The sequence below is a fragment of the Rhinolophus ferrumequinum genome, chromosome 22 (assembly GCF_004115265.2).
Source record: "Rhinolophus ferrumequinum isolate MPI-CBG mRhiFer1 chromosome 22, mRhiFer1_v1.p, whole genome shotgun sequence".
NCBI lineage: Eukaryota > Metazoa > Chordata > Mammalia > Chiroptera > Rhinolophidae > Rhinolophus > Rhinolophus ferrumequinum.
Window position 1 is genome coordinate 35,425,112 of NC_046305.1, and position 144,179 is coordinate 35,569,290.

Sequence of the window (144,179 nt, forward strand, 5' to 3'; positions counted from 1 at the left end):
TCCCATTCACTATCACTTCTCTTCAGCCTGGAGAACTTCCCTTTGCATTTTTTGTAGTGCATATTCTTTATAGTGCAAATTCTTAGATTTCTTTCACCCAAAAATGTCTTCATATCTGCTCTCATTCTTGAAGGATATTTTTTCTTTGTATAGAATTTTTGTTGACATTTCTTTCTCTGTCAGTACTTTAAAAGTGTTATTCCACTCTCTCTGGCCTCCATAGATTCTTATGAGAAGTCAGATGTTAATCAAATCATTCCCCTGAATGTAATGTTTCATTTTTCTGTTTCTCCTTTCAAGATTTGCTCTGTATTATTTTGCTTTCAAAAGTTTGACTATGACTTGCATAAGCATGACTATCTTCATATTTTCCTGCTTGAGATGTTTTCCTGCATCATGAATCAGTAGTTATCAAATTTTATCAAATTTGGGGATTTTTCTAGTCATTATTTTCAGATTCTCTTCTCCTTCTGAGATAATACCAAAATATTTTATCATTTAATAGATCCCTGAGATTCTGCTTAATTCTTTTCCAAAATTTTTATTTCTTTTCTTCAAATAGGCCATTTCTATTTATCAATCTTCAAGTTCATTGGCTTTTCGTCATCTCCATTCTAATATTAATCTACCCAGTGAATTTTTTCAAGTATTTTCTCAGCTCTCCAATTCTATATGGTTCAATTGTATTGTTTCCACATCTATGCACCTTTTTATTTCTCTTAGGGAAAATTCTATTCCCTAAACCTTTTTATTTATAGCAAGCATATTTTATTTTATATCACCGAGAATAGTTATAACAGATGCTTTAAAATTCTATTTCCTGAATCTAATCATCTAAGAAATCTCAAGGGTTGCTCTCCACTGATTGTTCTTTCTTTATAGCAGGGGTTGATAAGCTATGGCCCACAGGCCAAATCCAACCAACAGCCTGTTTTTTTGTATAGCCCACAAGCTAAGAATGGTTTCTTACGTTTTCGAAGGGTTGTATGAAAAAAAAAAAAAAGAGAGAGAAGGAAAAGATTATGCTACAGAGGCCACGCATGCTCCACAAAAGGCTAAAACATATTCTATCAGACCCTTTAGTGAAAAAGTTTGCCAACATTTACTTTGGAGAATGGGTCAGAGTTTTTTGGTTCTTCACATATGAATAATTTTAGATTGTTATCTGTACATCATAAAATACTAGGTTATAGAAATACTGGATTCTCTTATTTTTCTCCAATAAATGTTGCTTCTTTTGTTTTTGCACGCAATTAATTGGATTAGACTGCAAACTCTTATCCCAAGAGTTTAATTACTATATATCAGTATGTGATTGGAAATCAAAAAATTTATTTAGATCCTTACAGGAAACGCAACATACAATACAATTTCTTTTACATGTAAATAAGATATCACATGAAGAAGACATACTTCTAAAGATATGCTCTAGAAACTTCAAGAAATTTCTCTTCCCTAAACCAGAGGTATATGACTAGGCATAATATAAAATTACATTCACTTCTTTGATAACAAAATAAGAAATTAAGATGATATCCAAGTTTAGGTTCAGCAAAATTCCCAGATCCTTCCACCCAAAAGTATAACCCAAGAGCAGTAATAAGACCAATATTTGTTTTATTGAGGTGAAATTCACATAACATAAAATAACCATTTTAAAGTGGACAATTCAATGGCATTTCTTACATTCACAATTTTGTATGAGTACCACTTCTGTCTATCTTCAAAACATTTTCGTCACCCCAAAATAAAATGTTATATAATTATGCAATTACTTTCCATTCCCTCCTCCCAATACCCCAAGCCTCTGGCAACTATCACTGTGCTTGTCTCTATGGATTTATCTATTCTGGATATTTCATATAAATGGAATCATAATATGTTACTTTAATGTCTGACTTCTTTCACTTAGCATAATATTTTTGAAAATTCATCCCCATTATAGCATGTCCCAGTTCATGCCTTTTTATGGCTGAAAAATATACCACTGTATGGATGTACCACAATTTGTTTATCCATTATCTGTTGATGGATATGTGGTCTGTTTCCATCATTTGGCTATTATGAATAGCGTTGCTATGAACATCAATTCTTTTTCCTATTTTTAATGGTGGTAAAATATGCATAATACAAAATTTACCATTTTCACCATTTCTAAGTGTACAATTCTGTGCATTAAATACAGTCAGTGTTATGCAAGCATCACCACTGTCAATCTCCAGAACCCATTCAGCAGTAACTCTCCCTTCCTTCCTCTCCCCAGCCCCTATAAATCACCATTCTACTTTCTATCTCTGTGAATTTGACTAGTCTAGGTAGCTCAAATAAATAAAAATCAGATAACAGTTGTCCTTTTGTGCAGCTATTTTACTTAACATAGTCTTCAAGATGAACATCAAATTCTTTATAAAATAAAAAATACACATTTTATATATTAAAACTGCTAAAATGCAACACTATAATCAAACAGCAACATCATCAACAACATGGACAAAGTACCTTTTATTGGTATCACTTCATTCATTCCTCACAAACGCCTTGTGAGATAGGCTTTATAGATGAAGAAATGAGTTTGAGAATATAAGTGACTTGCCCAAGGACATGCAACTTGTAAATCAAACATGCATACTCAGGTCTTCCAACACCAGTCTTAAACTCCCAGTCCCTTTTTAATTTACAGAATCAGTTATTTCCCAGCCCACCACCACTCCATTTATAAGGATGGTCAAGACAAGCAGAGATCCATGTGGGAGAGAGTGTCATGGAAGGCTGCAAGGACAGGATGATCTTGAGCCAGAACTTGATAAACTAGCTTTTGCCAGGAAGAGAGGAACAAAAAGGGCATTCCAGGCAGATGACCATCAGTGACCTGGGTGCAGAAATGAGCCTGGCGGGAGCTGGGCAAGGAAGAAGCAGGATGTGGATAGGGAGAGTGTGCATCCTAATCAGATTTGAAAAGAGCTTACAAGAAACCTTTCTTTCATTCCCATCTATAATAGATCATCTGAAACAAGGACCTTTGTTCTTTTTTCCCCCCTTGGTTCATCAGAGTATACAGATAAACAGAATTTCAGCCAAAAGCTACATGTGCCCCTAGAGTTTCCTAGCTGGCATCTACTACATTTGTCTTTTCCTGCTGCCACTGCATCCTGGACTGGGGCAGGATGTAGAAAGGATGAATATCACTTAATACACATCAGATCAAAATCCTGACAAAAGCCAAGTAGGCGAATATGATTCCTTTATTCAATAACTTATGCCATAAGCTACCTGTGCACTTAAGATTGATGCACACAGACCAGAAAATAATAAAAACAAACAGGTCTCAGTTATGAATGCTACCTCAACCACAATTTTCTAGAATTTACTTCATTTTTTCCAAAAATTGATACTTATTTTTATTTTATAGAGGAATCCATCTGAAAACATGATTTTGCTCACTGTTTGGGGCAACATTGCTGAATATATAAAGGCATTTAGTTTAACAATTACTCCTATCAAAAGAAATTATGTTTTTAAAAAAAACACCCAGATTGTTTATTACAAAAACAAGGAGAAAAATTGAGAAAAGTGAAGAATGGGCATTTTCAATTTGTGGATATCAACCACAACCAGAACAATCATAATTTTTTATTACTGAAAAGGTTTGGTCTATTAAGATTAAATGACAAAGAATTCTTTGGACAACTCTACATCAATTGATGATATATCAAAATAGTGTCAACAGATAAATCAGTGAAAAAGTTAAAATATCTTAGCCTCAGCACTGGAAATCCAGCAAGTTCACATATTTAAAAACCAACTACACCAAGATCCATCTTTCTCCTTAAAAGAATTTTTCCTTGTCATGTAGAGAATATAATTTATCAAGAGAAATGTATTAACCCTTAAGCCCCTTCTAATTGAAAATTGGAGGAAATTACCTTAGTATGTATTTAATTTTCTATACTGAAAAAAAATTTTTTTAATACATTCGAAAGGAAAGTTTAGACTGTAAAGTAGCCTGGCACTTAACAGAACATGAATACAGAAAATTCACAAGTCAACCCAAGCTACTTATGATAAACACAACTGAAGAAGAAAAACAAGTTTGCATATTATTTTCCCCAGCAAAAGATGCAGGATACATGGCTGAGTCTATTATTTACATCAGATAGAAATTAGGTCGTTGGACCAAGCAAAAACCATAACATAATCAAACAGAACACCTACAGAAAATATGCCTCCCTAAATTTTCTATTTCAAAAATGTTTAGTTTTGCTTGTTTCTTTTGCCTTAGATAGTTGTATTCATTTATTACAAGGTCGGGGAATACAAAGGGAAATATCAAACAATTGTTACAAATAATCTTGCTCAGAAAACAAACAAAAATGAAATCAAAAAATAAAAACACTGGTCCTTATTTTCAGTTTCTAACCTGTAACCCCGACATCTACAAATTCTGCCTAAAAAAGGCAGCATTTTTTCAAATTAAGATTAAGAGTTGGTGGATTTTAAGGAAAATGCCTTTCTGGGGTATTATCTAAGTACTAAAAATGAATCACAGCACAAGGAAAAAGGAACAAAGCAGTACTTTGGTATTATGGCGCCACCCACTGGCTATAAGTCTTCATAGCAAATATGAGACCCGGCCAAAAAATAGAAGATAAATTACTTCAATAGGAAGGAAAATAACACTGATTATTCGAATTCATTAGAGCATCAGGAACTTCTAGCAGAACAGAACCACCCATATTATTTTATTAACACAAGAAAAGAGAAAAACTTAGGTTCACAAGGGTGAGTTTTATTAATTTTGAAATGCAAGTCTACAATCTCCAAAGGCTATTGGACTTAAATCTTATTGTCAAAACAATTAACACATAAAATGTCATTCCAGCTCTGTTGCTGAATATATAAAGACAGTTTTTAAGCAAAAGATGCACACTTGCATTTCATATAAATTATAATATTCATAATTTATTTAAATGTTAACGAAACCTACAGTAGGGTCAGTCCTGTTTCTCCCTTTACCAAAGGAGTAACAAAATACATAGAGCAAGGGAAATGTCCCAAATTGGCCTGGAAAATGTAGTTTCTCAAAAAGTCCTAAGAAAGACTATTGAGATAAACTAGTAAAAATAAATGTTTTCTTTACCACAACACCTTTGTAGTCCAAAATACTATATTTGTTTTAATCTCCTTTTAATCCTAATGACATTCTTTGTTTTCCAAAAAGTTGTTTACTTTCTTAAATGCTAACATTCTTAAAAATCTCTGCATACAAATATTTGAGTCAGTTCTCCTCTAGTAAGTACTACCTTCCCTTTAAGACTCAGAATTACACATACAGGCTTGACATCACTTTATAGTCCACAGGACCCTGTTGAATATTGATCTCTAAAGACCAGACTTCCCAATTCCTCTATAGACATGACCTGGTCTTCCAAATTAGAATTCATGAATATGCTCCAGGCAGTCAGTCTAGGCTTCAAGTTTCTTTGGCTTGATGATAATTATTACCTGGTCTGCAACAGTAAAGTCTGTGCTTGCTCATAGGTCGTTGATTGCAGATAAGAATATGATAAGAAAAGTCACATTCCCACAGACATAAATTGCTAGCACCGCCTTTTTAAAAGCATGACCCTGAAAGAAAGATTGACATATGAGAGAAAGAAAGTATTATCATTAAGGCTTTTGTCAATAAATAAAAAAAAGGACTTACTTCTGCTTCAGCTCCAGTAAATGACTGAAAGATCTGAATTCTAGCATCATCCAATATTTCAACTGTCAAGAACAAAAACGTAAGTTTATAAGGCCAGTGGGTATACAGGTAAACTAATTCTCAAAAAAAAAAAAAAAAAAAAGCCCTGATTTGTAGCATTTGCTGATTTCTAGGATATATATCCTCCCATTCAAGCTATCAAATATTGCAAACTTCCGGAGTATTTAAGGCTCTCACAAATTGGGACAAACTGGCTATAGCATACACTTGTCAAGGGACTTAAAATATGCTTCCTTTTTCTAGTCAATAAACACCATATCAAAGTACTAACAATCAAAGTTTTAAACACTTATGTATTTTAAACAGCAAGCCGCAGTTGGGTGGTCATCAAAAGTCCCATGTACGTATTCCTATCAAGAACCAAATATGGCAGCACAGATATTTACTGCTCAGCTCCTAAAAGCTGCCCCCACTCCTAAATTCACAACATATACACTAGACAACAGAGAGGTTTTGTTTTTAGAAAGCCACCTTTATTTATCATTTAGGGGGTTATGAAAACTAGATAGGACACAAAGGACACTTAGCCTGAAATCCACACTAGTTTAAAATGTCACCCATTCTCTATTAATTTCTCTACCCCTAATGGCTATGGTGCCTTGCCTGACACTCAGACCAAAATGGACCTTGCCACCAGAGAGCTCAGGCAAAGTCTGTCTTTCCTACCTAATTCGCTAATTAGATTGTTATATCTGATGTATACAGCAACCTAAGTGATAGCACACAGTAAGTTTGTCAAATTGATCAAATTTGTCTGCAGCTCTGCCCTGTGTTGATTTTGACCATCTATCCTTACTCTGTATTAGGGTTCTCTCAGCTCCAGGCATTTAAGATTCTCTATGTATACCGGCTCCAAGTCAGACCAGCATACAAAGTAAAAAGTATGTGTAATGAAGATTTCTTCTCTAAAACCTAAAATCTTCCTCTTATATTTCACTCACCATCTTTCTAACATTAACAGATATAAAAAACAAAGGCAAGAAATGTCCACAATTTCTACTACTAACTGACTAATCACAACAGAAATGTTTAGCGAGCTACCATGTAATATTCAAACATTAGAATCAAGAAACTAATTATATGCCAACAGTTTATATAAAAGTGATTCTACATAACATGGCTTTTGACCAGGTTACCTTTGCGAGAGAGTCGGTAAGCATGAATCTCCAGAATAATCTCAGTCCCAACATGCCAGGCTACAAATCCAGTCATTGCATAAGTCTTCCATGGGCTAGGAAGAGTCAATCCTGGTAAATCCATTCCCAGGAACATTGCTGCCACTACGTTTATAAGAAAAAATATATATGTTCAAATGTAGTCACCACCATGGAAGGTAGTTGTGAGTGTGTGTGTATGTGTGTGTATTATATCAAGTAAAACACATTAAAAGAGTTTATGAGATGAATTAGATTAATATTTAAGACCAAATAATTTAGTCTTTTTTTTTCTAGTCTTACTATCAGACTAGAAAGGGTAAGATGGGAAATTATAATTATGATCTACCAATTGTTAAAAAAGAGGCATCTAAATTTTCCAAAACGTTTTAATTCTGCAATGTAAAAAGGGAGAAACTTACGGGAACTACTGATGACCGTACTCCCCTTTTCACAAAGAACCCCATAGATTATAGAAACGCGAGGAGAGGAGGAACCAGCTTAGGTTTTTATTATGTAAGGCATAAAAATATAGTGGAAAGTCATACTTCACTTTTACAAACCACCCTTCCCTGGATGGCACCACCCCTGTGGAAAGGAACTGGAGACGGAGGGCTGGGCCCCCTCCCAGCTCACCTTAGCCCAACTCACAAATGACCCTCAACTTGAACTACTTCAATATTTGGCTGCCAGCATAGTTTGTTCTGCTTGCAAACGTAAATGCTACGTTTAGCATTTATACACACACACACACACACACACACACATATCTTAAAAGAAGAGTTTTAAAGTCTTAAAATATATATATCTTAAGATATCTACAGATATCTATAGATACATGTATATTTTAAAAGAAGAGTTTTAAAGTCATTTTACAACCTTAAGCTTAAAACTGAAATAATGACCTAAATAGTTACCTCTAGAAATTCCTTTCTGGATTTCAATGTTTAAGGCTGATTTCTCCTCAACAACCAATTACTCCAATTACTAATGCATCTAAAAATCATTTAAGCCAAACTACAACTTGCAATATGAACAGCCAGCAATTATGTATGACTAAGTGGCATCACAATTACTTACCTGCTATTATTCTAGCAGCTGTTCCCATACCCCAATGAGTCCAGTTAAACATTTGCCTTCTACCAAAATAAAGAAGCAGTCAGTATTCTTAAAAGTGATGGAACTACAATTAATTCCTACAAGAATAAAAAGCATTCAATTTCCCTTATTGCCTAAGAATTAGATATCTGAAATTCTTAAAGCCTTTTAAGTAAATAGAATTTATCACTGAATTTTATAAAATGCAAATGTTTCCACTTAAAAACGGATTAGTTCACCAACTAATGATATCCACATTAACAGCATTTATAAATAAAGGCTATAAGTACCTTTGATTATGTAAAGGTGGCCTGAAGGCTGCCAGAAGAGGCTGAAGAACTGCTAAAATCATCACTACACAACCAAGGTATGGGTGGTAACCTGCATGCTGAACAAAGTTACATCATCTTAACGGTCTCACTCTCGCCCATCAAGGTAAATCTTCAAGTTAAAAATAATACACATATATGTATTCTTAATGTTTTTCTGTAGCTTCAAACATTTGCTGATGATGATGACGACGATGACGATGATGATAACAGGTACCATCCACTGAGCATCTATCTACTTTGTACCAGGTACATACTTTACACATATTATCACTAAGGCTCACTATGAAGCTTCACTGTGGCTTATGAATAACACACTTTTACAAATGGAAAAACTGAGATTCAGTGATACCAAGTAAGGTGTCCAAGGCCACACAGTGTGCAAATGGTTGGGGTGGAATGCATATACAGATGCTGCCTCTCTCCTGTCATGATGTTAGATAACAGCCCACCTAGGACTAGTCTGTACCCACATGTCAGAAGCAACCATCCCAATGTATTGTAATTATTTGTTTAGACCTCAGTGTTTCCCTGAGTTCTTATAGCAACAGCCCAAACTGAAATATTAAATTTTGATATCAAATTCTGACTGGCTATAAAGTTGGGAGAGTGTAATGCAAGCACAGGCTCTGACCTTAGTACATCACTTATTTTTGATAAGCCTTATTCATTCATTCAATAAATATTTACTGAGTACCTACTATGTACCAGAAACTGTTCTGGGTGCTTCAGATGCACTAGTGAACATACACAGAGCTTACATACTAGTGTGGGAAGTCAGACAGAGAAAAAATATAATAAATAAATCATATGATATGACATACAGTAAAGAGTGCTATGGGAAAAAATAGAGCAGGGCCAGGCTCTCTGAGAAGCTATTATTTGAGCAAAGACTTGAAGGAGGTGAGGGAACGAAGGAGATACAACCGAGGCAAAAGGAATGTTTGCAAAGACTATGAAGCAGGAGCATGCCTGGCATTAGGCCAGGGTGAAATGAAATGAGCTACGAGATAAGGAGAGGAGAAGATCAGTTCAGAGAGTACCTGGGAGCCAAATCATGGAGGTCATTGGAAGGGCTTTGGCTTTAACTTTGAGTAAAATTCAGAGAAACTAGTTTAGGGCACAGGAATGACATGACATGATTTACTTTTTTTTTTTAAATCACTCTGCCTTCTTGGTTGAAAACAGATTATACATGGGCAAGAGTTGAGGTGGAGAGACCAATTAGGTGCCTACTACAATAGTCCAGGCAAAACGGCAGTGGCTCAAACCCACACAGCACTATCAGGGATGGTAAGAAGTATTTTATTTTAAACGTAGAGTCAATGGGATTCCCTGATGGATCCGACATGTGGTGTGCAAGAGAGCAGAGTTAAGGATCATTCCAAGGTTTTAGCCTAAGAAGGGAACTGCCAACAGCTAATATGGGGTTAGCAGCAGGTGACGCAAGATTAAGAAAAAGGATCAGAATTCCATTTTGGACACATTAATTTTGAGATATCTCAGACCAGCAAGTTGGGGTCCTGAGTAGACAGTTGAATGTGTGAGTCTCAAGCCCGGGATGAGGTCCAAGTTGGAGACAAACACTTGAGAATAAGCCTCAGTTTCTTCCTTTATGACATGGGATTATTATTAATAATCCTTTGAGGTTCAAGTTTGAAAACACATGTAAATCACTTAGCACAGCTGGTCACACAGGAAGGCAACTAATGTTAGCTTGTGGTAATCATAGTATTAGTTAGAGAAAACCGCCTATAATGTTCATGTTCCTTGAATTTTCAGCACTCTATATTGAGAAAACTCACTAAGCTACATAGAATATACACAACATTTGAAGTGGCCTAAAAACACATTGCAATACCAAGTAATCTGCACTGACACGCTCACTCCATCCCTGTCCTCCAATCATGTAAAAAGTCATTAGATGATTAAAAAAAAAAAAGAGGTATACATGCAGAAATATCTTTTTAACCATCATTTGAGAATAAAACAGCAATGTCCGTTGACATCAAATGAATTTATACAAAAAATCCTGTTGAAGATATACTTACCCAACTCCAGCCTCCTCTGTAAATGAAAGGCAGAATGAACGCAAGGCAGGTGAGGACAGAAGTAGTAAACATGAGCATTCGATGCACCTGCAAGGGTGAAATGACGAAGTGAAAAGAGAGTTATCTACGGAAGCAAGAGGAGTTGGTGTTACAATGGGGCAAGATCTCTAGATTCTCTGATGGCATGCATTCAATTGACATCTAATCACAGTTTGTGGTCAGTTAAAAACAATCTTAGTGTATCGCTGAGCTTTAAAGAAACACCTAAGTTGCCATCCTCATCATTCAAAAGCAATTGCCAAGACTTCACCAGCACAGAGAGGCAGGACTAGGTATTTCACACAACAGAGCACACTTACTTGCCAAATCCATCACTTCCTTCCAAAGATATTTTTTGAGTTCTACCACCAAGCACACAGCTATACCACATACAAGGAGACAGCAAGGAAACAGAAAATACTGTCACCTGAGGAGCTTGGGATATAACTAAGTAGATAAGAGAAACACATGAAATGTATAACTCATTGTCCAAATCAGAACATTGAGAGTGAAAATGGGCACTGTTAATTGATTATGCCAGGAAAACTGATGTAAACCAAGCTTATACCAGGGAAAGTAGAACATAAAGTTACTGTGTTTGTGTGTGTGTGTGTGTGACATATTGACATCATAGTTTTAAAGGTAGTAGAGGATTTTAATTGGTAGAAAGAAGACATAAAGAATTTTCCAGTTGGGAATAACCACAGGAGCAAATGGGGGTAGGAGGTACAGAATCAAGACAGACAATAGCAAGGCAGGTAGCAGTAGTGAGAACAAATAAAGCAGATTGACCTGCCAGCCAATAGTGAGAAAAGAGGTTAGATAGGGTCAATCTTAAAAGCTACAAATTTATATGACCATGAAGTTTTAAGAATACCCTCTTATAAAGTCAAAAGCTGTTCCAATAAGCAGTATTTTTTTCTACAAGCAGACATGCACATTCTATCTCAACACTTATTTATTGACCTTCCACCATATGTGCAAGTTTCTCCATGACACATGAAAGATAAGGTTTGTTTTGCTTTGTTTTGAGGGGTACTTCTTAATTCTTGTTCATGTTTCTATTAAGATACTGCTTCCTCATGGTGCTCGTCACATGCAAAGGAGCACCATGAGAAGAAATACTTCTAGTTTCTCTTCCCACCCACATAGGAGACAGGTGATCTTGATTGGTGACCTAGGGATAGTCTGACATTTATTGGCCCGTCCACCAACCAGAGGACAGACCCATGCTTAGAAATGCAGTAACTACCCACTCTCTTTCTTCTGTTCTCCTGCCTTCCTAGGCCTGTATTCAGTGCAGTGGGTGAATGCTCTTCCAGGCTCTCCTTCTGTAACTAGACATGTAAGTCAGGATCATTTGGGTCCCAAAGTGTATGTTACAACGGGATGCACATGATCCTGGCACATTTTTCAGTTCATCCTGATCTTTCATAAAGCTGTATCTATTTTGATCTCCATCAAGTACTTGTGCCTGTTCTCAATTGGTTAGGAAGCCAAAGGGCAAAAAGAAGAAATTATTAGGATTCCAAAATTACAACTATAACCACAAAAAAAGGGAAAGAAACCCACATACTTTATATGTTTCCATGTTGGAGTGTTCAAATAATGTAGAAATTGCATTAAACTTTTTCTCCCACCTACCTGAAACCAAGCTGATTCACCAAAGAGAACCTTTGACCAAACAGGTTTGAAGAATCGGGCAATAATTACACCTATGCTAACAGTAGTCATCCATGCCACAAACATTAAGGCACCTACCGGTAAGAAAATACAATGGATGTTATCACAAACTAATTAAGCTGTTTTTAAATGACCAAGCCCAATGCTAGGAAATATAAACAAGTAAAATACATTCAACTGACATAAGCATAACCTAAAAACACCCTATATATCACAGCTTTTACCACCACCACTATTACGTCTAACAGCTAACACTTTCAAAGCTCCTACTGTGTGCCAAGCACTGTCTCTAAGTGTTTTATATGTATTAATCTAATTGATCTTTACAGCAATCCTATGAAATGGTTACAGTCATTATTCCAGTTTTGCTGGAGGGGAAACTAAGGCATAGAGAAGTTTAGTAACTCGGCCAAGGTTACAAAGTCCAAATTCAAACCCAGTACGGCTTAAGCAACTATGCGCTTAACCATTGTACTAATGCAGCCTGCAGTTCGCAGAATCGTGTCACATCTCACTCCAAAAAACAATGAAAAACAAATAAGTACATTATTTCTGAATCCAATTACTTTCAAAGTGGAGCCACTAGTAAACAAACTAGCAGCAATAAAGTTATTTTCAAGTTTAACTATGATAACACTTATTGAAACTACTAGAATGGATAATACTATATAAAGAAAATATACCAAATAAGGAAAGTTGCCAAAAATACTAATATTTTAAATTGTATTGTATGCACGACATTATTCCTCTACTTTTAAATCCCACCTCTTCAACAATAAGCTGGGCTACATTTCAAATGGAATCAACTTCATCTGTAGAACCAAAGCAGGTTACAGCCTTCTTTTTAGGTTATAGCTAACTTGGTTTCTTTCATTATTTTAAGTACAGTATATGATAGTATGTATAGCACTGAGTACTTGGTATACCCACAAATACTTGTACATTGATTAGTTCTTCAACAACAAACTGTACCTTTGAAGCCCAACTACTGATAAACAATGAAAATCACAGACTAGTCTTTTATTAGTGTTTGTTTTAATAAATGGCATAATTAAGGTCTCATAAAAGTTAAATTAATTAACCCAGTGATAGTCAAGCCTGGCTACAGTAAGAAACAATGAGGGCATTTTAAAACTAGATATCTTAAAAGCTCACCTGGTGATTTTAACGTACAGCCATGGTTAAAAACCACTGAATTATCTCTAGTCTCCATTTTTAATAAAAATCAACAATCATTAACATAAATACTGCTACCTGCAAGTGTTAATATTTCAACATAGAAGATTTATGAACATTTGCTAAATTATGTTCACCACCATTTCTCCAGCCAGCACTAAGTCATCAGGTAAGGTTATTCCACAAAGTAGTAATACTACTTCACATGTAACTTACCATGAGCCTTCAGGAGGAGTAAAGAACGGGATCCTCCTATGTTCTTTGGATAGTCTGTCACATCATGCTTTTCATATGTAATCAAAGGTTGCTGGGAATGCTTATAAATTCGACCTGAGTTTTTAAAAAAATGGAAAAAAAAATGATGAAGAATTACTTCCTCAGGAGAGAATGAATGGAAAGACAATGGCATGGCATGGAAACAAATTTCTTAAGGTAATAAAAAATTAATAAATATCAACAGAGGTGCTGTTCATATGTAAAAGCAACATAAATATCTATGCAGAGGCATGTGAATTTCTTGGAAAAAATTAAATAATTTAGCAAACCAAGAGATGAATCAAAATGAAGACTAGAAACGGAGAAGTTATGGTTTAAAAAAATGGTAGTATGAGAGATAAGTTAAACAATATCAAGTCAAAATAATTACTGTTAATATGATCACAAATCATTAAAAATGTCAAATATAATTCTTGAAAGAGAATACATGTGAAAGAAAATCTAGAATCCTAGATTAAACTAACAGAAATTGGGCTTGGGTGAAGGGGGTGGGTAAAAGACAAACAGAAACATTTTGATGCTGTATAATTTGGCATATGGTCATTTCGAACTAGGTTTGATTAAGAAACCAAAATCCCAAAGAACAGTGATGTAAACAAATTGAGAATGTATTATTATATTATTATTTTTACGTACAAATTTAAATCTGTAAATATGTAGAATTATTCTAATTAGTTTGTATATGTGAGTATGTGTATGTGTTCATTCTGGAAATCTACCCTACAGACATAGTCACTTTTACCCAAAGATATATGTACAAGAATGTTGACAGAAGCTTTTTGTGTGATGACAAAGAAAGAAATCTAAACAAGCTAAATATCCATCATTTGGATATGTAAACAAATTATGGAACACATTATTATTACAATACATGTCAAAAGGAATAAAAATAATTGAGAAATTTGGTATAACAGATACGAGTACATATGAATCTTTATCCCAAACAAAAATAAGTATTAGGTCACAGACTACATCTCAATAATTTCCAAGAAGAAATAATTTTTCAGAAGAATAATTTTTCAGAAAGTTATATTTTCTATCCAAAATGCAACAAAATTAAAAATTAACAACAAAAAGCTAGAAAAAAATGGTCCGCCTAGATATTTATAAAACTACTCTTTTAAGTAACCCTTGGGTTAAATAGGAAATCAAAACCAAAACAAGTCTTAAAAATGAATAACAATAAAGACACTTCACATCAAAAGTCATGTGATGCAATCAAGGTTCTATTCAGAAGTTTTTATCATCCTAAAAGCATTTCCTTAAAAAAAATATATGTAAAGCACTGAAGTAATCATTTAATTCAAGATGCATTTAAACCAACAAAATATAACTTAGGAAACCAGAAAGGAAGACTGATTAAAAATAAAACTAGAAATTAACAAACTAGTAAGTCTAAAAATCAGAAAAAACAACCCTGTAAAAAGCCAATGAGATCGATTGAGTTTTGGACAAGTCTAAGCACAAGATGAAAAATTATATCACAAACAATATTAGACATGAAAAGGGTGACACAGCTGCTAATACATAAGATATTCTTTAAAAGTATACGTAAATGCTATATACAATTTGAAGTCCATTAAAAATATTTCAAAATCTAAATGAAATAAATAAATTTCTGGGAAAATCTAGAATTACAAAAAGTGATCAAAGAAGTAGCAGTAACTCTGGACAGTAATAACAATAGAAGAATTTTTTGTTAATTAGTCAAATATTTCCATTCCTAAAGGCTCAGACTATAACTATGTGGTTATGCAGTTGTGTTCTATTATACCATTTTTTTTTATTTTAACTTAAAGTTTTTATTTATTTAAACTCTTCTAGAGTTTATTCTATAAGATGAGCGTAACACTGAAGCCATAACTAGGCAGGCATGATACACACACCAAACACACAATCCCACACCATAGATCAAAATCATTTATGAATATAAATGCAAAAAGCTTAAATAAAATATTAGTGAATCAAATCAACTGTGTATTAAATAAAATCTGACCAACCAAGGTTTATTCTAGGTATTGTTCACCATTCAAAAATCTATGAAAGTAATGATAAAATACCTTCTCAACATCTTCCTGAAAGACATTAGATGAAATCCAGCACACATTCATCACATGGACTGTTTGTGAAATTAGGAATAGAAGAACATATCCTAAACATGATAAAAAATATCCACCAGAAAAACACAGCAAACATGACACAACACTCAATAAAAGGAGCATTCACATCAAAATCAGGAACAAGACAAGAATGTTTGCCATATCAGCACTGCCATTCCACATTTTTCTAGGAGAAGTAAACAATATCACAAGACAAGGAAGAAAATAAGGGCTACTAACCCTGTTATTATTTGCACAGGATATGATGTTTATCTAGAAAATCCAAGATAATTAACTGGAAAACTAGGTCGCTATATTCAAGGTAAACATTCAAAAATCAATAAATTACCTATACACCATCTATACACCAGTTTAGAAAACTTAAGAAAAATAATCCCATTCACAATTTTGTTTTAGAAATCTATAAATACCTATGGACAAAGTTACAAAAAATATATAAGCCCTATATGAAGATATGAAGAAAATCCCAGGATCTGAATAAATGGAATACCCTAATTTATTCCTGGATAGGAAGACTCATGATTGCAAAGATGTCAGTTATGCTCCAAATTAATCTAAAATTTCATTGCAATTCCAATCACAACTCCAATAGAATTTTTAATTAAATTTGATAAATTATGTCTAAAGTTAATCTAGAAGAACAGATATACAACTAAGAGGCAAGAATTCAGGAAAAAGAACACTGGGACAAGAATCATGTTCTATCAAAATTCACAACCCATGATAATGCTATTAGTAATTTCAACCAATGCAGGCAAATTGATCAATGAAACTATAAACTAGAAGTTGTTTAATGTACTGATAGTAAATGATAAAAAGGCTTTTTTTAGTATATGATAAAGAGCCTTTTGAAGTAGTGGAGATAAAATGAACTATTCAAAAAATGGTGTTAGGACACCTGGTTATTCAATTGGCAAATATTATATATGGCTTCTTATAACAGAGAAGATCAGAAATAAAGCAGAAAACGAGAAGAGTTTCATGTAACAAATATCTAGAGAAGAGTGTGAAGAAGAGACACTATCAGCAGCTATAAAAATATCAAAAAGAAAAAGATAAAGAAAACTATTGAAAATGACAGGAAAGGCACCGAATAATCAAAAAAAATACTGCTTTAGTAGAGTGGTAGTGATGAAAGAAAAATCAGACTACATTCCCAACAGCCTGAGTCAATTTGGAAGAAAATGTTGTTAAACTTTGATTCACTTACAGAGCAGGGACTAAGCATGAACTTAACTTTCATCAAAGCAGAAGTCCATTATAATTCTGGAATCCCCTTGTACGACTCCATTATAATTTTAAAGTTCTCTCTAAGGAAAGTTGAGTGTTTAGTATTATGTGACCTATGGTATTCCTAAATTGTTAAAATAACAGGTCATATAATAACAGGGTCTCTACTTTGTCAATTATTTAAATTGGTAGATTTCCTAACTGTGAATCACTTATTCACCCAAATGAGTTCTATCTTTCTGTTCAAACACTCAGCACTTCACGTGACTGCTTATCTCACTGTAGGACAATGTCAGCATTCTGGGGGGAAAACAGCAGTTAGAAATAAGGTTTTAGTGAACACACAATGGGATTTACAGATGATGTAATACAGAATTGTACACCTGAAATCTATGTAACTTTACTAACAATTGTCAACCCAATGAACTTTAATTAAAAAAAAAAAAGAAATAAGGTTTTAAATGGATTTTACTGAAATTGGGTACATTTTACATTTATATGGGTTACAGAAATCATATGCTTGCCATGAAAAGTGGTTTCAACCTCACAACGTTTCAGTGCGTTTAAGCAGAATGCAACTTATAAATGGTCCACATATATATATAACATAATATATAACAGAAGAAGCAATGATTTATGCAGTTATTGTACTTTGCTCCCAATCCAAAAAAGCTGGAAAGTGAATTTCCTGAAACAGTAATGTCGAGGTTTTTTGAGGTTTGGTTTGGTTTTGCTTTGCACTCCACCAGTTTTAAAAAATGAGTCTGTGCCCTGATATATATTTTATTAAAAAACATATTCATGTACTATGGTTGTAATCCATTATGAACATTGTAAAATATATTAAAATAGAAATTTTTAACAAGAGAAAACAAATCAGAATACAAAGTTCTAGCAGCATTCCCTCTATCCTCTTGACTGCCCTACAATGTGTACATCTTAGTTGGGAGAATCCTGTCCTAGAGCAGCAAGTTATCAAACCACAGTATAATTACCTGGGGTTCTTGTTACAAATGAAGACTCCAAGTACAAACAACAGAGATTCAGTGGGTCTGAGATGCAGGTCAGGGATCAGCATTTTGACAGTCACTCCAGGTGGTTCTGAAGCAGGCTGTTTGAGCCTCACAGTTTGAGAAACACCACAAAAGACAAAGTAGAGAGATTCTCCCTACCTACCCTGCCATCAGCACAGCAATTCCAGCAGGATAGAGACATTAAAAATGCTCTAGTCTTCATATGTATTAACCATGAACTAGGTTTTACTGAAGGAGTGTTAGAATTATTACTCAAAACCTTTCTATCAGAAAATGTTCCAATTTCTACAGTGCTGACCTAAGAAGAAATTTGGGGCATTGCCATAACACACACACACACACACACACACACAATTTATTATACAACAGAATTCATCCGTTTAAATGAAATTGCTTTTCTTTTAAAGCATACATTTTTTAAAGTATAACATTTTTAAAAGTATAAATGCAAACTGTTATATCCCCTGGCAATTTAAGAAATCAATCTGAGTCAGTATCATTTACGGAGCACCTATAATACACGCTGAGCACCAAAGGAAGAAGTTTGGTATGGTGTTAATAGAAAGGGCACACCGTTTGTAATTGGAACAGACCTGTTATTTCCTGACTCTGCTACTTGTTTGACTTTGAACAAGTTATTTAGCCTTTCTAGGGTCAGGCTTCCTTATCTCTAAAATGGGCAATATAAAATCTATTTATAAAGACTCTGTGAAAAATAAATGAGATACATGTAATGTATAATGCTAAGTAATAATAACAATAACATAATTATCTGCACTTTAGTGGTATCTGTTTAAAAACACAAATATTTGACCTTTTCCTCATTAAAAATTCACTTCCTATGTTTTCCATGTTCCAAATACTTAGGCTCTGAGGTCAAAGAGTTTGGGTTCAAATTCCAACTCTACCATTCACTTCTCTGGGCAAATTGCTTAACCTCTCTAAGTTTCCTTCCAGATAAAATAAGGATGATAATAGTACATACCTAATGTCGTTTTTATGAAGATAAAAATGAAAGACCTAACTATGGTGCTTAGTCAGTAACTGGCACTCATTAAGCACTAAGTAATATTTATTCATTATCATCACTTAACCAAGAAATGATTTTTTCAAGTAACATTTCCTGCTGCTGGTACAAGTAGGAATACATAATTTGGCTAAGACAACTACACATATCACCTACAACTAAATCTATGAATGTGCCTAAATTTTCACTAAGTAGATATTTTATCCTGCTTCATTCAAAACCTTTTGATACTACCTTCACCTAGTTTCCAGGGAAACAAAGCTAGCAGGTCAATCAAGGTCAATCTGTCAGGCAAAAAATGGAAAAGCGTTTTGATAACTCTTTACCCACACGTGTATATCTTTAAAAGGAGCAATTAGGGCCGGCCCAGTGGTTCAGGCGGTTAGAGCTCCATGCTCCTAACTCGGAAGGCTGCCAGTTCGATTCCCACATGGGCCAGTGGGCTCTCAACCACAAGGTTGCCAATTCAATTCCTCGAGTCCCGCAAGGGATGGTGGGCAGCGCCCCCTGCAACTAAGATTAAACACGGCACCTTGAGCTGAGCAGCTGCTGTGCTCCCGGATGGCTCAGTTGGTTGGAGTGCGTCCTGTCAACCACAGGGTTGCCGATTTGACTCCCGCAAGGGATGGTGGGCTGTGCCCCCTGCAACTAGAAACGGTAACTGGACCTGGAGCTGAGCTGCGCCCTCCACAACTAAGACTGAAAGAACAACTTGAAGCTGAACGGCACCCTCCACAACTAAGATTGAAAGGACAACAACTTGAGTTGGAAAAAAGGCCTGGAAGTACGCACTGTTCCCCAATAAAGTCCTGCCCCCCTTCCCCAATAAAATCTTTAAAAAAAAAAAAAAAGGAGCAATTACAATAGTCTCTCCAAATAAAGAGGGGAAACAGGAAGGAGAGGAAAAAAACTTGAAAAGATAGTTTTTATCAATATACAGTACTTACCATCATTAGCTGCACCATCTGCTAGAAATATGTAGTAGCTTGTGTTTAGATCAAATCTATTCTTAACCCCAGGAAGGGTAATGTTTCTTCTGAAAGAACACTGCATAACACCATCCTCCAACCTCCAAGCCATATCCTCAAGAGTGTCCTACAAACACATACAATCGGTCTTCTCAGCACGTTCCAAAGATGTGATCAAAATCCTGACCTGTTCAATTTCCTTTTTCTAAGATCCCCTGTGCATGTTTTGTCTGCAGTGTCATTGTTTTTCCACTTCCTCTTTGAAAAGAGTACAAAGAAACATTTTCTCCCAGTTTATTTGTCTTTATTCCACTTGGCAAAAATATTATTTTTACTCTGAGTCAAAACCCCACAATTCCTTTACCCAGATTAGAAACTTTGGCAGATGTACTAACGCTGTAAGGCCACTAACACACAATCAAAAACACTGAAGAAACAATTAGCAATTAAAACCTTAGAGGCCAAAAGTCAACATGCAACTGGGGAAAAGTCCCATCCCACCTATGGGAGTCAACCCCATAGGAAAGCTGTGCAGAGAACATGACATGTCATTAGGTGACAGCTACAGCTCGTTTGCTTGTCAACCACCCTGTGAAAAAGGTACCTCTTTACCAGAAATAGGCCATCTTTGGCACAGAGGCCAACAAGGGGCACTTATGACAACTGCCCAAGGCACTGAACCAGTCTCTACCATATGTGCTCCTCTTCCTCACTAGGTAAGTGAAATTCTTTGTCACCCAGCTCCCAAAAAGTAGTGAAGGGATTATGAAATACAAGTTGGTAGTTACAAAATAGTCAAGGGAATGAAAAGTACAGCATAGAGAATATAGTCAGTAGTGTTGCAACAAGATGTATGGTGCCAGGTGGGTACTGGACTAATCCAGTCCCCACCGCATAAATTATATAAATTTTATAAATTATAAAACATCTGAAACTAATATAAAATAATACTGAATGTTAACTGTAACTGAAAAAAGTTAATAATTTAAAAAATTCTTTGTATCACTAACATAAGTCTGTTCTTAAAAAATCTGTCTGTAGCTTTTGAAAAGGGGCCAATGCTTTGACCATCTTAATAAACCATAAAAATATTTTTTGTAAGATGCAACAATTCATCTTTTCAAACAAGAAACTTGTCTTCTGCTTTCTAAAGTACAGACAAGAGGAATTGTTAGTCAAAGGATAGAGGGTTGTAGGTATGTAGGATGAATACGTCTAGAGATCTAATGCACAGCATGATGACGATAGTTAATAATACAGTAGTGTGTACTGGAAATTTGCTGAGTATATTTCTCATATGTTCTCATCACACACAAAAAAGGTAACCATGTGAAGAAATTAATATATTAATTAGCTTGATGACAGTAATGTATTTGCACATCAAAACATCATACTGCACACCTTAAATATATATATGAATATATATATATAATTTTACCAAATACATACAGTAAAAAAAAAAAAAGGGCAGACGTTTTTCCCAGCATCTTATAAGAGGAACTGTGCTGTCAGGTTCCTGCTCAGGCCTGCTGCTAACTGTGGACGGGAGGCTATCTTGCAGCACGGCCATGCCACTGTCAGCCACACAGCCAGAGCTGGACAGGCCACGGAGAGATCAGAGGTCCCCCGAATTCTCACACCTACCCTGGAGTCCATCACAGGGTGACTTCGCCCCGTCAAGTGGGAAGGTTGTATGTTCACAGTCTGACCTTCATGAATACACACATAAGCATCATCATCACCCTGAAAAACAATTGCAAATGAGAAAAGTTCACAGGAGTTTCAACATTTTGTTTTTTTTTTAAGTCCCTAATTAAAGCACATAGGATTTGATGCTTTTAATACATAATTTACTGACAATCTTAAGTGATACTATGAATTTTAGAGAATTGGCTATCCAGTTTATTAATAAAAATAATTGTTATAATATGAAAAAAATATAATTTCAGTGTGAAAAAAGAAAAAATCGGAATATAAGATGATTAAATGCCCAGAAACCCATAATCAATTGAACACCACTATTAATGCTTTCATATATATTCATCCAAATCTATTTGTATTTATACCTATTTTTTTCTCCCCAAATGGGAAAATATAGTTCTCTTACCTTTTTTCACTTAACTTATCGTGAACATTGTTCTGGATATTTATTTGTAAATAAGTATCTATGTCATAAATTTTCATGACTGTGAAGGCACTACATTACATTGGATTTTAAGGGTTTAACTTTTGAGATGGAAGACACTGTAACCAAATATTGCTAATGTACACACTCTATAAATTTATTATTACATATTGAGACCAAACTGAGCTCGAGACATTCTTTGTCAGTCTAATTCTTATTTATTCTTTAGTCTCTACTATTCCTTAACTCCAAAAACTTAGATCTTATTGTAAGTGACTATCAGAGGGCAGACTTCATCTTCAAAGTACATGGTACCAATTTAGGGGTGATACAAATGAATAATCTGGATTATAAATTGTTGTGCATAATTTTGGTTGTTTTGCCTATCTTAAATCATTCTCTACAAACTAACAAGATCTTTTATGTGCTTTAGTTACTAACCTCCTTAAACAAGATCCAAGACTAACCAGTTATAATAAATTTCTATTCTAATATGTTTTAAATTTATTTTTTAAAGTTCCACTTTTAAGAACTCTCAAGTACATAACCTTAGCAAAACAATTATTCACTGTTACACATCTTATATTTAACTCCGAATCAGCCTAATTCAAGATAAGAAATTTGGAGTCGTTATGATTTAAACCAGAAATCGACAAACCATGGCATAGAGACCAAATTCAGCTTGACGCCTGTTTTTGTACAAGCCACAAGCTGAAATTGGTGTTTATATATCTACGTGTTTCTTTCTTTATTAAGAGAAGAAGAATATTTTCTTATGACAAATAAAAATATATGAAATCCAAATTTCAGTGTCCATAAATACAGTTTTATGCACAGAGCCACACCTATTTATTTATGGATTGTCTATAGCTGCTTTTGCACTACGGCAAAAGCTGAGGTGGTTGTAACAAAGACCATATGGCACACAAATTTTAAAGTAGTTACTATCTGGACATTTACAGAAAAAGTTTGCTGATCTCTGATTTAAACATTGTGTGTTTTCTAGAACAACTATTAACATCCTCAATCAGCCATAATAATTCTTTTATATACTCCTAAGTCAATCTATACACAAACACACACACAGAGAGAGAGAGAGACGGATAAAGTGGGAAATGCAGGTGAAAAGCTTATTGGTGTTTCTTGTGGTATTCTTTGAAATTTCATGTTAGTTTAAAACTTTTCAAAACAAAAAGTTAGGGGTGGGTAGAAGGAAGAAGGACCTGAGAGGTGAATAAAAGGGAGGAATCTAAGTCACAACCAAAATTTTCCTGAACATCAAAAAAGATGATGGCAGTAATCAATGAGATACTCTGTAAGTCGCCTGGGACAGTATCTGAAAAGCAAGAAATCGATAGTGGTTCCTGCTTTTTTATTATTGTTCCTGATCACCAAGAAATGGGGAACACAGAGGACATTAGGGGGTAAGATAAGTTCAGTTTTATAGATGATGGTTTGTGTTGTCCAGCAACACTCACTCTTCTAGACAAGACCAACCAGAAGCTGGACATCCCAATCTGGAGTACAAGAGAGTTTAGGACTGGGAACATTCCAGAATTTGAGTGTTGAGAAATTATTTATTGAACAAGAGGATACTGAGTAGGGGAAGGAAGACAACAGAAGCTAATATAGTGTATGTACTTGATATATTTTGTATCATTTAACAAAACATCTGAGATGGAAAAGATGTACTATAGTCTTTGAAATTCAGTTAAAATTCAGACATTAGCAAGTCATTGTTAGCAAAAAGATGAGAAATTATATTTTTCATCAATTATAATGATGAAGTCTGATATCAAAACAATTGCTATTTAAGCTATGAGCCAAATTGAAAAAAGATAATCTAGGTTATTTAATCAGTATTTATAAAATATCTTCAGTATTTAAATTTATATTACATACTGAAAAGAAATAGCATGTCATAAAAATATCCTAAAAATTTAAAAATAACCAAAAATAGAAATAGCCACTTTAAAAATATCTTTTAAGGATAATTTATTTACCCCAATTTAAGGTAACAGATGTACAGTTTATTTTAATCTTTCAGTAGAATTGCTCTGTAAATCAACTGCACCTGCATAATTAAGACTTTTTTAGAAACATTTTTGATGAGTACTATACTAGAAACTTAAGTAAGATAAATACACCTTGAATTAGAGATAAATGCTTTATGGCATCTATGCCTACAACGTAGAACACAAATAACTGGTCTACTTGTAGGCTCCTCATCACCACACTCAAAACAATAGTGTCTTTTCCTCTTGTTGACAAGACTTTACATGGCCAGAAAAATGAAATGTGCTAGCATACTACTGCATGAAGTTTGGCTAAAAAGAGACTGGAATGTCTTCTTTTTAAGTGACTAGAACACATAGCTAAATGAATACTATACCTTAGAGATGAACCTTAATGAAACTACACACTTGTTCCAACAAGGCTACCATTGTTAATCCTTGTTGGGCTCATCTTCAGAACTTTCTCATAGCCAGTTCCAACACATTCACACAACAACAAGCACTACCACCAACTTTTCTTATTGCTTTACAGTCGTCACATTTTATTTTCAACCCAGCCTCATTACCTACCTATGTACCCAACTTGGTTAACTTTTGGCAGAACTGAGAATACCCAAAAGAATATGCTACAGGTCTGTCATGCAGGGTCTCAGCTCCTGATCCCCACACAAGAACGCAGGATATGGTGAGGCCAAAAAGGAACACCCACAGAGCCATAGATAGGGGAGTCAAATCACTATATTCTCGCTGGCGGCTGGGTTGGAGACACAGGGAGCAGGAGCCACACGATCCGCATCCTGCTGTCCGCTTCTCTGCCAACCAACCTCACTTGCTAACTGCAATCCATCATGCTAACTGAAATCCATGTTTGCCAGCTTAGCCACGGCAGTTATATCAGTGGCTAATGGCTAACTGGTAACAGCTGATGGCTATCTACCACCCAAACCAGCACCTTTCCATGTGAAGCCAAGAGCCTGGAAACTGCTCTTCTGGCTCTGTCCCCACAAGGTCTGATGGTAATTACAAAGGGAAATGGGGAACATGATTTGAACAATCGCAACATCAGTTGAACAAGTATGAAATTTCCCAACTTTAAAAGAAAAAGGATTATAATTTCTTATATGATATTTTTAAAGTATATGGCACAGTTAATATCTCATGGGTTTAAGTATATCATTTATTTAATGAAAGAGGGTAACAAGTGCATTCTAGAACAATATAGTAAAATATGTAGGTCATGTGCATATATTGCAATGTCATCACCCACCAAAAGAGTCATACCTGGCTTCCTGAAATACTTGCAACCAGAGTATAAGGACCAACGTGATCCGAGTGCACTTTTAGGGGAAATATTAGTTCTTCTATCACAGAATCTCAGAGTTCTTTTTCTTTTTTTGAAATGTGACCCCCGAAAGAAGTGATGTTAAGTTTAAACCTGACAGGAAAAAAACTGTCAAGAAAAGACTGCGTGCCTGTGCTCGTGTGGAGGGAAAGAGGCTTTCTCCATTTGTGGTCATCCCCGCCGCCCACAGCCAACTCTGCGTGGACAGGACTGACACAGGTCCCGGCCACAATACCTTCATCCTCGGCCCGGGGAAATCAGGATGTTATGCAGCACTCTGCTCTTCCACACCACAGCACAAGGCTGCCACCTACAGAATCATGTAATCCATTCAGCACTACCCAGGGAGAGCGAGGATCAGCTTAAAACAAACCTGCCTTCTGCAGATCAGAGAAAGGTGCCTACTGGTAAAGAATACATTTGTGACTGGACACTCCAGGTTTAATTTCCTGTTTGGGAAAGGCACCTATGACTACCAAAATGGGGGCGACAAGAGTAGCAACCCATGCTTTCATTGTTTGCCACTTGAGAAAACAACTTAGGAGTTGGAAAGCATCACAAACAACATGAGACTTTATGCAGAGCAATTTTTTTAAAACTGCACTTCCTGCTTTATTACAGAAAGATAGACAGAGATAGACAGAAAGATAAAGTGGCAAATCTACTGGAAATAAAACGATTTCCCTAACTTTCCTTAGGACTGTCTATTCTTAGAGGTATGTAATTGCCCAACTGTTAAAAACATGAAACACTCAAAGCTGTTTAATTTAGAATCTGTTCTGTTACTCTGCCCTTCCCTTTCCATCCCCTCCCCCACTTAAGTGTGATAATTTGATTCTGGAACAAACAGCTAAACTGCCATTGATTAGAGCTCACTCCAGTGACTCTCCTTTCATTACCACTCATATAAATGAGAAATACACACCATCCATCGGTCGTGAGAAAACGCAAAGGATAAATAGCCTTTACTGGGACCACTCATTTCAACCATCACTGATTGGTCATCTCGAGTGAAGGACAGGAAGACACAGGCACGCTCCTTCTCTGGGTCACAGTTCAAAGGACTCCGAACACAGAACTTCTTGTTCCCACAATCTGAAGCACTGAACTAGAAAAATGACAGGGAGAGAAAAGTCTTAATTATCAAACAAGCAGTTCATTTCCAATGACAGAAGAGCCACTACCTTGAAGGACAGGTTTTAACGAGAATAACTTTTCATAATGAGGATTCAAATAAGGGAAGAAAAAAACATGTCACAAATTAGAAATGATGAGAGCAGTAGTTAGGTTGTGAACTTTTAAACTTCATTAATTTTAATTAAAATTTGGAAGGCACATTAGTTGAACTATAATTGTGCCCAAGTATTAAAGTCTCTTTAGTACACAAAATATTTCACATTAATTATGTTCTGGAGCAAAGTTTCCGGTAAATTTTGAGAAAATTTTTAAGGCATATTTAAGTCCGCATTGACATTCTTGCCTAAAGGGTATTCTCTAGTTTTCAGAGGTAGAAATTTAAAAAGCAAACAAACAAACCCTTAGCAAGATTTTATATTTATATCCTGGACTCCTCCTTCTAGAATTCTGTTGAAATTTGATATTAAAGTAATGTAAGAAAGGGTTACTCCAATATATTCCACCACTCCAAATAATAGTAATAACAATTCAGCGGGGAGAAACAAGAACAATGTATAATGACTTAATTTAGGACTTTTTGGTATGCCAAAAAGAAAGAGTATCCAAAAATGTCAGCTCTACAATTTGACAAAGCAAATGAGCAGGCATCCTGTTAGAATGGTCCGTGACATTACATTTCAAAACAGAACTAAACATTACTTTACATACCTAGATGTAATAGGAACTGTATAGAAAAAACTCTCATTTCTTCTTCTATTCTAGTTCAGGCCACCAAATGTATGGGGGTTCTTCTCACACTAAGCTATTCTGCAATTCTCTGGACACCACTAGGTGTCCTATAACTCAATTCCATCCCAACAGTATCTACCTGAAGTTAGTGTTAGATCCCACAAGTTAAGGGCTCAGTCCCACGAAACTGCACCCACTTCAGATGCCAATCGCAAGTCCCAAGTTATCATTTGTACTTCTGACTGATCAGCCATAAACTGGATATTCCTACAATACCCTCCTTGGGTTTGATAATATATTCGAATGACTCACAGCACTGAGGAGAACAGTTTACTTATTAAATTACCAGTTTATTATGAAAGGATACAACTGCAGAACAGCCAGATGCATGGGGTGCATGGGGAAAAGGTGCATGGGGTAAGGTATGTGGGAAGGGGCGTGGAGCTTCCATGACCTCTCTCAGACACCACTCTCCTAGCACCTCCATGGGTTCAGTGACCCAGCTCTCTGACCCCCATACTTTTGGGATTTTTATGGAGTCTTCATCATGTAGGCATGATGGATTTTTAACTCAATCTTCATTACCTCTTCCCTCTCTGGAGAATGAGGTGTGGAACTGAAAGTTCTCAACTTCTAATCATAGACTGCTCTTTCTGGTGACCAGCCCCATCCAGGAATCCACCAAGAATCACCTCATTAGAACAAACTATGTTCATAACCCAAGAAATTCCGAGGGATTTAGGAGCTCTGTCAGACACTCCTATCAATCAGAAAATTAAAAGCTTTTAGGAGCTCTGTATCAGGAACTAGGGCCAAAGGCCAAATATTAGCAGGAACTGGGATACACACACACACACACACACACACACACACACACACACAAGAGGTCTGACAATTAAGTCCCCGAACTTGTTGCAACGATGTTGCTAACTTTTCCTAATATCAGAGGGGTTATTCATTATGAATTTGTACCAATTAGACAAACAGTTAACCAAGTTTACTATTTGGAAGTGCTGAAAGGCTGCATGTAAAAGTTAGACAAACCGAACTTTTGTCAACAATTCATGATGCTTGCATCACAATGCACCAGCTCACACGGCACTGTCTGTGAGGGAGTTTTTAGCCAGTAAACAAATAACTGTATTGGAACACCCTCACTACTCACCTGATATGGCCCTCAATGACTTCTTTCTTTACCAGAGATAAAGGAGATATTGAAAGAAAGACATTTTGATAACATTCAGGACATGAAGGGTAATAACTACAACAGCTCTGATGGCCATTCCAGAAAAAGAGTTCCAAAATTGCTTTGAAGGGTGGACTAGGCACTGGTGTGGGTGCATAGCTTTCCAACGGAAGTACTTCAAAGGTGACCATAGTGATATTCAGCAATGAGGTATGTAACACTCTTTCTAGGATGAGTTCGTGAACTTAATTGTCCGATCTCATATTGCATATTATTTCACAGGAACGTAAAGAGAAAGCATAGTAGAGTGGAGAACAAGCCACTGGGAACTAGGACACTTGAGTTTTGGTCTCTGCTCTCCCCTTGACTCCATCACGTCTGCTAAAGAACTTAATTCTCCCAGGATCCCATTACCTTCAATTCTACAACAGGGACTGAACAAAATCGACCTGAGGTCTCTTCTAGCTCTACAAACACTATAATCCTATGACTCTGAATGCACCTCTCTACAATTAACAATTAGAAATTTGGCATAGGGATACAATAAACGCTCCAACAAGAGCTAATAACGCCTTTTATGTGAAAAAGATGAAAAAATAACAATCTTGTCAACAGATTCCTACTGGGAAACTCAGGTTCACACTGACTGTTTACTCCCCTAAAGCAACTTTTAAATAAATAAACACTAAGACTAAGTAAACTACGAACTAGTGCATATAATAGATCTAAATGTATGGGCAAACAAAAGTACATTTATAATAACGTAATCAAATATAATTGCAAAATGTAGAAGAAAAGGAAAACAAAATGAGACATTACACAGAAGTAAAATTGTTTTACTTGGTCTTCTCTAAGAGAACAAAGAGTATAAAAAAGATAAGGGAAGGAAAAGAAAAAAAGAACTAATATTTATTGAATATCTATTAAGTGCAAAGCAGTTATAAACCTTATATTCATTATACTGCTTAATGCTCATAGTGATAAGAGTTAGATATTATTCTCATTTTATAGTTGAAGAAACTGAGACTTTGAGAATTAAATAATTTGTCCAAAGTCACACAGAAAGTAGACAAGTCAGAATTCAGGCGCAAGTTTCTTCTTTCAGCTGTAATAGTTTGCTTTTAAGATATTTTTCATTACATTCACTTCTGAATTAATAAGTCAAATTCATCAGAACTGCCTTCAGTAAAACATTTCTAATGTTTGTAACATGCATTACCCTTTCCAAGATATGTTTTCTTAATCATAATCCGTCTGAATCAGAGGGCCTACATGAATTTTACCTGATGAGCTTGCAAGAGTTTCTATACTCCAGCACATCGAAATCCTCAATACTCACTGGCCTTAATGAAATAAGATCTAAAAGTATACTACCATTTCAAGATTCTGTTCCAAATCTTGTCTAAATTTAGCTTAAGCTCTCTCTCCGTGTTTTATATTTGGTGATGGAAAGAAAAGAAAGAGAAAGAGAGACAGAGACAGAGACAGAAGCAAGGGGGAGGGGGAGACAGAGGGAGGGAGGGAGGAAGTTGCTGCTGCTCCATCAGATTTATTTTCAAATGGAAACATATCCACTGCTGGTATAGACTACGCGTCAATGTCATAACCACGCCTTGAACATGCAGGGTCTTGCACTCCCTCTATTCTAACGTTTAAGTCATACTGTTGTAACAATGACTTCCTTCAGATTTCCTGCAGGAAACCCAAAAACTTGCTACCCCAACTCCATACAGCTGCTTCTCCACACACTTCACCAAGCATAGAACCACAATTTCCAAGGAAGCTGTTATTTTTAGATTGCATTTAGTAAAACCATAAATATGTTACTTACTGATTTGGTTAAATGCGAGACTGGAGGTAACGTTGACAAAGGTGCCACTGTACCTTCAGGTGTTGTAAAAGGAAGTGCATTTGGCTGCGAAATTACAGGACCAGGAATCTTCACCCAGTAGGTTTTATACTTCTCAACAACCGTGACTCTGAAATTAAAATACAGAACACTGATTGTGGCCCATCAAAACTTTAGTGGGGAAAGAAAAAAATGAAGTAGGGACACGACTTAATAGTGCCTACTAGTGCTAGTTATGTCTCAGGCAAATCTCTAATGACTCTCTTCTGCACCCTCATTACATGAACTTTTATTGTACTCGTACGCATGCCCTAACTCTCTCGCGCTCTCTCTCTTCTCTTTTTTTCTTACTTGTTTCGGGCATATTCATGATGCCAGACCTAGAGACTAAACTGCACTGATTTCTATTCTCTGACATATAAAGAATATACTACTACTACTTGCTTCATAGTGCTCTGTTCAAAGGGCATAAGTCATCAAATTTCCAGACTAAAACAGGAGCAAATCTTTAAAAGTATTAGCCCAAAAACCCTATAGGCTCAAGTATTAATTGTGACTCTTATTAGTATGATGGTAACGCAATACTTCATTCACTCAACAAATGTCTATTAAACGCCTATCAGGTGTCAGGTCCTGTGTTACATACTGGGTATACACTGGTGAAGAAACCAACAAAACAAGCAAAACAATTGTTTACATCACTAAGGTGGTGTTATTACTAGACCAAACCTCTTCTATACAGGTGAATGTCCAATAGGTTTTAAAAATTATACAGACCATTATTGTTTAAATTACACTAGTTACAAGGCTGTTAACTCTTCTTTCTACTCACAGAAACTGTATGTGATTCGGGGCACTGTTTGGAGCATTCCAGTAGACTTTAAGTTCTGTTTTTTTGTGTGGATTTGTGTGACTCACAGCTGATCCCTGAAATAAAATGGAAAAGAACTATCATTCAGTCACTCAATAGCTTGGCATGGCTGGAACTATCACTTTGCAAAGTAATTTATTTTTGCATGACCTTGACATTCTGGTGAAGACTATTTTATTTAGAACAGGGATTCACGTACTCAATAAATGCATGTTAACTGATTGACACTATATTAGCAGTTGGCTCTGTGAATAAATTAGAGTCAGCAGAAATTTAAGAACTAAAAAGAGTTATGAATATCGGGTGTGTTAATGCTATATAGGCCTGCATGATATTTCACTTATACTATAAATGTATATCCCTTCCATTAATAGATGCAAGTAATATGCAGAGGATTCATCAAAAGAAATTCCTGCCCCCAAATATGTTGCGTTATATTTTAGTAATTCCTTTCTCTTGAACAATCTTATTTCCCACTTTCATTCATCAGGCAAATTCCTACTCATTCTTTGTGGCCAAGCTTTAGGATCATCTCCTCCAAAAAGCTCCCTCTCAATTACCCCAAACCTGTGTGTGCACACCTGCTACACTTCCCACCTCATCCTGTGCGTGCTTCTAACCCAAGTCATCACATTGTTCCACTCATGTGTCTATCTTATATCCATATACCCTATCTATGTGCCATATGACACATGTCCACATGTTTTACTTATGTGTAAGGCTATGAGCTGTTCCAGTCTTGTTCACCACCCAAGATAGTTCCTGGTACAGTAAATGTTTATTAAATGAATGAATGACAAAAATTAGACTTTGTCCCATTCTAGAACTCTATCTTCGATATTTACACCCTTCAGAAATCAATATGATAAAAAAATCAATATTATATAAAATATCAAATACCAGAAACTCTTCAAGCTACTGTCCTACCTTTCTTAAGATGCTGATGTGTAAAAATATATAATTGCCAGTAGTAAAATTAGGGGGAAAGTTGGACTGCTGCGAATCTATTTAGATGTCTGTACATGTCTATCTTGCAAACACCACCCCATAGTGAAAAGACCCATGGAAACTGACAGAAATCTGTTTCAAACTAAACACAAACCTGTGTATCTTCACAGGTCAGAACCTGTGACATCTGACTGTCGATCAATGTGAAGGAGCCAATAGGAGGGCCAGTCAGAGCCTCAGCATCACGTGCTTCTAAGAGAAAGCCTTTAAATTCTGGACCAGACAAAGTAACTGAGAAACACACAAAAAGATAATTTAAGAGATTTAGCAACATCCCAAAAGGAAACTGTTCAGAGGAGGCACAATCAGAGTTATGGAGAATCGGGTGTTCATACACAAAACTTTCGCAGGACAGAAAACAGTAGAAATCATCCTAAAAACAAAGTTCTAAACTATGTTCCATAGGACATCCACTCCATGAGATGTTAATAGCCATTCCACAGCAGAAAAAAAGGTAGGCAATGGTCAGGGGGTGATCCATGGGGGCAAATTAGTTTGGAAAATGCTGGATAAAAGTAATTATTTCTTTACCGCAAATTTTACTGTGCACTACAAAACTCTAAGAGATATATTATAGGTAACAAATTGCTTGTATTTTCCATGTATTCTTTTTGTTAGAGAGTACCTATCAATATTTTCCATTTCTAGAGTTGCAGAAAATAAAATTTGTATAATAAAATACTTTTATAGATACACCTTTGTCAGCCTACATTTTATCAAAAGAATAGGGGAAACATAAAATTACACATTATCAAGAAAAATAAGGGTCGTGGAGTTTGGATGGCTCAGTTGGTTAGAGTGCAAGCTCTCACCAACAAGGTTGCCGGTTCAATTCCCGCATGGGATGGTGGGTTGCGGCCGGTAACTAAGATTGAAAATGGCAACTGGACTTGGAGCTGAGCTGCGCCCTCCACAACTAGGCTGAAGGACAATGACTTGAGTTGGAGCTGATGGGCCCTAGAAAAACACTGTTCCTCAATAAAAAATAAAAAAAAATTATAAAAGAAATGATAAGAGTTTATTATATCTTAAACCAGATAAAATAAATTTTATTTTCCTTGAGTTAATAATACTGCTAATGAAGATACATTAAATAACGATAAAAACATATTTTAAAACCTGTTCTGTCATCTGCAGTAAACACAAAAATGGGAAGATGATGGCATCTTACCATAATAGGTGAAGAGATTTGACTAAAATTGTATAACTCCAATAGTAATAAAAATTCAACTTACAGTAAAAGAATAAAATACACAATGCCAATAGTTAGGCCCGGTACAGTACCTTTGATCTGATCTCCTGATGTGAATGTCATCTGGCTCACTGAAATATTGTGAATAGGATCAGTGCGTGGGGTATGACCATGTTCTGGAACCATTCCATGGCACGATTTTGTTACTTTTCCATTGGGATAATTAGCTACAGAGCTGAGGTGCAACAGAAGTATGAAGGCACCAACGGTAAACCCAGGAACTGCCATCTCAAAAAGAAAATTAAAAGCACATTATTTTCAGATGTAACTAATACAATATAAAAACTTTCATATCACAGGACAGTAATTTCAGAGAGTAATTCTAGAGAATTACTTTCTTTCAGTAATCAGCTAACTATATTCTCAGAAATATGTAATTTTAAAAATGTGGTATGTGAAGTCTGACCTGGATTTGAATCTCAGCTCTACCAATTACCAATTGTGAGACTTTAATCTAATCTACTTAAGCCTCCACTTCCTTACTTGAAAAATAAGAAAACTAAGGCCTTCCTTTCAGAGTTGTTTTAATAAAATGAAGATACAGCTGAAAGTCTGATAAGGAAGATAATAAACGTTAGCTTTCATTATTATCATTGGGGAATAATAATCTAATCCAATTAAAACAAAAAGTTTTATTCCACTTCATCCTAGAAAGCTTAAAAAACAATTAAGAGATGTTTCTTCTGAATTTAAATATCACCAGAATAAGTCTCTGAAACAAATTCTCCCTACTTGCCATTCAACTAACCTTTTTTTTTTTTTGCCATTAAACTAATCTTGATGACAGGGTAGATAAATAATTTGCAATACTGAAAACTGAGGAAAACAGACAACCAATTGCAAAAGACAATATTTCTATTACCTACAGCCCAAATACTTCTGATTTAAGAAACACAATTGTCAATCCAAGCAATTTTCTTCCTCTCATCCAGTTTATCCATTTCTTACCATCTGCCTAATAGGAAACCAGCTGCTTTATGTAGTCCCACTCTCTTCCAGCCCAGATCAATCACTTCATTTCGTGCACATGTTCAAAACCTGTAACTCAGAGTATATAACAAGCTAGGAATAAATAGGCAGAGACACGTTACATGGCAGTAAATAAAGTCAGCACTGTGGACAGGCTGCCGATGGGAAGAGCCCAAGAGGAGCTCATTCTCCATAGAAATGGGGTTTCCTATATCATAGATCTGGTTAGCGACGAAAGAAAAGCACCCTTAGAATCATTAGAATAAATTATCCTTTTACAGTCAAGTACATTACAAACAAATCCCCACCTTGGGGCAGAGCTAAACTACAGGAGTTCTGGCATTACACCAGGAATTATGCTGAGCACTACACACTTTAACCAGCCTTGCACCTCACACCAGTAGCTACACCAAGTAGAGAACATAAGATCTAATGTACTGTATACTGTTATATCCCTTTCTTTTATCAAGCACTGAAGCCAGGTAGAATTTTTCCCATTTAAGGATAACCAAGAGGAACAAAAGAACCAATCAAGTGCTTCGGAAAAAAATCAATAGCATAAGAGAAACACAATATTTCTCCATAGACTCCAAGGAAAAGCATAACTTTGAAAATGGTTAATTACTATAGGAAACAATAGGAAACTATAGGAAACAATATTTAAGGAAATAAATGCTAAAGAGTAGAGCACTAAGAAAATTTTTCTATCAAACATAGCTTTCAGGTCCCTTTGTTGGGGGCAGATCTGCTTTTAGGACCAAGCAAGATTTAATAGAGAAGACCAAAGTCATAATTTTAACCATTGTGACTTTGGCCAAGTTATTAAGATTAAATGCCGCAACGTGCCACTCACCTAAAGGATGATTATTGTGGGAAGAGTTAGTTCAGTTTAACAAATACTTTCTTGGCACTGACTTCCTGTCAGGTGAAAGTGAAAACAAGACTTGACTAGTCTCTGCTATGCACTAAGGAGATAAATAGCATCAATCAAGTCACTTAATCTCTATTTCAGTTTCTTCATTTGCAAAATATAGTGGGTGAAGCAGAATCAATTTAAGGCCACCTTCCACCTTAATATTATGATATTAGGAAAGCAAAGTGGAAACACATATTGGGAATAATTAGAGCAAGACACAACCACCTGTCATTCAGTAGGCAAGTATAATAAACTCGGTCAGAGAGAAAAGCAAATAGCAGTTTCTTTTTTCTTGGTCAGATGCTGGCCATTCAAGGTGAAGTTAGTTCTATTTTCATTACATGACGGTTTTCCAGTTGATTATTTCAGGACCAACCTTTTTTCAAACTAATACATTAATTCATTAGCCAACTTATGCCAATAAAATATGGAATATGGATAATGAGCTATAAGTTACAAGAAAAATTCCCACCAATTTTGTATGATTTTTTACAAGTTTTAATATTAACATTCTTCCGTGGATATAAATATAGAGAATGGAACAAAGGACATCATAACTTGCATTTTGTCATCCCAGGTGAAAGACAGATCTATTCATCCAAAAGATTAAAAGAGAGGTAATCCTGATTCTCTAACTGAAATATTCCCAATCTGATGAAATGTATAGTTTTCTTTCTTGCCTGAAAGACAGGCAATTAGTAAAAAGCTATAATGACTGCTTATACCATGTTCTACGTACATTTCACACAAAGACAAGATTTCAAAACAAATGTATTCTTTACTATTTAAATACCAAATCCTTGTACATGGTTGAATACGAAATCTGACAATTAAGTTTGCGAACTTATTGCAATGATGTTGCTAACTTTTTCTAATATCAGAGGGATTATTCATTATGAATTTGCACCAACTGGACAGTTAACCAAGTTTATTATTAGGTTGGTGCAAAAGTAATTGCGGTTTTTGCAATTATTTTTAACCTTCTAAACCGCAATTACTTTTGCAACAACCTAACATTTGGAAGTACTGGGGAAAAAAAAGTTAGACAACCTAAACTTTTCGCCAACAATTCATGACTCTTGAATCACGACAATGCACCAGCTCACACGGCACTGTCTGTGAGGGAGTTTTTAGCCAGTAAACAAATAACTGTATTGGAACATCCTCCCTACTCACCTGATCTAGCCCCCAATGACTTCTTTCTTTACCCGAAGATAAAGGAAATATTGAAAGGAAGACATTTTGGGCCGGCCCAGTGGCTCAGGCAGTTGGAGCTTCGTGCTCCTAACACTGAAGGCTGCTGGTTCAATTCCCAAAAGGGCCAGTGGGCTCTCAGTCACAAGGTTGCCTGTTCGATTTCTCGACTCGCACAAGGGATGGTGGGCTTCGCCCCCTCCAACTAACAACGGCAACTAGACCTGGAGCTGAACTGCGCCCTCCACAACTAAGATTGAAAGGACAACAATTTGACTTGAAAAAAGACCTGGAAGTACACACTGTTCCCCAATAACGTCCTGTTAAAAAAAAAAAAGAAGAAGAAAGGAAGACATTTTGATGACATTCAGGACCTCAAGGATCATAAGATGACAGTTCTGATGCCCATTCCAGAAAAAGAGTTCTAAAATTGTTTTGAAGGGTGGACTAGGCACTGGCGTTGGTGCCTAACTTCCCAAAGGGAGTACTTCGAAAGTGACCGCAGTCATATTCAGCAATGAGGTTATGTAGCACTTTTTTTAGGATGAGTTCGTGAACTTAATTGTCCGACCTCATATATATTATTGTAATTGTGGGCCACAGAGGCAAGTGATATTATTTAAGACAGCATATATATTACAACAAAGTAAAATTCAAATAAAATTAGAAAAATCCTGCTGAAAAATATTTAGATGTAAGAAAAAAGAGGACGTGTTAATTATGGATTTTTTAAATAAAGGTTATTAAATCTCTTTTTATTGTGTAACTCCACGAACATGTGAGAAAAATAAAAAATGAAGGAAAGCACAGCTTTTAAAACCATGTCAGATGATTAAGCTAGCAAATAACTAATCAAGTCTTGTTATATTGTATTCAAGTTCTAGCTCTTAATGTTAAGTCATTTATTTTAAATTAAGGCATCAAAGGAGTTCAAAAGTTAACATGAGCACAAAAAATTGTGGGAATTCAGCCCCGTAACACTTACTCTACACATTACCCAAGATGTGAGTGTAAGCACACGCTGAGTAGGTATGAGGTAACAAGTTTTTCTTAACTGTGAATAATAAGCCTCAAAAAAAGCAAAAACTTAACCAAAGGAGTTCACTATAAAATATCTAAATAATTTGGAAAAGGATTTTCTTTGTTGTTATATGCTGTGGGTTTAATTTTTTTACCATATCCAAAGTAATATGTTTACATTAGAACCCAAAAAAACATTTCAAGAGACATCATTTACACTTACCATACTTAATAAACTCATATATTTTTTATTCCTTCCTTTTTTTAATGCTGGTTACATCCAAAACATTGCCTTACAGTATATGTAGACCATTAAGTTTCAGCTTTGAATCAAGTTCTAAATAAGGAGTAGCAAGGATTTCAGTAAAAAAAAGGAGTTCTCAGAACTAAAAAAGAAACAAAGAAGCTAAGGAATGAAGAGGATTTTGGAGACAGGAGATGGATTTAGCCAATGAAAAATGTCTTATTCTTTCTTATTCACTTTGTAAGCCTAAACAAAACCTATAAATATGACAAATAAATTAGGAGTCTCACAGTGACCTTCTGTATGAGAAAAAAAAAATTTTATGAACCATAATATAAAAACGCTGCAATCCCTAAAGTATTTGAATGTTCCTTTCAAAATTACCATCCACTACTTTCTACAATGTTCAAGGTAAATTATTTCTTACTGAATACTGTTTTCATTGTATTTTATTTCTAGAATTACAATGGCATTATTTTAGTTTGCTACAAGTATAAATATTTCAATTAATTTATGAATTAAATATGCTTTTCCTTCTAGGCTTTTGGTCTAGAAACAGAACCTCCATTTATAATATTGCTTCTTTGTGCGGAATAAAGAAATAAAATGGTGTCACTATAGACAAGCAGCTAAATTTTAAAAATCAAGTAGGGTGAAGTATGAAAAAACAATTCTATTCCTGTTTTACCATGCCTGGGAACTTAAACATTTGAACTTTCCAGTGCTGCAGCAATGCCTGTATATATATAAACTTTGATATAACCGTCTGATTACCCCCTGAAGTACTAAGGAAAGCATGTTCACGTATCCAGACCACCTGAACTTCTATTATCCAGATCACCTATCATCTAGAAGATAATCCAGATGCTAAGAAATGCAGGGCTGATTTTTCTCAAGAATGTACTTGTTACAATACTAACCCTCAGCTTTTCTTACTTCTTCTGAACACGCTGGGTATTGCCTAGTTGTATTTCTGGTTAGCAAACCCTAAGACCTTTGAATAAATCTTTATCATTTATTTCTAACCAAAGACTCCTTCACTTACACTCAGTAAACAACTGGAAAATAAAATTTAAATTCCAAGCTGAATTAGAAATGAATTTTGGGACACAGCACTTTGTAAGGTCACCATTTCATCTAAATCTGCGGCAAACCTGTTGGGCTTTGAACTATGACCAAAAACCTAGAGGGACTGGGGTTAGAGGTAAAATAGGTGTTTACCCATAGAATGGCAAGGGTTAGGCAAAAGAAATTTTAGAAAAATAGGTAGAACCACAGAAGGATAAGAAGATTGATAAAGTCAAAAATGTTAAGACTGTTGACGTAAGAAATGTCCAAATCTGTAGAGAATTTTAATGAGTTTCTTTGAGCCAAACTGATGACAACTGCCGGGAAGCAAAATGTCAATGGATTATGAAAGTGTTCTGGAAAATGGAAGTTTTACAGTTTACTTCATACATTAGAATCAAAGGAGGAGATGTAAGGCAGGTTACATGAAATCCATTGGTGGTAAATTAAGGGGGTGGGAAGAAAGCAAAGTGGGGAAATCCCTGGGATTGGATAAAGAGTTAAATAGAGAGACACACACTTCTTTTACATTGGTGGGTACAGGATAGTTAATTAACATTTTGTAGCACATAGAGATGGTATTCAGGGACTAAAAAAACAATGAAGGGTTCTGTGGTCTCACCCCGGTGCAGTGGGTTGTGCCCTGAGGGGCCCAGAAAAAGATTCCTCTGATATAGCAAGTGTGTTATCTTAGAAGCAAAAAGACAATAAGGTAAACACTGACCTTCGTCAAGGAAGTTACAGGGCAAGGATGTGACTACTTGCCATGACCCACTTTTAGTTACGAATTTTTATGTTTAGTTAGGAATTTTTATGTTCAGACCATCCCACGTGGTTAATTTTGGTCTCTGAGTTTGTAGGGTCTGCCATGCTGGCCTCCCCTGGGCTTGTCAGTTTTAGTTTTCCATAAGCAGACTAAGCACAAAAGATATATGGAAAGTAATAAAATTTCTATGATGAAAAGGATTAGTTTTACTATACAGTGGGGAAGTAAGGGAACACAATGTGGAGAAAAAGGAAAAGAAACAAACATTTGATGAGAACCAGGTAGATACTACATCTAATATAATCCTTACAAGCAGATATTATCTTCAATTTAGAGACAAAGAAGGTGAGGCCAGAGAATATACACTAACGCATGTATAATTTTAGGATTAGACCTTAAATCTAACTCCAATATTCATGTTCTTTTCGACACCATTGCTCCCTCCTTGGAGAAGTGTGTGGAAAATAACAAGTCCAGCAAGGATCCAAATTTCACAATGAACGATGTGAGTGGGGACATATTGTGAAAAAAGCTGAACTCTAAATTAGCCTAATTCAGAATGTTGAGTCCACTCTGAGTCTGAGAAGCAATGTAGATATTTCTTTCACAGAACTAAAGCTTCTGAAAGAACGTGAAATCAACTAGTTCAATGCCTAAAAACACTGATAAATAGTAATTGCCATTATTTATTTTCACTACTAACTTTCTATATCACCAGTAGATGCTAATTTCATCTGAACACTACTGTGGTTAGACAGCTGAGATTTTCACTTATTTCTTTAATCCTCATTTAATTTGTTCAAACCTTCTGAAATATTTCAGAAAATTTGCTCCTCTTCTTTCCAGTAATTTAACTTTGCCTTCACAGAAAACTTCCACATCAAGAATTAGAATGACTTTGATAGCTGAATCTCAAATTATAGGGAAATTGAAAAAGAGGTCAAGTTCCACTTCCCCTAATAACAACGTTTCAGACTCCATTTTCACAGCAGGAAGCACAGGGAAAAATGATTTTTTTTAATTAATAATTGAATATGGAGGGCAGAAAAATAATTTTTCTTCTACCCTTTTAAGATCTTCTGGCTGGACTAATAAACATATTAACATGAGACAGATTAGCAGTAGAAAGACAAATTAAACCTCCTGTATATATGGGAGAGATCCAGGAGCACTGAGTAACTTGCTATGTTGGTGGAAGCCATCACCTTAAATAATACCTTCAGCTAAAGACAAAAGAAGCTGTTGGGGGTGTGGGAGTGGGATTGGGGAGGGTCCCACAGAAAGGGGAAGGGATTAAGAAGTACAAACTGGTTGTTACACAGTGGTCATGGGGATGTAGGGTATAGCATAAGGAATATAGTCAATAGTACTGTAATAACTACATCTGGTGTCAGATGGGTACTAAGTTTATGGGGTGATAGAAAGGAGGGAGTTGGGGGAAGGGTGAAAGCTGTGAAGGGATTAACAAGTATAGATTTGTAGTTACAAAACAGTCAAGGGGATGTAAAGTAAAGCATAAGGAATATAATCAATAATATGGTAATAACTATGTATAGTGCCAGGTGGGTACCAGTCAGGGGGATCACTTCTTAAATTACATAAATGTCAAACCAGTATGCTGTACACCTGAAATTAATATAAAATAATATTGAATGTCAACTAATTGAAAAATGTAAAAAAAGAGGGGGAAGACAAAGGGGAATAAGAGATTCGAAGTTCCGGGTATAAAACAAATAAGTCTTGGGGATGTAATACACAGCACGAGGAATATAGTCAATAATATTGTAATAGTGTGGTACGGTGTCAGATGGTTGCCGCATTATTATGGTGATCACTTCTATAGTATAGAGAATATAATCAATAATATTTTAATAACTATGTATAGTGCCAGGTGGGTACTGTTGAATAACTGTTATGTACACCTGAAACTAATATGATAATTGTATGTTAGCTACATTTTAATAAAAAAAATCTTAAACAAAAAAAAGGTTGGGGGTGGAGAGTCAGTTAAGGGAGGTTACCTGGAAAAGCACCATAAACAAGGGTAAGAGATTGTTATGCAAATTTAGTCTCTGCAGTCTCCACAGATAGTGAGGGCAGGCCTGGTACAGTGCTGGAGCCACCTTTACAAATGGAGATTTCCCTTAGAATTGTAAATGTCCTTTTACAAGGGGTAAGTTCAGCTTAGTTACAGAGATTCTCCCATGTCTGTTCCTTAAAATAAACCAGCCTAAAATAAATCAATATCCCAAAGAGGTATATTTGGGGGTGGCAAACTCTGGTTTCCCTCAAAAGCATATAGTGCTTTATAATTTTAAAAACACTACAAAGTATGCATATGTAAAGACTGTACAGAAATACACTAAATTATTTGTAAGGTGTTTAGATTACTTTTCAAACATTCTGTTCCTTTTACTGGGGTTTTTGTTTGTTTTTGTCTTAATAAATAAAACCTCTATCCCTCTTTTAAGATCCAGTTAAAATACCATCAATTACTGTGTCCTAGGAGAGCGTGAGCAGTATGAACTAGTAGAACTCATCCCTTTAAACAGAACCATCCTTAAAAAGTTTAGCTCACTGTTTTCAATAAACCAACTGTCGTGCGGGGTGTCAGGCGGGGTCTCTGGTCCCACTCCCCACATAAGAACGCAGGACATGGTGAGGCCAAAAAGGAACACCCACGGAGCCATAGGTAGGGGAGTCATACCACTATACTCTCACTGGCGGCTGGGTTGGAGACACAGGAACCAGGAGCAACACAATTCTCAACCCTCACTGTGCCGCGTGCAGACTCAGCCACCATCTTCTTGCTAGCTCCCCCTTTTTTTCTGCTAGCCTAGCCACAGCAGTTATATTGGTGCCCAATGGCTCACTGGTTACAGCTGACGGCCAACTAGCCACAGCTGATGGCCATTTGATCACAGTTGATGGCCATTTACTACCTGAGCCAGCACCTTTCTATGTGAGGCCGGGAGCCTGGAAACTGCTTTTTGGGGCTCTGTCCCCACACCAACAGACCAAATTTTAGTTTCCTCCCTCTGTACCATCCAAGTACAAAACTCACAGCTTTCAACTTTTTTAATTCATGTAAAAAATAAAATAGCTAAACTGAAAAGTTTAGCTTTGTAAAGAATTATTCCTGCTAACTCATTTACAAATTGAAAAATCGCCGTTGCCCCTAGGGCAGCATGACAAGACGCAAAAAAAATTAAGGGCAGAGGTAACACCTAGTCACCCCAGAGCTTCTCTGAAAATCTAAAGACACACCAGGGGTCGGGGTTGGTGGGAGCTATAATTTCTAGATTAAAAGACACTTTAAAAACCAAGTAAAGCTCTAAGTAAACTTCATATAGGTAATTATGTCATTTAGTTTAAATACAAAAGGTAGATCCCATAGTTTAAAATTTAAAAATACACTAGTGCATGAACAAAGTCACTGCTTTTCAGGATCTCTACTTACAATCACCCTTTCCTTGGGTTTAAAGCTTGTTAGTCAAAGTCATGAGACATATTATTAACCTAACTTGTTAGTAGTGAACACTCATTAGCTCAATATAAGCTCCAGGACATAGTTTGTTAATAAAGCATCCAGCCTGTGTCACCAATTGCCCCCAGTCAGCACAGGGGCCTTCTCTTAGTACTGTCACCTAGCTGGATTCAATTCTTAAATGCTTTGCAAAGAGCTCTGACATGAAAACAGGAGACACTTACCTCGAGACATAAGGAGGCACTTACCACGAGAAGCAGCAGCGAAGAGAGCCTAGCCAACTTCCGGTTTTGTTACAACTTGTTTCACATTTCAGCAGCTGGGTGGAGCCAGTTTATCCAGTACCCAGAGGAAACTTCCCAAACTTAGCTGCAAAACTTGATCTGCAAGACCAGTACTCATTTTAGGACTCCATTTCTGAGAATTAAGCATTCAGTTTTACACAAAGGAACATTTTTTGCCTGCTGGTAATTGTTTCACCAAGAAAATTATGTTTTTGTCTTTAACTGCAAAATCATTGGAAAATACATGCCTGTCCTATATAATGCTAAGTAGAGACAAACAAAAGAACCTACTTGTGATTAGGTAGGGTTGCCAAATTTAGTAAATTAAAATATAAGATGCCTGATTAATTCGAATTTCAGAATAACAATCAATCATTCTTTAGTATAAGTATTGTCTTATGCGATATTTGGCATATACTAAAAAATGATTTGTTGTTTTTCTGAAATTCAAATTTACCCTGGGTGTCCTGTATTTTATCTGGCAACCCTATGTAGGATATAACAGAAAACAGCAAACAATTTCAATTAACTGCAAAAGGTGTAACAGATTGCATAGAACTGATACCTTTGAAAGTGTAAATGGCATAAAGCAAAATAATTATTTTGAAAAATTTACCCTGAAATTTAGGAGTTTTGTTTCTTTTAAAGCCTTTAATCTTGTTTTTCACAAGATTTTTGGAAAGAAAAAAAAATAGGGCCAAGAATAACAATGTATCTGAAAATATTGAACACTCCACTTCAGATTATGACTAACATTTGCAGTCTGGAAAATAGAGTGTCACACCCCCCCTTGACCTGTGATCACTGGTTGGCAATCAACACTAATAAATTCTCTAAAACCATTTTAAAAGGACATGAGAGAGGTGAAAGTCACCATCACTTTACTCTTTCTAAGAACTAGTCACAACTAACAAAAGCCCCTCTCTACAACCTCTAAAACCTTTAGAGAGAGTTTTTAAATAAAGATGATTCAGAGCTGGTTTTCTACCCAATAACTGCTTGGAACTGGAACAGATTAAAACTAAGTCAGTTGATCTTCGGTACTACTATGTAAAGCCTCAGGTGGTGGTGACATAGCTTTCTGAAGTTATAAGTAGACCCTTTCCAGGAATAGTCCCCAATGAGTAGATACTGTGCATGCCAAAAGCATGATAAAACACCCATAAAACAAATAATTCTCAGAATATATTATCAGGATCTGTCATCCTATGACACTCGTTGGAAGCAGTGTTGTATAGTGGGAAGAACTGAATGGTGAGGCGTAGCTCCATCCAAAACCACCCTTTCCAGGCTTATCATTTCCTTTAAAGTCCCCACCTATGATTCCCCTTATCAGTCCCTCCCAGAAGTTCACCTCTATCTACCAAGCTTTCTTCATCAGCTACTTGTCAGCTGTCACAAAGGAAACAAAATTGATTAAAACGTTCAATGGAGCTTGGACTCTGAGAAGTTGACACTACCCTCCTGGATCTCTGAGAAGTTGACAGTACCCTCCTGAAAAGTATTTAAATACTTATTCACAAATTCATTTTAAATGACAACGAACTCATTACATGTTAACATAATTTTTATGTTGGTTTTATGATTGTTTTCAAAAATAAGAATTTAGTGAGAGGATTAGCACTGTTTAAATTTTTGCAGATCTTTTTACTGCCTGGTATGACATAAGAGAGCGGAATTCTCATATCTGCTTCCTTATTCAATCTGCTGCAATATCATATAATGCATGCAGGCACGGGAAAACTCCACTGTATACTCACAAGAGAATGAAAATGAATAAGGCAAATAAACTATAGCAAGAATAATAATTACTATCTATTGAGCACCTTGACCAAGGCACATGTATTATCCTATCTAAGTCTCACAATGACTCAAAGTGAAAGATGTTACTATGGACATTCTAGAGCTGAGAGTGCTAAGGATGTGTGTGGCTCAGTAGGTTGCCCAAAGTCAGGCAAAGAAAAGTGCTAGACAGAGTTCTAAGGCAGATCTACTAATTCTCTACAATGAACCTCACTGCCAAGTCTGAATGAGGACCAAACTTACAAACTTTCCTTTTCTATTTATACTCAGCATTTCATTAAAGATTGCATTAAAGTAGAACATCTTGAATTGAGTAGACCCTGCTTCAACTCAATAAATCCAAATCCATCATCTACAATGATTACATTCTCACTTGGCTTTTAATTACGTCCATCTCATCCAAACAACCAAATCCAACTCCTCTTCTCCATCTCCACTGCCATCATTCTGGCTTATGCCTTCACTACTTCTCCAATGGACCATAGTCATTATCTACTAAGTGCCTCCAGTTTCTCATCAACCTAATTAACATAGTGATGTTAATCGTTCTAAAGTATAACTTATATTATGTAACTCTCCTGTTCAAAATATCTTACTGGTTATTACTGAATGAATAAATGTAAAGAATCCAGACAAATGGTCAAATGAAATAATATCTGTAAAGCACAGTGTAAGGCACAAAAATAAATATTTAATTAATGGTAGTTAAAACAAACAAAAAAAAAGTTTTAATGGTGGATTTGTAAATTAAAAGCCCCATCTTTCCAGTACTATAAATAATAAGTTATTCCAAAATCATCCATAGACTTCTGACCAAACTCTGTTCACTAAATCCATATTTTACATATTCTCTAACAATACAGTACCATTCTCAGCATTAGATTAGTGGTATCAACATTCTTCATATTTTTCTCACCCACCAGTTCAAGGTCACTTCACATTATGCTCCCCTAAACACAGCCAATTCCTTAAATTACTCAACATAATGTGACTTCCCTATGATGGCTGATCCTGGAGAATACCTGCCATTTTCCCCACACCTCTGGCTAGAACTATCTGGTCTTCAGAAAGGTAACTAATATTATTTCTGAGACCCAGTTTTGACTTATTTAGATAAAATAAATCTCTTCAAAAATATTCTTATTTTCATTTTTTTTTCACTATAAAACCATTTGGAGATGATTTGAAGTCATTTCCTCCAGTGTAAATACATACAGGGTAGCTCTTTGCTGGAATAGAACATTGCCTTCTCTTAATTTTCAAGTGAGATATTCCTTTGTGTGACACACTGTCTTGCTCACCGCAAAATGTATAAGCATTCCTGACCCTAGCTATTAAATACCAGAAGCCTTCTTCTTTGCATTCATTGTGATAATCCAAAAAATACCACACACATTTCCAAAGTCGTGTCAGAAAGCAGAAATAACGCCTCAATCCACTGTGTAAGGGTGTGATTAGATAAATGATTCTGGGTCCCAATGGAATGATGTGTCTTGCTTTCAAGAAAAATACCAAAACAGAAAAGACCTAGAGTACTATCCATTCCTAGTAAAGAATAGTACTTCAAGTTGGCAGATAAACTCAAGAGAAGCTTGGCTTAAAATGTCTATGAAAAAGCAAAGGAGTGTAGTGAAAAGAGCATGAGATCATCCTGGACAAATCACTTATCCTTTCTGTTTTTGTTACCTCAAGGGGGAAAATGAGACATTATAACCAGAACTATAGATTCTGTAAGATCTCATGCCAAATTCTGAATGTAGGATTCTGAAGACCAAGAAGACAGGATACAATGGGTCAGAAAAATCCTGTACTTCTAGAGTGAAAGTTCACTTAAAAAACAAAAAAATTATCACAATTATTCAATGAATATTTTGTCAAGCACCTACGATATGGCCAACACTGTGCTATGCAATAACTTATATTTGTAAAAAGTGGCTCTATAGCTACTCTAACATATTGTAATATGTTAGGTGGGGGAGAGAGAGAGAGAGAAGCTTAATTACCTGATAAACTCATATGTAGACACAGTCTCCTTGCTTTCCAAACATCTGACCTGAGCTCACTCTTTGTCTAATACTCAACATTGTATGTTTTATGAAGAACAAGTTTGGTTTGTGTTGGCATAAGCAAATCCACTCTCACAACATTAACTATCTCCTTGATGTTAATAAACACCTAATATATTAATGTCACGAGCATCTGCTAGGCACACAGACTGTGCTCCAGTCTCTTCCTGCAAGTCAGAGGGACTAACCCTTTAGAGAATCTCAGACTCCCAGGATCTGCCTGGCACTGACTGAGGCATACATGGTAGCCATGGCTTCGAGTGAAAATTAAGGCAAACACACAGGTCTAGTGCCTTTCAATATGCTCATTTATTCACACAGAAAATGCAGTGGGAAGAATAGCCTCCTTAACATCAATATCACACAACAATATAATCATAGCAATATGGCCATCAACACAGCAATAACAATTCAGTAAAGTATTTTGATAATGAACCAGTCTCAGAGTCAATCAGAATCCAGTGTGCAAGGTGGCTGGTCTGGGAGGTCAGTCCAGCAGAGGTTTGGTCTGAGTCTGATGGAGCAAGCAGATTTTTGGAGCAGAGGTGCAGCATGGTCACCTCTCTGTCAGGATCGGCTCTCTGAGCTGTCAAAGTCCTAGGTTCTTAAGGACTTCAGTAGAGCCATACGACGTCACATTACCAGTCCACACAGACTTGTTTCCTATCAGTCCATGCAGCTGCTGCACGATCCATCTTCATGGGGAATTTCCACAGCACTCAGTGTCCAAGATTGGGTTACTCTTGCTCGTACAAAATGGAGTCACTCTTGCTCGTATAGAAACACAGTTTTCAGGGGCACTCTACACAATTAGTAAATGCAAGTCCTGTTTTTCTAAGTGCTTCCAAGGTAATTGAACATCGCACCATTCAAAAACTGAACTCACTCTATTTTCTCCTCTGCCAGCACTTGTGGTAGACTGAATGGCCCCCTGCAAAAGATATCCACATCCAAATCCCTGGAACTTTTGAAGGTTACCTTACATGGTAAAAACAAAAAAGGGGGGGTGGCCTTTGCTGATGTCATTAAGTTACGGATCTTAAGATAGAGAAATTATCCTGGGTTACCCAGGAGTGCCCTAACTGCAATCACAAGTGTCCTTAAAAGAGAGAATGGGAAGATTACACACAAAAGAAGAGGAGAAGATGATGTGACCATGGAGGCAGACATTGGAATGATACAGCCACACCCAAAGAACGCTATCAGAAGCTGGGAGAGCCTCTGGAGGGAGTGTGGTTCTGCCAACACCTTGACTCTTGCCCAGTGATACTGATTTTGGACTTCTGGTCCAGAACTGAGGGAATAAATGTCCATTTTTTAGCCACCATGTTTGTGGTATTTTGTTACAGTAGCCATAGGAAACTAACTAACTCCCTTTTCCAATTTCTCCTTTATTTTTAAATATCAATCATTGGCACCCATTCTCTTCAAGACTCAAGCTAAACCTAGAGATGACTTCAACTTTTTGTCTCTTTCATAACCGATAACTCAGTTTTTCAACTCACAGTCACAAGCCATTTATTAGTGGATAGTAAACTTTTTAGTGGGTCACAATCAGAAAAAAATTCAATGAAATAAAATAGAAAAGAAAATATCCAAGTGCATTACATATGATAATGGTAGTAAATATCTTTCATGAGTTTATTTTGATTATAACTGTGAGTGGATATGTCCTGGTTTGTGAGGTAAAATGTATTTCTTACTGTGGGCGACAGCCTAAAATGGTGAAACCAATTGCAATTGATCTCTCACCAAGTCAATTATCAGTTGCTCCTTTCTCAATACTCACACATAGGCCTTCTTCTTACTTGTCTCTTCTGAGCTGGGGAACATGGTGCTTTGGAATTGAATCACCCAGGGTTTGAAGATCATCTCCATCACTAACCTTGTAGCCTGGACCTCTCTGAACCTGTTTCCTCATTGTGAAATGAAGATCATACTACTTTCCTCATTATGTTGCTGTAAAGTGCTTAGTTCAATGCCTGAACATAAAAATTGTTCAGTAAATGGTATACACCATAATTTTCTATGTTCGAATTCTTTGGAGTACAGTAGTAGTCTTCTAACTAATCTCTCTAACTTCATCTCTCATAACCCCCACTAATCCTGCCAACAACAGTCCAACATCAGGTTAGTCTTCCTAAAGTACAAGTATTGCTTTTATCAATAATGTGCTGTGATTTACCATTATTTATAGAGTTAAATCAATACTCTTTCTGACATTTGAAGCATTACATCACAACATTCTCACTGCTATACTCAGCAGGTATTGCTGACTAAATCAACCCATTGAACACAAAGATTTGTTCCCATGTTTCCACATTTCCTCATGCTGTTCCCTTAACTCCTTTCTTCCTGCCTATTAAACACCAGACATTTTTCAAGGTGTAGCAAAAGTCCCAATTTATCTATAAAACTTTTCTGATAATCAGAACTAATATTAGTTCCTCCATTATAAAATGACAGCATGGCCAAGTTAAAAAAAAAAAAAATCATGTTCTCTGAAGTCAGACCCACCTAGGCTGAAATCCCAGTTCTGCTCCTTAATAGTTGGTTGAATTTAGGCAAGTTACTTACCCTTCTAATCTCACTTTATTTGTATAAAGAAGGTAATGATACATAAGTGAGGTTGTTGTGATGCTTTCATGAGATAATATCTCATCACACTGACACCAGAATGATCTTAAAAACTTGCTCATAACACTACCTTTAATGTTTTATATTACAGAAAATACTCATTATATAAGCTGCCATTCCCACACTCAAGCAGTCATCATTAATTTCTTGTAATAGTGCAATACTGTTTAGTACTAAACCCAGACATGTCCTCAGACCCTTCTCAGTATATTACACCAACTAGCCTATATGGATGCAAATTCACACCAGAACAGAACTCCAGAACACGAGAGTAGAATTTTGCAGTTACACCTTGTCCCTGGAGCAGAAACTGTGCCTTTACTTTCAATTCCTCTTTTTAGGAACTTGAAAAATCAATGTTAAATATAAGGTCTTACCTTAATTTAAGTGGTGGGAAGACGGATACCTAGAAAGTCCCCCCCTTTTTTTAAATTATGATTGTTACTTCCTTTTTTTCTTTTTTTAAAGATTTTATTGGGGAATATTGGAGAACAGTGTGTTTCTCCAGGGCCCATCAGCTCCAAGTCATTGTCCTTCAATCTAGTTGTGGAGGGCTCAGCTCAGCTCCAAGTCCAGTTGCCATTTTCAATCTTTAATTGCAAGGGGCACAGCCCATCATCCCATGCAGGAATTGAACCTGCAACCTTGTTGTTGAGAGCTCGCGCTCTAACAAACTGAGCCATCTGGCTGCCCCTCTGGAAGCTCAGCGGCAGCTCATTGTCTTCAATCTAGTTCTGGAGGGCGCAGCTCACTGGCCCACGTGGGAATTGATCCAGCAACCCTGTTGTTCAGAGCTCACGCTCTAACCAACTGAGCCATCCAGCCACCCTAGAAAGCACCTTCTTTTGTTTTACCTTTTTCAAACTCGATTTGAATTCCAGTTCATTTTTAAGGCCAGATTATCAACTATAATAAAAGCTCAGCTGACATTCTGTTTCTTCTTTAATTACATGTTTTTCTTTTTAGCATTTTAATTTAGTGCAAGACAATATTAATGCTTTGTAATTACATGCCACAGAGATGGTACCAAGGATCAAAGTAAAATATTAAAAGATTTTCTCATCTCTACTAGATCGTTAATAAAATCTCCATCAATTACCCAGAGACACGACAGAAAGTCAAGTCTTGATGATTACAATCAGTGGCTTCTATTATTTCCTATCAATTAGGGTTGTACTATACTTAAATTTCTACCATACCTGTTATTATATCAATTAAAGCAAATAAAAGGAAGAAACTAAAATTAAAAAAAAAATTAGGAAAGGAAGAAAATAGAATCCATTTAGTAATAACCTAGATCTATTCAGTAATAATCTAATTTTTTTGTTTACCAAAGTTTAACAATGAAAGAATAGTATAATTTGCTATAGAATTTTGCTTTAGTATCTCTTGGGCCATGTGACTTTTTAAAATGTCATTCGTATACAAAATAACTTGGGTCCCATTCTATTGAAAGCCTTTAACATATACAAAAGTAAAATAGTGATAAAACTGAAAATAAGCTATATATTGCACAGTCAAAATGAGAAGAAATATATTTATGAACTGAATAAAATGTCATTGGTTTCTTTTAGGCACAAAACATTATATAATCAGGGTAACATTTATAATAAAAGTTGGCCACTCACCTAGTCATTTTTGCAAGAATCCTTTTTCTCCATTGGGTAAACTTTTGAAGTTATAGAATTTTAAATTAAATGAACATAAAGCAATAAACAAGAAAAGGTGCTAGCCCTCAGGAACTTCCAGTTTAGTAAGGCAGAGAGCAATCTAAATAATCAGTGTAAATGGTGTCTTACTTGCTGTGGGAGATTTTATAAAACGCTATGGAAATCAAGACCAACATCTTGCTACTTACATGAGTCTTCACAGAGAAGAAAACACAGACGGGTGTTTTCCCAGCAGATGGAAAGGACAAGGGCATCCCATTCAGAAAGAATGGGGCTACAAAGACCACTGGTTTCACAAACATGTGAAAGAGCATCGTGTGTTCTGAGAATGAAAAATAGTCCTAGAATATGAGTAAATGAAGGGGAATGTGATTCCCACCATTCAACCACACCAGAGGAAACATAAGTTTGTCTATTCTGAAGCGCCCCAAAGTTGAATACAAGAGCAAAAGCCTTTCCCAAAAGCCTTTAGTTGCCTGAAACCTGAGGGCAAATTCCAAACATAGGATCCTGCTGAGGCAATAATATCAGAACAAGGAGGGCAAATCCAAACCCAGTTGTTAATCAAATTATTTGGAAAACTCAAGCTGAAATGTGTGGCCAAAATCAGAAAACCTGAAAACCAAGAAAAACAGAAGTGACAGCTAATGGAATGGTTAGAAGTTCTGATCTAGGTGAATTCTGGAATGGAATACAGAAGGCTTCAGTGACTTTTCAATGCAAGAATAGGCTGGCATAGGCAAATCAGGGCCTTCTAATGGTATAAAATGGAATGAATACCAGCCAAGCTCAAGGGCTTCTCAGATTCCCCAGAAAATGCCTACCCCATCACCTCTGCCACCTTCTATTGGTTAGAAGACAGTCACAGGTCCCATCCACACTCAAGGTGAAGGGGTTACACAGGCATCAAACCAGGAAACAGAGATGATTGGGGACCATTTTTGAGTATCTCTGCCTCAAAACAATTTATCAAAAACTAAAAGTTATTGGGGTATAACTCATTTTTTGATAAATCAGTTTGATTTAGTGTTGCCTTAACAGAGTGCAAGTATTTAATAATGGAACCTCATTGTGAGTATAAAACCACAGGGAACCTGCAGGGGACTTTGGAGACAATCTGAGGCTAAAGGACACTAAAACAAAGTTAAAATTCTTTGTAGTTTGTCTTAGGACCAGCCTTAACAAGGAAGTTTGAATTCAGTAATTGTAAATATCCACATGGTGGCAGTAGATGCCAGGAGATTCTAAGTGTTAAGAGCAACTGAGGGTACGGAAGAGTAAATTTATCTCCCGCTGTGGCACCCCACGTTTTCCTTTCTGTCTGATCATTGGAAGGAGAGAGAGGTAACTAATATCTTTCTACCCACACCCCCCCAAAGCACTACCTATAAAGCATTACCCCTGAAGAGTAAGGACCTACACAGTTCACTGTATTCCTCCCACAATTCCTAGAACAGTAGTAAGAGTCTTAGGAAGGGGGAAACAAGGCTTTCTGAAACAAGTACTTAGAAAGAATTTTCCTACCAAGTACTATGGTAACAGCCAAATGTTTCAGAGCTACATTAAATTAAAACAGTGCCATATTTGGTCTGGTGTAAAGCCAATCTACTTTAGAGTTGAGACGACTGGGGAATCCCAGGGAAGGAAAAATATCAAATAAAAGGGGGGATATTATTTCTACAAATGAGAGACATTAAGGAGAAAGTCTTGGTGTCATATAAACATGTCTACACACACATATTCATATATTCACATATATACTGTACAGAAATTTTAAGTTAGCATAAAGCAGTCAGAGTAGATAGATCTGGCATTAAATAACAGGCGGTAACTGTAGATTAAAATGTTCCAAGTAAGTTTTATTTTTTTATTTTTATTTGTTTAAAAGATTTTATTGGGGAAAGGGAACAGGACTTTATTGGGGAACAGTGTGTACTTCCAGGACTTTTTTCCAAGTCAAGTTGTTGTCCTATCAATCTTAGTTGTGGAGGGTGTCTTTCAGCTTCAAGTTTTTGTCCTTTCAGTCTTAGTTGTGGAGGGCGCAGCTCAGCTCCAGGTCCAGTTGCCGTTGCTAGTTGCAGGGGGCGCAGCCCACCATCCCTTGCGGGAGTCGAACCGGCAACCTTGTGGTTGAGAGGACGTGCTCCAACCAACTGAGCCATCCAGGAGGCAGCCCAGCTCAAGGTGCCGTGTTCGATTTTAGTTGCAGGGGGTGCTGCCCACCATCCCTTGCAGGACTCGAGGAGTTGAACCGGCTACCTTGTGGTTGAGAGCCCACTGGCCCATGTGGGAATCGAACCGGCAGCCTTTGGAGTTAGGAGCATGGAGATCCAACTGCCTGAGCCACCGGGCTGACCCCCCAAGTAAGTTTTATCACTAGAGAATTTTTATTACCTGAGTTTATGTACAAACTCAGAAATATTAATAAAACTATTCTGGTTGTCCTATATTTTCTTAATAAGCCACACGCAGAGAAGTGATACCTGGCAATGTTGTGATTTGTTTGATCTTGGGATATCTTACAAAGGCAGTTTGATTTTGCAAAAGTGAAAATGCCTACATCTTTAGGTTCTTCTAGGTGACAGAACATTCCCTTTTGTTAACAGATGTGACAAAGAGGTAGAAAGTTGCTTTATGAAACCTGAACAGTCATGTTCAGGTTTCATAGAAATGATACAATGCTCAAATAGTTAGCTAGTAATTTTTTCCTTTCAAGCGATAGTCACAATTTCCTCCAGGCTATGTAGCTAAAGAAGTATTATATTAAAATCACTGCCAGCATGGCTAACCCATATTTGCTGCAGGCTCTGCGTGCTTATTGGATGCAATAACTATTTAATGAGCAATTATTACAAGTCCGCACTCATCGCTGTGAGAGGATGACAAAAAAGAAATAGTTTCTGCCATAGATGATGACCTTACAATTAAGTTCAGAGACCAGGAATAACAGGAAACAATTAGAAAACAAAGCCAGAAGTGTGTGGTATTCACTACAAATTAAAGTGCATTGAAGAGAAACAATAGTGTGGGATGGTGTAGTTAAGGAAGCCTTCCTAAGGAAGTATACTTGGAATTAGACATTGAAAATGGATAGGCAAAGGGGTGGGTAGTTTATTTCAGACAAAAGGATGTAAGTGCATTAGCTTGGAGAACACTGGTGTAGTGAGAAGATGGGTCTGACTAGAAAAGACAGTATGTTTATAAAGGCATGGAGCAACAAAGATAAATGGGTGAAGTACAAAAATATAGGCAGTCCCCAGCTAGCAAGCAACTCGTAATTATAAGTGTACACACAAATACCTCATGGCCATGCTGATGACCGTGCTTCTTATCTCAGTGGGAAACTTGAAGGAATCAGAAGAGAAAAACATCCCTAACCCCCTACCATCACATCACCCAAGCTACCAGCATTTGCACCCAGACATTCTGCCTTCCTTCTTGTCCAGAGCATCAGTTGTAGGTGTTCCTATCTAAAGCTAATTCCTCCACTTGTACACCAGGTCCTTTTCCTCTCACGTACTCAAGGTCATCGCTCCAGCAATTCTCTCTGTGAAGAATTTTTCTGTTTACCCCTCCAAATCCATTTTCTGCCTTCTCCTATCCTACTCTCTGACAGACAGTCTGACCTGAATCAACAGGTTCCCCTGCCCTCTGGCTTCCACATTGTTTTGGCCAATGGGAAGTTCCAGGGTGCGGAGAAAAAAACTGGGGATGTGTACGAAGGAGGAAAGTGAAGGAGGGGCATTTATTTTTCCAGCCCCCTCCCCATGGGTTGGCTTAGTCCATCACCAAATGATACAAGTAAGTCTCTCCACACAGCTTTCTTTCTCCACGTTCTGGTAACCTGACCCTTGCCCTTGCCCTTTCAGGCCGAGCGGTGGTATTGATGCCAAACTATGACAAATCCCAGGTTACTTCAATCTCTCTGTGTTTTCCTTATATACTGACCATAATTTTGCATAATTTATAATCTTTTTAAAAACTTTAAATTATCCAATTTGTGTGTACCACCTGCTTCTTACCAGCACCTAGACTGATAATTCCCTTTTTCTCTCCTGCTCCATCAGTTTTTGTTTTACCTCTCTACTGAGTCCTACTGATAATAAACAGACATGCGGTTTTTTTCTCCCATATTAAAAACCAAAAACAGGTTCTTAATTCCCAAACCCCCTCCAGCTACCACATAATTTTTTTGCTTCCATTTGGGGCAAACCTCCATGAAAGAGTTGTCTTGCTAGAATCTCAGTTCCTCCACCTGTCAGATTTTCAGTCGACCCCTCCACCAAAACTGCTCTCATCAGATCACCAGTTGAATCTCAGTTCTTAGTCTTCTTACAGGACCTGTCAGCAGCATTTCACTCACTTGCTCACTCTTGCCTCCCAGAAACCCTATCTTCACTTGTCATCAAGCATATAATGCTCTCTTGTTTGTCTTCCAAACTCCAAAGTGGTTGCTTTGTTTCCTTTTCTTTCTTTTTTCTTTTCCCAATCTCTTGGAGTGCCTCAGGACTAACATTTTGAACCTCTTCTCTTTTCTACATGCATTACAGCGGGGGTTCTTACCCAGTCCCATGGATTTTCATACCATTTATAATATCAGGACTCCCAAGTTAATATCAGTGTCAACACTGAACACCAGATTCCCATATCCAACTACATTTTGACATCCCCACATGGATTTCTAATATATATTTCAAGTTTAACATGTCCAAAATTAAACTGATCTTCTCCAAACCTGCTCACTCCATCTATAATTTTTCTCACCTCATTTGATGCAACTCCATACCTCCAATTTCTTCGTCTAAAAGTTTGAAGTCAGGTGGGGAATATCAAAGTGGTGCACAGTAGGTAAACACTGTGTTTACCTTCTCTCACGACCACATCAAAATTACAACTAAACTACAAAACAACCATCATTGAGAATCACCTAAAATCTTGCTGAACTGAATCTCTACAACTAAAGATGCCCAGAAGAAACCACCTCAAGACTGGTAGGAGAGGCAGAGACATGGAACCGGCTGGTCCCACACCCACATGTGACCATTAAAGATCGAGAGGGGTAGTTCAGCTGTGGAGATCTCCTCACCCTCCAGAGGAGCGAGAGGTCCCAGTCCCACCCCAGCCTGGGGTTCCAGTGCCAGGGAGAAAAGTCCCTGTTTTTTTATGAAAACCAGTGGAAATTGTGACTAAGTGAGACAAAGGGTGGCTGCACTCCCAGATGCTCCTCTTAAAGGGACTGTGCAAGGAGTTACCCACCAACTGAATCACTTGCTCTGAGCTCCAGCACTGGGGTAGCAGCTAGAAAGGCAGCAGGGACAATTGGTGGGGAACTAAGTTGTCTGACTTGAGACTGGTACTGGAGAGGTGGCTTTCTTTGTTGAGCCCTCCCCCTTGCTGGCATGCAGATACAGGTTGCCACCATATCAAGTCTCCCTGGTTCATTCGCCATGCCCTGAGGATTCGAGAACCTGCCCCACCCAAATTTGGGGCACACACAAGCTGCTTCCAGTGGCTTTTTTATACAAACTGCCTGCCTTAGCTCATGCTACAGACTTTCCTAGGGTCTCTCAAAGGTTCACAGAACCCAGACAAGCAGCATCTGGCTTGAGCGTGTCCTGTACCTCTGGCTGAGCAGCAATGAGCTTGGCACTAGCAGCAACCAGCCTTGGTTCACGGCTTGGCCTCTCAATGTGCTTCCAGGTGGGGCACGAACAGTGGCTGTACTTGACCTATAGTGGATCCCCTCCAAGGTGGTCCTTGGGCTGGTGCCCTCAGGGGCCAGCTTCAAAATGAGCTGGAGCATCACCCAGCTGTCTCCAAGTATGACACACCCAAGGGGCAGATTGGGCAGGCACCAGAGTCCTGCTGAAGCAGACGCTACTCTGTAGGGTCAACACCTGCACAACAACTTTTCTACTGTAGTCACACCTAGTCCTCACAACCAGTGAGCCCAAGGGTAAGTCCCTCCGAATTGATATGTGCAATTATCAACCACGGTTCAACTACAAGAGGAGAACACACACAACCCACACCAGGGACACACCTAGAGTTCATGGCTCAGGTGACAAGAAAGACTGTGCCACTGAGCCCCACAGCACACCTACTACATAAGGCCACTCTACGAAGAGCAGAAGTCATAGCAGCCCTACCTAATACATAGAAACAAACACAGGGAGGCAGCCAAAATGGGAAACAAAGAAACATGTCTCAAATAAAAGAACAGAACAAAGCTCCAGAAAAGAACCAAATAAAATGGAGACAAGCTATCTATCAGATGCAGAGTTCCAAACACTGGTTATAAAAGAGAACGTTTAAAAAGAGATAGGACACATATAAATTGAGATAGAAAGCATGAAAAAGAACCAGTCAGAAATAAAGAATACAATAATGGAATGAAGAATATATTACAGAGAATCAACAGTAGATTAGATGAAGCAGAGGATCGAACTAGCAATGTAGAAAATAAGGTAGCAGAAAACACCCAACCAGAACAGCAAAAAGAAAAAAGAATCCAAAAAACTGAGGAGAGTTTAAGGGGACTCTGGGACAACAACAAGTATACCAACATTTGCATTATAGGGGTACCAGAAGGAGAAGAGAGAGAGAGCAAGGAATTAAAAACCAATTTGCATAAACAATGATGAAAAATTTCCCCAACCTGGTGAAGGAAATGGATATTCAAACCCAGGAAGCACAGAGAGTCCCAAACAAGATGAACCCAAAGAGTACCACACCAAGATTCATCATAATTAAAATGCCAAAGGTCAAAGACAAAGAGGGAATCTTAAAAGCAACAAGAGAATAACAGTTAGTTACCTACAAGGGAGCCCCCATAAGGCTGTCAGCTGATTTCTTCCCAAAAACTTTGCAGGCCAGCAGGGACTGGCAGGAAATATTCAAAGTGATGAAAAGTAAGGACCTACAACCAAGATTACTCTACCCAGCAAAGCTATCATTTAGAATTGAAGGACAGATGAAGAGCTTCCCAAACAAGAAAAAGCTAAAGGAGTACATCATCACCAAACCATTATTACAAAGGGACTTCTTTACGATGGGAGAGGGTTAGGGATGGGTGAAAAAGGGAAGGGATTAAGAAGTACAAACTGGTTGTTACACAGTAGTCATAGGGATGTAGGGTATCACATAAGAAATATAGTCAATAATATGTAATAACTATGTATGGTGCCAGATAGGTATTGGATCTGTCAGGGTGACAGATGAGAGGGGGTTTGGGGGGACAGGGTGAAAAAGGTGAAGATATTAAGAAATACAAATTGGTAGTTACAAAATAGTCATGGGGATGTAAATTATAGGAAATATAATCAATAACATGGTAAAAACTATGTAGAGTGCCAGGTAGTACTAGTTAGGGGTATCACTTCCTAAATTATATAAATGTCTAACCACTATGTTGTACACTTGAAACTAATATAAAATAATATTGAATGTCAACACTAATTGAAAATTTAAAAAAGGGGGGGAAGATCAATAATATTATAATAGCTTGGTACAGTGTCAGATGGTTGCTGGACGTATCATGGTGATCACTTCTTCAGCATAGGGAATAAAATCAATAATGTGGTTATAACACTGATAGAGCTGGGTGGGTACTGTTGAATAACTATGATGTACACCTGAAACTAATATAATATTGTATGTCAGCTGTATTTTAATAAAAAAATCTTTTTAAAAAAATTGAAGTTATTCTGACTCTTCTCACTTTCTCACATCTGATCCATCAGAAAGTCTTATTCACTTTATCTTTGAAATATAACCAGAATTTGACCCCTTCTCACCACCGCCACTGTTACCATCTCAGTCAAAGGCACCATTATCCCATTTGGTTTCTTGTGATAGGCCCCTAACTAGTCTCCCTGTTTACACCTCTGTCCTCCTACAGACTGCTGTGAACAAAGTAGCCACAATGACACTATCAAAATGCAAATCAAATCAGATCACTCCTCTATCCAGAAGCCCCCAGTGGTGCCCTATTTCACTCAGAGTAAAGGCCAAGTCCTTCTAACTGTCTCCAAAATTCTATGCAATCAGGCCCCTTGTTCCCTCTCTGATTTTCTCTCCCATTCTGCTCCAGGCATATTGGCTACTCAAACACATCTGGCATTTCCTACCTCGGGATTCTGGACTGACCAATGATAATAAGTACACAAGGATTCCTTGACGAACAAGAGGAAGGCTTCGTGGGAAATAAACCAGAACTGCTGCCAGTATAGGCCTGTAGATCCCCATGCTCTCTATTCTATAGCAGTAATGGGAGCTCTTTCCACCCCAAACTACAAAATGTTTTTTTAAACATCAATTAATGTTTTTGAAATATTAGGATTTGAAAAGGTTTCACAACTGAAAATAAGTGGGCCAACACAGTGTTCTTCCACACCCTCAGGCAGTCTCCATCCATTTGACACAGCTGTCTGCTGAAATCTGCCAACAGGACAATTAAAAATAGATGGTGACACCCTTAAAGGAGTTGCATAATTGATTTATATAGCCTTCCATATTTATTTGTCTCGATCAGTTGTCTCCAAATGTTTTTGCTTGTGTACCATTAAAACAAATTTGAAAAACTGTATCACTTATGAATTTTTAGTTGATAACCTAATATTTTTTTAATATGCTTAAAAGTTTATTTATCCATAATTTATTGCCAGAATGAGTCAGGATTTAACTATTCCTGTTTTTCATTTATATTCATAGCACTAAAAACCTTGTTGTTATACATAAGTAGATGACAATGAAACTTTTGTTAGCAAAACTTAAAATATATTAAGTATGTATTTTGCAACTGATAATTAAAATAACAGTATTAACATCGGAGAGGGACAGATCAATCTTAATTTAATAAAGTTAAATTGCCCTTTGATTGGCAATGCTAAGGCTACAGCACTGAGTCCAGTCTTTCTTGACCCCCTTTCTCACCCACCTGAGTGAGTGTGCTGCTCTGGCATGACTCACTCAGGAGTAACTCATTTTTTGACAATAGTGAGAATATGAAAGAGGTAAGGTAGTCAATCAACAATTGTCATAATTCCAGCTTTGCCAAGTACTATTGAACTTGGAACATCCCAAAAAGGGGTAAATTACCCCTTTTCTAATGTCATGCCTCACCCTTTTCTAAAATTTAGGGCACTATATCATAGTTGATATTTTTGGAATATTTTGTTCTACATTCCCTGTAAATTAGTTTAAGTCCTGCTTTTAAGAGCATTAAAAGCAGCGATGATAAAAACAGAGACAAAGAGGAAGAGAAATGGTATCATCACGTCCAGGATGGACTCAGGTTTTTTTCAGCCTTAAGCCTAGATAATTGGAGAAGGAAACCTCTTTTTAAAAAAGAATAGGATGGGGCGGGGGAGGTGGGGCGAGGCGAGGCTTGCTAAGGCGAGGCGGCGGCCGGGCCGGGCCGGGCCACAGGCAGTGGCGGCGGGACCATGGAGGCGGCGGCCGCTGCTCCGCGTCCCCGGCTGTTCTTCCTCGTGCTGACGGCGGCGGCGGCGACGCTGGTCCCGGGAGCGACGGCATTACAGTGTTTCTGCCACCTTTGCACAAAAGACAATTTTACTTGTGTCACAGATGGGCTGTGCTTTGTCTCTGTCACGGAGACCACAGACAAAATTATACATAATAGCATGTGTATAGCTGAAATCGACCTAATTCCTCGAGACTGGCCATTTGTATGTGCACCATCTTCAAAAACTGGGTCCGTTACTACAACATATTGCTGCAATCAGGACCACTGCAATAAAATAGAACTGCCAACGGTTGGAAAGACTTCACCTGGCCTTGGTCCTGTTGAACTGGCAGCTGTCATCGCTGGACCAGTCTGCTTCGTCTGCATCTTACTCATGTTGATGGTCTATATCTGCCATAACCGCACTGTCATTCATCATCGCGTGCCAAATGAAGAAGATCCTTCATTAGATCGCCCTTTTATTTCCGAGGGTACTACGTTAAAAGATTTAATTTATGATATGACAACATCAGGTTCTGGATCAGGTTTACCATTGCTTGTTCAGAGAACAATTGCGAGAACTATTGTGTTACAAGAAAGTATTGGGAAAGGTCGATTTGGAGAAGTTTGGCGAGGAAAGTGGAGAGAAGAAGTTGCTGTTAAAATATTCTCCTCCAGAGAAGAACGTTCATGGTTCCGTGAGGCAGAGATTTATCAAACCGTAATGTTACGTCATGAAAACATTTTGGGATTTATAGCAGCAGACAATAAAGACAATGGTACATGGACTCAGCTCTGGTTGGTGTCAGATTATCATGAGCATGGATCCCTTTTTGATTATTTGAACAGATACACAGTTACTGTGGAAGGAATGATAAAACTTGCTCTGTCCACAGCAAGTGGACTTGCTCATCTTCACATGGAGATTGTTGGAACCCAAGGAAAACCAGCCATTGCTCATAGAGATTTGAAATCAAAGAATATCTTGGTAAAGAAAAATGGAACTTGCTGCATTGCAGACTTGGGACTGGCAGTAAGACATGATTCAGCCACAGATACAATTGATATTGCTCCAAACCACAGAGTGGGAACAAAAAGGTACATGGCCCCTGAAGTTCTAGATGATTCCATAAATATGAAACACTTTGAATCCTTCAAACGTGCCGACATCTATGCAATGGGATTAGTATTCTGGGAAATAGCTCGACGATGTTCCATTGGTGGAATTCATGAGGATTACCAGCTGCCTTATTATGATCTTGTACCTTCTGATCCATTAGTTGAAGAAATGAGAAAAGTTGTTTGTGAACAGAAGTTAAGGCCAAATATTCCAAACAGATGGCAGAGCTGTGAAGCCTTGAGAGTAATGGCTAAAATTATGAGAGAGTGTTGGTATGCCAATGGAGCAGCGAGGCTTACAGCTTTGCGGATCAAGAAAACATTGTCACAACTCAGTCAACAGGAAGGCATCAAAATGTAATTCTGCGGCTTTGCCTGAACTCCACATTTTCTTCAGATCTGCTCCTGGGTTTTAATTTGGGAGGTCAGTTGTTCTACCTCAACTGAGAGGGAACAGAAGGATATTTCTTCCTTTTGCAACTGTAATAAGGTCAATGAAAAACTTCCCAGGATTTCTTTGGACCCAGGAAACAGCCACGTGGGTCCTTTCTGTGCACTATGGACGCTTCTTTCCCAGGTCGGTTACAAAATGTTGTGTAGTCTACCTTTATTTTTTATTAATACGAAACTTTTTCTTTTAAAGATGATTGCTGGTCTTAACTTTAGGTAACTGCTGTGCTGAAGATCATCTTTAAGGGTAAAGGAGCTGGATGCTGAATTAATACGGAACATTTCTTATTTTTAAAGAAAGTGATTTACTCCTGGTTAGTACATTCTCAGAGGATTCTGAACCACTAAAGAGTTTTCTTGATTCAGACTTTGAATGTACTGTTCTATAATTTTCAGGATCTTAAAACTAACACTTATAAAACTCTTATCTTGAGTCTAAAAATGACCTCATACGGTAGTGAGGAACATAATTTATGCAATTGTATTTTGTATACTATTATTGTTCTTTCACATATTTAGAACATTACATGCCTTCAAAATGGGATTGTACTATACCAGTAAGTGCCACTCCTGTGTCTTTCTAATGGAAATGAGTAGAATTGCTTAAAGTCTGTGTGTGTTAAAACTTGTAGTGTTTCAATTCAAAGGGTTTTATTTATCTGGGTAACCCAGACCTTTTCTGTTTCGTTTTTTGGAAGAGTTTTGTGGTATGTCATTTGGTATTCCATTTTCAAAATGCCTTTCTCCTACCAGAATGTGCTTAAACCACTAAAGAAATGAAGTGGCATTAATTGGTCAATTGTTATCATGGTCTTGTTTGAATAGTCTCACATCAAGCTTTTACATTTTAGTTGTGTTGTCTGAGTCTACTTTCAAAAAACATCAAGTGGCACTCTAGATGCTTACAGTACTTTAATAATTTAAAATTTGTAGCATACAGACTAATTTTTCTTAAAAGGGAAAATTAGTCTAGCTGCTTGTGAAAAGTTGTGTGGCGTTCTGTAAGCCATTTTGTTTATCTGATCAAAGACAGTGTTATTTTTTTAAGAAATGAATTACATTTAAAATTAGCTTATGGTTGATGTTAAATAATAGGCTTTTTTCTAGGAAGTTAGGGGTAGGTAATAATTTGAGTAGGTCACAGGTATGTGCGAGTCATATTTGTTGTGTAGGAGTCATTGGTGGATTTTCTGTCTTTGTAACTAAAGTTAGAGTTAGTGTGGTTTTGTGGTCTCACTACACTTTGAGGAAGGCAGCTTTTAATTCAGTCTTTCCGTCTGTGCAGATGTTTTAACTGCTTCATTTACATGGTTATGTAATGAATTCACTGCACTCTTGATATTTGGAAGAGTGGTAGCTACAGCATATTCTGAGTATAGGTTCTCCATTTGCAGATGTTTTGGGTCAAATTAAATGTTTAAAGCAAACTTGTCGTGGTCTTCTCACATCAACTTGAAGCTGGCGTATAATAACTGGATTTTACTTCCAGTGCTAAAAGTCTTTGCAGGACTTTTACAATTTTCAAAGTTCTATTTATCACTGTGATCTTATTCTGAGGGGGAGGGAAACTATCCTAGCTGTGAGGCAAGACGCTGCCTTTATAGTGCTATTGATTTCCCAATGAAAAGGTCAGAATAACTTTTACAGTATTTTGGTCAGTAAGAGGTAGTGGCCATGTACGCTGACTGAGCTGCATTCGAGTAGTGTCTTATCTCGTATACATAGAATAAATTTGAAAGACTATTTGGTCTTTAAGCCAAAGTAATTTTAGAATGAATGACATATTACATAGGAATTTAGTGTCAATTTCATGTTCTTAAAAACATCATGGGGAAAATGTGCTTAGAGGTCAATATTTTGACTCCAAATTTGAGTTTTTTCTCTAGTTACCACAATTTCATCAAAGCAAATGAATGAGTTTGAGAGGTTTGTTTTTATAATTGTGTTATACTTCCAGTTTAATAATCTAGCTCTGTGATCAGGTACTTTTTTTTTTTTCCATTTCTAAGCCTACCAGATCTGCTTTATGAAAGTCAGGGGACCAATGTATTTTATCACTGAAACTATTTTTATGTAATTTTAAGAACATACCAAAAGTTCTGATTTAAAGTTGTGATATACGATTTCTCACTTTCATATAAGGTAATCAACTTTTGCTGAAGATACTCTTATTAAATCAAAGATTGAATTACAATTATACTGTTCTTGCCTAAGTGGATAAAATGTACTTTTGATGAATCAGGGAATTTTTTTAAAGTTGGAATTTAGTTCTAAATTGGGTTACATATTACTGCACCTAATTCCTTTTTTGACTAATGATGGTTTGATAAACTCCAATTGGCTAATACTGAAAATGAAAGTTATTTAAAAGATCAAATAGATCAACCACAGATAAATTTGACTAGGATATTAATTTTGTTGTTTAGAAACATGCCTTTGTTTATACTGCCTGTCTTTACAGGCTCACCTTCCAGTATTCAACTTGGCTAAAATATACCTTCAAGCAAATTATTACCTGTTTACATCCATTTTGTCAGTAGCCCGGAGGAGTGGGGATGGGGGAGGTGTGCCCTCGGGGAGCGCAGACATCCCTGCTCCTTCCTTTAACAACTTCAGCCCTGGTTCTCCCAACCTGACTTCCTGCTGGTCCCTGACTCAGAGGCCACAACCTTGCCACCGCTTGTCCCTTCCACCTCCCCCCAGCAACCTTTTGACTGAATAGCTGCAAAACGGTTGATAGAAGTTGTGGGACATACTTTGCTTTCTTTGTGTCATTGGATGTTGCTGGGAGGAGTCTCCAAGTTTGGAGAGAGGGTAGATGACGGAGCTGCTATCAGCCTTGGCCAAGAGTGGCAGCTGTGGCAATGGGCGTTGTGCCAGAAGCAGTGGCCAGTTACAGCCCCTGTTGGACAGATGAGGCCCAAAGAGCTGAGCCTGTAATTCTGCTGTAATGAGAGTGCGCAAGAAGTGCCTTGAGTCGGTGTCCAGTGCCGTGGTCATCAGGAAGTCCAAATTTCAGTTCTTACTGCAAAACCTAAAGTGCTCACCTGGCCATTTTGCAGCTTATGCATGAGGTACCTGTTTTTCTTTTACATCTGAGAACCGTCACTATAGAATGTTTTGTTAAAAAAAAAAAGGCAAAGTGCTCATTAAAATGCACAACAAGATCAGTCATGTCAGAGTTTATCCTTGCACTGAAAGAACGCTTGTAAGTTAACTGCTTCCTGACCATGGTGGGCAGTGTTCTGGCTCCAAATGGAAGAGATTCCAAATAATGGTTCTGTTACAGTTTGGCAGACAGTGCCAATTCACATATTTCTGAGGTCTTAAAGAACAGCTCTGGACATGTACTGCAGCTTCTTGTGTCTGTTTTGGGATGCTGGAATACCCATCGGCCCTCTGTCTAGGAAGGCTGGATTTCTAGGACAGTCTGAGGATTGTCAGCACATTTAAACTTTCCAATCCCATTATGCAATCTTATGTGTAATTGTAAACTTTAAAAAATGTGGTTAATAACATTCAACCTGTTTTGCTTTTTTGTTGTTTTTGTGTGTTTTTTTTTAAATTAAAGTTTATTGGGGTGACTCAACCTATTTCTTAAAGCTTAAAAAGAACTTCAGTGAATTTGTTTTTATTTTTTTAATAAGATTTGTGAATTGAATATCATGAACCATGTTTTGATATCCTCTTTTCACATTGTGCCAATGGAATGAGATGTTTGATATTTCTTTATATGTCAAGGAGATGCTTCAAAATGTCAATTGCTTTAAACTTAAATTACCTCTCAAGAGACCAAGGTACATTTACCTCATTGTATATATATGTTTAATATTTGTCAGAGCATTCTCCAGGTTTTGCAGTTTTATTTCTATAAAGTATGAGTATTATGTTGCTAATTACTCAAATGGTACTGTATTGTTTATATTTGTACCCCAGATAACATCATCTATTCTTTGTTTTCTGTATTTTATTGTATTTGTGCAAAATTCTTTTGGTTTTATCAGTATAATCTCTGTTCTTTCAGATGTGTACAGAAAGTGTCCATATAAATTTTCATTAATGTTGAATGATTTTGAGAAATCTGTAAAGAGGAGAAACAAAACCTGCAGTTCCCCATAAGTTTTTAAAGATTGTATATTGTATTAATGAACTGTAAATAGGAAGTAGGAGAGTGATACTTATGTCAAGTCCTAACACTACAGTAGAAAAATGGAAGCAATGCAAATAAATTACTTTCCCCCCCCAAAAAAAAAAAAAAGAATAGGATGTTATGAACAAAATATTAGGTATAAAAGTAAATGCTTATGTAATATGAGAACAAAATCACAACAAATTATAATTTTTTTAAAGTTTATTGGGTGACAATTGTTAGTAAAGTTACATAGATTTCAGGTATACAATTCTGTAATACATCATCGATATATATCACATTGTGTGTTCACCACCCAGAGTCAGTTCTCTTTCGACAAATTATAAATTTTTAAAGGATGATATATTCCACAAACATCATATAACCTAGAAAAATATAACAAAATTAATGCATAACATTCTTTTCTACACCTTTTGGCTGGATACTTTTAATTCTCTTTTCACATAACAATACCTTTTCATATCATTTTTTTATGGGGGAAAAATAGAAAGTCAAGACTTGTCTTCAACATACTTGATGTGTTTTCTTTTTATTATTGATTATTTAGAAAACCTTCTTTCTGTTTCATCATCACCGGTAATTGTTGGTTAAGCCACATCTATCATTTCCTCCCAGTTTCTTACTCAGGAGGTGCTTCTTGCCAGGGCTTTGGCCCTTTGATTGGCAATGCTAAGGCTACAGCACTGAGTCCAGTCTTTCTTGACCCCCTTTCTCACCCACCTGAGTGAGTGTGCTGCTCTGACATGACTCACTCAGGAGTAACTCATTTTTTGACAATAGTGAGAATATGAAAGAGGTAAGGTAGTCAATCAACAATTGTCATAATTCCAGCTTTGCCAAGTACTATTGAACTTGGAACATCCCAAAAAGGGGTAAATTACCCCTTTTCTAATGTCATGCCTCACCCTTACCAGACATTCATATAAGATAGGAAAAGACAATGGCTTAGGAAAGGTTTATGAATATAAGAGCCTTCTCCAACACCAATATTTTTTATTGTCCCTCTGAAATTTTCATACCTCAGGCTGATGCATCATGGAAGACTTGGGATGGATAAGAGGTATTCCTTTTTTTGTAAGTGGGAATATGGTGACTGAAAGAATCTGTGCAAGGGGAAAGGAGAAACAGCATTATTGTGTTCTCTATTTGTTGAAAAGCCTAAACTGTTCTCTGATTTGAGCCAATATCAATAGTTACTTGAATTATCCAAATTTTCTAGATCTTAACTAATATTTTTTTGCTTAATCTTTCTAAATTGTGAGTTATGTATTGAAATATTCCACTGTGATTGTAGATTTGTCAGTTTCTCCCTATAGATCTATATTTTGCTTTGTAAGTATCGAGTATATACTATTAGGCATATACAAGCTTAGAATTGTTATACATTACTGACAAATTGAATCTTATCCTAGCACTTTACCTATTGTATTATAATTACTAATTTATTTGTATGTGTATTAGAGTGCCCAATTAGAGTGCTGGCTTATTGAGGAAGTGTCAGTGTTTGAATCATTGGTGAATACCTGGTACCACTATTATAGATCAGGCTCCCATTACGTCTTTCCTGACTATTAATATAGCCTCCTTACCAGATAGTACCAAGCTGCCAACATCAGGCCCTTGAAGTCCTTGTCAGCTTAATCTTCTGAGAAAACTGCTCTGATCCTATCCCTTTATTTTTTAAAATTGTGTGTTCCTATTCATGGAATAAAGTACAAACTTCAGAGCTCATCATTCAGATTTCTCAAATTCACCTCGTTTTTACTCATTTTCTTCTCACATGCAAGGAGACCAATTAAACTGTAATCTTCACTAGCCCTGCACAGATCTTGTATTCCCACTGCTTTCCACACATAATATTCAGATCACAGTATAATTACCCTTTTCATTCTGCATGTCCAAACCTTTTAAAGGCAGTCTTAAAAGCCACTTCCTCTGAAAGTTTTTGGCGTATTCATCCAAATAAAAATATTCCCCCTTTTGTCTAAGTGGTGTTGTGGACTAGAAGTTTGTGTCCCCTTAAAATTCGTATGTTGAAGCCCTAATCCTCAATGTGAGTGCATTTAGATATTTAGCCAGTGAGGAGGTGATAAACGTTAAATGAGGTCAAAAAGAAAGGGCCTAAATCTGATAGGGCTGGTGCCCTTATAAAAAGAGGGAGAGACCCCAGAGTTCTCTCTCTATCCATCTTGTGATGACACAGTGAGAAGGCAGATGCCTACAAACAAGGAAAAGAGCTCCCACCAGGAATAAAATCAGTTGGCACCTTGATCTTGGACATCCCAGCCTCCAGAACTGTGAGAAATATATTTTGTTGTGTAAGCCACCCAGTCCATGGTATTTAGTTATGGCAGACTAAGCTGACTAGTACAAATGGTATTATAAGTTCTGACAATTAAGTTCACGAACTTGTTGCAATGATGTTGTTAACCTTCTTTAATATCAGAGGGATTATTCATTATGAATTTGTACCAATTAGACAAAGAGTTAACCAAGTTTATTATTTGGAAGTGCTGAAAGGCTGCATGTAAAAGTTAGACAAACTGAACTTTTGTCAACAATTCATGATGCTTGCATCACAATGCACCAGCTCACACCGCACTGTCTGCGAGGGAGTTTTTAGCCAGTAAACAAATAACTGTATTGGAACACCCTCCCTACTCACCTGATCTGGTCCCCAATGACTTCTTTCTTTACCTGAAAATAAAAGAAATACTGAAAGGAAGACATTTTGATGACATTCAGGACATCAAGGGTTATATGGCTACAGCTCTGATGGTCAATCCAGAAAAAGAGCTCCAAAATTGCTTTGAAGTGTGGACTAGGTGCTGGCATTGGTGCCTAGCTTCCCAAAGGGAGTACTTTGAAGGTGACTGTAGTGATATTCAGCAAAGAGGTATGTAGCACTTTTTCTAGAATGAGTTTGCGAACTTAATTGTCCGACCTCGTCCACTTCTTTATCAATATCTCACAAGGCCTTAAATTTCTTGCACTGAATTATAATTGCTCATGTGATAGGGTTATTTCTCAAATTATTAATGTCTAACAATTCAAAGAACCCAGAGAACTCAGTGCTAGATAAATATTCTCATATGCATGCTTGCAGAACCAGGTTTACTTGTCAAGTTTACGTTTATTTGGTATCTTGCCATCAAAAAATTAAGTCCTTACCATTTTGTTTACAAGATCTTCTGAGGTATTTTAAAACTAAAATGGTTCATTGTTGTGTAATCCTTAATCTCTATGACTAAGATGTTTGTTTTTGCTGATGAAAAAAATTATATCTACTTCTTATGTATTTAATACAGGAATTTGAATGTAGTCTTTAAACTTGCAGTATTTTAACTCAAAGACTCTGACTTCACTAATTCTATTATAATTAACTCAACCACAAAAAAATAGTTTGAATTCTCCTAGAATGAGGAAATTACCTATTTTTCTCTTACCATAGATTGTGCAAGTGAAAACAGTGAATGACTAGAATCATTTTAATAACACGATATAGAATCTCTACTTTTTCATCTACATAAATGATCTGTAGTTCTTTTTAATATGCTTTGCATTTATAAAGTATTTTTCCCAAGTCCTTTAATGTATACATTACTCTGACAGTTATTGCATGCCTACTGTGTGTCATGAACTGTGTTGCCACTGGGAACAAAATGGTGAGCAAAACTTTTGGGAAAGACAGATGATATTAAATTTTTGAAATTATAGCCAACATTTACATAGTGATTGCTATGCTCTAGGTACCATTCTAAACATTGTATATACGCTAACTCATTTAAGACTCTCAACAACCCTTAAAGGTAAGTTCTATTACCTATTCCCCATTTTAAAAATGGGGAAACTGAGGCACCGAGAATTTAAGAGCCAGGATTCCAAGCCAAGCAGTCTTGGCCCCAAAAGCCCCTGCTCTGAACACTTCCTCAACTGTCCTCTACTGCCTCACTAATCACACAAGTATATGTGAAACTGCTACTGTGCTATGCAGTGTGACGAGAATTTATAAAGTCCCGTAAAGGCCTCCATGATGAGGAGGGACTGGAATTGGTCTGGAAGGCAAGGAAGCCTCCCTGAGAAAGTCCGCTTGAGTTGAGACCTGAAAAATGAATTAAGTAAGCAGAGGCAAGTGAGAGGAGCATTATAGGCAAAGGAAACAAGTTAGAAAGCCCTGTGGTACAGCATGGTGAGGACAAAGGACCATGTCTTCTGTACCATGGCTAGCTGCCTCATGTAGGATTACAAGAGGGACAAAGACGGAGGATGAGGCTGGGGAGAATCGAGAGATGTGAAAGGGAGGAGTGGAGGCAGATCACATGGGCCCTTCCAGGTCCTTTTAAGGAGTATCATTTTCATCTTTACCTGTATTATTCTGATTAAAAACTAATTTTCTACTTCAAAAGGTAGAGGCAGAAGCAGATTCTTCCCCCTCTAAAAGAGAAGGCTATCATGTGGAGATAAAGACTCACAAGCTATGGATAAACTATTGTATCTAGCTTTCTTTGTTGCTGAGGGTTGGCATGTTCACTGTGTTGAAGCCAGTTAATCATAGCTGGAAATAGAAGTATAAAGATGGAAATTAAAGTCCTAGATGTAGATGAGATTCTCCAGAAAAAGAGCAGAGTAAGAAGAGGCTACCAACATTTAATTATCAATTGGCAGAAGATGTACCTACAAAGGAGATTTTAAGAAGGAAGGGAGGGAGGGAGGAGAAGAAAAGGGAAGGAATGAGAAGGGAAAAAGAAACGAAGGGGGAAGAGGTGGAGAGGGGCGGGGAGAGAGGGAAGGGAAGGGAAAGGAAGGAAAGAAGGGAGTTGGGGAACAATATGATAGATAAAAGAAAAATCATGAGACTGGTAAGTCATTGGAGGCAAGAGAAAAATGTTTCAAGAAAGGAGTGGTTAATAATGTCAGATGCCACTGAGATATTAAGATAAGAAATGAGATTTAGCATTGTGAAAGTCATTGGCAACCTTAACAGGAGTCATGGGCATACAGCAATGATTCTCAACTGGAGGCAATTTTGCCCTACAGGAGTCATTTGGCAATATCTGAAGACATTTTTGGTTGCCACAGCTAGTTGCAGTCCTTAGCAGATGCCACAAAGAAGACAGAAGGGGGAGGGAGTTTAGGGTACTAGCAACTTTATTATTGAGCGATACATCATGGAATCTTAGTTGGGCAAGGAAAGATGTGAATAAGAGAAATGGATGGGAAGAAAATGCATGAGTGAACATATATAGGAGGACATTTTATCCAAGGCAAAATATGAAAATGGCCAATGACTTCTATCTATGTTACAAATATGCAAACTGAGATATGAACTGTCCCAAAGCAGGGTATGCAGAACAAAGCTTTGATTATTATCAATAAATGTGCAAGATGGGTCCCTTTGTGGTGGCTGCATGAAGTTCACCAGAGCTCAGGGTGAATTTTACAATATCATATTGTAAGGATTAAAAATATACAGGAAACTCAAGAAGTCAGCAACAAGAAACATCACAGGTCCTGTAGCTCTCCCATGTTTTCCCATGAAGAAGTATGCAGGGGTCTGGGCCATTTGATGAACACTCAGTCCAATATTCCAGGGAAGAGACCCCACCTCGCCACAGCTCTTTTTTCTTATAGGGCAAGCATGATAGCATAAGCAGACAACTTGAATGTTAGGCAGTCTGGACAGCATGCTATTTATTTAGGGAAGTGACTGTGAAAGCTAGCTGTTCAGCACCTGAGGACAGCAGAGACCATAGAAAGTTATAGCTCCTGCAAGTAGGTAAAATAATGCCATCAGTTATAGCAAGCTGAGTTCAAGTGTGGCTTCTCCCACCGTTGAAGGGTGATTCCTGATTCTCAATGGTCCATTGGTTCAGGTAACTAAGAATGAGCTCTCAGAGTCACTTTTATACAATCTCGCTTCTTGTGCCATATAATTCTATACATCATTCAATTAATAACATTTAGAATAGCTTGTAAGTATATTTCAACAGACTTCTCTCACTTTATTTCTTCATCATCCTGTGTGGTTTTAAGAGAAAAGGAAGATATGGAGGATATGGTTTCAAAATGAAGAGGGATCTTATGAAACAAACCATAACGTTTTGGCATTTACCAACTAAAAAGGTTTAACTGTAACATACAGAGAATATTTCTAAATGTGACTTCTGATACATAAGCAGAAATAGCATATACATAAATAGCTAAATTTCAAAATGGCAACATATTCCATGAGGGCATTTTCCTTCTATAAAAAAGATGGAAAAAAAATAGAAAATAGAACAGAAAAGAGAAAATATCCAATAAAGACTTTTCCCTTCATTGGTTTAGAGTTCTATGATAAAATAACAGAAGACTTATGGCTAAGACACAGACAATACAGCCACTGCTGGGAAATATGAGGGCTGAGATTTCTATAATGTTATGAAAAGTCAAACAAAACAAAAAGTTGAACATGGCTGGGAAAGCTGCCAAGTAGCCTTTTTGGTGGTTTTATTTTTAATGGTATTCCAAAGCTATCTAAAAATATGCAATATTGAAATTAATGGTAACTCACCTTTCTAATTGAATTCAACAATAAACAACCTCAGTAGCTCAATGTCATTGAAGGAGATAATGTGGGAGAAAGTGTTCAAGTTAATCAGAGAGAAAATACGTACCCTGAAAACTGGAGGTGATGCTTTGCCTCCAAACACAAAAACCATAAAGAGAAAACAGGTTCAAAAAATGAGGAATGCTAAGAAAAAAAGATCCTCTTCTCTAACAGAATAAGGGAGGGACTTTTTAGGGAACACAAAGTTACAGGTTTTAGAATTTAAAATGCATCCAACTGTACCAATTTACATTCCTACCAGCCGTTTATGAGGATTATGAGGATCCCTGTTTCTCCACATCCTCTCCAACACTTGTTGTTACTTATCTTGTTGATGTAGCCATTCTAACAGGTATGAGGTGGTATCTCACTGTGGTTTTGATCTGTATTTCCATAATAGTTACTGAAGTTGAGCATTTTTTCACATATCTGTTGGCCATTTGTATGTCTTCTTGGGAGAAGTGTCTGTTCAGGTCCTCTGCCCATGTTTTAATTAGATTGTTTTTATGCTGTTGCTGAGTTGCATGAGTTCGTTATATATTTTGGATATTAGCCCCTCATTGGAGGTGTTGTTTGCAAATATCTTGGTATCTTCCAATCGGTTGGTGGGAATGTAAATTGGTATAGCTGCTGTCAAAAATAGTATGGAGGTCCCTCAAAAAATTATGAATAGAATTACCATATGACCCAGCAATCCTTCTTCTGGGTATCTACTCAAAAAATCTGAAAACATTTATCTGTATAGATATATGTACCCTTATGTTCATTGCAGCATTATTCATGGTGGCCAAGAAATGGAAACTACCAAAGTGTCCTTCGACAGATAATTGGATAAAGATGTGATACATATATAAAATGGAATGTTACTCAGCCATAAGAAAAGATAAAATAGTGCCATTTGTGACAACATGAATGGATCTTGAGATTATCATGCTAAGCGAAAATAGGTCAGACAGAAAAAGCTGAGAACCATGTGATTTCACTCACATGTGGGATATAAAACTGAAAGCAACAAATGAACAAGACAAAGAAACAAAAACACATAGACACAGACAACAGTTCAGCTGTTACGAGAGGGCAAGAGGGGAGGAGGGTTGGTAGAAGAGGATACAGAGGGTCAAATATATGGTGATAGAAAGAGAATTGACTTTGGGTGGTGAACACACAATGAAATGTATTATAGATGATGTATTATAGAAATGTACACTTGAAACCTATATAATTTTACTAACTGATGTGACCCCAATAAAATTATTTTTAAAATTTTTTAATAAAAATACACATCCAACTGAACTGGCTAGCTGATGGTCTGCAGATTTCAGAAAAGTAGGAAGTAGTGGGTCCTTAAAAATGTATGTTTAGGAAGGCATGAACTTGAGGAACAAAGGCATGCCTAGTGCTTCTCAAACTTCAATTTGCTTACAAATCACCTGGAGTTCTTGTTAAAATACACTCTGGCTCCCTTCCTTTCTTCCTCAGAGAACCAAATATGGAATCTTCCATGAGGAGTTTGTTTTCTGACCACAGCAGATATGAGACACCTTTCGGAGGTTTCTCAACAATTCCACGGAACCCCAGTGCATGCAGGATTTCATGGACGAGAAGCTGCCAGGCATAATAGCAAGGATTGGAGACACAAAAACAGAAATTAAGATTTTAAGCATTGGTGGAGGTGCAGGAGAAATTGATCTTCAAATTCTCTCCAAAGTGGAGGCTCAGTACCCAGGAGTTTATATCAGCAATGAAGTTGTTGAACAACTTCGTCAAGTACAAAGGGTTTGTAGCCAAGTCATTAAACCTCGAGAACATAAAGTTTGCTTGACATAAGAAGATATCATCTGAATATAAAAATAGAATGATGGAGAAAAAAGAACTTCAGAAGTAGGACTTTATTCATATGATTCAGATGCTGCATTGTGTGAAAGACATCCCAGCTACGCTGAAATTCTTCCATAGTCTCTTAGCTACCAATGCTAAAAGTCTTGTTATTCTTGTGTCAGGAACCAGTGGCTGGAACAAGCTATGGAAAAAGTACAGATCCTGCTTACTCTGGGATGACCTCTGCCAGTATGTCACATCGACTGATCTCACCCAGATGCTGGACAATTTGGGGATTAAGTATGAGTGTTATGACCCTCTGTCCACCATGGACATATCTGACTGTTTTACTGATGGCAATGAAAATGGAGACCTGCTTTGGGATTTTTTGACAGAAACCTGCAACTTTAATACAATAGCACCACCTGATGTCAAAGCAGAAATTGTGGAAGATCTGCAAGAGCCTGAATTCAGTGTAAAGAAAGACGGAAAGGTTCTTTTTAATAACAGTCAGTTTCATAGTTGTTGAGGCATAACTGTCAATCGTGAGAATGTATTAAAAAATCATATTTTGAGCAACAATGATCATTATTTCTGTATTAAAATTATAAATACATCTCATAATATAGAGCATTGTCACTTATATGTAAAATCTAGAAAATTCCAAGAAATTCTTGGACTTCCATGTAGAATCATATGTGACATTGCTGGTCTTATCCCATCCCTTTTCCAGGTAAAGAGATCACATGTGGGCTAAATGCCACATGAGCTGGAAAAATGACAACTAAGTCTCACTGGCTTATTGACAATAAAATCCTTTCCATTTGTTGATTGTATTGCAATTTCCTAGAATACGAAAAAAGTATCTATGAATGCTTTTAAAAAAAAAATACACTCTGATTTCGTAGGTCTGCTGTTAGCCCTGAGATTCTGCATTTCTAATAAGCTCCCAGGTGATGCCAGTGCTGCTGGTTCTTGACTCAAACTTTGACTAACAAAGTACAAGTGGCTCCTGACTTCACATAGCATCAGGGAACCCAAATAGAAACTCTCCACATATTCATTCAGTCAAAGAAATGTACAGACCGTGACAAGATTCAGAAATTGGTGGTATGAGGAAACATTTGTTACCTTTATGTATGAGTCACTGAATTAACGTTTGCTTTATGCTAATTAAATTTGTTAACATAATTCTATCATGAGAATACCTGTGCTATTTTGAGGATAGTCCAGAAAAACTGATAAGGCAGTATATGCTCACCTGGCAACACTGCATGAAAACACACACAAGGATTATTACAAAAGGCAGTGGTACCCATTTTATAGTGGTAATGTGTGGAAGCTTTACAGTTGTAAATTTGTAGACTTACATGAACAGAACATCTCACTTAAATCTCACATAAAGCACATGCCTTGTAAGCTGGAACATGTGCGCAAGCGCCAAAAGAGCACTATTTCTTGCACCTGCCCACTTGTGTTCTGTCCAGCAGAGAAGACTAAAAACAGTTGATTAGCAGATTGAGCCCCACCAAAGAGAATCATGCCTGGGATATGTATAAAGGGTCTAGAATTAGCCTGTTTTCCCTATATTTCATTTCTGGGGTGACATTCTTCAGCCCATAAAGTAGCAGCAGTCTCCTCCCCAAACCCCACACCCAATTTTCCCAGTCTTTCAGACTTAGCTGCTACCTCAATCCTGGTTTGTGATCCACTTCTTCAACTAAGACCAGAGCCTGGCAAAGGATCCTAGACAATATGGCTTCTGAGGCGCTGATATTATGCTGTTCCTATAGGTCCTTACCCACCTCTTCACTGTGGCTGTTGTCTGTACCTACTACCTGTGGTCCCACTCCAACCCCAAGAACAAAGATACTGTCATTTTACTAAAAATATTGTAATTAAGGCTACTGTTACTATGTTTCACCCAGTCAAATTGAATCCTTACCTATTTATGCCAACCTGGATGGAATCCATGCCATCTCTGAAACCGTGTCGTTTTATTCTACAAAAAAATTAGTTACATAGCCTTATCTGTTCCCTTCATCTCTGTGTAATTAATCCATAATACCTTGTGGCCTCACTTAGAAATCAGAAAAACCTAGACGTTACTTCTCCTCTACTACTGACTAGCCAGACTGTATTCTCAAATCACTTTATATTTCAGGACCTCATTCTTCTTATCTGTAACATGGAGTCAGTAACTATATTGCCTTCTTCACAAAATTGTTGTCAAGATTAAGTGGAATCAAATATTGCAATACTTTGAAAACATGTAAAGTACTGTATATCAAATATTATCACTGATATTGCAAGCTTAATTTAGCAGATGAATAAACTACTTTTATAAGCAACTTCTCTAAGCCTGGAGTAATGAAGTGACAGTTGACATCACATTCTGCTTGTTGAACACCAAGGATTAAAGAGACAACTTGATCTGTGCTTATGCTGCCAAATAAAATGCAACTAACCTACATAGGTTTAAGCACACCTCTAGGTACTGGCTAACAACATGTGACTGCTGAACTTGTAGACGGCAAAACATTCTGTGGTACTCTTATTCTTTGTAGGAAAATTAATCCTGTACTTCGATAATTTTGATTTAAAAAATTTTTGATATTATAAGCCAATTAAATCATTACAAGGTATTACAAGATATTATTTTAATGATTAGGTTGTCTTGCACCGAGTAGGTTCCCAACAAATATTATAGTAAGTAATTAAAGTGTCAATGAACTTTGTCAATACAGAGCTGATGCAACTTTTGTTAAATCTAACTCTATGAATATTTGACTATATGAATTATTCAGATAGTCTATATTCATTTTCCAACATAGACAATTTGGAAAATACATATAAAAAGCATAAATTGGTTCCACAATATTCACATACAAAAACATCATATTATTTCACTAAATATTTCTTAATGTTGCTGAGAAATCCCATTTTGGTCAAGCTCATAGTATCTTGTATGCACTTAGAATAATATAGGATACAAGACATCTGGGAGGCTAGACACTAAGTGTCATAGCTTTGAGAGTGGTGGAGAGAATCCCTGGGGCTAAGCCCCCAGTTAGTGGAGAAAATAGCTGTGAAGAGCATTCTACAACTTACCTGGAACACTTCCTGATCCACAGTGGACGACCTGCTCCCAACAGGAGCATTATGTAGCAGAAATGCCATGCCAACAATGGAGGAAGGATCAGAGCTCCTGTATTCTTGGGCCCACACAGTAGATCTCCCAGGACTCCTGTGCGTTCTGTGGGGTAGAGAGACCCGCTTGGAGTCTCAGCATTCCCAGAAGCTTTCCTGCCCATCACCATCCCATGCCTCCTTGCCTCGCTGAGTGATGGCTTGTCAGTGAAGGCATGCTGGGGCTTCCTTGATTTAGGGCCCCCAAAGCACCTATCTCATGAGTTTACCTGCCCAAGAGTTCCACTCCCCCCAAGTCTTCCTGAAATGTAGTATCATCGCACTCTGTCTAGCACAAATTCCTCTGATTTCTGAAATATGGATAGTACCTTACTATGGATTCTATTCCTAATGCAAGTTTTCCCTTTTAAAGCATGTCAACTTATCATTACTTTTAAACATTTTTTTAAAACTATCAAAGAATCAATAAGCAGCCTTTTCGTTCCCTCTGCTCCCACCTGCACCCGCGCGCTCTGCTTTGCCATGCCCTGCTCTGAAGAGACCCCTGTCATCTCCCCCAGCAAGTGCGGAGGAGGATGGCATGCGGCTCCACCCCGCCTAGGTCTTGGAGCATGCCGCCGCCCTGACCAAGGCATCTGCGTGGGCCGCGGGCTATATGACCTGTAGGGTATCTATGATTACACAGTACCACCTATGGAGAAAATCTTTGTGAAAACCGACATACAGATAGCTCTTTCTTCTGGGTGCTAGGGAACAGTAGCTCCACGTTCTGGCTTGGCTGCAAAACACTTCATCTATGTAGGAGCTGGTGTCACAGATGAAGATTAGGGAGAAATATTGGTATTATACTGTTTAATTTGGGCAAAGAAAAGTTTGAAGTCTAAAAGGGTGACCAAATTGCTCAGCTCATACATGAATGGATTTTTTTTTATCCTGAGATAGAGCAAGTTCAGGTTTTAGATGACACTAAAAGGGATTCAGGAGGTTTTAGTTCCACTGGAAAGAATTAAAATTTATGCCAAGATTAGAAAATGAGAAAACATGCTCTTTTTCTAAAAAACAAAGAATTTTTGTTTAGTGTTACAAAAAATAAATAAAGAAAGAATGGTGGCAGGGATGGCTCAGTTGGTTAAAGCATGAGCTCTGAACAACAGGGTTGCGGGTTTGATTCCCACATGGGCCACTAAGCTGCGCCCTCCACAACTAGATTGAAGACACCAAGTTGCCGCTGAGCTGTTGGAGGGATAGCTAGACGGCTCAGCTGGTTAGAGCGAGAGCTCTCAATAATAAGGTTGCCGGTTCAATTCCCACATGGGATAGTGGGCTGTGCCCTCTGCAACCAAGATTGAAGGACAACAACTTGGAGCTGATGGGCCCTGGAGAAGCACACTGTTCCCCAATAGAAATAAAAAAATAAAAGAATCAGTAAGGCTTGAGAAGGAGAGAGATATCAAGATGGATCCTAGAGAATACAATATATAGCATGATTTACAAAATCACTTCAAAGTCTAAATATATTAAATCTGTTCTGAATTTAGTGTATATTTTTACATATTTTTACTTCAAAAATACCATTTAAACCTCATATATTTATAAAATGTAACTTTACAATGTTTGGATCTCTACATAAATTCTTTCCAGTAAAACATTAAAAAAAGAAAGAAAATGAAAGCTTATCGGTATTTTTCTATGTAACTAAAGAAGCAATCATTTGCTTTGACAGCAAGCAAACTTGACAACAACTTTCCAAAGTGCTGATTAATTTAACTTTACGGTTTTGCTGATTATCTACTATGCTGCATTCATAATACACAACCCCTTTATCACTGTGTAAGCAGGAAAATGATTCCCACAGTCACTGTAAATTGAGAAGAGAGCTTTTTTTAAACCTTAGGCAATTAAAATAGATTGGCCTTTGTAGTTAAATCCTTGACCTTTCCTCTGAGTTTACTTGATAGGCAGTAAAATACTTCAGTCAAGCGTTCTGGTAAATTAGGTTGTGTCGGTCATCAAAATGAGAATCTATATGGCAGGTATCACTCATAAATCATATTTCATCTAATTTTATTTTCACACTATGCACTATAGGTTGCTTTGTATAAAATAAAGACCTACTTTGAAGGATTAATCAAAGTACTTGTATTTTCAATCTGCTTTTTATTACTGTTTGCCCATCTACCTTCAGATAGTCTACTAACTTAACTTTTGAGCATTGAATGATGCATAAGTATACACGGCTTTAAAGCAAGAAAGCAACCAATAATGACATGGTAATAAAGAATATAGTCATCTCTTAATAGTAAAATCTAAATATTTCAATTCAACAACATTGAGTCAAAGGGTACAAATGCTCACTGTGTTACTATTTTCAGAGTATAATACTTTCATATTTATACTTCACAGCAAATTAACTGTATGAAAGTCACTGAGTTTCCTTCACCCAAGCCACTTCCACTGGCTTTTTCATACAAACGGCCTGTCTTGGCTTGTGCTATGGACTTGCCTAAAACCTGTCAAAGGTTCAGAAACCTCAAACAAGTAGCATCTGGTTTTGGCAAGCCCTGTAGCTCTTGTGAAGCAGCCCCAAATCCAATAGTACTGACACCCAGCCTCAGTTCTCAGCTTAGCATCTTCCAGGCACTTTCAAGCGCAGCACAAGTGGCAGCCAACTGCAGATCACTTTGTTGCTTATACCAAGTGGCTCCAGGCCGGGAACAGGAAGGAATATTGGCCTGCAACAGAGCCCCTCCCAAGAGGCCCCAGAACCAACACACCAGGTTGCCAGCTTCAGACCATACCAGAGTACCACCCAACTACCTACACAAACAACACATCTAAAGGGCAAACTCAGCAGGCACCAGAGCCTGGCTAAAGCAAATCCTGCTCCATAGGGTCAGTCCCTGCATAACAGCTTCTACAATGTAGTCATAGCCAGTCCTCACAATCAATCAGCTTGAGGGTCAATGCCTCCCATTGACATGCCAACAGTAGCCAAGGCCAACTACAACAGGAGGGCACACACAACCCACACAAGGGACACACCTGGAGCACCTGGCACAGGTGGCCAGAAAGACTGTACCATAGGACACCTGCTATGTAAGGCCACTCTACTAAAGCCAGGAGATATAGCAGCTCTATTTAATACATAGGAAGAAACACAGGAAGACAGCCAAACCGAGGAGACAAAACACATGCCCCAAATGAAAGAACAGAAGAAAGCTCCAGAAAAAGAACTAAACAAAATGGAGACAAGAAATTTACCAGATGCAGAGTTCAAAACACTAATTTTAAAGATGCTCAATGATCTCAGTGAAAATGTCAACAAAGAGGTAGCAAACATAAAAGTAGAGGTAGAAAACATAAAAAGAACCAGTCAGAAATGAAGAATACAATACCTGAAATAAAGAATACATTAGAGGGAATCAACAGTAGATTAGATGAAACAGAAGATTGAATCAGCAATTTGGAAGACAAGGTAATAGAAAACACCCAATCAGAACAGCAAAAAGAAAAAAAAGAATCCAAAAAAATGAGGAGAGTTTAAGCGACCTCGGGACAACATCAAGCTTACCAACATTCGCATCATAGGGGTACCAGAAGCATAGAGAAAGCAAGGAATTGAAAACTATTTGAAGAAATAGTGAATGAAAACTTCCCTAACCTACCAGTGAAAGAAATAGACATACAAGCTCAGGAAGTGCAGAGAGTCCCAAAAGGGTAAACCCAAAAAGGTGGACACCAAGACACATCATAATTAAAATACCAAAGGTTAAAGAAAAAGAGAGAATCTTAAAAGCAGCAAGAAAAATCAGTTAATTACCTTCCAGAGAGCTCCCATAAGTCTGTCAGCTGATTTCTCAACCGAAACTTTGCAGGCCAGAAGGGATTGGCATGACATATTCAAAATGATGAAAAGCACAGAATAGGAGAAAATATTTATATATTCTTATGTCTGATAAGAGATTAATATCTGGAATATATAGAAAAGTCAGCAACAAAAAAACAAACAACTCAATTCAAAACCTGGCAAGGAACTTAAATAGACAATTCTCTAAAGAAAATATATGAATGGTGAATAAGCACATGAAGAGATATTCAACATCTTTCCCTTAATTTTTAGGGAAATGCAAATTGAAACCGCAATGAATTAACACCTCACACCCATGTGGATGGCTACTATCAAAAAAGCAAGGAAGCAAGAAAGCAATGAAAGAAAGAAAGAAAGGAAGGAAGGAAGGAAGGAAGGAAGGAAGGAAGGAAGGAAGGAAGGAAGGAAGGAAGGAAGGGAAGGGAAGGGAAGGGAAGGGAAGGGAAGGGAAGGGAAGGAAGGAAGGAAAGAAGGAAGGAAGGAAGGAAACAACAAGTGTTCTCAAGAATGTGGAGAAATTAAAACCCTTGTGCACTGTTGGTGAGAATGTAAAATGGTACAGCTGCTATGGAAAACAGCATGGAAGTTCCTCAGAAAATTAAAAATAGAACTGCCTTATGACCCAGCAATTCCATTCTTAGTATGTACCCAAAATAATTGAAAGCAGAGTCTCAAAGAGATATTTGTACACCCACAGTCACAAAAGTATTAGTCACAGTAACTAAAACACTGAAGCCAGCCAAGTGTCCATTGACAGATGAATGGATAAACAAAATGTAGTATACACATACAATGGAATATTATTCAGCCTTAAAAAGGAAGGAACTTTTGACATATGCTAAAACATAGATGAACCTTGAGGACATTATGCTAAATGAAATAAGCCAGTCACAAAAAGACAAATACTATATGATTTCACTTATATGAGGTATCTAGAGTAGTCAAAATCATAAAAACAGAAAGTAGAATGGTGTTTGCCAGGAGTTAGAAGGAGGAGGTGGTGGGGTGAGAGGTGGGGGAGTTACTCTTTAATAAGCACAGAGTTTCAGCTTTGCAAGATGAAAAGAGTTCTGAAAATATGGTGGTGACAGTATGAATGTACTTAATACCACTGAACTGTACATCTAAAAATGGTTAGATGGTAATTTTTTTGTTACGTATTTTTTACAATAAAAAGAGGAGAGGATAAAGAAATGCAACTCATTTTGTTAATTCTGGAATCTTAACTAATGAGATAGTCAATGCCTTACACAAGAGCCAAAAAACGAGGAAGAAAGATTTAAGAGGTCTAAAAAGTTAGCCTAACTAAATTATTCATTAAACCAGAAATAAAATACAGATACAATAATAGAATTCATTTATATATTCATTCCTTCCATCCTTCACTCATTCTAATGGGCATTATTGAATGCCTTTCGATGCCAGACACTATACCATAGAAAGAGGATCCCAATGTAATAGGGATAATATTTTTAAAGATATTCATGTGCCTTTCTCATTTGCCTTTGTAACACACAGGGCTTTCCCAATTTGGTCTCAGATACTGATCTACCTCAGTAGGGGTCATAGATTGTTATAGAATTAATACAAAAAGAAAGAAGAGTTAATATTTAACATCTGACATTTAAAATAGGATTTTGCAGCACAACTATAGGCATTTTTAAAAGAGAAAAATATTCTAATTTCTTCTGTGTCTCATTTAACATATTAGGGGCTGAGCGTAATGAACTAGTTCCTGATACGAAGGAAGGGAAACCCACTTCTTCTGGGCTTAAGTGATAAGAAAACTTAAAGAAGAGAGAGGCAAGTGAAAGAAATAGTCTGATGTGTCCTGATGGAAGCAAGTCAGATAGGTTGAGGAGATTATTAGAGGGTAAACTCCATATGGGCAAGGATTTTTATCTGTCTTATTCATTACTGTATCCTCATGCCCAGAACAGTACTTAGCACACAGTAGATAGAGTAGTTGTTGAATCCATAGATGGTTTTTTGTTTTGCTCCCTGTTCTGAACTCTGGGTGTAGAGTGTTATGCTAGGCAAAAGAATAGGGGGCTTAAATAGGGGGTCCAGCAAGATTAGGAGCGTAAAACAAGATCAGTGACACAGATCCCAGTTCTCATTCTCGGCACACATTTTATAGATCCACAATGGAAGAGATGAGATGACTCCAGCAAAGGCATATGAAATGGATGCCTTGGGCTTTGGAGCAGGCTGAGACTATTTCAGATACTCAGAGGGATCTGCAGTGAAAGTAAGACCTGAAGGAAAACCAAGACAGCAGTGGGGGCCTGTAGACTCTGACAGAGCCAAGGAAGAATGACCAGGAAGTTATCAGCTACAGATATCAGTAGCTTATGCCAACAGGGTAGCCAGGAACAGGACTAGACAGATATCTTTCAGGTGATGCCAGTCCCTACATAATGACCACTTCAAGGTCACAGAGTTCACGTCCTCCAATGCAACACGTTCACATGAGACCATGTTCTGTGTGCAATAAACCATCTTAGAGAGAAGTAGGGAGAGGAGGGGTGATCAAAACAATAAAACAATTGAGGGGATCCAAGATGGTTGAGTAGATAAACACTGTGCTTACCTTCTTCCATGACCACATTAAAATTAGAACTAAATTATAGAATAATCAATCTGGAGAACCATCTGAGGTCTAACTGACAGAAGTTTTATAACTAAGGATATAAAGAAGAAGCCATGTTGAGACTGGTAGGAGGGGTGGAGATGCGGAACGAGCCTGCCTCATACCTCTATGTGGTGATTGAGAATTGAGAGGGATATTTTGGCCGTGGAGGTTTCCCCCAGAGGAGCGAGGGACCCCAGCCCCATACCAGCTTCCCAGCCCAGAATACTGGTTCCAGGAAGAGGAGCCCCTCACAACATCACTGTGAAAAACAGTGGGGATTCCAACCACGTGGGTGGGACAGAAGGCTGTTGGAAACCCAGACATCCTCACAAAGGCCCACATACAGACTCACTCTTTCACAGACAAACCCTGGGCTCTGGTAGTGGGAAAGTGACTCAGGGGGCACTGGAGACATATGGGGAGAAAGTGAGTTGTGTGGCTTTGGGGCAAGGACTGGAGGGACAATTGCTATTTTAAATGTGTGGGGTCCTCCTCTGTTGCAGCTGGTTGGTGGGCACCATCTTTCCTGCGTTGAGCCCTCCCTGACACAGCCAAATCTGAATATGCATTGGCCTTATGAGTTCCTCTCACTCCACTCTGGTGACTTCCCAGGAGCCCATCTCACCAAAGTTGCCCAACACTGGAGGCACTTTCTCAGTGAGTAGCCAGCCCTGCCCACATTGCACTCTTTCTTGGACAAATCTTGGGGGTCTACAAGCCCCAAAGTGCTCTGAGAATTTTGCTAAGTAGCTCTCCAGCTCTTCAGGCTCAGCACTGAAACCGAACTAGAATCTACATCATCCCACTCTGGTGACTCCCTGAGACCCCACCTCACCCAACTTGCATACTGCACAAGGCTTTATCAGAGGCTGAGCATTCAGGAGGTAGCAGGTAGAAGCAGCCCTCAGTTTTTGTGGCTTTTTGTGAAGCTACCCCAGGCCTGGTACTGGTGGCAGCCATAATCGGTTCACAGCATGACCTCTTCCATGTGCCTCCAGGTTTAGCACAGGCAGCAACCAACCACTGATCACTTTGTAGCTCTCACCAGGTACTCTGTGGCCAGTCACAGGTGGTGGCTGATCTGGGCCTGCACTGGACCCCATCTAAGAGGTCTTAGAACAAACATACCATGTTTCCCCCAAAATAAAATCTCGCCAGACAATCAGCTCTAAGGAGTCTTCTGGAGCAAGAATTAATATAAGACCTGGTCTTAATTTACTATAATATAAGACCCAGTATATTTAATATAATATAATATAATATAATATAATATAATATAATATAATACTGGGTCTTATATAATTTTTGTTCCAAAAGATGCATTAGAGTTGATTGTCCAGCTAGGTCTTATTTTTGGGGAAACATGGTACTTGGAGGTTGGCTTCATACTGCAGCAGAGCAGCACCCAATTAGCCCCACAAGCAGCACACACAAAGGGCAGTATCAACAGGCACCAGAACCTGCTGTGGCAAATCCCACTCTGTAGGGTAAGCCCTGCGCAGAGCAGCCCATGAGCTGTGCATGTGGCCAAACCCCACAGCCAGTCAACCTGAGGGTCAATCCCACCCACAAACATGCCAACGGCGATCAATGTTCAACTATAACAAGAGGGCACACAGAACCCACACAAGGGAGTCTTCCAGAGCACCTGGCAGTGGTGACCAGAAAGACTTTGCCACTGGGCCCCACAGGGCACCTACTACATAAGACCGCTCAACCAAGACTGCGTCTCACAGCACATCCACCTAATACATAGAAACAAAAACAGAGGCAGCCAAAATGACAAAACTAAGAAATACATCCCAAATGAAAGTACAGGAGAAAACTCCTGAAAAAGAACTAAACGAAATGGAGGCAAGCAACCCACCAGAGACAGAGTTCAAAACAGTGGTTATAAGGATGATCAAGGAACTTAGTGAGAACTTCAACAAACAGATAGGAAGCATAAAAGAGGACATAGAAATCATAAAAAAGAACCAGTCAGAAGTGAAGAATACAATAACTGAAATGAAGAATGCACTAGAAGTAATCACCAGCAGACTAGATGAAACAAAGGACTGAATCAGCGGTTTGGAAGACAGGTAGCAGAAAACACCCACTCAGAAAAAAAAAAAGAATCCAAAAAAATGAGGATAGTTTAATGGGCCCCTGGAACAACATGGGGCATACCAACATTCACATCATAGGGGTACCAAAAGGAGAATAGAGAAAACAAGGAATTGAAAACCTATTTGAAGAAATAATGATGGAAAACTTCCCTAACCTGGCAAAGAAACTAGACATTCAAGGCCAGGAAGCACAGAGTCCCAAACAAGATGAACCCAAAGAGGCCCAGACCAAGACATATTATAATTAAAATGGCAAAAGTTAATGACAAAGAGAGAATCCTAAAGGCTGCAAGAGAAAGGCAACTAGTTATTAATACTTACACAGGAGCTGCCATAAGACTGTCAGCTTGATTTCTCAACTTTACAGGCCGAAAGGATTGGCATGAAATACTGAAAGTGATGAAAAGCATGGACCTACAACCAAGTGTATTCTATCCAGTAAGGCTATCATTTAAAATCAAAGGACAGATAAAAAGCTTCCCAGACAAGAAAAGGCTAAAGGAGTTCATGACTACCAAATCAGTATTACAAGGAATATTAGAGGGACTTCTTTGAGATGCAAAAACAAAACAAACAAAAAAAACACAAAAATATGAATAATGAAAAGGCAATAACTACATATCTATCAACAATTAAGTTCAATGTAAATGGATTAAATGCTTCAAACAAAAGACATAGGTGGCTGAATGGATAAGAAAACAAAACCTTTACATATGCTGCCTATAAGAGAGTCACTTAAGATTGAAAGACATACACAGACTGAAGGTAAAGGGATGGAAAAGGTATTTCATGAAAATGGAAATGAAAAAAAGAGGAAAACTGGAATAGTAATACTTATACCAGACAAAATAGACTTTAAAACAAAGACTATAACAAGAGACAAAGAAGAACCCAGTAATCCCACTTCTGTGTATTTATCTGAAGAAACCCAAAATGCTACTTTGAGGAGATGTATGCATCCATATGTTCATAGCAGCATTGTCTACAATACCCAAGATGTGGAGGTAGCCTGGGTTTCCATCGATGGATGAGTGGATAAAGAGGAGGTGATACATATATATATATATACACACAAACATTGGAATATTGCTCAGCCATAGAAGGGAATGGGTTCTTGCTATCTGCAGTGGCATGGATGGACCTGGAGTGTATTATGCTATGTGAAATAAGTCAGACAGAGAAAGACAAATACCATATGATCTCACTTATATGTGGAATCTTTAAAAAGTCAAATTAATAAAAACAGAGAGTAGAATGGTTGTTGCCAGGGGCTGGGGGGCTGGGGAATTGGGGAGATGATGTTTAAGGGCACAAACTTGCAACTGGTGGATAAATAAGTCCTGGAGATCTAATGCACTACATAGTGATTATAGACAACAATACTGTATTATGAACTTCAGTAGATGCTAAGAAATTAGTTCTTAATTGTTCCCACCACAAAAAAAGAAATTATAATTATGTTACATGATAGACACGTTAGCTAAATCTACACTAGTAATCATATTGCAGCATATAAATATATTAAATCTACACATTATACACCTTAAACTTACACCATGCTATATGTCAATTATATCTCAATAAAATAAATTAACAACAACAACAATGAAGAAAGTCTGAGAAACTGTGACAGCCAAGAGGAGACTAAGGAGACATGACCACTCCATGTAATGTAGTATCCTAATGGGATCCTAGAACAGAAAAAGGACATTAGGTAAAAACTAAGGAAATCGGAAAAACTATGGACTATAGTTAATAATAATGTGTCAATATTGGTTCACTAATTGTAACAAATGCATCATACTATTTTAAGATGTTGACAGTTGGGGAAACTGGGTGCAAGTATATGGAAACTCTCTGTTTTCTCTCTGCAACTATCTTCTTAACTCTAAAACTATTCTAAAATTAAAAGTTTATTTAAATTTTTAAAAATGAATAAATACAGTTTGTAACCCAGCATGTAACCCAGAGCATGTAACCCAGACCCATGGGAAGAGGACAAGTCAGGGAAAGATTTCCTGAAGGAGCTGTGCTGAAATGATTGAGTTTTAGATTGGCCAGGATGTTCCTAGAAAAAAGAAAACAAACTCACTGTTGACACAGCCATATATAACGTCTGCGACATCTAACTTCCATTTATAAACCTTTATTGAATGGTAAAGGTAAGGCCATGGGGATAACATCAGTGCCTTCAGATTTAGTTTATTGAACAAAATCACTGAGAATGGAATTGAAATCACATTCTTCCACTTGCTTGCTATGTGACCTTAAACAAGTTGCTTAACCTTGAGGACTTGGCTTCCTTATCTTTAAATTGGGAGTAATAATAGTGTTGTTTTGGGAATTGAGTTAGTATATGCAATGGGCTTAGAACAGAGTTAAGAGACCTTTTGATTATGTCTTTTTTCTCTGCCATGTCCTGGAAGCTTCTTCTTCATCTGATTTGTCTGACTGCCATCCTTAACCTAGCAAAGACAACTAGCTATCACTCCTTCTTTTTTTAGGCTATAATTTATTAAAAGCCTAATATTCACTAAGTGCTATAATAGACACTTTAAATGCTTTTAATATCTCATCTAATCTTCACATCAACCCTTCAAATGAGATGTTCTCTCCATTTCATGGGTGAAACAATTGTGATTCAGAGAGATTAAAACTAATCTGAGGTTTGTTTCGCTCCAAAATCCATTTTCTTTATATTGTATTATGTCCTTTTTGAAAAATCTTGTGCTGATTTTCCATACCTCTATACCATCATATTCAGGTCCTCCTACTTCTCTGACTTTAACTCTATTTATTTTCCTATCTTCCCTCTCTTCACTGGCTCTCTCTGGATATTTCAAAAGTGCAGAATAAATCGTTCAGTTTAAAAGGGAATTTGGAACTGCAATTCCAAATTTTACAAAGAAAATTATTAATAATGTTGGTACATAATCGCTACAAAATAAAATACACAGAAAATACATAAGAGTATAAAAACCAAATAAGGCAGCCCTGTCTACTTCAGACACCAAAAAATCACAGAATTGGAGCCTAACTATAAATAATACCCCAAATAATCCCTTCCTTTCAGAAAACATATACATACATACACAAACAAACCTGGAGAAAGCCCCTTTTGACTGCAGCCCTTTTCCCACTCCCCAAGTACATTAATATCAATGTTTTAGAAAACACTAGAGTCACTGCCGAATAGCTGAGATTATCCAGCAGATGTTCCTCAAGGAGATTTTTCTCCTGAAAACTCCAGCATTGAGATTTTTGTGCATGTATATACATATATATATGTATGTATATATATATGCACATATATATGGATATATGTGCATATATATGTAGATATCTATATATAGATCTCTGCTGTGCACAAGACAGACACATGACAAATGTTCACCAAAATGATGGCTACTTGTGGTACCACTGTAGCCCTAGACTGTAAATTCATTGACATTTCAAGAACTTCACAAATAGCTCGTGACTTTCTTTTTCTATGTGCTTGTAAAATTAATCTTGGAGGCACATCACATTAAATAATAATATTTCCATTACTTAACATTCTTCACTTTTTTTCACAATATGAAATCTTCAAAATTAAGGTCATTTGAATGAACAAATCTTCTTTTAAAGTTTAAGCATTTGTGTAAGAATAATTCACTACTAAAGGAATTTGTTTCATCAATCTGTTTTACCCTGTATTTCTAGCTGAAATATTGGACACGACTACAGTGAGAGTTTTGCTGGAGGAAGGACAGCAGGAAAGGCTAATTTTGGAGCTCTGGAAAACAGTGATCAACAGGAGGACAGTGTAACGAGACTGAAAGTGGAAGCGGATATGGAAAGGAGATCCTGAAGACAAACATAAATATGAACTGTGTTTCACAACCTGGTAGGGTCCCACTCTGCTCTAATATTTGTACGTACACAAATACTTGGTATATATCAGGAACAATTCTAGGTCCTCATTTAAGTAGACACTATTTTTATTCCTATTTTACGGTTGGAAAAACCAAAGCACAAAGAGGTTGCGTATCTTCCAAAGTTTCACAGCTAGTTAATGGTAGAGCTGGAATTCAAACCCAGGCACCATTTCATAATCACGAATTATAAATCATAAATTTTATACAGCACACCTTCTAGAGCAGTGGCTCTCAAACTTCCTTTTACCCATGACCCCAGTAGGAATACATGACCCAATAATACATCAAAATATAGTAAGAGAAACAGAAGTTTTATGAAATAATACCCTTACTAGATGCAATGCATTCATACCTTTCCCGTTTTATTTTAAAACCTGTTGCTTGCAACTACAAAAAAAATGATTTTACAACCCTCACTGTGTTATGACTCACAATTTGAAAAGCACTACTTTAGAGACCAGGGCTGCAAAAGATAAACTCAATCTCTCCACTTGGATGTCTGACAGTCATTTCAAACAAGTAGACAGACATCTTCACCTGATTGTTGACAGTCTACAACCAAACTCCTGAATTTTTCCCTCCCATCCTGCTTGCTCCCTTTTCTTCCTCTCATTAAATGGCAGCTTCTTCTGCACTGTTCATATGGTAGCCACTAGCCACGTGGAGCTATCAAGGACCTGAAATGTAGCTCTTGGAATTGACACATGATGGAAGTGTAAAATACATGCCACATTTTAAAGACTTAGTACAAAAAAAGAATCTGAAATATCTCATTAGTAACTTTTTATATTGATTGCATGTTAAAACACGTTCTAGATGTACTAAATTAAGTAAAACATATTATTAAAATTAATTTCACCTATTTCTTTTTCCTTTTTTTGATGTGGTGACTTGAAAATTTTTAATCACCTACGTGGCACATTATATTTCTATTGGACAGTAAAGTTCTGAGTGCTCAGACTAACAACCTTAGAATCGTCCTTGATTCCTTTCTGTCCATTGGCAAATTGTGTAGAATCTATCTTCAAAACACTTCCATAATTCAACAACTTCTAACCCCTTTCATTGCTATACCTACTTTTTACACACACGCACACACACACACACACACACACACACACACGACGCATCTCTAGCTTGGGTATTTTATTTATTTATTTTTAATATGTTGGCTCATGTTCCAAACAGCTGAGGGTTTTTTTGTTTTTGTTTTTTCTTTAATTTTTATTGAGGGATATTGGGGAACAGTGTGTTTTTCCAGGACCCATCAGCTCCAAGTCAAGTCGTTGTTTTCAGTCTAGTTGTGGAGGGCACAGCTCACTGGCCCATGTGGGAATTTAACTGGCAACCCCCGTGTTAGGAGCACTGCACTCTAACTAACTCAGCCAACCAGCCACCCCTAGCTTGGGTACTTTAAATAGCTTCCTAACTGATCTCTTCCTTCCTTCCTCATAACTTCCTACAATTTAATCGGCTATTCCTTATAAAGTTGCACGGTGATCCTTTTAAAAGGGCAATCGGATTATGCCACACCTCTGTTCAAAATCCTCCAGTGGGTCTCTTCCCTAGAGTAAAAGCCCAAGTCCTTGCAATGACCTACAAAGCCTTACAAAATCTGGCCACCCACCGCATCTACCTATCCTAATTTTTTACCACTTTCTTCTTCACTCAGCTATAGCTGCCTCCTTGAATTCACCAAGCATGCTCCTACCTCATAGCCTTTGTATTTCCTGTAGCTCTGTATGAAACCCTCCATGGATATGCTTTCTTCTTTCTCTGGGATCAAATGTCAACTTGCCAGGAAGTCCTTTACTGACTATTGTATTTGGAATTGCCAACTTCCCTCTTCCAGTTCTCCTTCTCTGCTTTAGTTCTCACAACCTTTTTTCTCATATAATTTATGAATTAAATTTATCTGCCTACCACCAATAAAATGTAGTTCCATGGGAACTACAGACAGAGACTTGCTTTCAGTGCTGTGTCCTCAGCACCTACGTGCCTGGCAAATCATAAGTGCTCACTAAATGTTAGTTGAATGAATAAATGAGTTGTGGGTTCCCAAACTCAGTTTTGGACCGTTTACAACTAGCCATTCTCAGAAATCTACTGAAACAAGCATTTCAGTATCTTTAGGGGATTTTTTTTGTTTGTTTTTTAATTGGGGAATAGTGTGTTTTTCTAGGATGTCAAGTCATTGTTTTTTCAATCTAGTTGTGGAGGGTGCAGCTCACTGGCCCATGTGGGAATGGAACCAGCGACCTTGGTGTTATGAGCACTGCGCTCCAACCACTGAGCCAACAGTAGCCTATTATCTTTAGTTTTTAACCAGTTACTATTCTTAAACCTACAGTAATTCCACAACAAACAAAATAAGTGTCTTCGCCAAACTCCAAGCCTTTTGTCCATTTTCTCACTATTATTAGGTGCCCTCAAAAAGCTCTGGAAGATGGGTTTTCTTTTCCCTCAGGCATACAATCTCTTAGGCATCTGGACCACGCACGAATTTCTGGCCTAAAATTGTGCAGCTGTAGGCAATATAGATCCTTCATTTCAGACGATATTCGGATCTATACAGTGTACATGAGGTACAACCAGACACTGTAAACACAAGTATTCACACTGGATTTTTTGTACGCTGGCCACACTTCATCTTCCTAGTCCTTTCGCAGCTTCATTCAGGAAGATGTGCCCTGTCTGTGTTAGGACTAGAGATGCTGGACACGTGAAGGATGGAATACCAGTGACAGGAGCCAGGCCCCTTATTTGAGGCACGGGGAAACCAAGGCTCAGAGAATTTAAGCTAAGTAAATTTAGGCCACGGACAAACTTAAATTTTAAAAAATTTAATGGAAGACACAAAATACGTCGTGGTAGAGATGGCACCGGAAGCCAGGTCGCTAGCCTCGCACCATTCAGCCGTTCCAGAAAACGACAGCCTTCTATCGCAGCATGTTAATTAATATTCTGGTGCTCGCAGGCAGTCAAAGAAGCGGCGCCCCTCGGCGGCCGCGCCCCCGTCGCTCCGAGAGAAGAGCCGCTCGCTGCCCGGCGCAGCTGCCTCCCAGACCCCGGCCAGCGGCACCCGCGCTCTCGCGAGACTAGCGGTTGCAGTCAGCTGGTGCAGAGCCTCCGGAAGCGGGCTAGCTGGGCTTGCGCGGCCACCCGGCGCTGGCACGCTCGAGGCCAGGTGGGTGGGGTCGAGTGTCTCCGCGGGGACCGGCTCGAGGCGGAGTCACGGGGAAGTCCTCTGCCACTCCCGGAGCGGCCCAGGCCCCGTCCCGCTTCCGCCGCCCCTCCCTTTGCCCTTCACGGCGCTCGGCCCTTCTACTTTGGGGCTTCTTGCTGCGCCTGGGCAGCCTGCCTTTCCCCTTTTTGCTTTCCTTCCCGTCCCCTCTCTGACTGTAACACCAGGGTCGCGGGTCCTGCAGTGTCCCAGGAGCCGCACGTATAACTTGCTGGGTGTAAGTGCGAGGAATGCCGCTGGCCTCTGGGGAAATGCCTTCTATCTATAGCTGTGTCTGTACATCCTATGTCTGGGGCAGCTATTCCAGGGGCAACAACTGCTTTCCTCTGTTCCCATCTCCCCATTGGTGGCTTCCGACCCGAATTTGGGAATGGGGAGATGTCCCACCTGTTATCTTGGAGCCGGCTAATTAATCTCTTGTAAGCAGAAGTGCCATCTGGAGTCTTCAACGCCGGTTGGCTCGGGACTGGGAATTTTACCCCCTAACCCAACTCCATGCTTTCCAATACATACTATTTTTCTCTAAGGCTACTTTAGAATTTTGGTTTTTGTTTTAATTGTAAGAATCTGTAATAACTATTTTTGCTTTGGTCATACTGTGCTTGAAGTGTGGAAACAACTATCACTTGCCTTCTCTGGTCTTGTTTATAAGATTATTTTGTTGTTGTTGTTAGTTTACTCTGCTACGGTTAAAACACGTTTAGAACATGTAAGTGCAGCTGCCAGACTTAGAGAATTTAAGATAATAGTTATTTTGTTTATCTTAACTTTTTTGTTTGTTTCATAGGGGTAATTCATTGGATTTCAGAGTTCTTTTAATTCTTCTGCAAGATTTCAAATTCTCTAGAAGTCAAAATGGGACACAGTGAACAGATTAGAATTTTACTTCTGAACGAAATGGAAAAGCTGGAAAAGACCCTCTTCAGACTTGAACAAGGTCAGTAGCAAGTTATTTGATTAGCTGTTTTTAAAATTTTTAACTCATCATATTAAATTTTTTAAAACTTTAAGATGAATTTAATTTCCTGAGTTTAGGACTTTACTAAACTCTGCAAAGACTGTGCTGTGTTCTAAAAATATTACTAATGAAAGTTGATTTTTTTTGAAAATGTATTGTATCAGTCATGTTAGAAAAGGGATAAAAGAGTCAGGCCACTTTTCTTTGCATGCTAACTTCCACTTAAGATGAGTTGCATATATGATCAGAAGATTGACCATATTATTTCTACTAGCATTTGTTATGAAAATGTAAATTGCTTCATATGTAATTTTATTTTGGGCATAGCTATAGTTTTAGTTATTTATAGCTCTTACTCTTCCTTTACTGGAATTTTGAATTAGCAAAATAGATCACAGAAAAAATAAGCTACTTAAGATTATGAAAAACCTCTCAAATATGGAGAAGGTAAAAGCTGAAAATATTTTTTGCCAAATAAAAAGTGAAATAACTGACCAAATTATGTTGATATATATTTGAGCTGTGATTTAAAAGATCAAATTATACTTCTATAAGACTAATTTAATAGATGCTTTATTTCCTTAGATTTTTAAATTTTCCTACTTTGAAAATATTCCACACTCATTTTTGTTAATATGACTTCTGAAGTAGAAGTTCATGTATGAAAAATAAAATGCAATCCCTTTTATTAGTGTACCAAATGGATATTGGTAGTAGTAAACATTTTGCAGGAATTTCTTTCCCCCCAGTATCTCGAGTTAAATTTTCGAAAATATTTCAACCATCAAATGTGTTACCTCCATGTCAATTTTTCATCTTCTTCCAACTTTAGCATTTGAGATCACTGAGTACTTATTCCATTTTTGGCTTTCCTGACTCTGCACTTTTCTGTTTTGGGTTTTTTTCCTACCCTCTTGAGTACTCCTGGTGGTGTACTCTCTTCCTTCCACATTTCAATTGTGTATATCTGCGAGGAATCCCTTTTTATTTTTCTGTTCTGCCCTCAAAGAATTATGCATTCTCATGGCTTCAGCTGTTGTCTTCATGCTGATGACTCCTTTTGGAAGAAGGGCGTTGAGCTCCTCTACTTGTTTTTTGGAAGCTGGCGATTCTAATGACAAGAGTAGGGAACTAGAATTTTCCTGGCTTTACTGCTAACAAATTGTTTGACTTTGGGCAAGTCACATTAATTCTAAACATTAATTTCTTTATTTGTGAAGTGAAGGTGTTAATTTCTGCTCTTCTACCTGACTGTGTTTTGAGGCTCAAAATTAATAACATATGGCTTTAAATCCTTAAATAGATATAAGGCATTGAAAGATCATATACCTATCTATTCTTGCTCTAGATTCTTGCCTTCATCCCAGTATTATGCTATAGAATGGCCTTAGGATAGCTCCACTTGGATATGCTTAAATCTTACATGTCCACAACCATCTACTTCCCATTCTCAAATCTTCTTTATTTCTCAGCTTTCCTGTTTAGTGATTCTCCATTTTCATAGTTTCCTAGGCTAGAAACTTTGTACTCCTCTTTGGTGATTTATTCTCTGTAACTGCAATCTCTCTTTAACCCCTGTAATTTCTTTCTGAATATCTCTGCTTGCCTGTCTTTCTGTCTCTTCCAAATGCCTGAGTATGGATGCTAGAATAATCTTCCTATGCCATCTCTTCCCTTTTTATTAATTGGTGTCTATAAAGTCAAATGTAAACATCTTTGTCTGGCTTCCAAGACATTCTGTAATGGAATCAACCTTCCCTAGCCAAGATTGCATCTCTTTTTCTTTATTTTAATTTTTTAAAGTTTTCAATTACAGTTGACATACAATATCATATTAGTTTAAGGTGTACGGCATAGTGGTTAGACATTTTATAACTTACAAAGTGATCCCCGGATAGATCTAGTACCTACCTGTCATCATACATAGTTATTACAATATTATTGACTACATTCCTTATGCTGTACTTTATATCCCGTGACTATTTTGTAACAAGATTGTATGTCATTGTCCCCCATATTAGTGTCCTACATCTTTACAGTTACCCTGTGAATTCTCTCCCCAGGGGCTTTTCTCATGCTTGTCCTCACACCTCCACTACTGTCAGATTCCTCCATATCTATTAAATCCTCTTACTATCATTCTGTGTGTTGCCTACCTCTCAACTTGCAGCTAAAATTCCACCTCCTCCATGAAGTCTTTCCATAATTTGTTGTTATCTGCTTTCTTTGATTTTCGATTACACAGTGGGCAGTTAAGTGCTGAACAATTTGCAGTGTCTAAAAACTCGTTAGTCTTATAGTGTCCAACTAGAGTTTAAGATCTAAGAATAGGGACAGTACCACAGACGTAGTGCAGTGTACAACAGTTAATACACCCTTGCTGATTGATTACAAAAAAATGCCAGTTAAAACTAACAAAAATTGTAAATTTATAAATTCAGCCAAGCTATTTGAAGATGGGACTGTGAGGGGTTTGTAAAATAAAAATGATGTGGTTTACTCTGTAACTCTAGTTAAAACCGGTAAATTCAGCCAAAATATAAATGGGAATATGTAAAAAGTTTTGTATAGTGATGATGTAGTCATAGTATTTTAGAAGATAATTGTAATGTGAAAGATGAAGGATCGTTGGATACAAGAAATCATTGAAAAGGCTATTTTAAAAGCATGCTTGGTTAACGATAAGGGTTTAACTACATCAGAGTTGAAAAAGTGGGGACAGAATAGGAGATATTTTAAAATTCATAGGACCAATTTAGTGTGGGAAAAAAAAACTCTGGCAATTTTTAGTTCCTTCATTTTTAGTTGGTCACAAAGCCCTTCTTTACTTTTCCTTAAGTAAAGAACAAAATCAGTATTCCTAAAACCTGGAATCTTTCCATCCTTTATATAGATTGGTCAAATTTCAGTTTTTACTTTTTATTTTTTTAAAGATTTTATTGGGGAAGAGGAACAGGACTTTATTGGGGAACAGTGTGTACTTCCTGCAGACAGCTGGTCCAAATACTGCTTTAGAGATTTTGGATGAGTTTTAACCTTTGTACTGTAGGTTCTGTGAATCCTTGTATAATGAGAAAACCAATATTTGTATAAACTGAACAGGGACAGGTTGTTTAAATATGCTCAGAAAGCTAATCTCTGATATTTGTACTTATTCAAAATGACACCATTTTTTCTGTAATGAATTGAATCATTCTTGCAGAAATGTAGATATTTATGATTCTCACAGTCACTAAGTATTAAAAATTCCAGTTTTAATTATTTGGACAATTATTTTTCAGTCAATCCTTTCATAATTGTAGCTCTAATTTAAAATTTTTTTCCCAATTATAAAATTATAGAAAAGGGCGGCCGGTTGGTTAGAGTGCAGTGCTCATAACACCAACATCGCTGGTTCGATTCCCACATGGGCCAGTGAGCTGTGCCTTCCACAAGTAGAGTGAAAACAATGGCTTGACTTGGAGCTGATGGGTCCTGGAAAAACATACTGTTCCCCAATATTACCCAATAAAAATTAAAAAAAAAAAAATTTTTTTTAAATAAAAATAAATAAAATTATAGAAATGTATAGAAAGTCTTTTTTTCTATGCTTTTTGTTTCAAAACAAAATTTGGTTTATACTATCTAAACAATTTTGAAAAGTGCTTATAGTATTATGGTGTGTGAATGCCACCTCCCTGCTGACTGCCACATTTCAGCCATACTTTTATCCAGAAAGGATTTCAAAAGACCTATATAGATGCATAAAATGTAACAAAATAGAATATGAAAGTAGCCATGTTATTAAATAGCTTTTGATAACATAATTTATAATGAATTCACAATATTCCAGCTAGCAGACTACCATAATTTGTACCATAATTTGTACCACAATTTATTTACTCATTCTCAATCATTAGATATTTAGTTTGTCAGCTTATTTGATTATAATAAATGCAGCTGTGATGAACATCATTATATATAATCTATGTTTACATCGCTGATTAACTCCTCAGAAAATAAATGTCTATATAAAATTATTGGGTCACAATAATGTAAAGATTTTGTAGGGTATCCGATGGACGCTTGTCTCGTTAGGGAGACCACCTCAGGGATGAGGTAGATGCCTGATCACTGCACTGTACACCTGAAGCTGAAGCTGAATAATAATGAATGTCAACTACAATTTTATATATATATATATATATGTATGTGTGTGTATGTATGTGTGTGTATATATATATATAGTTACAAGAAGCGGAATACAGCATTAGGAATAGAGACAGTGGAAATGTAACGGCTCTGTGCCATGTCAGAGGAATAGTGGATGGGGGGAGGGGGTTGTCACTGTGTGAGGGATATAAATGATAAATGTCTAACTATTACATGTTTTTTTTTTTTTCTTTTCTTCAATTTGTTTTTTTCTTTTTGTTTTTTAAGAAGCACTAAAATCTCCGTTAATGAAGTACAGCTGTGGCCTTCCTAACCATTGTTATTACCTGAGGTCAAAGGAAAGCCCGGCTCCTCTGAGGTTGTCAGTACTGAGGAGGTGGGAAAAAAGTTAGAAAAAAAATGACATGGATTGGTAGCTTTTAAAAAAGGAGACACAAAACCTTTTCAGCTGTAGGAATAGGTAAGACTGTTGAAATTTTTTTTTTTTTTTTTTTTTAATTGGGGTGACAATTGTCAGCAAAACTACATAGATTTCAGGTGCGCAACTCTGTATCACATCATCCATAAATCACACTGTGTGTTCACCACCCAGTAACTATTACATGTTTTGTGCACCTGAAACTAACAAAAAAATTATTGTGTCAGAAAGATAAACCTAATTAACAGCATATTTATGCGAAATTGCTTTATAGAAAAATTTGCATATGTTATTACTTGGGAAAGAAATTATTAGTTTCACTGTACAGTGTGAAAAGTAAAAGTGAGTCCCCGGATTTTTGCAAAGTTACTTAACAACTCTATTTGGATTATTTGTTTCTTGCTTGCTAAAGGCATTTACTATGAATAAATTTATACCTATATTTTAGTCCAATCTAGAAATATGGTTAGCAGTATTTATCATTAGACTATATTTTTTAAAAGAATGCCCAGAACTTGCATGACCTCATATTATCCATACTGTACTATGCAAAACAGAGCATTCATATTTCTCTAGGCAATCATAGATGTATTTAATTGGATTAGCGTAAATTGGAAGAGTGCAGCATTCTCTTAATATCTTTTACAGAAATCTTTTTTCCACAGAGAGTATCTTACCCAATGTTTAATATTATGGTGTAGAATTTACCGTCTGTCAAACAGCACTGTGAGAGATTTCTACTAAAAAGCAACTTTAGGCATGACTGAAACATATCTACAAGGTGTGATCAAACAATACAGTGAATGTTTAAATAAAAAATTTATTACAGTAGAAGACACATTGCCATTAAACCCCTTCAGAATACTCCCCCAACACCCTTACCCCATGATTCTTGCCACTTTCTGAAGCATTTTGTCTTTTTTTTTCCCCTTTGCCTATTTGTAAGGTATTCTCTTTGTCACTGGTTTTGACCAATTTGATTTGGATGTTCCTCGGTGTAATTTTCTTCATGTTTCTCATTTGGGAGGTTTGTTAAAGTTCTTCGATCTGGAAGTTTATTGTTTTCATCAAATTTGGGAGTTTTTGAACCCATTACTTCTCTGAGGACTCTAGTCACCTGTATATTAGGCCACTTGAATTGTCCCACAGGTCATGGATGCTCTTTCAGTTTTCTTTAGACTTGTTTTTCCCTCTTTTTTTGTTTCATTTTGCATAGTTTCTAGTCCTATGTCTTGAAATTCACTAATCTTTTTTTCTGCCATGTCTCAACATCCATTAATTCCATCTTGTGTATTTTTCATCACAGACATTTGTAGTTTTCATCTCTAAAAGTTTGATATGGATCTTTTTTGTTTTTGTTTTTGTATTTTTTCTATTTCTCATGACTTGACTAACTTTTTGAACATATGGAATATAGTTATGATAACAGATGGCCTTCCTTATCTTAGTTCAACATCTATGTCATTTCTGGGTTGGTTTTTATTGATTTGTTATTCTTCTTGTTATGGGCTATGTTTTCCTGCTTTTTATGTCTCATCTTTTTTAGATGCTAGACATTGTCAATTTTACTTTGTTGGGTGCTGGATATTTTTGGATTCTTCTAAATGTTCTTGGTCTTTGTTCTGGATGAAATTAAATTACTTGGAAATAATTCACTGTATTTTGCCATGTATAATGCGCTCCCATGTATAATGCACACCCATGTTTTTGGCCCAAACTTTCAGGGGGAAAAATCTTTCGTTTTAGTTTTTTAATTCAAATTGTTATTTGTTTACATTTAGGAACTTGTTTTTTGTATTATAAAGGAATTTTAGCATTTATTTTTTAACGTATTATGGTACAAGAAATTTTTATGTAACAAATAATTACAAAACACAAAAACAGATACAAGGTACTAGAAATTTTATGCACCAGTAATAAATTTACGGTATTTATACATCATAGAAGGCCAAGAACTCTTCATCGTTGCAAGTTTGTCGTAAGTTCAACAAAACCGATTATTGTATTCCAGGGTATTATTTTGCATACAGATATTGTTATTTATTTCTAGAGTTATACTTTTAACTCGTAAGCATAAATAAAAAAATTTAAAACATTTATATAGATACAGAATTAGTACTACCCATGTATAATGCGCATCCTTATTTTTCCTTTACAAATTTGGACAAAAAAGGTGCACATTATACACAGCAAAATACGGTAATCCTTTTGAGTTTTACTTTTATGATTTGTTAAGCCAGTCTAGAACTATTCCCTGTCTAGGGCTCATTAATCCCCACTACTGAAGCAAGATCCTTCTGAACTGTCTACCCAGTGCCTCATGAGTTATGAGTCTTTCCAGTCTATCTGGTAAGAACAAGCACTATTCCTGGTCTGTTATTTTCCTCACAGACATGAACTGATCAATATACTCCGCTGAATACTAACGGGAGACAGACCTTCCACAGATCCTTGGAGTTCTCTCTCTATGCATCTTTCTCCTCCTCTCTCACCATGCTTGTGCAAACTCTAGTTGCCTTAGATTCCACAGATTCTTAGCTTCATCTCTTCAGTGCAGGAAGTGGGTTGAGCTGTGCCTGGGTTCCTCCCCCCTGTGCCTCAACCTAGAAACTCTTTCATGGTTGGCAGGGGCAGTGGTAGGGCTCACCTTGTTTATTTTCCATCTCTCAGGGATCACTGTCCTTTGTGGCCTCATGTCCAGGGTCTTGAAAACAATCATTTTATGTATTTGGTGTGTTTTGTTGTTGTTTTTTTAATTTCAAGGAGGGGGGTAAATCCAATCCCTTTTATTCCATCTTTGCCAGAAGCAGAAATCTTAGGTCTTTTATATCTTCTGTTTCCGTTCTGTAAAATACCCTACGTAAGTTTGGTCAACTCTCTCACCTTCTCTAGCAGTTTTTTATTGGACGCTGGACATTGTGAACATTGTGTCTCTGGATTTTGTTGTCTTGCTTTAAAGGAGTGATGAGTTTTATTTTAGAAGCCATTTACTTTATCTGTAGATTAGCTTAATCCTTTTGAGGCTTGTTTTTAAGCTTTGATGGGATAGGTTTATAGTAGTTTTTACTCTAGGATTACTTCAGCCCTACTACTTAAAGCATGGCTCTTTCGTTTTTGCCTTTTTTTTTTTTTTAACTTTTTTTTGGCGGGGGGTGGTGGATATTAAGGAACAGTATGTTTCTCCAGGGCCCATCAGTTCCAAGTTGTCCTTCAATCTAGACATGGAGGACGCAGCTCAGCTCCAAATTCAGTTGCCATTTTCAATCTTTAGTTGCAGGGGGTGCAGCCCACCATCCCATGCGAGAATTGAACCGGCAACTTTGTTGTTGAAAGCTCGAGCTCTAACCAACTGAGCCACCTGGCTGCCCAAGGAATGGCTCTTTTGAATACAAGTATTCAACAAGGTCTCTACTCTGGCTGCTTAAAAATTGTAATGTCTCCTGCGCTTCAGTGAGCTCTGCGAATTGTTCAATTTACAGCTCCTAGTAGTTACTCTTTATCCAGTCTCAAGGAGTTGAACCCTTCTCATGTACAGCTAGCTTAGTATTCAGGCAGACTCAAGATAAAACCTCACGTAAACTTTCTGGAGCTCTTCCTTTGCATGGCTCCCTTTTCTGCAATACTCTTCCCTGAAAATTGCAGTCTCTTCACCCTCCTCAAACTCTAACCTCTGCTTCCTCAAATCTGTGAGACTGCTGTTCCTGCTCCCTGTGTCACAGCCAAGGAAGACCCCCAGTCTGAAAGCTAGAGAGTTCATAGAAATCACCCTTCTCTCAGGCATCACAGTCTTTCACTGCCTATTTCTGAAAACAGTTGTCTTATATATTCCTTCTAGTTTTTCACCAGAGGGCAAGTCCAGTATCAGTCATTCCATTATGGCCAGAAGCACATGTCTTCAGAGTGATATTTTTAATGCACAAGTTAGGTCATGTCACTCCTCTGCTCAGAACTGTTCACTGGCTCCTCATTTCATCAAAGAAGCCAAAATACTTACAATGGCCTTCAAGATTCTGCATGTTCTGGCTTCCCGTTACCTTTCTTTCCTCATATCCTGCTACTCCTTTCAATCCTGGCATACTGAGCTTCTTGTTATTTTGGGAATCACTGTGCATGCTTCTACCCTAGTACTTTTGTGCTCTCTGCTTCCTTTGCCTGGTCAGCACTTCCCCTGGATGGCCATGGATAGCCAAGTGGCTAACTCCCTCACTTGTCTCAAGTAATCATCCTACTTTAATTTCTCAGTAATCATCCTACTTAAAATTACTACCACCTCCTCACCATCTCCCCTTCTCTCCTGTTTTCCTTATGCTGCTCTGATAGTTTTTTTCTCTTAGCATTTATCCCTTCCTGACATACTATTTTTTCTTAACTTATTTCTCATGTTCATTGTTTAATGGCCGCCTTCCCCTTTTAGGACTCAAGCTCCACAAGGACAGAGAGCATTATCTGTTTTGTTCCCTGTTACATGGCATTCGCTCAGTACTATTTTTATTACTTTGTTGGGTGTTTCATAAATTGAGCGTTAAAAGTATAAATATTAGTATGCCTCTTCTCACAAAGTTCTTTAAGCTTAAATATTACAAGCAGCAGAACTAAATTTTCCTGCCTTCATCAGTTATTATTGCCCATCATTAATTGAAATGTTCTATTCATGTTTAAAATGTATATGCTTTATATTTCTAATACACTTTACCATAATCAGAATTTTCATATTCTAATAATTAGAATCAAGGTTTGTAGTCTGTCTTGAACCAACGAAAATTTTCTTTTTACAGTATAGTTATAACTATAATGTGTTATTTTTTTACCTCTGTGGCAAAATACTTGTAATACAATATAGAAGTCTCAGATACATTTTGATAGAACTAGCTTGGCTTGTGCAAAAGTGGGAATGACTGGCTCTCAGAATTCCAAGACAGGCTTAAATAACTAAACCCTGAAGAGGAGGGATATAGGCAGTAGTATGCTGGAGTCACGGGTGTGGCTCACAAGAGTTGATTGTGCATATTCCCGATTCCGTGGGCAGTGATGTCAAATTGGTATCTTGAGATTGTCCAGTGGTGAGATTGTTTACGCCAGGAAGTCAGCAGACACTGCAGATAAGAGCACCTCATCACACCCGCCCCACCCACAGCCCGTACAGCCACTTATTAAGCCTTTATTACCACACCTCTGGATTTGAGGGGATATCAGGAACAACGAGTGTCATGGACTCAAATGCCTCTAGAACTCCTGTTAGAAATCCGAATTCTGCCTGTCTAAAGGTTGACTTCTCTCAGGGACAGCTGGCTTTCTCCATCAGATGAGGTAGTTGTCCCAGGATATCTCCCAGCCTTTACGTACTATCACATACTCTGACACCACAGAGAAACTCACTTTCTCTGTTGCAGTTTGAAAAATACTAGCAAAGGTCTCTGGTTAGATCCTTACTGCTGGGCAGTCAGTTCAGGGGTGGGGGTGGGGGATTGGAAGGGGTTGTGCGGATCATAGGAAGTGGGTCATTTAAGAACTGGCATATCCCAAAGGAGCCATGGGAATAGGAATCAGTTTCCAGGAGAAGGATAGTACAGAACAGGCAGTTCTGTGATGTATACTATATATTAAAATACAAAATTCAGCTAAATTGGAATACAAAGTAGTTCCAAAAACAGCATTACATATTTGGAGTATTTTAAACATGGTTGAGAAATTAGAGTTTTTATAATACTTTAAATAAAACATCTATTTTTTTATTTTAATGAAATGTTTTGGGGTAACATTGGTTAATAACATAAGTTTCAGGTGTACAACTTTATAATACAACATCTGTAGACTCCATTGTGTGCACATCACCCACATTCAGTCTCCTTCTGTCATCATATGTTTGACCCCCTTTACCCTCTTCGTCCTCTCCTCACTCCCTTTTCCCTCAGATAACCACTATTCTGTTGTTTGTATCTGTGAGTTTGTTTATTTTGTTTGTTTGTTTGTTTGTTGCTTTTCGTTTTATATCCCACACATGGGTGAAATCATATGGTTCTTGTCCTTTTCTGACTGACTTATTTCACTTAGCATGATAGTCTGAAGAGCCAGACATTGTTGCAAATGACAATATTTCACTTTTTATGGTTGAGTAGTATTCCTTTGTTTATATATGCCACTTCTTTATCCAAAACATCTGTTTTTTAGTTTGGTAATTTAAATCCTACTATGAGTTTATTAAAATGGGCTTTTTGTTTAGGGTTTGAACTACAGTTCCGATTAGGCCCAACTTTACAGGGAAAGGCAGTTACTGTACACACAAATTACCCATTTCCTGGAGAAACATTTAATCGAGAAAAATTTCGTTCCCTGGAATGGGAAAATCCCTCAGAAAGAGAAGATGATTCTGATAAATACTGTAAACTTAATCTTCAACAAGCTGGATCATTTCAGTATTACTTCCTTCAAGGGTAAGTCATGTGTTCTGTATGTAAAACAAAAGTTTATTTTATAATTTGAACTTATCTAATTTATAAAAAGTCACTATATGAACCATACAGTGCAATTTTTACAGGAGTTTCTTGAGACGCAAATTTAATATGGTTCGTCAGTTTCTAGAAAGTGATCGTAAGGCTCATTGCAGATTCAAAGTTTTGTTGTTGTTTTACGTAAAAGCTTAAATACTCTAGTCTTTTCATGCAACCAGATTGTAGGATACTTTTTACCTGAATGCCCTTGTTATTACTGGCAAATTTTAGTACACTTATTTATTCCTTAAAGCAAAATTATTATATATATTATATGTATTGTATTACGTTATTATGTAGAGATTAGAAAAGAATAAAATTTGGCTTTTCCATTTAGTTTTGTTACAACTCTTTAAATGATTTTATGTGTTTTGAAATATATTTTTAAATGGAACAATTCACTACCAGTTAGAGATTCATACTAGCAGTTGAGGATTTTTTTTTTTCCTATCATTAATTGAGAAGTTTCTGTTTTGGTGTTTTTTTCCTTAGAAATGAGAAAAGTGGCGGGGGTTATATAGTCGTGGACCCTATTTTACATGTTGGTGCTGATAATCGTGTGTTACCCTTGGACTGTATTACTCACCAGACATTTTTAGCTAAGTGTTTAGGACCCTTTGATGAATGGGAAAGCAGACTTAGGGTTGCAAAAGAATCAGGTAATGTCAGCTTTCTTTCTTTTCTTCTTTTAAAAAATAAATGTTATTGTCTGTGATACAGATTTCGAAGGCTTTGGGTTCGCCTTTCAATTTTGCTTCTTAGTATATTTAGTAATATACATAGATGGAACCATTTGAAATTGTTGATACTTGACCATTTTTAACCTGTAAAAATGATAAATTGTATGGTTGAATTTAATAAATTAAGGAACTCTGTTATAAAATGTGATCATTATTATTTCTAAGACTACTTTGATATTTAAAAATTACTAGTAAGCTATTAAAATGTGTTGGAAAATGCATTATCATTATGCATCATTTTAATTCAACACACCAATAAACACTCCTCCATGTGGAAGGCATGTATAGATGGCTCTCATACGTACCAGAGTAAATGCAACTTAAGTTATAGTTTACTGTTCAATAAAGGGTAATACTAATATTCTACTTTCACGCTGAATATAGTGTGAAGAAAGAAATGAGAAGTTCACTGACTTTACAACAGAATACAAGTACTGTGCAACATTAAAAGTAGGAGAAAGACATATTGATATACTCGCATAGGATATATTTTCTACATGTAAATTGAAACCCCAATAGTAATGAGGCACTGTATGATTTTTTCAAATACATTATCTCATGATCTCTGACTTGTATATGAGGATACTGATGTCCTAAAAGATTTAAGTAGACTTACTTGAAGTCACTTGTGGTACAGTTTGGATTTGAACCCAAGCCTTTGACTCCTTTTCTAGTAGTGTGGTTGCCTTGCTATTTAGAATTATTTAAGGAAATTATATTTTGCTTAATTTTAGGTGTTGTTTTTTTGTTTGTTTGTTTGTTTGTTTTACAGTGGCCTTTGTTTATTTTCTTGCCTTGCAGGCTACAACATGATTCATTTTACCCCATTGCAGACTCTTGGACAATCTAGATCATGCTACTCCCTTGCTGATCAGTTAGAATTAAATCCTGACTTTTCCAGACCTAATAAAAAGTGTACCTGGAAGGATGTTGGACAGCTAGTGGAAAAACTGAAAAAGGAATGGAGTATTCTTTGTATTACTGATGTTGTCTACAATCATACTGGTAATGCGCTTTAACTACTATTAAATTTGATGAAAATATTGCATTCTAATTATTTCATTCCTTGCTGTTTTGTATAACAGATTTTGAAAACACAAATGATGCTTAGGTGTCCTTCAATTTTAAAATCACCTTATATGATCACTTTCCTGTTTTTTCTTTCAAAGAAAACAGTGTTAGTTGAAGATATAATCAGTATGTAAGTATTTGCATGTCATGGTTATAAAAACAGGAAAGTAATCATAGAAGGCACTTAATGATCACATATTCCAACTTACAGTATTAATACTTTTTAGACCATCTAATGATCCTACCGAGCAGCAGCTCGGTATAACATATAATTGAAAAAACTGAATGTTATTTAAAGAGAAAATTATTGGTAAACTCTTAGAAGTTAAATCTGAAAATTATATCTTCTACATGTTAGTAGAGCTTGTTAAAGTTAACCTGTTTTGGATCTCAAGATTCCTTACCAATAGACAATTCTATAAACTGTATCAGAGCTTCCCAATTGGTGATCCTCGGGGAGATGATTGCTCCCCTCACCTGTCTGAGCAGCTGGGCCTGGAGAAGTCTCTGGCCATCATCAGCTTTCAATTTAACCCCGTTTATTGCACCTAGCAAATATTCTTTGTGTGCCACAATGTAGAAAAGTTGGGAAACACTGATTTGCATATGTAAACAACAGGAATTCTGGGTGGTACCAAACATTTAACAAAAATAATCTCTGGCATGTTGTAAAGCCATTTTCCAAGTAACCATAGGAACTATGGTTCATCAGTATAGATAATAATCTCTAATAATAATAATAACCCATCAAAGTTAGGCAGAAAATAAAATGGTCACATTCTAAAATTTGGTGTTTCTGCATGCACCCAAGCATCAAAGTCCACAATTAAAACCTGCTAATATCTACGAACTCAATATTCTTCACTTGAAAATTTGACATTATTGATAGTTACTTTGGCATCTATGATATGATTCGCATCAAATTTATCAAACCACGTACTGGCATTGTATGAGTTAGTATATGGCTTAGGCAGCTGTAACAAAGAGACAGAAAAATACAGTGACTTAAGATTGAAATTGTATTTATTTCTTATAGAGGATTAGATATGCATTGCAAGAGTGGTATGGAAGCTCAGTGGTGATAGGGAACTAGGTTCTTTCTCTCATGCTGCTCTGCTGTTTCCAACACTTTGTTTCCAACGCTTAGTCAATTATGGCCACTCCAGTTCCCTATATTACCTTCTATCCAGGGAAATGAGGAAAAGGAAAGTCATGACTTTTAAGGATATGATCTGGTATATGTATCACTTCTGCTCGCATTGCATCAGATAGTAATTTGTCTCTAGTCACACCTATCTCTATAAAGGAGGCTGACAGTATATTCTTTTGTTTGTCAGCCATGTGTACAGCTGAACCTTGGGAGTTCTGTTACTAAAGAACAAAGGGAAAATAAAATTTGGGGTCAGCAGCAGTCTCTGTCAGAGACTATTTCTGAAGCATTTGAGAGATTCTGTGCAGCATAAAAGAAGTGAATTTTGCTTCAGCCTTACTTGGAAAGTGTTCCATATCATGCCTTTTGTGTGAAACAGGTTTTCATTAAGAAGTTATTGTCCAGGCAGAGTGGTACCCATCAGGTGCTTTGGTAGATGTGCCTGGATGTTGGATTGAGCCTGGACTAATTTGAGAGATGTGGGTGCTGAGAAGAGTAGGTTGTGATGAGGAAGACCGTGTTCCTAGGAAGAGAAGTACTAAGATGTAGCAAATCTCCCTCAAAGGTTAGGGGAGATAAGGAGAGGAGAGGGGGCAAAAGAGAAGGAAAAATAAAAAATAATATAACGATACCATTTGTAAATCAAGGAAGGACTAATAAATAATGGCAAATGTTATAGAGGTTGAAACGGGTGAAGGTGAGAAAGTAACGCTAAATTTCATGGGTAGGAGATTTGGAGTAAGCTCAGTGGCGTGCTGGAGGTAGTAGGTTGCAGTGGGAAGGAATGAGATTGTGGGAAGAAAGTGGAAGCAACAGATACAGGTTGAATTTTTAAGACATTCCTTCTTGATACTAAGAAACTGTGCAGAAGTTAGAGAAATAACTGTTTATATAGGATGTGTGTTTTTTTGTACTCTTAGCTTTGGGAAAGATAGAGCGTATTTAAAGATCCAGTGAAAGAAACTTCACTCCCCTCCCCACCAAAAAAAGAAAAAGGCTGGAAAAAATGATTATGTAGGAAAAAAGGTGTAAATGACATTTTGAGTTCTAAAGATAGATAAAAGATAGAACCTGAAGCTTAGATGGGACCAAAAAAGGACCTCTCACTCAGGAGACTAAAAGTAGGGAAAGTACATTGAAAGGGAAATATTTTCCTGCCCTAGAATTTAACAGCCAGACACTGAACAGCCAAAACCAGAGTTGAAGATACAGGTAACTTTCTGCTTTAACAAAAGGCCAGAGGATTTGAAGTTGGGGCAGAGGTCCAGTCTGCCTTATGGGAAAAGATGTCCTTTGGGCTTAGAAGGAGCATTCCAAAATATAGTTGACTCAAGGACCATCAAAACAGACCGAGGACACCACACTCATTAACTCCCACCACAATAGTAAATGTGTTATTACAATGGTGTTAATAAATCAGTGTTGCACCCTATCTGCTGTCAATTAACAATTCCTACAACAGGAAAGAAAAATGTATGGTAAAGTAGATGATAGGATACCACAACCAAAACCTTTTTTTCATATTACAGTATTATAAAATACTGACGTCTAATATATATAAGAAAGTGAGTAGTAAATGTTGACATTTTATTTCACCTTTAAACTCAATATGGATAGTAATTTCAATTTATTACAAGATCTTTATGTTTCTTTTTTCTTTAAGCTACTGGTAGTAAATGGATCCAGGAACATCCAGAAAGTGCATATAACCTTGTGAATTCTCCCCACTTGAAACCTGCCTGGGTCTTAGACAGAGCACTTTGGCATTTATCCTGTGACATTGCAGACGGGAAATACAAAGAAAAAGGAGTGCCTGCTTTGGTTGAAAATGACCATCAAATGAATGTCAGTATGTATGGAGGAGTACCACACTAAACAAAATAACAAAATTTCTAAAGTATAAATTAAATGTATGGTTGAAAATTATTTAGAATATATCTTTTAGTATGCTAAATGATATTTAGTGAAAATATTTTAAATGTACATAAATATTTTTTAACTGTTGAAATTTTTCAGTGCATTCGAAAAATACTTTGGGAGGATATTTTTCCAAAGATTCAACTCTGGGAATTTTTCCAAGTAGACGTTTACAAAGCAGTTGAGCAATTTAGAGGACTTCTTACACAAGGTAAAGGATATACACTAGAATGTTCTTATCGATTTTAAGAAATTTAATATTACTCTTAAAGACATAACTCTTCTTTTCTCTTGGTTGACACTTTATTAAATTCGTTATTATATGATATTTGTGTTTTGATACTTCAGTGGAACTGATTCTGGAATCTGATAGCAGAAAAGTCTAAAGGGCATGTCACAATAATACGTAACATAATTATTTCCCCTGCAGACTGTTTCTTACTATTGGTTCCTTGGCACAATTGGTTTCTAGCTTATAATTCTTTAGAGCTCAGTATATATTTGTTAAATGCATGAATGGGAGGTAAATAGAGCAGATTATTTCAGCTGCAAAAGGTTCGAAACAGGCTCTGAAACTGAGAGACAGAATAGTCTTCTGTTGGCTAAAGTAGGACTTGTAACTGATGTAGAGGAGCTTCCAGCTGATGGTACCCACCAGTAAGGCCACCTAACACTAGTGAGGTGGACCCAGATATTAGCCAGCAACAAAGGTAAAGAAATGAATCATCAGTTAAGGATGTGACTAAGTTTAAGAAGCTGATCATTGTGTTCCTGACACAGCAGGATAGGAAAGGCTATGCTAAAAGAGAAATGAGGGTTTTTAGGAGGCATATTAAAGAGAAGAGAAAGATTGTGAAGAGTGTATCTGCAGGTAGTGTAGGACAACCTAACAACAAGGATCTTTGCTGGCTCTTAAAGAATTATCTTTCTCATACAGAAACTAGAGCTAGAGTAAGACCCAGAAATACTGCCTTCGAAGTCAGTCATTATGACTTGAGGTCCAGGAAGTTTAGGGTCAGATTCACTTCCATTGTATAACATCTTAAGACATGAATGTTTGATAGTAACGTTCCTTCGTGTTTTATTTTACTAAACGGCCTCTATCTTCCCTTCCCTCTGGTATTTATAAGCTATGTTATTTTTATGTAATAATGTGTGCTCACAGTAAAGATAAAAAGCCAAACAGTACAAAACCATAATAAATAAATAGAATGTGTAATTTCCTCTCCCCCAAAACCCGCTTCTTAGAGCGAACTACCAAGTAAGAGTTTCCTGTGTTTCTTTTCAGAATCTTTTTGAAAGAAATTCAAATTTTGTATACATTTTTATACAATTATGTGTATATAAACTATATATATATAAGTTTTATGTTTATTTTATACACACAGATAAGACTATAGCATAGAGACTGTTTAACAACTTGTTTTGTTAGTTGATAATATGATTTTATTACAGCTAATTATTTCTTTTAACCTCTAGGTAGCAGTACAGTTTTAAAATACTTGAATTTCTTTAGCCATTTTAATGGATTATTTCCAGTTTTTTTATCATTCATTCATTCATTTAATATATACAGAGGGTGCCGAAAATGTATACACATTTTAGGAAAGGGATAAAACTGTACTAAAACTGTAATGCTCAATATATACCAATGAATACACGTTTGACTTCTGCAATTACAAGAGGTGCTCAAAGTGGTTACCATCAGCATAATTTTAATACCGTTTTTCCTTTCTTAAAATGTGTATACATTTTTTTGGCACCCTCTGTATTTATTGAACCACCTACTATGTGCTAGACAGTCTTCTAGGCAGATGTGGGGATTCCGTGGTGAACATAGCAAGACATTGCTCTTGTGGAACTTTTATAAGCAGTACTACAGAAAATGTATCCTTGTACATGTTATTTTTACTTGCTTATGTGAGTCAATCTGTATGATAAACCGTTGAACATAGAATTACTGGGTCAAAGGGTGTGCAAATATATCGATAAATTTACAGTAGGTTTTGTCAAATTGCTTTTCAACACAAGCTGTACCAGTTTACATTATTACTAACTACACCCTCACCAACATTAGATACTATTAATCTTTATAATCTTTGTCAATCAGGCAAAATATTCCTCATTTTAATTTACATTTCTTCACTTATTAGTGAAGTATCTATTCACATTAGCCATTGATAGTTCTTCCATTAACTGTCTATTAATGTTATTTTCCTATTTTTCTATTGGATTGTCTTTTTGATAGTTGACTTATTATTATTGGTGATCCTTATTATGCTAGCCTCAAATATATCCTCTTAGTGTGCTATTGATCTTTTAATTCTTGTTTATGGTGGTATTTTTTTTCTTTCTTTTTTATTTTAAGTTTATTGGGGTGACAGTGGTTAAAGTTACATAGGTTTCAGGTGTACAATTCTGGAAAAGTGTCCTTCGATAGATGATTGGGTAAAGAAGATGTAGTATATATATGTACAATGGAATACTACTCTGCCATAAGAAAAGATGAAATAGTGCCATTTGTGACAACATGGGTGGATCTTGAGATTGTTATGCTAAGCGAAATAAGTCAGACAGAAAAAGTCTGACCATATGATTTCACTGATATGTGGGATATAAAACAGAAAAGAACAAAGGAACAATACAAACAAATAAAGAAACAAAAACTCATAGACACAGACACAGTTTAGTGGTTACAGAGGGTAAGGGGGGAGGAGGGTGGTAGGTTGAGGGTAAGTGGGATCAAATATATGGTGATGGAGGGAGAACTGACTCTGGGTGCTGAACACACAATGTGATATATAGATGATATATTATAGAATGGTACACCTGAATCTGATGTAGTCAAATTTGTTAATCTTTTATGGCTTCTGATTTCACATCATGCTTAGAAAAGAACTTTCATCAGCATTCTATGTTTTCTTTTAATATTCTTTTTTATATTTTACATTTAAACATTTAATATACCTGGGATTGATTTTTATGTATTTTATAAAGATGGTATTTAACTTTACTTTTATTCATAAAATGACATTGAGTTGATAATCCATCCTTTTACAGTGATTTGGAGTACCACCATAATATTTCATAGTGTGTAGTCGTATACTAAATGTACATGGGTCTGTTATCTGTGCTATTCCAGTGATCTGTCTTTTATTCTACCAATACCGAAGACGTTTTTTTTTTTTAATGTACACTGATTATGTAGCTTTTTCTCTTTTTCAAACATTTCTTGGCAGGTTTTATATATTTACTCTTCCAGATGAACCTCAAAAACTACATTTTAAGAATCTATAACTTGTTTATGTTTTTATAGGCCATTTCCAAGTCTCTTTAGAATAAGCCTGATATTAGTTAGTTAATATAAAATCAAGGCCAGTAGAAGCATTCCTGCACCAACATCTGATTTATTAGGAACAAGTACCAGAAAAAGAATAAAAATTTCCCCCACAAAACGCTTATTTACCTGTTTATTATTGTGTGAGGAATATGGGGGGGTTTTTTTTGGTGAAAAGGAAACAAAAACCTGTGTGCTTCTTTCAGAGAATTCAAAGAAAGTCAGGTTGTCTGTAAGACTTACTTTAGAATAGAAAGCAGTCTTTGGGGAAAAAGAACTTTTGATGTTAGTGTATTTGGTGGAACCTGGAAAGAAAATTAGTACCAACATCCTTAATGCCCAAAAAAATAAATGTATAAAATAAATGAATGCTGACTGAGGCAGAAAAGTGGGACTGGGGTTGAACTAATTAGGAATCACTGTGTTTTTCTTCTATAAGGTTATTATTTTCTCTCAGTCTCTCTCGCTTTCGCTCTCGCTCTCTCCCTCTCCTTCCCTCAACCCCCTTGTGTTTGTGTGTGTGTGTGTGTGTGTGTGTGAATGTTGTGTAGGAGGATGGAAGGGGAATTGGGGAGGATGCTTGTGAAATAAACATTTGTTTTTTCTATGAAAAAATTGTGAACTGAAAATTTGGAATCAGTTGTCGTTATAATCTCCTTGTGGATATTTGCATTTAAGATATCACCTTTTCTTTCTTTCAGAAAATAGGAAAATAACAACCAAGCCTGATCCAGAGCTACACCTTAAGATTATTCAGGATCCTGAATACAGAAGGCTTGGCTGTACTGTAGACATGAACATTGCACTAGCGACTTTCATACCACATGAGTATGTTATGTATTTTTTCTGTGAAATAAAGAATAACATTACTTATAAACCTTTATTTTCATATTGTTTATTAAAAATTTGAATAGAAAATGAAATAACCATATGTCAGTAATTCACCATAATTCTACTGACATTTTCCCCCTTCTTCTGTGTGCTGGTCCATGTTCCTATATGCATATGTAAAAAATTTTTACAATTGGAAAACTTCTTTAGCCATAATTGAGATCCTGATTAATATATTTAAAGAATCTATGACCCTTGTTAGAAAATTTTAAATGCGGAATTTGTAAAACCATTAAATAATAAGTTTGTATTGCTCTATCTGCTCTAGCAATGGGCCAACCGCAGTTGATGAATGCTGTAATTGGTTCCGAAAGAGAATTGAAGAATTAAATTCAGAGAAACATCAACTCATAAACTATCATCAAGAACAGGTTTTATCAACTTTTCAACTGCTGTTTTTCTTTTTCTTAATATTGTTTGTTGTTGTTGATGTAACATAATTTACTGTTTTCTAGGCAGTTAATTGCCTTTTGGGAAATGTGTTTTATGAACGACTGGCTGGCCACGGACCTAAACTAGGACCTGTCACTAGAAAACATCCTTTAGTTACTAGGTATTCCATTTTTGTTTTCTTCTCATTAAAGGTTAAAAATTGAAAATTGTATTTAACTTTTCAAATTAACCTAAGTGTTTCCTTTCATGTGTGACTCTCAGTACATTTCTTAAATTGAAATAGTTTTAATTTGGTAACTAAGATTAATAGTAATTTTGTTAGTCAAATCTTTAGTTAAAGAACCAATTAATAATTATTTACATTAATGTTTCTGGAGAACTGCATACTTACTAATAATTTCAGTAGTAATCAAATTGAGCAAGCATTTAGCTCCTTTGAAGCTAAATGTGCAGCATAGATTAGACAACTAAAGTGTAGTATAAAGTAACATTAATACATCAGTGATTTTCTTAGTAATTTTATGAGAATTTTAAAGTTATTTAAAATGTTGACCAGATATTGCTATACGTAATGCTAACTCTGCATTCCTCAAACCCTACTTGATTTACTTAAAAAGGCTACTGAAGATTTTTGGTGTCGAACTAATCTTATTTATTCTATTAGGGAAGAAATGTAATTTTAATAGTGCTAATTCAAATTCTGTCTAAAGGGTTTCTCCAAAGGGTATAGATTTAATATTTAATTGTATCTTCATAGATATTTTACTTTCCCATTTGAAGAAATGGCCCTCTCCACAGAAGAATCTATAATTCATCTCCCAAATAAAGCTTGTTTTCTGATGGCACATAATGGATGGGTAATGGGAGATGATCCGCTTCGAAACTTTGCTGAACCAGGTATGTCATTTTTGTTAACTTCTTTATAGATAGGGAAAGACAAGTTCATGGCAACCTCCAATATAAACTGTTTCATTGATTTTTTTCCCCAGTTGGCTAGTGGTTTTTAAACTATTTCATCACAGAGGTACCAGAGGTGCATACAGTTTGGGAGAAGATAAAGAGATTGACAAAAGAGAGGGATTCATCTTCTTTCCCCTCCTCTCCTTTCCTATGCCTTATCTCCTCAAACAGAATAGCTTTTACATATCTATTTTATTTTCTGGTTCTACGTAATATTTTATTTGTGCAAAAATTTATTCAATTGCATTTTTAAAGACAATTGAACCACTGCTATTATAATTATATTGCCATCTGAGGTATTTTTACTCATCCAGAGGAGTATTAAGGTATTTAAAAATATGTTAAACTAGAAACTAATTGTTTTCAGGTTCCCTCTCACTTATTCCTAACATGTTATTTTTCTACAGCTGTTTTGTGGCAGGGAAGAATTTGCAGGGAACCCATCAATGTATTTATTTTTTAACATTTCAGAACTAGAAGTTTGTTTTAATGACATTAAATTTAATTTAAAAATCTCATGTTTTTAAAAAGAATCCAACTTTGGTCTTAAGTATCTCTGCAACTCTCCTTTCCAACCATTCTAAATGAAAGCAAGGTAGGGGTGGAGCTTTGAATGTTTTTGGTAGAACTGTATCTTTAAAGGGCCAATGATACTACTGTTACTGTTTTTCTTTAAGAAGCAACTTGAATTTTTGACATTAAGTGCACATTTTTGGAAGAGACTATAAGCTAGAATTTTAACTAAATAGATGAGATATAAGTTAATAGTAACTTTAAAGACTTTATCCCAAACTATTTTAGATATAATTTTAACCAATATATGGTTTATGGTGGAAATAGTCGATGTGATTTAATAATAACAGTGTTTCCTTGAAGTAAATTTTTTTTTCATTTTATTTCTTGAACCATTGAAAGCAAGCTCCTTTCTTAACAGGTTCAGAAGTTTATCTAAGGAGAGAACTTATTTGCTGGGGAGACAGTGTTAAATTACGCTATGGGAATAAACCAGAGGACTGTCCTTATCTCTGGGCACACATGAAAAAATACACTGAAATAACTGCAACTTATTTCCAGGGAGTACGTCTTGATAACTGCCACTCAACACCTCTTCATGTAGCTGAGGTACAGAAAAACAATTCATCTACATTGGGGAAAGAAATTCAGTGTCCTTGCATAGCTTTCCTTAAATAGGGTGTGTTTCCTTTTGCTACTTGAACACCAGCATTGATTTTGTGGTCGTAGTTAAAACTTGTGCATGATTTGCATAATTCTAGCAGGATCTTTGGGTGTGGTTGTAATGAAATACTGGGCTATGAAATATTTGACTTAATATTTGTATTCTACTTAAAGGAAGTAGATCATATTGTCTTCTTACTATATAATCAACCATATGTATGTTATCAAAATATTGTTAATGTTTTTTTAAAAATTCACATTATTAATTGGGACCTAAAAATAACAGTAAGACAAATTAATATTTATATATTATTAAAACGTGATAATTATAATATAATCATTATTTTAATATATTTATTTTGTATTTTAATATTAATATAGTAATTTAATACTATCAATTTTATAGTAATTAGTTTAATGATGAATTTGAATTAATTTTAATATAATTATATAATTATAATATATATTTATGAAACTATAAATATTAATTTCTTTTATTGTCATTTTTAGGTTGCCTTCAATATGTTAGTGAAGTTGAGCAGCTTATTAATTTATAGTGATTATTTAAACACATAGCATACTGAAGCTGGTTTTAGCCTCACTGATTCAATTTTTATTCTTTATAAAAGTGTAAGTGTACACATAAAGGTTGTCTATTCCTCTTTGGCCTTTTTACAGTAACTTAAGCAATGGCAACATTATAGCATCATCTTCTACCTAGTATAGCTTTGTAAACACTTAAAATTTTCATCCTGTTTATAAGATCTTCAATAGCTTCCTAATGACAACTTAGTGTTCTTTGAAAATGTGTACTTATCTGAAAAACATCTATAATTTTTAAGCACTATTATAATATATATGTTTTGAATTCTCTGATGAAAATTGATTTAATTTGGAGGCATTAATGAGCATTAGTTAAGGAGGTAGAACATTGTTTAGCTCCAAAAAAATAGCAAAAGTTTTTTTTTTTATGATTATTGTGCCCTTAGCAAAAAAATTATATACTTACTTGTAAGATTGTTACAAAGTTATGGCAAAACAGAATGTTAAAACTTAATTAAGCTTAATTTTAAGTTAGAAAATCCTCTAAGATCCTACTAGTTAGCTGATAGAATTTCAAGTATTTTATTAACCTTTGTGCAAACATTATGTTAAAATTTTAGAACCACTTTAATTTCTGATTAAGATTAAGTTTATCATCATCTGTACAAAAAACTGGCTTCAGTCAGTCAGTCAGACCTAATCTTTGTAGTACATAAATGATTCACCAGTAAGAAATTTATCTGTGATGGCCTAGTCTGCCTGGAAATTAATAGTCTGATTAGAGGTATTAAAAACAAATACATGTAAAACTGGGGAAAGCCTAGCTGAATAGCAATGTTCTGGTCTACATTTTTTACTGTGACACTAACATTTTTCTTCTTCCTTTTCTTCCCCCTTGTGTCCCTATTGTCTTTGCAAAAATCTAATCTTCCTTTTTAACTGTTTTATTCTTTTTATAATTGTCTTGTTTCTTTGTGTATATTATTCTGTTTCACTTTTTTTTTTTTTACATATGCACAATTTATTTGGAAATTCTTCTTGGGTTTCCAATTTGTCTTGGTACATGATTATTTTCCTATGTCAAATACATGCCTAGTCTTGCCTCCTCTGCTTCCCTCCCATCTTTTTCCTTTCTGGTTACATTTGTGACTGTGCTTTTTGCAGTACATGTTGGATGCTGCTAGGAAATTGCAACCCAATCTATATGTAGTGGCGGAACTGTTCACTGGAAGTGAAGACCTGGACAATGTCTTTGTTACTAGACTGGGCATTAGTTCCTTAATAAGAGGTGGGCTTGCTGAAGTGTTTTCCCATCTAAAACTATCTTTTAAGTGGATTGAAAGGCATTTCATAGCTTTATACACAATGTTTAATAATTTTCAACATAATTAATGTTCGTTTAAATATTCTGCACAAAATTTTCTAATATAACTCTGTTTTTATCTGTAAATTTTTCACTTTGGGGTAAAAAAATCTCGTTTTAAATTGAAAGACCAGTGGGATGAATTGATAATCATGAATAAAACCGTTTTCTTGTTGAAAATATAGAAATCTGTTTTCGTCTCTGACTTGGTTATAGATATAAACTTTAGATGTTTTTCCCCATAGATTTTATATAACCAACATCCTAATAAACAACATATGTCCCCTTTCACCTGCATTAGCCATTTTCTCATTTAAGTTACAGAGAAGACTTTTTTGTCACTTAAATTGGACATTTATTTAAATCTTTGAAGCAGTTTTAATTTTGATATTCTGTCTTTTTAAAAAGTCAGTCATGATAAATCTAACCTCTTCTTGAACGTTAATGGTGAAGATTAAAATATTCTGTAATGCTTTGCAGAAGCAATGAGTGCATATAATAGTCATGAAGAGGGCAGATTGGTTTACCGATATGGAGGAGAACCTGTTGGGTCGTTTGTTCAGCCCTGCCTGAGGCCTTTGATGCCAGCCATTGCACATGCCCTGTTTATGGATGTTACCCATGATAATGAGTGTCCTATTGTGGTAAGAATCTAATCTGTTTCTTGTATTTACTTATTTTGCTAAATGTTTTGATATTTAGATTTCTGATATTTAGTGGCAATATTACATACTTCAAAATAGTGTCTTAGATTTATACGTGATTGTGGTATCTAGTTTTTAGAATGCTTTATTTGTTTTAAAGCAAATTTGTGTATCTTATAGAATGTATTTATGTAATTATCCTTCTATTTCATTATGCTATAGGTTAGCACTTTGGAAAGAAAATAATCTTTAGGGTTTTGTTTTTGTTTTTATTATCGTTTTCCAGCATAGATCAGTATATGATGCTCTCCCAAGTTCCACGATTGTTTCTATGGCGTGTTGTGCTAGTGGAAGTACTAAAGGCTACGATGAATTAGTGCCTCATCAGGTACATATGTGTTGTTTTTTAAAATGCACATGACCAACAACTTTGAGCATTTCTACCAGAAGTTTTTATTGTCATGAAAATGTATACATTGCTATTTTAACTTTGCTCAGATTTCAGTGGTTTCTGAAGAACGGTTTTACACTAAGTGGAATCCTGGAGCATCCCCATCAGATACAGGTGATGTTAATTTCCAAAGTGGAATTATTGCAGCCAGGCGTGCTATCAATAAACTTCATCAAGAGCTTGGGGCCAAAGGTTTTATTCAGGCAAGAAACTAAATTTTTTAAGTTTCTTTCTTAAGGTTAAATTTCAGAGTAAACCTTTCCAGTTTGAGCACGAACGTGCTTCTCTTTCTATTTCTCAGGTGTATGTGGATCAGGTTGATGAAGACATAGTGGCAATAACAAGACACTCACCTAGTATCCATCAGTCTGTCGTGGCTGTGTCTAGAACTGCTTTCAGAAATCCCAAAACTTCATTTTACAGCAAGGAAGTCCCTCAAATGTGCATCCCTGGTAATGCAATCTAAACACTTTATTGTGATTATATTGCCGTGGTTCCCCGAAAATAAGACCTAGCCGAACAATCAGCTCTAATGCGTCTTTTGGAGCAAAAGTTAATGTAAGACCCAGTATTGTATTGTATTGTATTGTATTATATTATATTATATTATATTATATTATATTATATCATATTATATAAGACCCGGTCTTATTTTACTATAAGTAAAATAAGACCGGGTCTTATATTAACTTTTGCTCCAAAAGATGCATTAGAGCTGATCGTCTGGCTAGGTTTTATTTTTGGGGAAACACAGTATATTGTTATATGAAGTCACACTGTTATAGTAAATTGTTATATATCATGTATATTATAACACAGTGTAAGTGTGGATGTAGTTGAGAAAAAGAATTAGAAATTTTTGGTAACATATTTTTACCACTACAAGGAACAAAACCTGGACAGAAATAGTCTCAAATGTTAACAATTTTTGAGTTGTGAAATAGTTTACATATGTACATTCATGTGTTTGCATCTATGTATATTTGTATGTATATGCACATACATACACACATATATAAACCAAAAGTAATGCTACATATATAAACCAAAATGAAAATAGTTTTATATTGAAGGCTTGTCATAATCCATCCTCATCTACTTCCCTAGCCCTATATCACACCACTATTTCAGCCAAATAGATATTTTCACTGCTCCCCAAGTAGTCTTACTTCCACCTATAATTGAACTTTTTACATCTTTGAAGGACTAAAGTTTCACCTCCTTTGAGAAGCCTTATCTAAATACTCAGTAATCTCTCTCTCCTCTGAACACATAGCACTTATAGTCTCTCTATATCATTCATTTTGTACTTAATTATAAAATACAACCCCGAAGTTTGCCCTTATTATTGCTTGATATTTTTCTAGATGTGTGTATTTTATTTCTTAACTATTATATGATATAGCATAACATGCTTCTGTGCATACAGCATCTGTCCAAGTCTGTTGATGGAGTGAAAATTCTCATAAAAATCATATTATATATTGGTTGCTAGTTGATAAATATACATAACTGTGATTTTTAAAAATTATCAACTTGAATAGTTTTAGGGTTAACAGTTCTTTTTTTTTAATTCATAAACTTAGGACACATAATGTGAGATATAGATAATGTATTACAGAATTGTACGCCTGAAATCTATGTAACTTTATTAACAATTGTCACCCCAATAAACTTTAAAGAAGAAGAAAAAATTCACAAATTTATATTCAGTGATCTTATCTGATTGTTGCTAATAAATATATATAGTTTTACATGGCTGCAATCAGGGTGTACAGTATTATCTCAGGTTTTCTTTTGGTCACTGATCATTCTTAAACCATTTCCATTTTGACAGTCCACAAATTTGTGATTTTCATTATGTCAAATGTTTTTTATTTTATTATTTTAGTATTCCATTTTTAATATTTTTCAATATGTTTAGCAGTGTTCTTATTTAAGTTTTGAATATACACTAAGAATAATTTTTTTCTTTTAAACAATTTTCTTAGTGTATATTTCCAGAAGTAGAATTTCTGTGTCAAAAGTAATGCTACTTATTGTCAGATTAATGGTTTAAAGCTTAAAATATTTAAACAATAAAGTTAAAGTTTTATATATCCTTGGCCCAGCAGTTCCACTCCTACATATATATCTGATAAACTCTCATACATTTCCATTAGAAGACATGCACAAGAATATTCATTTTAGCCCTATTTATAATAGAGAAAAATTAATGTCAGTGTTAAAAGAATGAATGCATTTTGATATATTCATATAGTATAATGCTATTTGTCATTTAAAATGAATGAGCTAGAACTAATGTAGCAATGTGAATGAATCTAAAGAATACAGTGTTGTCCAATAGAAAGCAAGTTGCAGAAATTATATATGTGTGTGTGTATATAAATATATATATAATTTGAATCAACTTTAATAGAACTTGAAAATATGAAAATAATATATGTTATTTAGGAAAACACATATGTCATAAAAATGCACAGGATCAATGAACATCAAACTGCAGGTAGTGGTTACCTCTGAAGGGGAAGAAAGGGTACACAGATGCTTCAGTTTTATTTGTCATGTTTTCTTAAGCTAGGTGGTAGGACTGGGGTTTTTTTCCTAATTTATTATTAGTAATTATTATCAAGCAATACTTGATATGATCTCTTTTCAAATAAAGCTTTCCTAATTTGTGATTTTAAAAACAAAAGCATTGTGTGAAAAATGCATCTTAGGTAGAATCACCTACTTTCAAACTGTTTTGCATTTTTTAAAAATTAACTGACATTTCATATTCAACTTTAAGTTAAATGATTTAAAACACCTTTATCAATTCCTAATTTCAGATTGTTTAATATGAAATTTTGTTAAAATTTTATATATTCTTAGGCAAAATTGAAGAAGTAGTTCTTGAAGCTAGAACTGTTGAAAGAAATACAAAACCTTATAAGAAAGATGAGAATTCAATCAATGGAATGCCAAATATCACAGTAGAAATTAGAGAACATATTCAGGTATTTGGTACTCACATCTTACTGCTGTGTTTAACATTTTAAGGACATTAAAATTATTTGTTGAATGGTTTTTATATAACTTTTTTCAAGCTTAATGAAAGTAAAATTGTTAAACAAGCTGGAATTGCCACAAAAGGACCCAATGAATATATTCAAGAAATAGAATTTGAAAACTTGTCTCCAGGAAGTGTTATTGTATTCAGGTATGTTAGAGTTCACACTGTTGACTTTGCTTATATTTAAAACAGTTTACCTATCCTGTTAATTTTCAATAAATTACTCCTAAAAATTAACAATTTTTAAATTAATGTTTTCAGAGTTAGTCTTGATCCACATGCACAAGTTGCTGTTGGAATTCTTCGAAATCATCTAACACAGTTCAGTCCTCACTTTAAATCTGGAAGCCTTGTTGTTGACAATTCAGATCCTATATTAAAAATTCCTTTTGCTTCGTAAGTATGCCATTTATTATGGAGATTTGCCACTTTAATAACTGATGAGTTATCACCAGTCTGATATGCATAAGCAGTTTTAAGGGTCCCTGTATCCTTGCTACTCAAAGGGTGGTCCAAGCAGTATCAGCATCACCAGTTGTTACCATTCTGCCCTAGTGCTTTATCATTTGTGTGTGTACTTGCATGCATGCTCTTTCACACTCGAGCATTTTCTAGATATTGCTATAGATGCAGATATGGATACATGCATATACACACACACACTCACACATGCCTGTCTATACACACACGCACAATTTTTCTGAACTATTTGAGAGTAACATGTTTCCCCGAAAATAAGACCTAACCGGAAAATAAGTCCTAGCATGATTTTTCAGAATGACATCCCCTGAACATAAGCCCTAATGCGTCTTTTGGAGCAAAAACTATTCTTAGCAAAGTAGTTGCATTCTAAAAAAATCTGTGATGAAACAGTTTTGTGTTTCTGTGGAATGCTTATAAAATGCATATTCTTCCTCAGGCCTACTCAGATTATCTTGGGGCAAGGCCAAGAAATCTGCATTTTTAATAAACTCTGCAGGTAATTCTTAATGCAAGAAGTTCACTGGCTGCATGTTGAAAATATTGACCTAAAATGGAGTTGGTACTGACTGCAGGTTGATTTGACTCAGACATGACTTACAAACTTCAGACAGGAAGAAAGAGTCCATCCCAGCTGTGGGGACAGGCTGGCAGAGACAGTGGGAACAAAGCACAGCTAACAGTGATTTTTTTCATTTGAGACAGAACTAAAAGAGAAATAAGGAAGTATAGTCAGGAGGATGGATATGTGTCCACATAAAATTTAAGAGGATTTGTATTCAGTTATGTAAAACGAAATTACCAGAGCAAATAGGAACACAAGAAAATAGCGTTTCAGTTGTATTCAGCTGTGGTCAGTATACAATCTCACTGCTAAATGAGCACAGGGAAATCAAGGCCATGATTTAGATACTTCCTTCTGACCATTATCAAGAAGCATTTTTATCTGAGAACATCCTGATTTCTTGAAAGGCAATGCAACCTTAGGAGAGAAACACAAAATACTGCATGATTTCTAAGGTGGTTAACATGACTTGGTCATGGTCCCTTTACTGGTCCTTTGATAAGTATTTTGAGTTTAAGATAATTAGCATAAAAAGCTTCTTGATGTCCCACATAGGAGAATATAAAGGAGGTTTGAAAAACCTAAGCTCAAACTAGAAAGATTAAAAATAAATTTGAGATAAAGGATATAGCAGCCAAAAGATTTTCTAGAGTACTTCTAATTAATCAAATTTGGCACTTGATTATTTCCTTGGTTAGAAAGAAATGTTACTTCTAATTGGATTTTAACATGTTTTATCCTTTAATTATTATTTATAATGTATGTTGTTTATATGTAAATTACAGTGAGGTCCTAAAACATATTAATACATTGCTAAGAGATTTTATGGTTATGATTCAGATTTTCTTCTTTATTTTTATTGACAGCAAGTGAAATTTCACTATATTTAACCAATTTTCTTTATTTTTTTGCATCCTAGTATTGCCTCTAAATTAACTTTGGCTGAGCTAAATCAGGTTCTCTACCGATGTGAATCAGAAGAACAAGAAGATGGTGGGGGATGTTATAACATACCAAACTGGTCATCTCTTAAATATGCAGGTCTTCAAGGTAAGCAAGTATAAAGAGAGTTGAACTTTTTGTTTTTGTTTTGTTTTTATAGTCACATGGTGTCTTCTTGATAGAAATAAGAGTATAATAAGTATGTGCTTAGAGTTGGACCGCTTGGGTTCAAATTATGGCTCTGCCACCTACTCATTTACTTACCGCTGGCAAATAACTTATCTGTGCCCCAATTTCTACCTCTATAAAATGTGAATAATATTGCCTAATACATAGCCTTTGTTGAGGATTAAATGAGATAACTCATTTGGGCCCCAAATGGGACTAGATTATAAGTGTAATACATTTATCTTCCTTTTTCATCTAACTTCAAATATTTTTTCATATTTGTTTTATACTACAAAGAGAACTTACAGTAATATATTACGCAGTTAGAGTAGTTGTAAAATGGGACATAGGAACTAAATATTTATCAGCTTTATCCATCTGGTTGATAATATTTTCTTAGATTTTTATCTAGGAAATTGATTTATCACACATGTATTCCGGGTTCATAATAGTTTTCCCACGTATCATGCTTCCTTTTCAACTCCTTCTTACTTCTTTGTCCATTTAACCTGTCTGTAAAGGCCAATTCAAGCCTTACATCTTCCACAAAGCCTTCCTTAACTATTGATTTTCACAGTAATTTCTTTGACCTCTGGGCACCTATTGCATTTATCTACTGTACCTCTTACTTGGCACTTGGAATATATTGCCTTATTTTAGTAATTAGTGCATGTTTTTTGTGAATCTTTATTATTGTGGGTAAGAAATAGGCTTTAGAACCAGACTCTCTGAGTTACACTGACTAACTATATAACCAAGGAATAAACTCTCCATGGCTCAGTTTTCTCATCCGTAAAATGGAGACGGCAATAGATCTACCACTGGTGTACTGTTAGGATTAGATGAGTTAATACATGTAACATACTTAGACAATCTTAGTTCATAGTAAGTGCTTGGTAATTGTTAGCTTTGAAACTGCACTAAGTAGATTGTACCTTAAGGAAGAAGAAGGTTTGCCTTTTGGAAGGTTGTTATTTTTCAGCTTTTATATCTTCTACAAAACCAAGCACATAAGAAGCTCTCAGTAGATTTTTTTGAGACTTTTTGTATTTATAACATTTTATATTTTTCTAAAACTTTCTCATTTTCAACACAAAATGTTCTGTGCTATGAGTAATAAAGAAATGTATATGTTACCAGTCTTAAACAGATACCTACTCCATTTTCACTCTGAGCTGTTGAACTTCTTCTACTTGACTGCAAATACTATATTTTTGTGAATTTCTTTTTGGCCTTAGTCTTTCTTAAAGTTTAGTCTAAATCTTCACTAGCTTTCTTTTCCTTCTATAAGATGATTTTTCTCATCCTTTCTAAATATAATTGCACTTAACTGATTTATTTTTTACTTTACCAATCCCTTTTCCCTCTGACCGTTTAATATTTCCAGCAGGCTGTTAATAGAAACTTCAGATTGAATCAGACTTACCCACTTCATTGACCTTTCTATCCCCTAAACAAATTCCCTTCTCTACTTCCCTACTTCTTGTAATAATGCATATTCAGACATGTTGAAATCAGGAATCTGTTTTTGGAACTGCCCCTTTTATCTTCAATATTTAATCAGTAGTTATGATTTATGGATTTTTTTTCTGTATTCTCTTTAGTATACTGGATCTTTTTTATGTCCACAATTATCACTCTATTCTAAGACTAAGTACTGTCTACAAAACCAACGAACCAGTTTTTTAACTTCTTGTTTCTTCTTCCACAAATCAGTCCATCCCGTTGGTCATTATCAAATCTCTTTTCTAAAACACTGCTCCATCATGTCATTCTATTATTCCACAAGTGGAACTAACATTTACTGAGCAATATTTACCTTCCCTGAAAATGTTAGAGGATATGTAGAACATTATTTTATACTGTCTTGTTATGGCTTAAGCTTTGTTTCCCAAAGAAAGTTGTAGCCCCTTGAGAAATAGAACTATATTTCAAACTTATGTATTTATTTTTTAATTTCTTAAAACATGCTACAGGGCCGGCCCAGTGGCTCAGGCGGTTGGAGCTCTGTGCTCCTAACGCCGAAGGCTGCCCGTTCAATTCCCACAGGGGCCAGTGCCAGATGGCTCAGTTGGTTGGAGCGCTGGCTCTCAACCACAAGGTTGCCAGTTCGACTCCCGCAAGGGATGGTGGGCTGTGCCCCCTGCAACGAACAACGGCAACTGGACCTGGGGCTGAGCTGCGTCCTCCACAGCTAAGATTGAAGACAACAACTTGACTTGCAAAAGTCCTGGAAGTACTCACTGTTCCCCAATAAAGTACTGTTAAAAAAAAAAAAAAACATATGTTACATACACAAATTAATTATTAGGTTGGTGCAAAAGTAATTGCAGTTTAAAAGGTTAAAAAAAAAAAATTGCAAAAACCGCAATTACTTTTGCACCAACCTAATAAATTCTAAATAAATAAATTTAGTCGAAATGAATTAGTGGAGCCTATATAATTTTTTAAGGTGGACAATATGCTATATTGAGTGATGAAAGAAGTACTGTTGTTCTTTCGTTGAAATCACAGAATCTGCTATGTATGCATAGGAATTTTAATGCTACAATTTGAATATTACTTAAAGATATGTCTGTATACCTCACTTCAATACTTTTATTTAGTTCCAGGTACCTCTTGTTACATTTCAAAAAATTTTTTCAAACCAAGCTTTATTCTTATCATCACCATAGTTGCTCTTGCTCTCTCTGAAACCGGTTCTATGATTTCCTTAAATCTTGCCCGAATATTAATGAATCTATCACTTTTCAACATGAAAAAACATAGGCTTATCAATTTTCTTCCCCCAGATACCTTAGGGCAGAGAAACCATACCAGTTGTCTTTGAATAGTATAACATTAAAATCTACAAGAACAAGATCAGTCTCAGAAGACGGAAATCTTAGAAAGCTCTGCATAGCTATTGTGACAGTAGTCCCCTTCAGTAAGTTATTGTATCTTGGTTCAAGCCAGTGTTGCCCACACTTCTCTCCAACCAGACGAAGTGCCACTGTGGACCATGCAGCCCTGTATCTACCTCTGTGTGTTCACCCCAAATCATTAAACACTAACAGCAGCCCAGGCAATGGGAACAAATTGCCTCTACCAATAATATAGCATATTTCTATGAATTTTTCAGGATTAATGTCCGTATTGGCAGAAATAAGACCAAAGAATGACTTGGGGCATCCCTTTTGTGATAACTTGAGATCTGGTGATTGGATGATTGACTATGTCAGTAGCCGGCTTATTTCACGATCAGGAGCTATTGCTGAAGTAAGTAAAGCTATATTGTAGTTTGAGAAAACAAGGGCACAATAAGAACTATTATTACTACGTTATATATAATATTTACATTGTTTTCTAACCTGAAACATTTTCCTTTCTTCTTCATCATCTTTCAGTTCTAATAAATGGATATCTAGTTTATAGATGACAAGTTAGTAGAGTTGCATGTTTGGGTTTACCTCTTAAAATATACCTAACCTGTAAACACACCAAATTAACTTTTTAAATTATTTTTGTAATAGGTTGGTAAATGGTTGCAGGCTATGTTCTTCTACTTGAAGCAGATCCCACGTTATCTTATCCCATGTTACTTTGATGCTATATTAATTGGTGCATACACCACTCTTCTGGATACAGCATGGAAGCAGATGTCAAGGTATATTCAACAAAGCTTGAGTGAATAAGCATGCTTATGTAGAAACCACATACAGACTAGTTTATACATGGTCTTAAAAGACCAAAACATGAACAATTGTCATACTCATACAGCTGTATGTAAACATTTATAAGTGCATAGTAAGTTTATTAGCATCCTTTAATCTGGAAAATACAAAAACTTAGATATTAAAATCTGTTTATAAAGCTAAAAAAATGTTGGGAATATTTAATTGTTCTTCATTGTTTCTATTTATTCATTGACTTGTTAAGTTAGTGGATACAATTTTTGAATATACATCACAGTTCTTTTTCCAGTTTTTCATTAGTTAAGAGAAAAATATTCTGCTATTATTATGAGTGAAATTTGCCTTTAATGAATGAATTTCCTTAAAATGAAACCACAGATCAGAATGTATCAGTGAAGAGCCACCATATTGATTTGGGCATAATTTCAGAATGAACAAAACTTCACCCCTACCATTTGTTTCACAACAGGCCTCAGACTTACAACTAGCTAGAATATTGGGTGAAATGAAAGCAGTTTTGAAGTATAATCAAATTGAAAATATTTTTAACTGATATTACCATTGTTATACATTCGTGTAAAGAGATTATTTGAAGGAAAGAAATCAAGTAAAATAATACTAAAAAGTTTTGAATCAATGAGTATAAAATTTTAGTTATGCAAGATGAGTAACTTTTAGAGATCTATACAAACATTGTGTCTATAAATAACAATATTGTATCATACACTTAATCTGTTAAGAGTGTTGATCTCAAGTGTTCCTGTTCCAATAATATTTTTTAAATAAATAATAAAAAAATTTTGTGTTTTTGCAAATAATATTTTAACTCACTTTATTACAGCTTTGTTCAGAATGGTTCCACCTTTGTGAAACACCTTTCACTGGGTTCAATACAAATGTGTGGTGTAGGAAAATTCTCTTCTCTCCCACTTCTTTCACCTTCACTTATGGATATACCATACAGGCTAAATGAGATCACAAAAGAAAAGGAGCAATGTTGTGTGTCCCTAGCTGCAGGTAAGAAATTACGATCCAGGTATTCGTAAAATGTGTAAGTGTGTGAAATGTAAAATGTGAAAACGTGTAAGTGAATATAATAACCATGTTTACTATTTAATTATTACTGTGCAACAGGCACATTTATTTATGTGCATTTTTTTATTGTGGTTGATTAATACTTCTTTGTTTTTCTGTTTTTTTCAACTCTTGACATTTTGTATTTTTTAAATCATATTTGTTTTACTACCCTTTTCCCATTATACTTCTTTCCCAATTTTTAAAAATTAGCACAACCTTGTAATTACCAAGAGATCACGTAAAGGTCTTCTATAAGTTACAAAGCATAAAACATGTTAAATAATTTTTTATTATATGTCTAATTGCAATCTGATGCTTTCAACTGTATTTATTGGCATTCTTTCCTGCAAGTAGTAGTAAAACCTGAATCAAGTAATTATTTTAAGTGAAATAGGCTAAAAGACAGACTTTTGTTTTCTTTTAAATGAATTTCACGCTATTTCTAGAGAGCCTTAATATTTGAGGTCATTGAAGTTTAGAACTTTCCAACCTAAACTGAAAAATACCAAATTGCAGGATGAAAGTAACAGTATTGTCTATGTGATGTCCTCTGTTTCCCCTTAAATTTACATCTGCTCAGCCCTAGAAAAAAGACTTAGTGGGACCTAATGACTCAAAAAAAAAATTAACTTTTCATTTAGAATGATCATATGAACCCTCTGAATGTTTTAATTATATAATTGTTTTAGATTTTTCACTCAACTATTTGATCTCCTTCTGGAATTATCTTTTCCCTTATGAATCCATGTAAATGCTCATAAAGCTGAACTTGACCATTGTGGGAAACAAAATTAATATGCAGAATTTGGTTTCAAAGCCTATTATATAAAATAGTAACCTCAACATTTTAATTACATATACTGCTGTTGTTAAGCACTCCCAAAATAGATATACTGATATCATAAATGACATATTGATATGTTACGATACCTGATATACTTACTTATCAGGTATAGTATAAAACAAAAATAGAAACTAGAAAAGATGAGGCAATGAATATAAATAAAAGTTCTAACATTTGCATCTAGAATCCCAAGGGAGTGTTTTTATATACTCCATGCTAACAAAATGTAGGACTATACTAAAATTTGCAAATAGGTTTTTAGGATTGGTTCATTTTAAAATGAATACCAGGACAGAAATACCTTCCTTCGGTCACTGCAAAAAAAATCTTTTATAATAATTTTACAATGGTAGAAATCACTCAGAAGGTAGGTGATCTGTAAGTTTGACTCTTAGAGGTCAAAAAGTTAATAAAGGTCCGGCCAGTTGAATCAGTTGGTTAGAGCGCAGTGCTCGTAACACCAAGGCAGCCAGTTCAATTCCCACATGGGCCAGTGAGCTGTGCCCTCTACAACTAGACTGAAAACAGCGACTTGACTTGGAGCTGATGGGTCCTGGAAAAACACACTATTCCCCAATAAGATTTAAAAAAAAAAGTTAATACAGACATTTCTACATATCAGTGCTACAGATTTTAATAAACTGCCAGTATTTTAGGACATACCAACTAAAATTCACCATTGAATCTATCCATACTCATATTTCATACAAGGTGTTAAATGAGTTAAAGTACCAGGAAGTCTGTATGGCATAGAGCGCCTATATATGCATATATGATAGCTGTTGTCATCATCATCAAAATTATCATCAGCCATAGACAAGCCATATATATCAACCATGTGTAAATATACAGTGTTTGGGGAAATGTTATGCCATTATCTTGGAGACAATATAGAAGAAATGTCTAATGTTATCTTTAGTTCTGATCTTCCTTTTTTTATATATAACATTTTTTGTATTAGTTTCAGGTGCACAAAACAATGTAACAATTAGACATTTATCATTTATGTCCCTCACACAGTGACAACCCTCCTCCCCCCATAGTTCTGATCTTTCTTAACAAAAGAAAATAACGTCTAATCTTCACGAAGGTAAAGACCCAACAAGCAGAAACTTATATTGTGAAGTACATTTAGGAATTGCCAAAATTTTCTATCTTAGTCAGATTCTCTCACCTCTCAATTTACCTTTTATAATTAGCCTATTACTTCATTCAGTAAATTTTTATAATAATGTATTATATACCAGTTATAATTTTCAGTGATAAATATACTTTGGTAAACAAGGCAGAGAAGGTTTCTATTATTATGGTTCTTATTTTCCACTGGGGAGAGAGTCATTCCTTCAACAAACCAGAAAACAAACAAGATCATGTCAGATAGTGTTAACTGCTTAGAAGATACTTAGGAATGAATGCTGTGTTCATTTTATTTATGTTCTGTTTTACCTTCCTGAAATATTTGTTATGTTTATGCTTTAGCATAGTTCTTTTTTTTGAGTGAAATCTAATTTCCTTTGCTTTCCTAGTGATTACTGTTTTTAGTACAAGTACAGATAACAGTTGTATTTTTTACATGTTTTTATAAGAAACTAAGCTCAATCGAAAAGTAAACTTTAAGATTTTATCCATTCATCACCCTATTTTATCTCATGCATACAAGCTGCAATTACCTAGAATGTTCAAGTTATTTGGTATCTAAAATCCTTCTTTTCATTGGTAAAAACTGTTTCCTGCTAACAAAGCATAACACTTTTAAGTTGTTTTGAGTTAATGGGAAAGTTAGTAATAAAGTTTGCCTCTAGAGTGATAGATGACTAAACATGTGTAATATGTATCATTAAGCTAATCATTTCATATTTAGATTAATTTGTTGCCTTTCAGTTGCAGGTAGCATCTTTTCACATATATCAATAATATCACATTAAGTGATATTTGTGTTTATGTGTTAACTATTTGCTGTGTGACTTTAATTTATTAAAAGAAAGTTTTTCTGTGTTTAAAGACTCACTCATTCAAATCAATTCAGATAAGTATCCCTCTCTAGCCCTGGGTTCCGAATCTCTTTTGGGTCCATACATTCCTTTAAGAATTTGATAAGTATATGGAACCTCCATCACATAAACGTTTACGTAAGTGTAGACGCAGATTTTGCAGATAATTTTAGACGGTTTGCAGACTACCAATAGGTCATCCTGGTCGCCAGGTTTCGAGTGACTGGTCTATAGTAGTGGAGTTCATAGGCTAATGTGTATTATTAAGATTAATATATTACTTTCTTGTGTTTCCTGTTAGGCTTACCTCATTTTTCTTCTGGCATTTTCCGCTGCTGGGGAAGGGACACTTTTATTGCGTTTAGAGGTCTGCTCCTGATTACTGGACGCTATTTAGAAGCCAGGTAGGAGATCTCTAAAAGGTACAATTCAAGTTTATATTTGAATGTTTTTCACGTGCTCTTCAAACTTATCCATCTATTCTCAACATTTGAGAGGTACATTTTCTGTAGGTGTTTATTTTATTTTATTTTTTTGCTTGTTCATTTAGTAGGATCATAGAATTTCAAAGGAGTGGTAATCTTTGAAGTTACTAGGTTCCAGTCCCTCATGTTACAGGTCAGGTTATTTTCAGCATTAGCTAATTTATTTCACTAAAACTAAAAAATGTATAATCATGTTACTATCATCACTCACTAAAGAGTAAAATTTCTATGCCTGAATTAAATATAAGAACTCAGATGAACTTTCAGGTAGAATTTGAAAGCCTACCATTTTTTGTCCTTCTGTAGTGAATGAAGTCATTGCTGGCTCTTTGAGTCCTGTAGAAAGAACTGTAACATCAGGTTTTCCTCTATCTGCTGTCAGGCCTTATAACCTCCAGTTTTATGTTTTCTAGAAAATGGTGTTTTCTTGTGTCACAATAATGTGAATGAATTTATCAGGGGTAGAAAAGAAAAGCTCCACAGCAGTGCCACTCAAAGTGTGTTCACACCCACAGTCGCCATCGTCTGAGCGCTTGTTAGAAAAAAGTGCATATTCATGTTCCCTATGTTGGACCTCCTGAATCCAAACCTGGGTGTGGAGAGAGCAGGTTTGGGAGGTGAAAAACGGATTTCTCAAGGGCTCCAAGAGATTGTCAACAGCTCATGGTTAAGTTTAACCACACTGCTCTACAGGTTAAAACTTAGCAAAAAAAAAAGCATTTTTAGGATACCTTGTTTCAATGTCATCAGAAAAATAACTGAAGTTTGCCTCTTGAAATAATAAGTTTTATTTTTGGTCCTTTTAAATTTGAAAATTTCTAAGTGGGCATCTGAAACGTATTATATTCTTCCTGCTAACCTACTATAATAAGACCTTTTCTTACTGAATTATATATGGGGCTTTGGAAATTTGGGAGGTTTTTTGCTTCTTCCCCAAATGCCCCCAAATGATTGTGACTAACTAGGAAATGGATTCAGGATTCAGCAGAGTGTAGTGGTTATAAATTGGGATCTGGGCCAGACTGCCAAACAAGTTTACTCCTTGTTCCAAACTACCACCTGACAAATTATTTATCCTCTTTGTGCTCTCTGTACAATGGTTCTAGTGTTACCTTACAGGGTTTTTGTGAGGATTAAATGAGCTAATACAGTTAAAGTGTCTAGAACAGTGTCTGCCACATGTGAAGCATTCCATAGATGTTAGTTTTTTAAATCATTATTATTTTTATTCTTATCTGGACTCCCAATTATCACTTCTATGTACTATCAAAAATTTCTGCTTAATTTTACATATGACTGTCTAGTTTAGGAATCAGCAAACTATGGCCTGTCACCTGTTTTGTATGACCTTTGAGCAAAGAATGGTTTTACCTTTTTAAAAAAAGAAAAAGAATAGATAACTGAGACCATACATGGCCATCAAAGCCCAAAATATTTACTGTCTGGCCCTTTCCAGTTTGCCCACCCGTACTAGATGATTCCCAGAGGATAATGTATTTGCTAGATTAGTGCTAGCTGCTGTAAAGTATAATCTCTTTCATTTTAATGGCTTTTCCCAAACAAAATTTATTTCTTACTTCTGGTCCAGTGTGGGTGTTCAGGAGGCAGCTTTCTGCATAGTGGTTCAGGAATACAGTCTCCTTCATCGTGAGGATCTGCCATCTTGCAGGGCCTTTGAGTCCTCTCCAGTTGACTCTGCCAGTCAACTGGGGAGGAAAGAGAAAACCCTGGGGAAATACACCTTTTCCTTGTATTTAACATACCTCAGTTCCATTTAGTCATTTAGCCACAACCAGCTGTCACGTATCTTGGGACATGTAGGAAAGCCATTTTGGTGGACGCATGGCTATCCCTGCCACAGAGAGCTCTACTTCCTCCCTCTGCGGAGGTATTCATGGTCAGAGGTCTGTGTTCAACTTTCAAGTGCGGGACATTGTCCTGGATGGTGAAGATTGCAAGCACTCTGACCTTTTATTAATTGGAAGTGTCACTGTCCATACTAACATTTTTGTACTACAGAAAATGAAGTTTCCTGTTGCACTATTACTTAAGAGATGGGCATTAAACTGAGACATAGAATTAATTAAATTTCTAAATGGTTTAGCCAAAAAGCACTGAAGCCTAGATAGACATTTTAAGTGACTTTTCCAAGGCATACAGATGGTAATACTAGGATTTAAACCTCAGTTTTATTTCTTAATTTCACTCTTTTTTTAGAATGCCATGCCATCTTACAGAGTTGTCATTTGGTATATGATAGTAGACTAACACTTTAAAAGATAAAGTATCCTTTACCAGTTTTTGAAAATTAATCATGTTTTTCAAGGTCAGCTTTTACTCATTTATTTTCCTACACGTTTGCTTTGCTCTTGGTATTTGCTATTTAAAATAATAGAGTGCATGTTCTTAGTTACTTAGATTTTGAAATACCAAGGATTTCAAAAGTAGAATCAATCTAGAGCTCTGAGGGACCTTAAAAATCACCCAGTCATATACCTAACTCCACACATGAAAAAACTGTCTCAGGAAGGGTAAGTCACACAAATTGTTAGAGAAAAAGCCAGGGCTAGGATCAAAGTTCTGACTTCTAATTCAGTGCTTGTTCTATACTATGACCACAGAAAATACAAAGCAATAAGAAGGAGAGAAAAATGCACCAAAAATAATAGTCATCAAAAGTGACCTGTTTGTCTTCAATTTTTTAAGTGATTGTTTTCATGTCAAATGATCTACCTAATTCTGTTTTAGGAATATTATTTTAGCATTTGCTGGTACCCTGAGACATGGTCTCATTCCTAATCTCCTGGGTGAAGGAACTCACGCCAGATACAACTGCCGGGATGCTGTATGGTGGTGGCTGCAGTGTATTCAGGATTATTGTAAAGTGGTGCCAAATGGCCTAGATATTCTCAAATGTCCAGTTTCCAGAATGTATCCGTCAGATGATTCTGCTCCTTTGCCTGCTGGCACAGTGGTAAAAATCATTTCTTTTCCTGAAAAATGACTTTTAGCTTCTACTATAAAAATACCTGCAGTTAAAAATCTGAATCTTAAGAATTCTTCAAATATTGCTATTTATTTAGCATCTGCTGGTACCATGAGGGTTTACAGAGATAAGACTAGCTCTTCGCTTAAAGAGCTTGCAACATGGTAGAAGAGAGGATGTGTACGGAATATGGTCATTGCAAAAAGAGGTGTGTGGGAAGTGCTATGTAGTCTCTTATAAGAGGGAGAGAGCTAATCTAGTAGGTGGGTCTTAGGGAGAACTTTAGCAAGTAGCTAAAATTTCACATAAACTGAACCTGAACTAAAAGGGGAGTTGGATTTCAGCAGGGATGAGGGAAGATGTGGGAAGACATCAAAGGTGAATAATAAATCTCAGCATGGATTGAAGCACAGTTTAGGACATACTGCTCAGTCTAGTTTGGCTTTTTGTGTAGAGTACCTTACGTGTAGGGTAGTAAGAGATTGTAGAAAGGGTGAACCAGGTTGTGGAGAGCCTTGACTACCAATCCGGGGAGTTCAGAGTTTATCTTATGAACAGTGCAGAATGAATAGACATATTTTAGTAATATTTTCCCAGACAGTAATGTATAGTGATAGTGTACTTTCACCACTTCTGATCTGCCTTTGTTATACTTTGTTTGGTATATGACTGTGGGAAACTTGTAAACTATCCCAGGGCCAGCACAGGTTTATGTCCCCATAATGTTTATATCATGAAGTATTCAAAGAACCCTTGTCAAATAAAGTGTTACCTAAAGTAACACTTTAGTATATGCTCCATTACTATGTATTTGGATGAGTAAGAACAGCAATGCCCATATAAAATTCAGGTTTCTGTATAATAAGGCTGATTCACTTATTAGCTGAACAGTTCGCTCTAACAGAAACCATAGAAGCTCACAGGATGCATTTTCATGTGTTAGCAAAATTACAAATTACTTCATGTCACTGACGTGAATTGTCAGAACTATAATATTTTAAATATTCATATGCCAAAGATCGACTGTATTTTTTGGTGTATAGAAGCTGCTGCTTTCCCCAGATGTACCCCTGATTCCCATTTGTATCTCTAAGGAAAATATGTTTTCACAAAACTTCATTAATAGGGTTCGGGGGAAAATAAGAAAAATGTAATTTCTAACAGAAGTTACATCCATTATGTCTCAAATAGGATCAGCCATTGTTTGAAGTAATACAGGAAGCTATGCAAAGGCACATGGAGGGCATACAGTTCCGAGAAAGGAATGCTGGTCCACAGATAGATCGAAACATGAAGGATGAAGGTACGTCATTTTGTATAGTAGAGATTTATTGATGAAGTGAAATTAAACCTTGTAATTGTTCATTTATTTGACAAATATTTTATTTGTGTGTAAAATGTCAGAATATAACTATGAAAAAAAGATTATCACGGTTCCTGATCTCACTAGTTTAGTTTTAGTTTCTAGAGGAAAGATAAAATTTTATATCTTTGGTTAGCCAATTTGAAAGGTTAATTTGGTTGCATTTATAATCATAATAATAATCGCTAATAATTGAGTGTTTACTATGTGCTGGGCATTGTGCTACTACTTTGCCTATGTTATTCCCATTTAACACTCCCAAGAACATTGGGGATGAATTATATTGTTCCCATTTTTATTTATAAAATAACTGAAGTATAATAATTTTGCTAGGGTAATAGGATTCTGAACTATTTTTTTGTTCCTTTTTTTAACACTATCATTTCTAACATAAATGATAAACTTTTTAAGTGATCTAGTCCAGGTATTTCAGATAACTAACTGACTGATAAATTCGGTGTATACTCAGGAATATAAATTCCTTCTTGTATGTTATAAATTCTGTTTTAAACAGTAATTAAACCTCGTTTAGTTAATGTATTGTTTGTAATGCCAACATACAAATTTTATACCCAACTGAGCTGGTAAGAATCACTACTAACTTTTTTATCCTTACTAAGAGAATGAAAAAGAAATAGATTTCATATTTTAAAGAACATTTTTTGTGATACCCCTGAATTATTTTAAATATTAATTATAAAATGTTTCAATGTAACAGAAAATAACATAAATTACACATTGAACCTAGAACTGAAATTAGACAGATATTAACGTTTGGCCGTATTTTCTTCAGATCTTTCTTTTGTTTTGAAAAGAAATAAACCATTACCAACATAGCTTAAGCTTTATCTCTATCTCTTTCTCTTCCCTCCCTCTCCAGAATTATAATCAGGGTTTTTATTTCCATGTATGCTTTTGTACTTTATGTGCTTATGTATGTTTGAGTATGTGTAAATTACATGATACATATAGTATATATTCAGTATATTATGTAGTATATATTCAATATATTATTTTAGGTACTGTAATATAATGTGTATAGACTACTTATAAATATTTTGTTTTTAAATTGTATGTCTTATGAAATCATATAAGTCATAGCCATAAAAACATACATGGTTGCGTGTGTGTTTGTATACTTTTAATATACATATACTTTTATATATATATTTATATATATACAGTAATATATAACATATAAAATATGTTTATGTATTTTATACATATTTATATATATTATATATAATATATATATACTTTTACGGAAAAGTTATCTTATACATATCCTTTTGCAATTTATGTACTCATTTTGTTTGGGGGACTTATCCATCTTGATTCATGTAAATCCAGTTCATTAATTTTAAGTGGTATAAAGAGTTTTCCATTGTATGAATAAACCACAGTGTTTATCCATTCCTCTACTCGGCAGTTACTTTCTTGCTAATACAAGCAGTGTTGCAATAATATCTTTGTATGTGTCTCCATGTGCACATACATAGGTAAGGGTTTCTCTAGAGTGTGTATCTATGAAAGTAAGTTACCATGTGGTAGAATATGCACATCTTCAGCTTTTTAAGGTATTATCAAATTGCTCTCCAGAATGGTTGTCTTGGTTTATTATATTCCTTTTAAATTTTATAAATATTTTATTTTGTTTAGGTTTTAATATAACCGCAGGGGTTAATGAAGAAACAGGATTTGTTTATGGAGGAAATCGCTTTAATTGCGGCACATGGATGGATAAAATGGGAGAAAGTGACAGAGCTAGAAACAGAGGAATCCCAGCCACTCCAAGGTAGGGTTTATTTTGTGGTGCTTATATAATTTACCCTTTTTAAAACCACATTCTTGTGGAATCTTTTATTCTATTAACCATGAAGTAAGTCTTCTTAGTAAATCTGTGAAAATCTCCCTTTCTCCTTCCCATTTCCTCTTCCATTCATCCCTCACTTACTTCTCCCCCTATATACATATACACAATCCTGTTAGTACTAAAAGTCATCAAGTAAAGCTATCTGTTCTCTTCTGGAAGTTCTCATGGGTTGATTCTCTACAAGCACCTCAAAGTGAAGTTTTATCATTCATTATGTCTGTGTTTAAGAAATTTTCTTAACCTGAAGTGCTTCATTTCTAAACATTTTATTATGCTCGTCTTTTGTAAATATAGAAAACAACCAATTATCCCATCCTTTATGAAATCCTTTCATTTTCTGAATCTTTTTCCCCCTAATTTTTTTTAGTCTTTTATCCCATCATTTCTTTTCATGATTTCAAATGCTTAATAGTGTCAAGTCTGAGAAACCATTTTCTTATTCTAAATTTTATCTTCAGTCAGAATTACCAAAAAATTACTTAATAGTAGCTGTCATTACATGCTTCGCAAATTCTTTTAAAAATCTGTTTATTTTGGTACATTATGACCTGTTGTACTTCCCTTTCGTTTTCTTTAAAAATAAGCTCTCAAATTATTATATTCACCTATCCTGGCTCTCTTCAGGGTAGATGAACATAGCTATATCCCCTGTTTGCTGTCTTTTTTATGGGACTCTATTTCAATATTCTCTGATTCCTTACTCCTACCTTTTTCTAGCTACCATTCCTTTTACTGCATAATCCCCGTTCTACTTCATAGAATATTTAAAAAATACGTTAACAAGGTAAACAATGGCAAAATAGTAAGAAGAGAGATTTCCTATACACATTCCTATAAAGTGGGAGTTTTTTTATAAATAGTTGTTTTTATAATACATTAGATATATAATTCATCAAAGTTGTTTACTGAATGCTCTTTAAATAGTGCTTAAATGACTCCAACTCACAGAATAAAATTTACTTTTAATTTTAGAGATGGATCTGCTGTTGAAATTGTAGGCCTGAGTAAATCTGCCGTTCGTTGGTTGCTGGAATTATCCCAGAAAAATATTTTCCCTTATCATGAAGTCACAGTAAAAAGACATGGTAAACTGTTCATTTTATTTACAAGGGAACTCCAAATGTACTGTCTATGTTCTTAACCTACATAATCATCATTTGACTTAATGAACTAATACCGTATTAGGAAACGCTTAAAATTAAGAGGAAAGAAAAACCATTAATTTACTAGTATGAAAATTGTAACAAACCTTGTTACTAACCATATTTTTATAGCAACTCTGACCTGAGATATGAAAAGCATCGCTGTTATTGCCATATTGTGCTTTTCTTTTCCCTCAGTGTGACTGAGCAAGCTGTGTTTTATGAAGGATTATGAAATCTTTATAACTTTTTCTAAAGTTGTCCAGTAGAAGTATAATTTAAGCAACATATATAATTTAACATTTTTTAGTACCCACATTAAAAAAGTAAAAAGAAATAAATGAAATTAATTATGGTAATTAATTTTATTAACTCAATCTTTGTTAAATATTATTTCAACATGAAATCAGTATATATTTATGACCTATTTTACATTATTTTGGTGAGGTGCTAAGTCTTTGAAATACAGTGTATATTGTGCACTTCTGGCGCATCTCTATTCAGACTAGCTTCATTTCAAATGCTCAATAAAGGTAACTCTATCAAACATATAAGAGTGATCCAAACAAAGACAAATCATGGTTCATTTGCTAGAGTCTGATCCATTTTTGGTAATATAATGAAAGATAATTTTTAATTTCAAGCAACTGTCCTTCAGAAGACCCTGACACTTTCAAAAAATAGATAATGTATTGCCTCAGTATTACTCCTTGGCTGTAGCTAAATGTATAAATTTCTTTGAATGCTTAAAACTGCCAAGTCTTTTATCATGTTTCAGGAAAGGTTGTGTCAGTCTCATATCATGAATGGAACAGAAAAATACAAGACAACTTTGAAAAGCTATTTTATGTGTCTGAAGACCCTTCAGATAGTAATGAAAAGAATCCTAATCTGGTTCACAAACGTGGCATTTACAAAGACAGTTACGGAGCTTCAAGCCCTTGGTGTGACTACCAGCTCAGGCCTAACTTTACCATAGCAATGGTTGTAGTAAGTAATTTGTTTATTATTTTCAAATTTCAAAAATGTTATGATAGGGTTTATTTAGTTCTTTATTCCCATTTGTTTTCAAAGTCTCCTAATTGCTTAAAAGTATATTGTTTACTAGATAGTTTTACATAGTGTTTTCTAATTAATAAAGCATTATGCATACCATCCTTAACCTTTAACATCTGGTATGAAAAAATAGAAAATAATGGATTCTAATCCATTATTACACTAATGAAGTGCTTCCAATGTTTTTCACATCACAACACACATAGAAAATGATGATATTTGTACAGCACATTGGACGAAATGGATTAGGTTGCTTGTGCCAGATTCAGCTGCTTCAGTGAGCCCCCAGGGGCCTTGAAAGCTGAGGACATCTGTATCTTGGTGCCTTATCGGTGCCTCAGCACAGTATTGGAAACATCTGGACTAGTGAACTAATGTGGGTATACTCAACTCACATTCTGTTTTCCTTGTTTTCTAATTAGTTCTTTCTAGCCAGGAATTCTAGACTCTCATTATTTTATCTCTGCTTAGACTAAAAGTAAACTACAAGGGCAGTAAAATAGAGAAGGGTTATGTTCTTCTGTGTCTGCCTAACTGTTTCTACTTTGTCTAAAAGAGTACTGAACAGAGTACGCTTCATTATAGTAGAATAAAAAATGCAAAGATACAGAAAGGTATCTTTGTGCATTTGATTTCATTCAGTGTGCCTTTGATTTCATTTAATCATTAAAGTTAATGCAGAATCTTAGTCACCAGTGCTTTCTCTCCTCCATATCTCATACGCTGTTGGAGGGCAAGTCCTTCTGTATTTTATTATGACCCTAGAAGCAAAATATGGTTTCCAGATATACTTAAAGGAAGCTATTGTAAATCTTCTGAAGAATGAATTAGGTGGGCTTAAATGTGTTCTGCCTTCATATAGCTGTGGCAACTTCCTTTTGGAGCTAGTACACTTTCTTGAAACAACACGAGGAAACAATCATCTCTAACAATTTTCCTGACTTTGAAGATCAGGAACAGTGCTTCCAAGTCAGCCTCATTGGAGGTTTGGTATCTGTACTCGAATTCCAACCCACACTGTATTTTTATATCATTTTCCTTCTTTTCCAAGTTTATAAATAGTGTATGTTCCACTGTGAGTGAAAATTAATTCTTCTGTGATCCTAAGATTTTTGTATATTTGTTTTTGACATTCCTTAGGCCCCTGAGCTCTTTACTACAAAAAAAGCATGGAAAGCTTTGGAGATGGCAGAAAAAAAATTGCTTGGTCCACTTGGCATGAAAACTTTGGATCCAGAGTAAGTTACAATATAAGTGCTAAGAATGTTATTCATATTAAATTTAATATTTAGTTATATTTAATCTTGACACGAAAACTTGGATCCAGAGTAAATTAGAGTGTATTAAGAATTTCGTTGTTGGGGTGGCCAGATAGCTCAGTTGGTTAGAGCGCACTGCTCTTAACAAGGTTGCCGGTTCGATCCCCACATGGGCCACTGTGAGCTGCACCCTCCACAACTAGATTAAAACAACTACTTAACTTGGAGCTGATGGGTCCTGGAAAAACACACTTAAAAAAAATAAAAGTTTGGGGAAAAAAAGAATGTCAATGATACTGTATTACATCACCCATAATTGTTTTGCTTGTGCATAAAATCTCTAAAATTGCATACAAACGGAGTTTTTAAAAATACCTTCTGTTCATTAGCTAAATAAGCCTGAAGTTTAGATAGAAAGTAAAGATACATATTCTGGAGTCTAAAAAAAAAAAATACCTTCTGTGTC

The 144,179-nt window shown here is 36.1% G+C and overlaps 3 protein-coding genes and 2 pseudogenes across 13 annotated transcripts in view; 4 read left to right on the forward strand and 1 right to left on the reverse strand.

Moving 5' to 3' along the window:
- Window positions 1-1,814: 1,814 nt before the first annotated feature.
- Window positions 1,815-43,399, reverse strand: FRRS1 (ferric chelate reductase 1). Of its 6 annotated transcripts, none has more exons than XM_033093993.1 (17): window positions 43,352-43,399; window positions 34,412-34,501; window positions 33,496-33,691; window positions 32,306-32,442; window positions 31,165-31,259; window positions 30,315-30,462; window positions 26,357-26,539; window positions 21,594-21,692; window positions 19,929-20,076; window positions 13,511-13,624; window positions 12,080-12,192; window positions 10,397-10,483; window positions 8,307-8,404; window positions 7,999-8,057; window positions 6,901-7,044; window positions 5,705-5,766; window positions 1,815-5,625 (listed from the first exon to the last, which is right to left on the reverse strand). In XM_033093993.1, exons 2-17 carry the CDS (start codon window positions 34,412-34,414, stop codon window positions 5,533-5,535), a joined length of 1,779 nt encoding a protein of 592 aa, XP_032949884.1. In that variant the 5' UTR covers window positions 34,415-34,501; window positions 43,352-43,399; the 3' UTR covers window positions 1,815-5,532. The 6 variants fall into 6 exon arrangements, with proteins under 6 accessions (XP_032949884.1, XP_032949886.1, XP_032949885.1 ...); XM_033093995.1 differs by having other exon boundaries at window positions 43,376-43,397; XM_033093994.1 differs by having other exon boundaries at window positions 34,412-34,525; window positions 43,376-43,397.
- A 17,569-nt stretch (window positions 43,400-60,968) lies between these two features.
- On the forward strand, window positions 60,969-74,974 carry LOC117015163 (TGF-beta receptor type-1-like). 2 transcript variants are annotated; one of them, XM_033093610.1, is made up of 2 exons: window positions 60,969-65,696; window positions 74,841-74,974. In XM_033093610.1, the coding sequence occupies exon 1, from the start codon at window positions 61,034-61,036 to the stop codon at window positions 62,531-62,533; it is 1,500 nt and encodes a 499-aa protein (XP_032949501.1). In that variant the 5' UTR covers window positions 60,969-61,033; the 3' UTR covers window positions 62,534-65,696; window positions 74,841-74,974. The 2 variants fall into 2 exon arrangements, with proteins under 2 accessions (XP_032949501.1, XP_032949502.1); XM_033093611.1 differs by having other exon boundaries at window positions 60,981-62,749; window positions 74,841-74,948.
- On the forward strand, window positions 74,851-75,715 carry LOC117015165 (histamine N-methyltransferase-like; annotated as a pseudogene).
- Window positions 75,716-78,851: 3,136 nt separating this feature from the next.
- Window positions 78,852-79,339, forward strand: LOC117015457 (deoxyuridine 5'-triphosphate nucleotidohydrolase, mitochondrial-like; annotated as a pseudogene).
- Window positions 79,340-93,926: 14,587 nt separating this feature from the next.
- The window catches only part of AGL (amylo-alpha-1, 6-glucosidase, 4-alpha-glucanotransferase), a 61,647-nt gene continuing 11,394 nt past the window's right edge, over window positions 93,927-144,179 (forward strand). Inside the window, exons 1-32 of one of the 5 annotated variants that reach the window (XM_033092635.1) lie at window positions 93,927-94,044; window positions 94,889-95,038; window positions 105,850-106,060; window positions 106,610-106,776; window positions 107,659-107,862; window positions 110,742-110,923; window positions 111,095-111,206; window positions 115,034-115,160; window positions 115,492-115,594; window positions 115,679-115,776; window positions 116,374-116,513; window positions 117,511-117,698; window positions 119,460-119,583; window positions 120,139-120,302; window positions 120,589-120,690; window positions 120,801-120,956; window positions 121,055-121,205; window positions 123,628-123,752; window positions 123,843-123,955; window positions 124,070-124,204; window positions 124,728-124,787; window positions 125,773-125,903; window positions 129,085-129,221; window positions 129,476-129,609; window positions 130,479-130,654; window positions 133,851-133,953; window positions 136,783-137,008; window positions 138,212-138,323; window positions 140,043-140,178; window positions 141,229-141,341; window positions 142,177-142,388; window positions 143,595-143,692. In XM_033092635.1, the coding sequence (XP_032948526.1) occupies window positions 94,957-95,038; window positions 105,850-106,060; window positions 106,610-106,776; window positions 107,659-107,862; window positions 110,742-110,923; window positions 111,095-111,206; window positions 115,034-115,160; window positions 115,492-115,594; window positions 115,679-115,776; window positions 116,374-116,513; window positions 117,511-117,698; window positions 119,460-119,583; window positions 120,139-120,302; window positions 120,589-120,690; window positions 120,801-120,956; window positions 121,055-121,205; window positions 123,628-123,752; window positions 123,843-123,955; window positions 124,070-124,204; window positions 124,728-124,787; window positions 125,773-125,903; window positions 129,085-129,221; window positions 129,476-129,609; window positions 130,479-130,654; window positions 133,851-133,953; window positions 136,783-137,008; window positions 138,212-138,323; window positions 140,043-140,178; window positions 141,229-141,341; window positions 142,177-142,388; window positions 143,595-143,692 (4,322 nt within the window). In that variant the 5' untranslated portion in view covers window positions 93,927-94,044; window positions 94,889-94,956. Of the gene's footprint in view, window positions 94,045-94,118; window positions 94,319-94,392; window positions 94,811-94,888; window positions 95,039-105,849; window positions 106,061-106,609; window positions 106,777-107,658; window positions 107,863-110,741; window positions 110,924-111,094; window positions 111,207-115,033; window positions 115,161-115,491; window positions 115,595-115,678; window positions 115,777-116,373; window positions 116,514-117,510; window positions 117,699-119,459; window positions 119,584-120,138; window positions 120,303-120,588; window positions 120,691-120,800; window positions 120,957-121,054; window positions 121,206-123,627; window positions 123,753-123,842; window positions 123,956-124,069; window positions 124,205-124,727; window positions 124,788-125,772; window positions 125,904-129,084; window positions 129,222-129,475; window positions 129,610-130,478; window positions 130,655-133,850; window positions 133,954-136,782; window positions 137,009-138,211; window positions 138,324-140,042; window positions 140,179-141,228; window positions 141,342-142,176; window positions 142,389-143,594; window positions 143,693-144,179 lie in introns of those variants that run through there. The other 4 variants (XM_033092634.1, XM_033092636.1, XM_033092637.1 and 1 more) reach the window with 4 other exon arrangements.

Coding starts and splice junctions, on each gene's coding strand:
- FRRS1 (XM_033093993.1), bottom strand. Junction 13,625..19,928: donor AGATGGTGCAGCTAATGATG/GTAAGTACTGTA, acceptor TTAAAAACTCAG/GTCGAATTTATAAGCATTCC. Junction 12,193..13,510: donor ACTCCTCCTGAAGGCTCATG/GTAAGTTACATG, acceptor TCTTACCGGTAG/GTGCCTTAATGTTTGTGGCA.
- LOC117015163 (XM_033093610.1), top strand. CDS start 61,034: ATGGAGGCGGCGGCCGCTGCTCCGCGTCCCCGGCTGTTCTTCCTCGTG.